The sequence below is a fragment of the Pipistrellus hanaki genome, assembly GCF_964339955.1.
Source record: "Pipistrellus hanaki genome assembly, chromosome: 3".
Lineage (NCBI taxonomy): Eukaryota > Metazoa > Chordata > Mammalia > Chiroptera > Vespertilionidae > Pipistrellus > Pipistrellus hanaki.
This window is the reverse complement of record NC_140505.1, coordinates 103798978-103943156: the sequence shown is the minus strand read 5'-3', so window position 1 is coordinate 103943156 and position 144179 is coordinate 103798978. Positions and strand designations below refer to the sequence as shown.

The following is a 144179-nucleotide window of genomic DNA, read 5'->3' as shown; positions in this document are numbered from 1 at the left end:
GGTGTGTGTGGCAGCTGTGCAGGGGACCTCACATAAGAGACGCAGCATCAGGGGCTCACAGGGGTGGTGGAACCAGGGGTTTTGTGGGAGCTTCTCTCATGCCAGTTTGCATCACCCTAAGATGCTGCCCTCTGAGTATATTCCAGCAGTGATGGTCAAAAAGGGGTGGCTTTGGGGAAACAGGACCCAACCATTCATCTGGCCTTTACCCATCGGATCTCTTCCAGTCCATGTGCTCTCAGCTTTCTTGGCACTTAGATACACAAACTAGACGTTTAAGTTGGGAAAGTCCATTCCTCAGTGAAGATGAGTTTTGTTTCCATGAACTGATACATGAACACTTGGAGAAATGGGCCAGGAGCTCCCAGTTTAATTCTAGTCTAAAACCAGAAGAGTTTCTCCTGTTTCTCCAAGCCCAACCCATCCAAACGTTCTTGATTCCATCTCAGTGTCATTAACGTCTTCTAGACTTTAGGTTTAGGGGTTACCCTATGTCTAGTTTCCCGAAATGCCTGCCACTGTGCCCCTAAGATGTCAGTTATGATAGAGAAGGGAGCCCTTTTAGATTGATATCTGGTTCTTACTGTATACTTGATCCCTAGATAAAATTTGGAATCTTAATTCACACACACACACACACACACACACACACCCTTTTCATGCTGCACTCTATTTTTTTCCTTTTGGACTTTTCATCTGCATCTCCACAGCTCATTGGCCAGCAGCATGGGCCACAGGCTGGCTTGTTCCAGCTACTCCCAGGGCCCTGCCTAAGTTTGGCCCCTTGTTTTTCTCCACTTTCCCCAAAGGCTCCCTTCTCCTTTACAGTCCACTCTGTCCAGAAGACCAGCTGGCCTTCGTCCCTGCCCCATGAGGCCAGTGCCAGCGTCAGCCGTGACCAGGGCACCTTGCCCTGCGCTGCTGTGAAGGAAAGGAGCTTCAGAGGACAGCGCCCAGTCTAGGGTCTTTCTGAACCTGACCTCGTGCTGGACTGGTGCAGGATGGACATTTGGTGCCTGCCATCATCACAGACTAGTAAAATCAGTTGTGAAAGCAATGACCCTCATCCACCGTATGCTGGCTGATGTAGAACTTTCCCCATGACCTTGTGAAGCAAAGTGGTAGAATCTTCTGAAAACCTTGGGGCGGCATGAGAAAAGCAGACAGTGCTGAGTGAGGACCGGAAGGGCCACTTAAGTTCTGGGTTTGGGTGCACTTTGTTTTTATTTTCTTCCGATTAGCCCAGCCTTTTTTATATCCAGACCTTGGTCCGTTACCAATTATTACTCGTGTGCATGGCTCCGTTAGGCAGAGGGGTTTCCAGGCGTCTTCTTTCTGCCTGTTCCTAGAAGATTCTTTTGGGTCTGGAGGTAAAAGGAGACTTTTCCCCTAGATTTTGGCTTGATTCAGGAATTTTTCTCTGCTTTGCTTTAGAAGCTATTAGTTACAGTCCCTTCCTCAGCCTCTAGTCTGATAGACATCCCTCTGGACAAAGGAGCAAGACTTCCTTACTCAGTCTCCTTCTCCTCTGAGCCCTCCTCTCCAGTCTCAGGAGCTTGTTTGCAGTGCAGCTGCCTGTCACTTCCGCATGGCCATGGCCTTGGGATCCTGCTTAGCCTGCTCTGGGCATAGTCGGCAACCAGGGGAGAAGTGTGCCTCGCTGCCTCAGCAATGACTTTCTGAGAAATAAGCACCTGAAGAGGAGGAGTTTGGAAGTCACCGAAAGGGTGATGGTTGTTTTACAGAGGCCCGTCCCTCCTAAAGGCCAAGGAATAGAACGAGAACTTGAATTAGGCCTAAGGAGCCCGGGCAGTCAGCGTTTTAGCCTCATCACACCAGAATCAGACCTGTTGCTAAGGAAGATGACAGCCTCCATCCCTACCAGGCCCGGAGAATTGAAATATCATCATCTAAGTGTTAGAAGCAGTTTAGCAAAGAGACCAAGAGAAAGGGCAGCTGGTTTTAGAAGGACCTCTTTCCACGCCAGGGGAGTAAAGAACGTGCTGATAGAGGCCAGGCCAGTTCTGATTTTAAAGACATAGCTCTGGCCTGGGGAGAGTGTAAGCACAGAGAGAACTGGAGGAGAAATGGGGCAAAGGGGCATGTTTTGACTTCCTGTGTGTCTGTTCCCATGTTATGGAAAGAAGTGTCCAATTCAGCTACTCACAATGGCCACGGAGAGGCCCATGTCTCGAGGATCTACAGTGGAAGAAGATAAAAGTAAAATTTTTTTCTCACATTGTTTCCCAACCAAATCAAAGTTATCTGGCTAGATGTGGGGTGCCTGTCACCCTGTCCTTTCCTCTCTGCAGGTGTCCCCACCCTCGTGTTGCCAGCGCACCACTGAAGCAAGCCCCAGTCAGAGGCAGGGGTGAGGCTCGCAGTCGCCACTGCCCAGCTTCTCCAGCACACAGCTGAGGAGGCATGAGGGAAGGCAGTGAGGGAAGGATGTGTCCTGCAACTGTTGGGGGCTCTGTCCCCTTCCCTACGCAGCTCTCTCTATTTCAGCCTCCTGTCCCAACCCCCGAGGCCCCCTCCCCCGCTCCCCACAAGTCTAGTGAGACAGAATGAAAGGAGTCCCGTGTGCAATTCTCACATAGTTTTTTTGTGAAGCCATTTCTGGTGTTCACTTTATTTATTTATTTATTTGTGTATTTATTTATTTATTTTTCAAAGCAATGAAGCAGTGCTTTGTGTAGCCAGATACCAACACAACAGGCAAACGGATGCCTGCCGGGTTTCCACATTGTCAGGAAGACATTTGAACAACACGTGCACATACATACACAAATACACATACACACACAAATATACTCACACACTCATATACTCACACACACATACACTCAAACACACACCAATATCCTTGAGGGACAAGTGCTGGTGCCAGAGCTGAGCAGAGACAAATTTGGGTGCACTTTGTCTCTGCCCAGAAGGGGAGAGGGTGGAAATAGTGCCATCTGAACCTAACATGACTAGGAATGTAAACATCTTAATTCATCTATGCTAGGAAAATGCTGTTCCTCCTAGAATCAAGACCTCATCCCTCACAGGATTTTAAGAGGCTCAGCTCCCATCAGCTGCGGGGAAAGACCTCTGCTTTCTTGTGGATTGGGAAAGCACGGACTCTGTCTCTGGAAGGGAACTCAAGACCACACTAGACTCTCCCTGCTAAGTTAAACACACTAGGTCACCACCGAGAGTAGAGGCAGAGTTACGATTGTTCTCTACTAAATTAAGGAAGACACAACAACGACTGTATAATTAAACAAAAGCTTGAAGTGTCACACCACCAGAGTCAAATATCCTTCACTCCAAGGATGCTGGCCTTTTCCCAGGTGTGCTCCCCGCTGTGGGCAGACCATGCTCCTTGTTTTCAGAATCTAAATCATCTCATTTGTATCAGGCTCCTAGAAAGGGCCATGACATTTAATAACCATGAATTGGTCATTTGCTACACATCTGCCATCTAAAAGTCACTCGCACGCCTCATAAATAGGAAAATGCCATTATCACACAAAGTCCTTGGAAGGGAACAGTGGGAAGTAGTAAGAGAGGTGATTTCTATGTGAGGAGATACAGAAACAGACAGAATAATTCCTATTCACAGTTTGGGCCAGAGAACTCTTTCTCTGATGTTTGCACAGCCCTCGAGTTTAGAAGCTGGGAGTGAGGGAAAGGGGTGAGCAGACCTCAGCCTTGGCGGTGGTGCTGCTACAGGAGCCTGGGCTGCACATTTCAAAGCCCCCCCCCCTTCTACCCCCAGAAAGTCCCCCCTGAGCCTGCAGCCGGAGGAGAGGAGAGAAGGCCACTTGCTGTAGAGCCACAGGAAGAAGTAGAGGATGGGCACTGGGCCCTGGCCCAACCTCTTCCCCTAAGGACTCCCAACATGGAGAAACTTACTGAGGCTTGAAAGGAGAAAACAAAACTTGAAAGCCACAGATAGATGGCATTAAGCCAACAATCCTGTGCAAAGGGCTCCTTCAGAAGGCAACTCAACGCTGTGGGCACCTCTCTGCCTGCTCAGGCCACACATCACACATCAGCCACGTCCATTCCCCACACGTGGACTCCATCTCTGACTCCCCACCCAGGATATGCACCACCCAGAGCATAGCTGGTCTCCCCGTGCCTGGGGGAACAGGGCCTAGCACACAAGTAGGCTGTGGGTGTCAAAGGCATACACAGGATTCGCAGCCTGGGATGGAAAAACACACACATTTATTAAGAAATAGGGTGGCAGGTCCCCGGTTGGTGAACCACTGGAAAGTCTATTACTCTCATAATTTTCCCATTTTAGTTTAATCCCAGCGGTACCAAGCAAGACTTCCCTTCATGTAAGGGGCTCCAGGTCTAGCCCGCCCATCCATCCCTCTTCTCCTCACATCCTCCATCCTCTCGCTCAGGCCAACCTTCATACCCCCAAACCAAGCTGTGTCATGCTTGTTCTCAGAGAGATGCGGAAAGATGGACAGTGCTTCCATGGTCACCCCAATGCCTGTCATCACCCCCACACCCCTGCACACCCCACCCCTCCCCCTCCAGGCTCCACGGATTTGCAGTCTTACTATTGTAAATACTGTTGTACAGTTTGTAATCATCAAATAATCCCGTTGTCAGAGGCCTCGCCTGCTGCGCCTTCTCGCCCTTGAGAAAGGCCAGGGAATCTACAAGGGGCGACCTTTCCAGAAGAGCTTCAGGGTGATGATCTCTGTGTGAGACGTTATGTATATTCCTGTAAGATTGCATTTTTATCTGAGGAATAATGTTATTTAAAAAAGCAAAAACAAAAACAAAAAAATAAGAATTGCAAATAAATTTCTTAACAACGTCTATACTGGTGTGTTGTATCTTCCCTCTTCTATATTCCTTCTCTTCTCCTGTTTCCTAGAGGTCACGAAATATCCTTACCTCTCAAATTACCATCTTATTCTCCAAAGAGGAGAGGGTTGTGGAGAACATGGGAAACCGGAATATGATGGAAATCTCTAACCTTATTTCTGGGTGGATCTCTTCCTCCCAATGAAAAGGTTAACAGGAAAATGTTCAAAAGTTGACAAGACAGAAATGGAGGGATTAAATGGATAATCCACAAAATCGAAGAGGTGTCCCCCAAATATTTGGAAAGGCACAAAATTGGTTTTTGAATGAATAAAAGGAAGAAGAGAGGAAGGAGAGAGGGAGGGAGGGAGGGAGGGAAGAAGGGAGGGAGGGAGAGAGGGAGGGAGGGAGGGAAGGAGGGAAAAAAAAGGGAGGGAGGGAAGGAACACATTCAAGATCTACCCTAGGATGAAGTTACTCTGTCTTGGATATGGCTATGCCTTCTTGAATGGCAGTAAAAGAAGAGGAGGTGCAGCTGGGGGTAGAATTAAACAAAACCAAGGGCGCATGTCACCAAGGAAATCATCCCGTGTGTGTGGGGGGGGGGGGGGGGGGGGCGCAGCTCACTTTTGCTTTCTAATTTGGTGTCAACTATTAGGTCTGGCCTGACCTTCAACCTCTCTCCCAACATTAGGTCTGCTTCTGCCCATCTCTTCCTTTCTCCCCTCATGGGAACATGGTAATTGATCTGATTGGTTAGAGCAACTCATTAGTCAACAGAGCCAAATATCAACAGTACAACGATTGAAATTTCTTTTGAGAGTCAAAAACAGACTTCTGCACATGGGCCACTGTATGTGCGCACCTGCACGTGGTATTTTGTGGAAGAGCCACACTCAAGGGGTCAAAGAGCCGCATGTGGCTCGAGAGCCGCAGTTTGCCGACAACTTGGTTAGAGTATTAGATATTAATTGGGCCACAGTTACTAATAGGCTGATTACTGCATGGCAAAAAGTCCATATATAGTGCTAGCTGGTTTGCTCAGTGATTAATGTTGGCCCAAGGTCTGAAAGATACATAGGTATTTGGTTGCAGGCTCAATCCTCAGCCCCATCAGGGAGCATGCAGGAGGCAACCAATCTATGTGTCATTCTCACATCTATGTTTCTCTCTGTGTCTCTCTCCTCCCTTCTACTCTCTCTAATCAATGGGGGGGGGGGGGAATATCCTCTGGTGAGGATTAACAACAACAAAAAGTCAATATACATACATGACACTCTCTTGTACTTTATTTTTCCTGCCTCTATATAGTAAGCAGAACGAAGGATTCTTTCTCTATATCTCTGCCTCTTTCTTTCTCTCTCCCTGCTTCCATATGGCTTGCCAGCCACCTGTGTCCAGAAGTTGCTCAATCTCTTGCTCTTCACAGATATATTTAGAGACATCAGCCCCAGGATTTTGGCTGTGGAGAGTGGGGGAGTAAAATACCCTAAACTGACGATATGAGCCAAAATGATGGGCTCCACACCAGCCTTCACAGAGCCCTACACTGTACATTGTTAGACATTATTTCGGCTAACAATAAAATAGCACTTGTATCTCTAATTGGCTACAATTGCATTTATACAATTTCCCAGGGAATCCTACAGGGAGGAGAGGCAGAGCAGGACCTGCACTCTCGAATAGCTTAAGTAGCATCCAAATCCCATGTTACCCCATCAAATAGGTTGGCCATCTAGCCCAGGTGCTCAATGAGGCCTCTCACATACAGCTCCACTGGCCAGATGGTGCTCATCTCAGTAGCCCTTGCAGACCAGCTCCAGCTGCTAATGCCCTCCAATGAGTTCTGCACTGCCCCGCAGGCCATGTTTATGGACCAGCCTGGCCCACGCCCTCTGGCAAGTCTCCTTAGCAGCGGCAGGCACTCAGCAATGTGCGCCCCTGTGGCAGCCAGGCCTCTCCAAGGAGGTCTGAGTGAGCCTTGAAGTGGATGGTGGGAAAAGCGTTTCTAAATCCTTAGTTCGTAATTTCCTCTTCCTGGGCCCTAGAAGCAGTAACTGCTTTTTTACCTACTGCTTCTAGTTTGCTAGTCACTGTTTATAAGTTACAACTCTTTAGATTGTTTTCTGTTTAAATTACTGGTGTGGTGTCTGTCTCCTGATTGGACCCTGACAGAGAACTGGTGCTGGGAGTAGTCTGAAGAGACAGACACTCAGAGTTGGGATTTGAGAGTGGATTTGGTCTCCTGTCTGGACCTGAGTGCAGAGCAGAGTTCCTGGCCAATAGGAAATTGGATGCCAGCTATTCCTGATATACAGTGAAATGCTAATTAATTAAAGTATTAACTGTGGTTGGTTGTGATGAAGTGCTAATTAAAACAAATGCCTTGGGAGCCCAAGTGGCTGCTGTACATGGTTGTCATTGACTTTCCTGAGTACATTGCAGACAATACCAGAAAGAAAGACAAGCTCAAGATTATAGTCTGAGAATCAGAGAACTTCCGTGGAAATCCTATTATAATCTCTTATTTCTTGTAACCACAGGGCTAATAATGAAAAATATCAAAATTACAATAAAAAATGTAGATTTTTTAAAAAAGTAAATTTTTTTTAAAAAAGTAAATTTAAAATTTTACTTTAAGAAAGATAGTAAATTACATAGAATTGGTTTTAAGAATAACATTTCTGATACAGAAGGGATGATCCAAGATGGCTGCACAGGTAAACACCTAACCGCAGCCGCACACAACAATTTCAATAAAATACAACTAAAATACAAAATGGACATTACCCAGAACTACAGGAAAGTCGACTGACTGGAAATTCTACAACAAGAAGGAAATAGAAAACCAGAAGGAAAAGCAGAGGAGCTGTAAAAGCTTAAGATACAGAGACACTTTGCGTGCACGGAGAGGATGGAGCCAGAGAGGAGGGGGAGGCTGAGTGCCTGGCTGGCGTTCCCTAGCAGGAAGGAGATAAAAGCTGAACCCCAGATCTGACAGCACTGAACCCCAGATCTGACAGCACTGAACCCCAGTTCTAGGCCAGACTCTGAGGACCCAGGATCATACAGAGGGAGCCTGGGCTGTAAGGCGGAATCTCAGGGGAGTGGTGAAAGGCAGAGCCCCCGGAGGCACGCACATTACGCGCAGAGGACTGACTGTTGACTCTGCTGCTAGATTGCCCTAGTGGGAAAGAGACAAAAGCTCCGGACTGTGCTGGGCCCCAATTCCGACTGCACTGAACCCCAGTTCTAGGCCAGACCCTGGGGACCCAGGCTCATACAAAGGGCTGTAAGGCGAAACCCCGGGGGAATGGTGGAAGGAGGTCCTGGAGGCGTGCACATTGCACGCAGAGAATGGACGGTTGGCTGTGCCGCTGGATTGCCCTGGCGGGAGGGAGACAAAAGCTCCAGACTGCTCTGAACCCCACTTCCAACCCCACTTCCAACTGAACTGAACCCCAGTTCCAGGCTTATTGGGGGAGAGCCTATACTGTTTGGTGGCGGGCGAAACTCGAGGGCACCTTTCTCTCAGAGGTGCTTGAGGTGAGTACCAAAGGACACTGAGACTCAGGAGCCTCATAGGTCTGGGCTGACGGAAGCCAAGGCTGTAGGCTCCACCCTGAAACTCTGCCCCATCCAAGCAGAACACAGAGACTTTTAAGGCTACCAACTCAGGGAAGCTGCGAAAATGCCATGACAAGGAAACAGATCACAAACGAAAGAAATAAAGGACAAAAAGCGACTGAATATAGAGTTCAAAACCACGCTTATAAGGTTTTTCAAGAATTTCCTAGAAAAGGCCGATAAGACCTATGAGGAGATGAAAAGGGATCAACTAGAAATAATAAGGGATCAACAAGAAATAATAAGGGGATCAACAAGAAATAAAGAATACATTGTCTGAAATAAAAAATATTATACAGAGTCCTAAAAACAGAATAGAAGATCGCAAGAATCAAGTCAAAGATTTGGAACATAAAGAGCCAGAAGACAATCCTCTGCAGAAGCAAGAAGACAAGAGAATCCAGAAAGTTGAAGATAATGTAAGAAACCTCTGGGACAACTTCAAGCGAACCAACATCAGAATTATGGGCGTCCCAGAAGAAGAGAGAGAGCAAGATACCAAAAACATACTGAAAGAAATAGTGACAGAAAACTTCCCCCACCTGATGAAAGAATTAGACTTACAAGTCCAGGAAGTGCACAGAACCCCAAACAAAAGGAATCCAAAGAGTACCACACCAAGACACATCATAATTAAAATCCCAAGAGCAAAAGACAAAGAGAGAATATTAAAAGCAGCAAGAGCAAAGCAGGTAGTTACCTATAAAGGAGCACCCATATGATTGTCAGCTGATTTCTCAACAGAAACCATGCAGGCCAGATGGGAATGGCAAGAAATATTCAAGGTGATGAATAGCAAGAACCTACAGCCAAAAATAATCTACCCAGCAAAGCTATCACTCAGAATCAAGGGCCAGATAAAGAGCTTCACTAAAAAAAAAAAAAAAAAGCTAAAGGAGTTCATCACCACCAAACCAGAATTATATGAATTGCTGAAGGGGGTTCTTTCAGAAGAGAAAGAAAATAAAGATAAAAATTATGAACAACAAATACGTAACTATCAACAAGTGAATCTAAAAACCAAGGGAATTAAAAAAAAAATCTGATGAACAATATTAACTGGTGAATATAATAGAATCAGAGGTATGGAAGGGGAGTGAACTGACGATTCTTGGGGAAAGGGGGAGAGGGGGCTGTGGGAAGAGACTGAACATAAACTGTGCACCTATGGATGAGGACAATGGGGGGTGGGGAAAAGGCAGAGGGTGGGGTGGGAACCTGGTTGAGGGGAGCAACGGAGGGGGAAAAAAATGAGGAACATTTGTAATAATATGAACAATAAAGATTTATTTAAAAAAAGAATAACATTTCTATTTTTACCTTTCTATGATAATTACAATACGGAGAGTAATTAATATAGAAAAATCACCTACTGTATGTTCACAGAGCTACTAGTCAATCTGATGGGTGGCAAGGCAGATTTATAAGCACTCCCCATCACTGGCTGCTGAACAAAAGGAAGCCCGTGAAAGTTGTGTCATCATCCTCATCCGCAAACAGGCCGTTAAACCTCTCCCCTCCGGCCACCTGCAGCCACACCTCGTCCCCCAGCTTTAGCGGCAGCACCAAGCCGCCAGAGGCCTGGTCCTCGGAGCTCATGTAACCGTCCTTCGTGTGCAGTATTTTTACCCCATTTTTGACCAAAGACACCTGCACATTCCTGGAGAAGACAGTGATGTGGTAGGTGAAGTAATAGACCCCTGCAATGTGGCAAGTAAATTTCCCCGTAGCTATGTCATAATGGTTGAATTCATTATACAAGATCTTGTCAAATTTAATGGGTACGTCTGAGGAAGGAAACTTGCTCAGCACCGTGAGCCCCACGGTGAAAGCACTTTTTGGCAAGACTGGAGTCTCGCCAATTTTTCCTTTTTCTCCTCGATCCCCTTTCCAGCCTCTCATTCCCCGGGCTCCTGGCTCCCCTTGAGGTCCCAAGGGCCCAGCATCGCCCTTGGGACCAGGCTTCCCCAGGGGACCCATGGGGCCCTGCACACCAGTTGGGCCCACAGGCCCAGTGCTGCCCTTTAGCCCCGCTGGGCCAATGGGACCCACATCACCTTTCTCCCCCTTTTGCCCTTGAGGACCAGTCTCTCCTCTGAGGCCTCGCTCCCCCGTGGAGCCAACAAATCCCTTTGGCCCATGTTTCCCTGGGGGCCCTCTGGAGCCTGGATCTCCTTTGATGCCTTTTGCTTCAACTCTTCCATCTGCTCCTAGGTAGAGAGAGAGAGAAACAAGAAAAAAGTGATTTGTGGAACATCACCTATGAAATCAACTGGTTTTTCTACTATAGAGTATACACGTGTGATAAAACAGTGTACTCCCCACACAAAACACTACTGAACTAGTGTCAGGACTCTCATCACAAGGTCCAACTCTCTACCATCTATTTGACTGTTAAACAATGCCGATCCTTGAGGAAACGTCTTTGGAATTAGCTCAGGTTACTTTCAGGAAAGTAACCTGAAAAGCTCCTCATGGGAGTGAGCATTCACTGCTCTCTGCTGCCCGGCCCAGCCTGTCCATTGTGCCAACTACACTGCGCTACTTGCCAATATGCATAGTAGCTCCGTGCTTCCAGGTTCCTTCGCCTTGCCTGGAGAGCGATGGTTGTGAGCATGGACTCTAAGTTAAAGCCAGAATTCAATCCTCACTCCACCACTTATACTCGGGGGGATGTTAGCCAAGCTGACTAGCCACCTCTGTTTCCTCCTCTGTACTATTGGGCTAATAATATTACTTCACTTACAGGCTGTTGTATTGAGTCAATACATAAGAAGCACTTAGAACAACCTCTTACAAAGGGACCGTTATACTACTATTCTCCATCCCCATCAGTCACAATTGCCAAGGTTCCTCCCTTCCTTTCCGGGCCCAATTCAATGCCAGCTTCTCCATGAAGAGGCACTGAGTCAAAATGAAGTGTCATTCCTCAGTGCTCATGCTCTAACTGAGGCTGCAGCAAGCTATCATCAAAGGCCAAATCCAGTGCCTTATCTGATTCTATCTATCTATCTATCTATCTATCTATCTATCTATTTAATATTTTTATTGATTTCAGAGAAGAAGGAAGAGGGAGAGAGAGATAGAAACATCAATGTTGAGAGAGAATCATTGATCAGCTACCGCCTGCATGTCTCTTACTGGGGATCGAGTCCGCAACCCGGGCATGTGCCCTTGACCAGAATCAAACCTGGGACCCTTCAGTCTACAGGCCAACGCTCTATCCTCTGAGCCAACCAGGTAGGGCCTGTCTGTAGTGGCCTACAACTAAGAATAATTTACATTTTTAAGTAATCACAAATAACATTCCATAATACATGGAAATTATATAAAATTCAGATTTCATTTTTCATAAACAGCGTTTCCCAGAAGCACTTCCTCACTTATATAAATAGAGACTACAGCTGCTTTTCATTATGATGGCAGAGTTAAGTGGCAGTGGCAGAAACCATATGGCCAGCAAAGCTGAAAATACTACCTGGCCTTTGCAGAAAAAGTTTGCTGATCTCTGCACTGAATTATGAGCTTCCGGAAAGCAAGAACTGTTACCTTTATTGTTGGATCATTCCCACAGCCTAGTAAAGTGCTTGTCCTTGGAAAGAACTTAATATTTACTGCTCATTCATTAATGGTTCAGAATTAGAGCATGGTCAAATGGAACACGATTTCTGACCTTGTTCTCCTTTCTGTCCGCGCATTCCATCCTTCCCTGAACTGCCAGGATGTCCTGGTTCTCCTAAGTGGGAAAGAGAAAAAGAAGACAAGAGTTGAATTTCCAATTTTCCTAGATATCGGTCTCAATCAGTGATGCAGACTGGAGAGAGGCAGATGTGAGGGAGCAGTAAGGGTGCTGAGTTGTGGAAAAGAAGTGAATTATTATAAAATGAATTGGACTTCTCAAGCACTCAGCTCCAAAACGCAGGACAAGAAGGGAGTGTGTGCACAGATAATCACAATCGTGTTTCCTCATGTGAGGAGCACTCAGGACATGAGAAAATGTCTGAGGCACCCTTGCTGGTGTGGCTCTGTTGGTTGGAGCTTTGTCCCATACATCAAACAAGGCAGGTTTGATTCCTAGGCATGAGGCAATCAATAGATGTTTCCCTCTCACATTAATATTACTCATTCTCTCTCCCTTCCTTTCTCTAAAAATTAATTTTAAAAATGTCAGAGGCATTGGATGACTTTCTCACTTCTCTTTTCCTGTATTTCCTTTTATGTTTTGAATTGAACATTTTATTTTTCATTTACGGTTTACATTTAAAATTATTTTGTATTAGTTTTAGGTGTACAGTATGGTGGTTAATCATATACTTTACAAAGTGTTCTTCCAATATTTCCAGTACCCACTGGGCACCATACATGGGTATTACAATATTATTGACTATATCCTCTATGCTCTACTTTACATCCTGGTGAGTATTTTGTAATTACCATTTTATACTACTTCTTCTTTGATTTTTGTGGTTAATCCTCACCAGAGGATATTTTTCCCATTACTTTTAAAAATATATATATTTTATTGATTTTTCACAGAGAGGAAGGGAGAGGGATAGAGAGTTAGAAACACCGATGAGAGAGAATCATCGATCAGCTGCCTCCTGCATACCCCCTACTGGGAATGTGCCAACAGCCAAGATACATGTCCTTGACTGGAATCAAACCTGGGAACTTTCAGTCCACAGGCTGACGCTCTATCCCTGAGCCAAACTGGTTTTGGCTTCTCATTACTTTTTAAAGTGAGTGGAAGGGAGAGGAGGGATGAGAAAGGAAAAGTGGGAGAGAAAGAGAAAGATCGATATGAGAAAGACATTGATAGGTTGGTCTTCCACACATGCCATCACTGGGACCAAGGATGCACCTGAAACCCTGATACGTGCCTTTGACCAGGAATTGAACTGGAGACTCAGGTGCATAGGCCACTGCTCTAACCATTGAGGTATCCAGCCATGGACAAATTTGTACTTCTTAATTCCTCCACATTTTTTTTACCCAGTCCTCAAACCCATCCTCCTCTGGCAACCGTTAGTCTGTTCTGCATCAATGAGTCTGTTTCAATTTTGTTTGCTTATGTATTTTTGTTCTTTAGATTCCACATATAAGTGAAATCATATGGTATTTGTCCTTCTCTGACTGACTTATTTTACTTAGCATAATGCCCTCTAGGTTCATCTGTCCCAAATGGTAAGATTTTATTCTTTTGTCTGACCCAGTAATATTCCATTTTATATATGTACCACAACTTTTTTAACCCACCAGTCTATTGATTGACACTTGGGTTACTTTCATAACTTAGCTATTGTAGACAATGCTGCAATAAACATAGGGGTGCATATATTAGTGTTCTTTCAAATTAAGGTTGTGGATTTCTTCATTATATAGAAGTGGAATCACTGGGTCACAGGCAGCTTCATTTTTAATTTTTGAGGACCCTTCATACTATTTTCCAAAGTGGCTGTACCAATCTGCATTCTCACCAACACTGCACTAGGGTTCCCTTTTCTCCAAATCCTCACCATCACTTATTATTTGTGGATTTATTGATGACAGCCATTCTGATAGGTATGAGGGGATATCTTACTGAGTTTTATGTTGCATTTCTCTGATGATTAGTGACACTAAGCATCTTTTCATATGCCTGTTGGCCATCTGCATGCTCTTTTTGGAAAAGTGTCTATTCCAGTCCTCTGCCCATATTTTTAACTAGATTGTTTGACTCTGGTGTTGAGTTATATGAGTTCTTTACATTTTGGATATTAACCCCTTATCAGATGTATCATTCATGAGTATCTTCACCCATTCAATGGGATGCTTTTATGTTTTGTTGGTAGTTTGCTGTGCAAAAACTGTTTAGTTTGATGTAATCCAATTTGTTATTTTTTTAAAATATATTTTTATTGATTTCAGAGAGGAAGAGAAAGGGAGAGGAAATATCAATGATGAGAAAGAATCATTGATTGACTGCCTCCTGCACACCCCACACTGGGGATCAAGCCCGCAACCCGGGCATGTGCCCTGACCAGGAATCAAACCATGACCTCTGGGTCATAGGCCAATGCTCAACAACTGAGCCACACTGGCTGGGCCCATTTGTTTTTTGTTTGTTTCCTTTACCTGAGGAAAACATATCAGAAAAAAAGTATTACTAGGAGAAATGTCAGAGATTTTGCTGCCTATGATTTCTTCTTGGAGTTTTATGGTTTTGAATCTTACATTTAAGTATTTATTCCATTTTGAGTTTATTCTTGTATATGGTGTAAAAATAGTCTAGTTTCATTTTTTGCATATATCTGTCCAATTTTCCCAACACCATTTACTGAATAGTCTTTTCCCCATTATATGTTCTTGCCTACTTTGTCAAATATTAATTGACCATATGGTGTGGGTTTATATCTGGACTCTCTATTCTATTCCATTGAACTATTGTATTCATGCCATATTATGCTGTTCCAAGACTTTAGTTTGCTCGAAGTTTCTTTTATTATTACTTCAATTTCATTAGGTTTTCTGGTTTTTCCATTTCTATTCAGGTTTTCTGGTTCTTCCGATTGAATTTTGGAAGATTGTATGTTTCCAGATTGTATGACCTTACAGTATTGTTTGATATCAGGTAGCATGACACCTTCACTTTGTTCTGTTTCAAGATTACTACAGCTATTCAGGGACTTTTGTGATTCCATATAAATTTTTTCATTATTTTTATTTATGTGATATAACACATTAATTGATTTGCAGATGATGTACCCAACTTACATTCCAGGAATAAATCCCATTTGATCATGGTGTATGATCTTTTTAATGTATTGCTGGATCCAGTTTACTAATATTTTGTGGAAGATTTTAGCATCTATGTTCATCAGGGATACTGAACTACAACTATCTTCCTTTGTATTGTCTTTAACCTGGTTTTGGAATTAGGATAATGCTGACCTGTGGGATCGGGCCAAAACCAAGTCTCTGACATCCTCTGAGGGGTCCCAGATTGCGAGAGGCCACAGGCCAGGCCGAGGGACCCCGCCAATGCACAATCATGGCCAGGGAGGGATTCCGGAGGTTGGCCACTCAGGGAGGAACCACGGGAGGGCTCTAGGTCATGTCTGGCCCATCCCACTCAGTGCCAATCCTCCGAATCCAGCAGCAAGCTAACCTACCAGTCAGAGTGTTTGCCCCCTGGTGGTCAGTGCACGTCATAGCAAGCAATTGAGCTGCCTTAGCATATCATTAGCATATTACACTTTTAAAAAAATATATACTTTATTGATTTTTTTCAGAGAGGAAGAGAGAGGGATAGAGAGTTAAAAACATTGATGGGAGCCAAAACTGGTTTGGCTCAGTGGATAGAGCTTTGGCCTGCGGACTGAAAGGTCCTCGGTTCGATTCCGGTCAAGGGCATGTACCTTGGTTGCGGGCACATCCCCAGTAGGGGGTGTGTAAGAGGCGGCTGATTGATGTCTCTCTCTCATTGATGTTTCTAACTTTTATCTCTCTCTCTTCCTCTCTGTAAAGATCAATAAAATATATTTAAAAATAAAAAATAAAAATTTAAAATAAACATAGATGGGAGAGAATCATCGATCAGCGGTCTCTTGCACACCCCCTACTGGGGATGTGCCTGCAACCAAGGTACATGCCCTTGACCAGAATCGAACCCGGGACCTTTCAGTCCACAGGCCAGGCTGACGCTCTATCCACTGAGCCAAACCGGTTTTGGTGCATATTACACTTTGATTGGTTAAACAGGTGACTGGACACTTAGCATATTAGGCTTTTATTATATAGGATTTTATTTATTTTGGTCCTCTTTCTTTCTTGAATAGTCTTGTTACAGTTTTATTCATCTTGTTTATATTACCAATAAACCAGCTCTTTGTTTCATTGATCTTTTGTATTGTATTTTTTAGATTCTATTTATTTCTGCTCTGATCTTTATTATTTCCTTTTGTCTATTCACTCTTGGCTTGGTTTGGGTGATTTTTCTAATTCTTATACCTAGTTCACTTAGGTGTATAGCTTGTTTATTTGAGCTATTCTTGTTTCTTGAAGTAGGTCTGTAATGCTAAGAATTTCTCTCTTAGGACTGCTTTTGCTATAGATTATGTGTTTTCATTATAATTTATCTCAAAAAATCTTTTTATTTCTTCCTTGATCTCATTGTTGAGCCATTTAATTGTTTAGCAACATGTTATTTAGCCTCCATGTGTTTGTGAATTATTCAGGTATGTGTTTTTTTTCTTATAATTGTGGACAGAGAAGATGCTTGATATAATTTCAATCTTCTTAAATTTATTGAGACTTGTTTTGTGTCCTAAATGTGGTCTTTACTAGAAAATGTTCCATGTGCACTTGAAAATAATGTATATTATACTGCTTTGGGATGAAATGCTCTAAGAATGTCAATTAAATCCATCTGGTCTAGTATGTCATCTAAGGCCTCAGTGTCCTTGTTAATTTTCTGCCTGGAAAATATATCCATTGATGTTCAGCTTGTCTTCACTGGTTTTTCAGGTTGATTGTTCTATGATTTAGTTGTAATTCCAGTTTGGACCTGGGAGGAGGTAAATATAACTTCTACCTATTCTGCTACCCTCTTGGGTCTCATTCCTCCTTTTCTAGCACTCTCGTGGAGAGTGGAGTGGAAGGTTTACTAGCCTACTACAAAAACACAGATGACTATGGCTATACACATGATTTGGGATAGAAAGGATCTCTCGAGTGCTTTAAAGTAATGGAAAATGTCACTGATCAACTGGCATGGCAGACCCCATTAGGAACATCGAGTGAGTGAGGTTTTGCTGAACATACACAAGATCTTATTATGGAAACAGGTTTCCATGAGCTCCACCCTCCATGTTTTGAGTTTAGGAATGGCAGTAGAAGAACTTATAAGATGTGGCTCACTCCAGATGGCTTCCCTCATAGCAACAGACACCCCAGACTTCAGGTCCAGGGACCCAGCTGTAAGGTGACAGGGACAGGGAAGGCCAGTTTCCTGGTCCTAACATGGGTATATTTATATCAGTGATGTCTGGTCTTCTGGGACTTCAGGCAGACCCTGGATACTGGGGAGTCTCTGAGCAGCAGTCACCCCTACATTTACTTCCTTTTTCTTTCTTCTTAATTCCCTTCCCTCTCAATTCCCTACTCCTGAAGTATAAGTCTTCCTATTCTTACTTCTTTTTTTTTGTTTCTCTGCTTAAGTCTCAATTCTTCCATTGTCTAGAACAGTGGCCCAAAGCTTTCATGATGTACACTTCCAAGTCACAAAGAATGGACATGTACTCTAATATGCACTTATGTGTTCATAAATTACATGCAGATAATGTTCTTAAAAGTATTCATTATTAAAACACAAAATATTGATACATTCGAAGAGAGTAAGAAAAAATGAAATTACTTATTAGTGTGAGAAGTATGATTAAATAAACTTCTGAGAAACATATGTATATATTACATGTATGAACTCTGAACAAAACATATGTGTATATATGCTTTGAAGAATTATGAAAAACTCAAAAGAATGGATAACATTGAAGAATGAGAGAGATTCAATAAGGGAGAAATAGACAAATTTGATGCTGGATATATAAGCATTTGTCTTTGTCTACTTATTATATATCTCCTCTGTATATAAAATATTTTTAAATTAAAAGTTAAAATTTCATATATTTGTAAATAAAACACACACGCCCACTCTTGAATCAGAGAGGGGATGAGTACCCAAAGGTGACTCTCACCTCACCCCACCACAAGTGCTGAGCTGCAAAAATGTTGACTTGAGACTGGAACAAAGGATACTCGGATTTTAGAGAAAGCTGATGTAACCCTGGAGTTTGAGGTCATGACTGATGCCCAACTTTCAACTGGAAGAGTCTAAAGAGCAAGGCAACTAGAGCAAAGTCTCTACCTGGCACTGGAGAGTCACAAAGCTGCAGACGTTCCAAGAGGTTTTGTTGTGAACCTGGCAGCTGCGGGCATCATGGCAGGAGGCTTGAAGAGGTAACACTTGGACTTGGGGGAGGAAGTGGAGGATGAGAAGTGGGACTGGGGTCCAGCAGACCTGAAAAGCTACCAGCAAGCCCTGCTCCACACCTCCCTAGACCAGCTATTTTCAACTGATGTGCTGAAGAACTTTTAAAACATGCAACTATTAGTCAGGGGCACTGAGCTCTTTTCCCTTTGATTGTTAAGTACATTTGAAAAAGACAACAGCCAACACAACAATAGCTGTCCGATTTGAATGCCCTGTCTTGAACCATAAATACATAGGTCATATAATAGAGTTGCAACTTATTGGTCATGTTGCATATGGTTGCATCCGACTGGTTAATTCTGGTACCAGAAATCCTTATATAAAAGTCTGGAGGCCAGATTTTTTAAAAAGCCACTTTGAGGCAAAAACGGTAGGTAAGCCCAGCTGGTGTTGCTCAGTGGTTCAGTTTTGACTCATGCACCAAGAGGTCACTGGTTTGATTATGGGTCAAGGTACATACCCGTAAAAGCATTAAAAACATTTTTTAAAAGGATATGGAATTACTATTACTATTTTTTTTGCAAATCAATCAAAATTATACCTATTTCTTATTAGATCAGTAATATGTGTGTGTGTGTGTGTGTGTGTGTGTGTGTGTGTGTGTGTTTGTGTGTGTGCTGCAGAACTTTAGTAATTATTGTATGTGGTCCGTGAGATGAAAAAGGTTGAAAATCTCTGTCCTAGAAAAGCCCACCTTGAGCACCAGCCTCTGCAAGCCTTCCCTCAGCCACAACCTCTCCAGCAGCTCCAGGCAGCTCCTCGCCTGGCTCAGGCACCCTGTCTGCTCCCCTGAGTCCCTCATCCTGGGCAAGGCAACTTCTCCTGTCCACCCCCACCGGCTCTATCTCAGGGAGCTGGGACACTGCCATCAATGAGGCTGAGATCCTCTGAATCCGAGGCTCTCCCAGGCTCCCAGAACAAAGTGCTGCTCCAGGCCGATCCAGGCTTCTAGAAGCTCTGAGCTCTGGTAGTTGATGGCCTCTGGTCTGCATGACTCTTTTTTTTTTTTTTTTTTTTTAAATATATTTTATTAATTTTGTACAGAGAGGAAGGGAGAGAGAGAGAGAGAGTTAGAAACATCGATGAGAGAGAGTCATCGATCAGCTGCCTCCTGCACACCCCCTACTGGGGATATGCCCGCAACCAAGGTACATGCCCTTGACCGGAATCGAACCCGGGACCCTTCAGTCCCCAAGCCGACGCTCTATCCATTGAGCCAAACCGGTCTCGGCTGCATGACTCTTTTCTAGATGTTGACACATCCAAAGTGGAGAAGGAGCCTGAACCGGCCCCACCAGAGCCTCCTCACAGCCTCTTTTGTGCCCCAGGTCCTGGGAGTAGAATGAACTAGGTCACCATCATTGAAATCATTCTGGGATCCTAAAACTTTGATGGGGGCCAGGTGCTCCCTCCACATCTCCACCTCAGTGGGCTGGTCCCTGGATGCAGCTCTGTGTGTTTTGGTGGTGGCTTTAAGCAGCAACTATGGCTTCCTTTCCTCCCGTTTCGGGGTTTCACCCTCCTGCAGTGTGTGTGTCTGGTTACCGCAGCTTGTGAAGGTGGGTCTTCCTGAATTAATTTATCTGTTCTTAAAGCCTCAATGAGACTCCGTTTCTGGAAGTCTGATTTCCCACCTTCACATTTATGTGTCTTCCCCTCCAGTTCCTGCTCCCTTTGTGACCACTGGGACCTCATAAAAGATAAACTGGGCCTGCCAAAGGATGACAGAGATATGCTGCCTGGTTGCTATGGAAACCCAGGCTCTGCCTTTTAAACTGTGAGGAGACACCCTGCCAACATGGCTCAGTGGTTAAGCATTGACCTATGAACCAGGAGGTCATGGTTTGATTCCCAGCCAGGGCACATGCTTGGGTTGCAGGCTCTATCCCCATGATCAATGATGGACCTGAAGAGCATTATGTTAAGCAAAATAAGTCAGTCAGAGAAAGATAAATATCTCATGATCTCACTCATATGTGGGATATAATGATCAACATAAACTGTTGAACAAAAACAGATCCAGGGGCAGAGAAACATCGATCAGACTGTCAAACCTCAGAGGGAAGACAGAGGAGGAAGGGGGGTGAGGGGAGAGATCAACCACAGGACTTGTATGCATACATATAAGCATAACCAATGGACATAGACACCTGGGGGGTGAGGGTATGAGCGGAGAGGGGGTGTTGTGGAGGGAAACAGGGGGATAAAGGCACATATGTAATATCTTACTCAATAAAAAAACAACAACAACAACAACAACAAAAACGTAGCAATTGGTCTCTCTATAGCCCCATGTGCCAAAGATGCATCACACCTGCCCTGTCCTCTGGGGCAGGAAGATCTATGTCATCATGCTCTCCTGATAATGGTCTGCGGCAGCAGAGATGATGGCTAACAACTCGTTCCCCCACCAGGTGAGAAAGTCCATGAGGACAGAGTTCCTGTCGCTCTTGTCCTGCGCTATACACACCCAGGCGTTTGGCCCAGAATCTGGTGTGGAGTGGCTTTCAGAAAGTGTGTGCTGAGCAACCGGTGAATGAGCAGTAGGTGATGACCGCACAGGTGATGAACGAATGAATGAGGGAAAAGCAATGAAGGGACAAATGGAACAGCAGCTAACAGCCACCAGGTGGTAGGTAGTACCTGCATCCCCTTTGTCACCCTTTCCTCCATCGCGTCCGTCTCTTCCAGGCAGACCATTGTGGCCGGGATTCCCCGGGACACCTGGGTGGCCTTGCCGGCAGGTGTCCTGTGAGTTCGCGCTCCCTATGCAGACTCCAGTGGCGAGCAGGAGCCACCAGATCCTCATGGTCCGGATGACAGAGCTGAGCTGAAAGAGAGAAGCACTGATCAAAAGGGGGAGCGTTTGTCCGGGGACCGTGGCACAGCCTCTGCTCCTCACCCCTGTGAGGCCTGCCCAGACGGTCAAGGTGGGTCAGGGTAGAAGCTGGTAGCAGACCAAGCTGCTTACAACCAGAAGGCCATCGTCCTTGGAGGGGGCACGTGTGATTGGCACCACTTTTAATGGTGAGCGATCCAGGAGAAAGCCAGGTTCCAAGTCAGGGCACTTCCCTTTACCGTGCCACTTTGGGAAACCACTTTTCAGAGCCACAGAAGATGGTAATGCCTCCTTACGCCAGAGAGCTGCTGCAGAAACCAAATTTGGTCTCCATGGAAGCACATTATAAACAGCACAGCCGCCAGAGTTAGCATTTGACTCAGCAACCCCCCCGGGTGTACAACCCCCCTGGGTGTACAACCCCCCTGGGTATACAACCCCCCCGGGTGTACAATCCCCCTGGGTGTACAACCCCCCCGGGTGTACAACCCCCCCGGGTGTACAATCCCCCTGGGTGTACAACCCCCCCGGGTGTACAACCCCCCCGTGTGTACAACCCCCCTGGGTATACAATCCCCCTGGGTGTATAATACAATCCCCCTGGGTGTACAACCCCCCTGGGTGTACAACGCCCTGGGTGTACAACCCCCCTGGGTGTACAACGCCCTGGGTGTACAACCCCCCTGGGTGTACAATCCCCCTGGGTGTACAACCCCCCTGGGTGTACATGCAAAAGCACTGAGAGCAGGGTCCCCAGCAGCTGGTTCTGCCCCATGTTCACAGTGGTGTCACTCATGGCAGTCAAAATGTGGAAGCAACCCAACAAATACATAGCAAACACGGTCTGTGCGTGCGGTGGGACGTGGCTCAGCCCTGAAGAGGAAGGAAGCTCCTGCCCTGACGATCACGCTGCCGCACAGAATGCCAGTGTCTCTGCGGCCACCGAACCACACACTGAGAGCGATTCAATGGTTTTGTGTGTATTTTACACAATAAAATTTTAATTTAAAAGCATTACAGTGTTTCCAAGTGGTCCTACTACGATTAGATGTCTCCTTTGAGTCAGGTTTGGTTTTTGCAGTGTGAGAAGTGCACTTTCAAACCACCCCTCCACGCTGTTGATTTGCTTTCCAACCTTATCAGAAGCTAAGACAATGCTGGTTGGTGAGGCAGGGGCTGAGATCTGAAGGAATGTTCTAGTCAAAGAGAACAACACCGGCAAGTCCCCAGCAGTATGAACACTGGGGGCGTAGGCCCCACCTGACCAGTCAGTCTCCCCTGGAAGGGGCACATAGCACCCCGCCCCTCTCTTTCATGGCACCCGGGTAGAGGGTTACATGCGTTTAGGTAATTGTGTAAGAAAAACCTGGCTCCCATCTGACTGTTTTTTCTTCTTTTTTGTAGTCCCAGTGCTCAGTGGTAAGCCTGGAATGGTAGGATGAATGTATAGAGTGGCATGAACATGTTACAGTAGATAACTTCGGATATAAAAAAGAATAGCAGAAGGCTAGTGCAACTGGTTAGAAGCCAGAACCTCTGCGGAAGGCAATGGACATCTACACAGCCTTTAGAGAGTTAAAGAGAAAGGACATCATATTTAAGACCCAGTCATCTCATCCCCCAGATTCTTCTCAATTCCCCAAAGTGTGTGTGCCATAGATATGAGCCTCAGTGTTACCTGCAGTAGTGAAGACGTGGCTACTACACAATGTGAAACAGTAAGTAGTTTAGTTAGTAGAATATTACGTAACCACTGGAATGATTATGAATGTCATGTAGAAATATGTAAAAGACATCAGCTGTGTAGAGTTAAGTTTTTAAAAAGTAGACTAAATGCCATGCACATTATGAATGCGCCTCTGTGATTATGCATATTGACAAAAGCTAGAAGCAAACAGACCCAATTGAACATGGAGGTTTTGGAATGGTAGGATGCTTTTTTCTTCTTTTAGAAAAAATGCTGTTTTTACAGTGTCTATAAACATATCTCTAGGTATGTATATTTTAAAACCCGACAGACTGCCATGCAAAAAACTACATCACCATCTTATGAAGGCCTCTGAATGCCACAGGACTTGAGGCAAATGGAGTATTTCGGGGAAAGGAAATACAGATGTTTCCCTTTGAAGTTACAGACATACGCCTTTTCAGGAAATTGAGTTGTTTTCTTGGAGCCCAATTCCATAAATAATCTCCACCAGCCTCTTTTGTTTAACTCAGAAGTGACTGGCAGTGCCGGGACCGGTTTGGCTCAATGGTTAGAGCGTCGGCTTGGGGACTGAAGGGCCCAGGTTCGATTCCGGTCAAGGGCGTGTACCTTGGTTGCAAGCATATCCCCAGTAGGGGGTGTGCAAGAGGCAGCTGATCGATGACTCTCTCTCATTGATGTTTCTAACTCTCTATCTCCCTTTCTCTCTCTACAAAAATCAATAAAATATATTAAAAAAAAAAAAAAAGAAGTGACTGGTAGTACTCAAATCTAAATCGCACAGGTCAACCTCTATTAAAGGGTATTTTTTTACTTTTTAATTTTTTAAAAATGTGTTACAATCATGCCAGTAATTAAAAGCTTACAAGATAGTAAAGGCATCAAATTGTGATAAACTCCCCTTTGTTTTTCAGCTAGAGAAGAGCTGAGATAAAGCAAACATTAATTCTTCTCCATTTTTTTCACTAGTTTTGGCATACTTCTCACAGGCAGGGAGTGAAGCTAGCTTGCTTCTACCTCATGCCTACCCTGTAGACAACCTTCAGCAATTGGTTTTGAATAATTGAATATACTTAGGTGCTAACTGAGCAGTGAAATAAGTCTCTAATAAAAGGGACAGAAGGATTTGCATAAGGCATGCGATAGAATTTGTATTAATGTGTAACTTGTAAAAAATAAAACAATTACATTTTACTCTCACAAAGCCATGGTTTGGATCCTGTTTCGTGAGTTCAACCAGTTCTTATACTTGAATTTTATTGTCCGTTTATCTCTCCAAAATGCATTAGAGCTAGGACCACCGTCCAACCCCCATGCTTCCCTCCTTCCCCCTCCCCCTCTCATCTGGCTCACTGCCATCTTCACCCGTCCGTGTGGCCTTCACACGGCATCCAGACCAGGGTTCTCATCCAGCACCAAACGAGGTTATAGCTTTTTGAACATAGTGACTGCATCTTTCCCATTCCTTTTTTTCAGTATATTGCAGTCAAATATTTGTTGAATGATACAGAGAATAAATGAATGAGTGGAAGGAAGGAAGGGAGGGAGGGCCGGAAGGAGGAAAGAAGGAAGGAAAGAAGGTTGTCTTGGTTCTAACTGTGTGTAGGTCACTTGAGGTGACTGGCTATGAAATCGAATCCTTGTCAATGCTTCTGGTGAGGACTGCCGCGAGGAAATTACCATGAAACTAGATTTTGGCCAGTGAGAAGTGAGCAGAAGGAATGTGTGCAACTTTTGGTCCTTAAATGGAAACGGTGTACCCTCCCTTGCCCCTCCCCCTGTCCCATGGCTGACATGAGCCTGGGACACTGAGCCATCTTGAACTCCTCAAAGAAGATAGAAAAACCCTGATATCTAATGGCGCCACAGACAGACCTGTCCTGCTAGCCCATCTTTGACATGAGAGAGAAATATGCTATTAACTGAGCTACCGTTATGTGGGGCCCTTCACACACAGCTAAGCCTGAACGCATGCAAGGTTTCTGCTGTGGAAGCTGCGGTCACTCATGGGGGTGAGGACGGTGTGGACTCCATGGCAGCCGCCTGACAGCCCGAGCACACGGCCCTTCAGGTGACATGCTGGAAGCCGACCATCATCACTGCCTTGAGCAGATAAATACAATCCACATGAATGCAGAGACCTCAGGAAGCTGCTGCCATCTCACAGCCTGGCACGCTGGGGCACAGGACACAGGCTGCAAATGACTCTCCAGTTACTGTTTTGTAATCCCAAATAAAATAGGTGCTTACTCAGTTAACTTCTTATTTCTGGGTTGTTTCTTCTATGCTTGACTTAGATTTCTCTTTCAATCCTGAATTTTTTTTTTTAAAATATATTTTATTGATTTTGTACAGAGAGGAAGGGAGAGAGATAGAAAGCTAGAAACATCGATGAGAGTCATCGATCAGCTGCCTCTTGCACACCCCCTACTGGGGATATGCCCGCAACCAAGGTACATGCCCTTGACCGGAATCGAACCCGGGTCCCTTCAGTCCCCAAGCCGACGCTCTATCCACTGAGCCAAACCAGTCTCGGCCAATCCTGAATTTCTTGATAAAAGGTTATTCAATCCCCAAGGACATGGTGACTAATTCATGGCTAAGGCTAAAGGTTTCAATACTAAGCTTTCATAGGCTGGCCGGAACCACGCTGGGCAGCTGCTGATCCCCTGCTGCTTTGGGCAGGGAATCCCCACATCGCCCACCCTCCAGCCCCCTGCCCTAGAGCTGGCAGTTAAGAATCTAAAAGTCTCTGAATTGCCTTCACCGAATAATTTTCTCCCATGTGCTCTATATGCTATACACTTGAGGTATTCCTTCTTCAACATATGTGGAGGGGCTTTAAAAAAACACATATTACAGTGTAAATTAAGATAGCCATAAATATAAATGCACACGTTAAAATTTGTGCAAAATTATCGACCAGCTGCTCTAGAAAAGTCTGCTCATTCTATAGCTTTCCATGGTTTCAGGCCTCCGCCCATGAGTCTGGCAGAAGAATGTCAAAATTTGCTTCATCTCCTGTTTCTCCTCTTCCTCACAAATGAATTTGGGAACTGGCTCACTCCTTTCCTACCCAAAACTCTGCAGACATCTGCCTTTTTACTTTGCAAATAACTGAGCAGGGTTGCCACACGCTAATAATAAAAGGGCTGTTAAAGGACTCTGATGCTGAAATTGAATGTAAAGAATTGTTTCCTAAGGCACTTACCTGCTCCCCAGGGCTGTGGGCTGCACACAGGTGCTGCGCAAACCAGAGCTCAAGGACAAACTAAATAAAATCACACCTTCCTGACACACAATTCCCTGGTGGATGTATCCGCAAAACAGCAGGAAGGGGCGGGACAGAGAGGCACGATCGCCTTGGAAGAGCGTCCAAACTGCAGCCACACTTGAGTCAGGCAGCATCCTCCACCAGCTGCACTGAGTTTAGAAAACGCTGGCTCCTTTCCCCGTGCCCCCCGCCCCCCTTCCTCATCTCGGTCCATCCGTTTCATTAAGCGTGAGACGGTGAGGTCACCTGCCAGTGGAGTCTGGAGGAAGCCCCCAGGGCTTTGTTTTCCTTAAAGCGATGGGTGCCTCTCTGCTGGCCTGGGGGCAGCTCTGGGACCAGAGGACAAAAAAGCCCTGCCTGGTCTCACTCGGACTCCAGCCCATTAGGACTGATGTAACTTCATTAGATCTTTCAAGCTTCTGTGAAAATCCTTTAATTTTAGGCATTTGTGTACATAAGGACTCAGTGTCCACTGCTTTCTCCCCGACCCCTACCCCCACTCTCTCACACACACAACCTGCCTGAGAAAAGTATGGTGGAATTTTCAATGCCATGTAATACTGACTTACCTCTTCCCAATCAGTGTCTACTAACATTGACCTCTGACTTAAAAATGGCATCCAGGGGACAAATACATCCAACACTGTTTCTCAGAGGTGCTGAGAATGGCGCTGGTATGCAGGTGTAGGTAACTGAAGCAACACCATCCCTACTTTCACCATTGCCTCAGCTTCCTTGGCTGTACAGCGGGCAAAACAATGCCAAAGTGCCAGGGCAGTGGCCGGCATTAACTAGGTCAGTAAATGCAGCCAGCTTCTCCTCCACATAGGAGCTGCCTTGCCCTCTTGATCCCTGAATCCACCCAGATACCTGTAGTCCTTTCTCAGTGGGAGCGATAGCAGCTTTGGCCTGCTGACCATTCCTGCGCCCTCTGCTCTCACTGTCCCTCCCCCACCCCACTTCGCCATGCCAGGCTGTAGAGGGCCCCCTGGGAAAGCACATGGGTATTCTTTAAATTACTGTCACCACGCCCAAAAGGCAGAAGTGTTATCAGCTTGGCTTTCATTTCAGCCCAGGTGTCAGATAGTGTGCTTTGATATGTAAATCCAGTCTAGCCCAGGGAATGAGAGAATGGATAGGACCTGCGCCCATCCAAGCTCCTTTGATCCTAAGTTTTCGGTGAAACCCCCTGGTATTTGGAATATAAATAAACATGCTGCATCGGCTCTGGGTCCCTGTCCCTCCATCAGAGAGGACAGTGGTCCCACCCGGCTCCTAGCTTTTTCCTTCTATCTTCATGTTTTATCTCTTTCTTTTATTTCTCAATCCCCAGCTCCTTATTCAGGAACTAGACCAGCTCTTTTTCCGTGCTGGATGTGGGAAGAGAGAAACACCTACACCAGGCCTCTTCCCCTTCTCTTCCTAGGCCTGTACATTCTTCCTGCTGACCGCTGTCTGGCTCAGATCCACTCCCACAGTTTAACTCATGGTTGGAGGTGACTAGTCCCGTCTCCATCACCAGCCCTGACTTCCCTTCTGGGCTCCCCTCTGTTCATCTCACTACCCACAGGACAGACCTGACTCAAATCCAAACACGGAAGTCCTGCCCACCCCTGCATGCTGTATTTTCTGTCTCTCTTTATGGCACTAGCACCCACTGGTCACCCCAAGGCAGAACTTGGAAATTATCTTTCTCCCAACATCTGGAGGCCAACTGAGACCTGTGCTTACCACTGAGCATCCTTCACACCCAGCCCTTCCTATCCTGTAGCATCTTCACTGGACACCGTCTCCCTAAATTAGGGGTGTCGAACTCAATCAGAGAAGGGGCCAAAATCTAAAATCCAGCCTAAATCGCGGGCCGAATGGTTTACTGAACAGTCATAAACTGACAATGTCATAAACTGACAGCGGAGTGCAGTGATGACAGCAAGGTGCGGGCCACATTGCAAGGCCTGGTGGGCTGGATTTGGCCCGCGGGCCTTGTGTTTGACATATGTGCAAATCCTCAGACCACTGGTGGTCCAGAGGTCTGAAAGGTTGGTGACTGCCATCCTAAATCACCTCCCTGCCTCTGCTTTCCAATCCACCCTTTTCTCTGCCACTGGAGTGAGCTCCTCAGCAGATCTGCCACAACATCCCTTCCCTACAGCCTGTGCTTGCAGAGTGAAATCCCAGCTTCCAACACTGGAATCTCACAACTCACATCACACTGGCCAGCAAACCTCCCACCCTGCGGTGCCCAGTTAACTCTCCAGAGCCCCTCGGGGCCCTGGCTCCCTGTGAGCTGCCTTCCTCCCGCCCCCAGAGTTAGGGACCCAGTCCTGAAGGCCTTTCACAGCATGCATACACTCCTGCTGCGGCACAGCTAGCTCAGTTGTAATGGTACCTTGTTTGCCTTCCCTTTGACCATAAGTGCCTCTGGAGGATTCACACATTCTGGTGGTCTTTCCCGGGCACAGGGCAGGTGGCTCAGGCCACCTCTCCCGGACTCTTCAGAGGCAATGGCCACAGCCCTCCATTTTCACTCCTGCCTATGGTACAGCCTGAGTCCCTGGGAGGCAGCCTTAGAGGCAGACTCGGTTCATGGTGCTTTCACTCTCCCCTGTCCCAGCCTCCCCCCCACCCCCCTCCAGTTAGCCCCCCTCTTTCTGCCCAGCTCCAGGAGGGAAACCAGTTTGGGAAGTAGGCGGTTATTAGAGTAAACAAACAAAAAGTGGGAACTGGCTGCCTGGCAACCTTTATAGGAATCCTTTTCTGATTACAGTCACGGCAAACAATGGGCTATTTACTCCTCTTCTGAGCAGCAAATTAGAGGAAATTATGTACCCCACCCCAGAGGGCAGGCCGCCCCGGCCCGGCAGATCTCCTGGGGAAGGGGCTGCGTGTTCCTCGGCCAGCAGCAGGGAAATGAAAGGGGAACACATTCTGTTCATCCACTTTCCATCGTCTGTGCAAAAGTTGCCACTTCAAAATAGGATTTCTCATTTCGGGTGTTGGCTTTATCAATCCCATTCCAGCATTCAGTGACGTTTCCATTCAAGTGGCCCCTATTTGCTTCTCTTCAGAGCTTCTTTCTCATAGCTGTCCATGGTCTGAGCCAGCTCATTGGTGGACAAGTTATTACTGAAAAGAAGTCTATCAATGTCCAGGCAGGAAATGAGCTATGAATCCCATAGACCCTACTGACACACTCTCTCCATTAAAAAAAAAAAAATGCTATTCTAACATGGAAATGCATTGCTAGAACCAGTTTGGCAAATTAAGTTTAATATACAGATACAAAAAACAAATATAGATTCACAGCATTTACAAGAAATCATTCAAATAACATTGCAAATAATTTTTTCTTTTCTTACAAAAACTTCATTCAACAAAAATACATATCAAGTTACAGCAACCTGTACATCTTTCAGCTGTCAACAGCCAAGTCATCAGTTCGGAAGCAGTCACAACTTATACAGGTAATGTCATCTTGACATCGATGAGTTAACATGAAAAGGTTACCCAAAGCTTTGCAAAGTAGGTAAGTCAAACATGAACAATGCTGACACTTAGAAAAATGACCAATTATGAAATCACAGAATCAACTCAAGTATTTTCTAAATACAAATGTTGGAACCTATGTAATAACTAAAGACAATATAGCTTCATGTGTTGTAGCTCAGTATGTTTGCATCAAATATTTAAACTTTTTGGTTTTTCAAGATCAGATAGTTTTTACTTATTTCCCCCCCTCCACTCCCACAAAATCTTTGGAATCCCACTTCTACCACATCCACCCCGAGGGCAGCATTGGCAGGTGAGTCTGACCGGGAGAACAAGCTGTAGGTAACGCTTACCACAGGGACAGCTGTTTCTGTGCCGTCAAACCTTGCTGGTTTGTGTCCTGTAGCCTTGGAAGGACATTTATTCACGCTGCTGGCCCTGGCCTGGGAGGAACACATCTGTTTCTCTCCTCAACAATCACCACCACCCCAACCCCGCCTGAGCCCCAGGTAATCAAGCTGATTTTAAGTAAGTTGATTTTTATTGAGGAATATCAGCAATTTGGGCACATAAAGATTTCCAACTGGTAAAATACTGCATCACAGGGCTTTTACAAAAGATTTTACAAAAGGACAGGCATGGCGTTAATCTTCCTCTAGATCAGGTTTGCAAAGACACAACAATATTCAGAACTAGCAGGGAGATGGAAGTGAAATGTCTCCAACAAAATCAGATCTACCAGGTGAAAAGATCAGAGCTCCCGAAAACAAACTGTGCAGATGGTCCTATCTACCCGCTGGCCAGCTGCTGCCACTCCTCCTCCAGTTTGCAGGCCAAAGACAAAGAATGCTACTTCTCCAGGGCTTTACAAAAATTCTACTCCGAGTCCTTACAGCTACCACAGGGCTGTCCTAGTTTTAGGCATGATCAACATTGAGAAGGTTGCTCTTCACCCAACTATCTTTCAACAGAGTTGGCAAATTCTGAAATATGAGTAAGAGTATAAGTAAAATTCATCAGAATTCTATATCATCTTTTCTTTTTTTTGGGGGGGGGCGGAGGGGTAAGAGTTTTTACCATATTATGCAATGTAGGGTTAAAAAGAAAGACAGAGAGAGTGAAATTCCCAATGAAATTCATACACACTCTGTATAGAAGGCTCTTAGCTTTTTCTCTATTTTCTGAGTAGAACAAGAAGGAAGTTTGGCAAACCAAAATTAGAATACTTGAGCCACCTATTCTTTATAGAACTCAGGCATTTGGTAAAACAACTGAAATTGGACATACAAACTTCAATTCTAACATTTAAAATCTACTTTAGCAGTTTTCAAAATCACCAGGATCTACCGGAACAGGTATTGATCAGACGCTTCTCACGGGTACAAAGCTGACAGGGCTGAGGGCCGCATCCTGGTGCCCACGCCTCCTGCTCCTGTTAGGAGGCCAGGTGGGAGGTGGGACCAGAGCTAGGACTCAGCTGGGAAACAAACCAGGACTCGTCACAGAACTTAAAGCATTTCTTCATTGATCATTAATAAATATTAGTAAATGGAAGCCCTCTGAGTGGTTCTTTACTTGCTGAATCCTTACTGAAAATATAACCTAAGCAAATAATTCTCTTTGCTTCTTTAATGTAATTCTCTATTTTTATAAAACACACACACACCATAGCCAGCCATTTAAAATTGCTGTGTATATGAACAACTCTTTTAGCACAGAGACCCCTATAGTTATTCCCTAAGGAAAAGCATATTTAGTATAGTTTATAAATATATAATTTTTGTTAATAAAAATGTCAGTTATACAAACACAACTAAAATTGAGATGTGTATTCAAAAACGAAGCACACATGCAGGCACACGCTCGTGCATGCAGTCACAGCACCTCCTGAGAAGCTTCCTAAACGCAGCCTCTACCCTGGGACACCCCACATGAAGGTCCACGGAGTAGCTCATGGGCAGCACCACCTTCCGGCAATACTGCCTGGAACTGAGCACACGGAGGTGCAGAGCAGGCTCAAGAACAGGTCAGAGTTTGCTTAGCATACTAATGCTCTCCAGGCCCATCCATGCTGTTGCAAATAGTAAGAGTTCTTTCTTTTTTTTACAGCTGCCTAGTATTCCATTGTGTAAATGTATACTAAGTGAAATAAGCCAGTCAGAGAAAGATAAGTATCACATGATCTCACTCATATGTGGAAAAATGAACAAAATAAACTGATGAACAAAACAGATCCAGACAGAGAAGCACGGAAACAACAGTGGAATCTCAGAGGGAAGGCGGGGGAGGGTGTGGGGGTGGAAAGAGATCAACCGAAGACCTTGCATGCAGATATGCATAACCCATGGGCACAGACAATAGGGTGGTGAAGGCCTAAAAGGGGACATATGTAATACTTTCAACAATAAATATTTTTTTAAAAATGAAAAAAATAAAATAAAACAGCTCATAAAAGATTAAAAACAAACAAACAAACAAACAAACAAAAAAAACGGTAAGATTTCCTGACAATCACATAATGCTGCTCTAAGCCTCACAGAGAGGTCCAAGACTGCCTCTTCTTGTTGCAGGTCATCATCTCCTTCCGGAAGAGCTCTGGGTGTGTGGGTGTGTGTGTATGGGAGAAGGGGTGGGCACACTCCCAGAGACTCAGACTACAGCTCTGTGATTGACAGTACAGGTTTGTTTATTCTTAAGCATGGGCCTAGTAGAAAAAACAAACATTCCAAGAGTAGCATACAAAATGGAGATTTTCAAATAGAAAAACACAAATTGAGTCATACAATACCCTCCCGCCCATCCAGTGCACTAAGTAAATTACAATGGCATCGCAGAGCCTGTCTTCTCCATACACATTCTAAAGTTCTTTTTTCATCAAAATTTACAATATAAACAAAGACTAGGAGAAAACTGTTGACAGGTATCAGCCCATGTGGCTCTCCTTAAAGGAAGGCTGCTATCTCTGCGTCTAGATATATTCTGTTCCAGCCTCTTTTATAAAGAGGAACCTTCAGAAACTGCTGACATGCTAATAATGGCATGGTTGGCATGCTGTTTGGATTAATGCAACCAAGTGGGCTCCTCGTGGAGCTGATGGGCTGCTTTGAAGCTCAAGCTTTCTCAGGGGACATCAATGTCATTATAACTTCATTGGTGAAGGTGCCAGGAACAACTGATTGAATGAGAATGCCTTTTAATCAGTGCATTTGCATATTCACTTTATCCTGAAACTGAAGTGAATGGGTTTTTATATTGCAAACGGCTGTGTTTGAATAGTTTTTAGGTTATGAACCAGCAGACCGGGCTCTGCTCCTGGAGTTACCAGGGTGGCGGGAGAGTGCCTGACTAGAGAAGGATCTGCCTAGTGCCATCTAGCCTGCCACAGGATTTCCCCGCCTCCCTCCTCCCTCCCTGGAAGCAGCCTCCCTCTAGGAGGCTGAAGTTACTGCACTGGAGGTCTCCCTGCTTCCAGACAGGCCCAGCCTGCTTTCCCCTCCAGCCTGTGTGGGAGGAGCCTACAAGATGAAGCTGCTAATTACCATGTGGCCACGGTGTGGGTTCAGATGACACTAAGGGACACGTCTGCTCTAAGTCCCCTAACACTAAGGAAGAGAGGAACGGATTACCATTACTGGGCCAGTGCAGTCCCAGCCAGGACGACCATTCCCTTCAACCCGAATGCAAAAGCGCCCAGCCATCCTGTCCTCCTGGCAGCCCTGGACCTGGGCTGCCGCACGGGCACTCGTCACCAGCGGGGCTGGCAGCATCACTGCTCAGCACTCGCTTCAGAGCACGTCGCCAGTTCCTCAGTCCGGGCCACCTCGGCACAAGTCACAGAAGCCCTGGGACCCGGGGAGCTTCCTCACCTTCTCCCCCTTCTCCGCAGCAGCTGTGTCCCTGAGCCGGAAGGCGAGTCCAGGTCCTTCTCTTCTTTATTCAGCCCCGAAGAAGAGCGCTGGGTCTAGCAGGCTGTCCTTGGACCGAGCACAGAAGAACAGAATGGTCCTCTTCACGGCCACAGCCAGCCGAGGTGCGGCTCCCGCGCTCATTTCTTGAAAGGGGTGAGTTTGGTGAAGGTGTGCCAGAACGGCGACGGCTTCCGCTTGGGTTCTGCCAGGGCGAACACCTGCTGCTGCGGGACGCTGGTGGGCACTGTGACGTGGCGCTGGTGCATGGGGTGCAAGCTCTGGTGTGGGGGGGCCGCGGGGCATCCATTATAGCCTGACGCAAGGGAGGAGGAGGACGACACATGGAACGAGAGTCACTTACAACAACAACAACAACAACAACAACAACAACAACAAAAAGTGCCAAGACTTGAAGTTCTTAGCCGATCCTCAATTCACATTCACTGAAAGTATATCTGACAGCTAGCGTAACCCATTTAGCCCATGCTGTGTGTGGAGACGGGACACAGTTTATCTCACTGAATTCTCATGAAAATCCTCCCAGGAAGGTACCATTATAGGAATGTGACTGAGAGGTTATGTGAAGCTACAGTCACACAGCAGTAAGAGGCAAGATTAGAACTAGACTGTTACTTGGGATGAGAGGCAATAACATACTGCTCGGCCCAGCGCCTACTATCACTTACGAGCTGTAACTATTTGGGAAATCAGCTGACTTTCCTCAGTTCCCTAAATCTAAAGCAGGGATACCAGTGCCTACTGGGGTATGAGAAGTAAACCAGTTAATGTAAGTAATGTGCCTAGATAGTGATCCAGATACCTCATCAGTTTAATCAAAACTGCTTTATTAAAGTTGGTATTTTAAATTTGGGCAGAGGTCATTAAAAAGGCGTATTAAAGTTAGCTATTAAGACCACACCGTAACTGTGAAAGTCAGCACGATAGGAGGGCAGAGCGTGGGTTTTGGAAGGAGCCAGGACCTCAGTTCAGAATCCATCCCTGCCTCTGACTTGCCTTAGGCTTTCTTTCCGTATCTGCCAGGGTGGCAGGGAGGATGAGGTGAGGCAGCGCATGGAAAGTGCCTGCCAGGCGACCATCAGTTGCATTTTCGGGGGCCTCACTGCTAAGCTAGTGACTCTTGGAAGATACAGAAATGAATAAGTTCTAATAAATTGATTTTTATTCGTCACTTGATATTAAAGTGAAGATGTAAAAAAAGAATACGGTGCGATTTTCTGCCTTGAACATGTTTATACATAGGAGGGAAATTCTGCATTTGAGTGGTGGGAGCAGGAAAATGTTGAGTGTTATTTTGGTAATGAATTTGTCTTGGTGCAGCAGTTGATGGCTTATCACAGTCCTAGGCTGAAATATCCTTCTTTTTGCGTTTTCAGTTAGGAAAATACTGAGTAGGATAAATGTCATAGGGTAATCCCTCTTAGAGTCCACCTGAATTAAGTAGTTTATAAAATACTAGGGGCCCGGTGCATGAAATTCATGCATGGTGGAGGTGTCCCTCAGCATGAAATTCATGCATGGTGGAGGTGTCCCTCAGCCCCATCTGTACCCTCTCCAATACGGGAGCCCTCAGGGGATGTCCTACTGATGCCTTAGGCCTTCTCTCTGTGGTTCTCTACTCTCTGCAGACCTGCCTGCTTGACGCCACTTCAGGCCCTGGTGTCTGCTCTCTGTGGGGGCCCTGCGGAGGACTGCTTGGCCCTCGCTGACATGACCACTTGCTGCAGGGAACTGTTTGTCTCTCACCACCAAGGCGAGGGGCAAGCAGTCCCCAGCAGTCTGCTGTCGGCTCACTTGCTATGGCAGACATTCCCACCCCACCCCCGGCCGCTTGTTCTCACCCCATCCCTGGCCACTCGGCGCCTGCAAGTGGCCCTACGCGCAGTCCTACAGGCTCAGAGTGGCCTGCGTCCTGAGGACACCCATCCCTGGGACTCAGGCCGCTTGGTGCCAGCACATGCACAATGGCCACCCCACCCCCAGCTGCTTGGTGCCTGTGCATGCAAATTAACCCACCACTTTGTTGGGTTAATTTGCATATCCACTCCTGGTTGGCTGGTGGCTGTTGTGAAGTGAGGGTCAATTTGCATCTTTCTCTTTTATTAGTGTAGATAATTAGTGTAGATAACATTTTTGGAATAAAGATGTTTAATGTTTCTGTTGGGCTAGAATATTAATATTACCTACTTGAGGAACTCTGCCTGCACATTGGAAGCTGGGTGTGTGGGTGTGTGTGTGTGTAGGTGGGGGTGTGTGTGTGTGTGAGTGATCTGGGCCTTTGGTATTTTTAAACAGCTGCCCGGTCATTCCGAGGTGCTTGCAGGGTAGAAAATAAAAACTCTAAACAAGCTACTCTGTCTTATTTTTCCTTAAGCTCATTGCATGATGTACTGGACTTTCAGATCTTTCTTCTTACTTGAACTAAAATGTAGCCTGCAGGGACACACAGTCGGGGTTGGAGATTCCTCCTCACATGCCCCAAAGATACAAGAGTGGCTGACCTGCCTCAGATTCAGAACGCTGACCTGGCCAACACATCACCCCTCAGTGGGGGATCCAGAGGGGTTGTGGGCAGCAGAGGGAGGTCTGGAAGCTCTTGGCTATCAATTCAATAGACCTTTTATAAACTCATATGCAAAAAACAGAAGTACTAGTACATTCAAACCAAATGCTCATTATGGTAAAACTGTCTGCTATTTTGGATCTATCATTTAGAGTTTCATCCACACTCCTCTCGTTCATTCAGAGTCGGTCATGTGTTAACTTTGAGCCTTCCCCAATTTTAATTCCAATGCTGAAACACATTAGAGGGAGGAAGGCTTCTGCAGAACTTACCTTTTGACTTTCCATGTCCTGCCTTTTGAGCATTTAACATGGCAAGTTTCTTCTGATTTTCGGAAATTTCCATTCCTATATTTAGAAACAAAGGTGTAACATGTATTCAAAACAAGTGAAAACATTTTAGATTAAAACTCTATAACCCATAACCCATATTATCCCGAGATATTCACCATAACCTGAAGCACAGAACCTTAGTCCTTGAGGAACTAGAAGAGGTCGAAAGACTGGATAAGAGAAGGAAGGCGCCAGGACTGTCGCTAGGACACCGGAAAGGCTGGAAAGGGCTGATGGGAAGGATGCACAGACACCTGTGTAAACCCAGATGTGTCCCATAGAGTCCCCCTTTTCTCGCCCTAAAGAATAAGGCTCTGGGAGGAAGGACAAGTCAAAGGGCCGCAGGTCTGCTCACTCACTGTGAAAGCCGAGTGAGTTTTGATTGTCTCCTAAACAAAGGTATCTGAGTAATGGGAACTGAATTTTGTACCCCAACTGTAGAGAGCATGAGAAGAGAGGCAAGGACAGAGGCAGAGGAGCCACAGCTGCTGGCTGGGGGAGGCCTCCACCCGGTGGAAGGGGACCTGGGCTCTGCGCTCAGCTGCCGGGGTCACTCTGCTCTCTATGCCTTGACTCCTCAACATGCTCAACATCTGTCCCTCCTGAGTCCTGAGGCCTCCTTCCGGCTCCACACTGGCCTCCTGGCTTCTACTGCTCTGAGGCCTACTCTGGCCTTGCCTTATTCCCACCTCCATGATCTCTAGGATCAACCTACACACAATGTACTGGGCACGTAGGCTGACAGAATATGACAGGCAAGGGTCTGGTTCAGTCCCATTTTTGTCCACATTCACCCAGATCACAGATTTAATGGTTCTAGGAGTGCCACGTGCATGCATCCCTTCATTCCTGTATTAATTAATTCATTCATTCCTGTCTCTCTTTCGAGCACCAGCAATAGGGAAGTGCTGAACTGAGAAGTATTTAAAATGCCCTTGTAATATGTGGTTCAATCTGAGGAAAAACCAAAACACTCCAACTTATGATTTCAGGGTCTGCACTACACAACATGACATAGCAGGTAAGATTTGTGGCTCTCTCATTTTGCATTTGAATATATGTGGCCTTCAACTACCTGAAGAATCCTTGGCATGATGGAGTGATGAGCCTATTCCAATGAGGCCTGAGAGTCAAAAGCTGCACCAATACATGGAATTGGCTTGGGATCAGCTTTCCTCCCAGAATAAATACAGGGTACTTCCACTTAGCGGAAGGGGCCACTTACAGCAGTGAGCTCTGTGTCATTAGAGGCCGAGGTACAGATCAGTGCTCAGTTATTAGGAGTGTTTCAGAGGGGATTCCAGCTGTTGGTGAGTCAGCCTGGCTGAGTTGTAAAGCCCTTTCTACTCTAATTCTAGTATATGATCCAGCCCACGAAACCTCCTCTGGTGAGAGCAACATTTGTGGCCCAACCTGAGCCAGTGCTGGTGACACACACCATGGGAGTCAATGGAGCACCTGCTGGTTTTATCCTGGCTTTCCTCATGGCAGAGGGCGGGGAAGACAAGGGGCAGGGCCTTCTCCATCCTGTACCACAGCCTGGGGGTCCGGGCCCAGGAAGGCTGCAGAGAGGAGGATCCAGGGCCCATGGTCCCTGTGGCAACCTGACTCCCCTTCAACAGTTTGTGCTCAAAACCCTAATGTGCCAGGGAGGCACCGGAGCCCGGCTGAGACTGTGCCCCGCCATAAACACCAGGCGGGAGGGTGTGTCCCATAGGCCAGTGAAAGCCTGGAGGGGAGCAGCAGCTGGGAAGAAGACAGAGTATGGAGAGGCATGGCCTTCACTGCAGTGCAGGGCCTTGAACCTTGATTTTTTTCATTTGTAAAATGTGTACAGCAACAGTATCCACGTTTTGAAACTAAACGAGATGCTCTCTGTAAATGTGTAGCAGAGCATCTGGCACATAAATGTTACATGTAGTAATTACATCTGCCACAGCCTGTCTTGTGAGCAAGTTTAGAAACGTTTAGAATCTGAAAATCCTTTTCTTTTCCCAAAGGTGGGAGAGGCTGGGGGGTGAGGTTAGAAAGCAGAGGCCAACAAAAGCCAGTGGCTCTGAGCGCGGCTCACCCATTTCCCGGTCCTCCTGCACCCGTCTCCGTTCATCTGCCCACGCCTGCAGCCACCTGGCCTTGTCTTCCTGTTTCTTGGCACAAAACAGATGAGCCTCGTCAGTGGTTTTGCTGACGAGCTTGAAGGCGTTTTTCACGCTGAGGTTCCAGTCCTTGTCCCGCCCGTCCTCTAGGTCCACGAGCTCCATGTCATCCATGTCCGAGCGGCCCCTGTAATAGAGCATGTCCCTGCGCAGCAGGTCCTTCTTGCAGGACACGAGCTGGTGGTCAAACAGAAAGAATGTCCGCTGCTGGCTCTTGCCTTGCTTAGTGATTCTGGTCAGCTCCCCAGAATGGATCAGTTCGGAACTTCGGTCTAAAATGTCCTGTCCCTGGAGGATGAAAACACACTGTGAGACCTTCCAATTCTTACCTCCAGGTGCCGGGAGCCCTGAGCCCTGGCCCAGAAGCCTCCCCAGATCTGCCAGGTGCCTGAGGCCCATTCACAGGCAGCCAGGCCTCAGAGGCTATCTGAAATCTTGGTTTATTAGTCTTCTTGCGTGTTAAGGGTTTTGTGTTTTTCCCCCCCTACTAAATGGGAAAATGTTACAGGGCCTCTGTTATCTGAGGTGTCTTCCTTATCAGAAAGAGAAGTGGAGAGCCTGCTGGGCTAACGAATCTGATCAAGGTCAGATATGGCAGCTGACCAAGGCCGATCCTTGGAGAACAACCACAGTGGGACAGACTACAGATGCTCTGGCTTTAGTCAGGCCTATGGCAGCTGCCTGGACTAACACATTTAGGATCTTTGGAAACAAAAGGCCACGTGGCAAATCAGCAGCAAGATAACTAGTAAACTTCTGACAATAAATAATCTCCTCAGTGTCAGAGTCCAGGAACGGAAGGAAAACCACACTTTTATCATATTTAGATTTGGGTCTAATTCAATGGAACTTTATGGTATATGGCATGACACTGGCTTTAAATTTTACAAATTGAAAATTTTATTCTCCTTTAATCTCAGTCATAGACAACATTTTTTGTAGGTAAAAGCTCTTGACTCCAAAATACCTCTTCTATATACCTGCCTCAAGTAATTCTGTGTCCTAGATTCTTCACTTACAAAATAAGAGTTAGACTAGTGATCTCTGAAAGGGCCTGTCTAGGTTCCAGAAGTCTGTAAGGCCTTGAAATACAATTACTAATATTTCTTTCCACCTTTCATCACTATTATCTACTTAAGTTGAAAACTGAACTTCTCAGCCCAAACTTTCACAAGCCTTTGGGAAAGTGAGCTTTGACCTATTAGTTTGATGTAGGATGAATCTTGCATGTTCTAAAAACAATATGAACAGCACCAATTTGTCATTCTTAAGAATGGCCATAGAGCCTAGTGGTTAGCAGCATGGACTCTAACGACAGGCTGCCGGCCTGGGTTTGAATCCAGTTTGGCCACTTTCTAACCCTGTGGGTATGACAGGCCACTTAACTGTTCTGTGCTTTAGCTTCCCCATATGTTAAATGGGTGTGATATTTCCTACCTCATCGAACTGTTGAGATGATTAAAATTGAGTTCATACATGAAAATGGCTTAAACCAGTGCTAGGCATGTGGTAAACACAACACAGCTACTTATTATTGTCATCATTCCTGTTTTTAGAAATGTGTGTGTGTGTGTGTGTGTGTGTGTGTGTGTGTGCGCGCACGCGCACACGCACATGCATGCTGCACTATTACTACAGGCTGTATAAGGAAATTGCATTTTCCGTCTTATATACGTCTCACAATAGACCTACGAGATAGGGAATATTTTCCTCTCTATCTCCTAGATGAGAACAATGATCATGCCCAGGTCACAGGGGATTCACACACAGGCAGGGTGGCTGCATAGTCCATACTCTCACCAACTGCAATTTATATTTTAAATCTTCTCCAGCTGCTTCATGAATCTCACACTCTAGCAGGAGAGCAGGTAATACATTAATTACAGACACTTCTCCGAGTGTTTCTTGGTGAAGTAAAAGGTAAAGTAGTTGACTTCAAGTCAATCATTTGCCTCAAAATATATACAGGTATCCCCTGCTTTTTGAAAGTTCTCTTTATACTACTGTACTTTTACTAAAGACCTACATTAGTACCTGTTTTTGCTAATGGAAAGAAATCCAAAGAGAATTTTCATTTTTTCCAAAAAAGGGGAGAAGCGATAAGTGTTCAGTGTTGGCTTTGCAGGGAGCCATTACAGAGGCAGCAGCAATGGAGTGTCAAGTGTCAAGCTTGGCCCCAGGAAGCTCCTTCCCGGAAACCACACCCCACATCTCAAGTCCAGCGCAAGAACCCAGCTGCATCTGTGAGCATCTGTGCAGTGAAAGCTGTGAGCCGGGACCCAGTCACGGACAGGCCTCTGTGCATCTGTTAGCAAGATTTGTCCTAAGGTGTTGGTCTTTGGCTTTGCACCTTTTCAGCATTTGAACATTTCATAGGAACACACTATCGGGTCTAGTAATAATTAATGTCGTTTTTAAACATTCGTTTAAAATCTTGCTTGGCGTTGACTTGTGTTGACATAACCTTCATACACGTGGTATCTACAGAACGTGTGAAGTGCAATTAACAAGTTTTGCTTGAAAAAGTTTGTGTTTGGTTTGGTTTTTGTTGCAAAACTAGGGCTAAGAAGATGGCGGATGAAGATCATATTCGGCACTGCATGCTTTACGAGTTCTTCCTTTTTTAGGAAGAAAAGCAAGTGAGGCTGCAAAAAACATCTGTAGTGCTCTTGGTCAAGATGCAGTTAGCGCCAGAAAATGCCAGCGTTGGTTTGAGAAATTTCGCGAGGGAAATTTTTCGTTAGATGACAAGAGTGGTCGAGGCCATGTGTCCAATTTTGATCAAGAAGCTCTTCAAGCTCTTTTGGTGCAAAGTCCTCAAATTACCCAACAAGAGCTTGCGACAACTTTAAATTGTTCACAAAAAACAATTTCCAATCAATTGCGTGCACTTGGCAAAGTCCAAAAGTTTGGAAAATGGTTTCCTCATGAGTTGACCGACAACAACCGTAATCAAAGAGTCACAATTTGCAGTTGGCTCCTCTCTCGTCAAAACCGTTTGCCGTTTTTAGAGCAAATTGTTACCGGAGATGAAGAATGGGTGCTGTATGTTAATTTGAAAAGGCGGCCTCAATGGTTGGACAAAAATGAGGCTCCGCAGCCCACGCCAAAACCTGACTTGCATGCGAAAAAAGTGATGTTGTGTGTTTGGTGGAATTTTAAAGGAATTCTTCATTATGAACTTTTACCATCTAACCAAACCATTACAAGTGCAGTGTATAGTGCCCAATTGGAAAGGTTAGCCCAAGCTTTAAGAGAAAAAGAACCCGCGCTGATTAATCGGAAGGGCGTAATTCTTCACCACGATAACACACGACCGCATACTGCAAGAATCACTGCTGAAAAACTGCGCCAGTTGGAATGGGAAGTTCTCCCTCAACCTGCATATTCTCCTGATATTGCCCCTTCCGATTACCATTTGTTTCATTCTTTGCAAAACTTTCTTCTTAGAAAAAAATTTAATAATGAAGAATGCCTCAAAAATGCATTGACTGAATTTTTTGCATCAAAATCACAAGAATTTTACAACAGAGGGATTAAAATGCTTCCTGAGCGTTGGGCACAAGTAGTAGAAAACAACGGCAACTATATTGTTGATTAAATTTTGTTGTATTGTTTAAATAAATTCGATTTAAAAAAGTATTAGAAAACGACATTAATTATTACTAGACCTAATAATTCCGGACAGCAAGGGAACCCTGTGCACCAGTAAGCCATGAGTATAAAGCATCAATCATAGGACATCAAAGTCTGTCATTAAACTAGACCAGAGGTAGGGGAGGGGGTGAGTGGTGATGCATGATGTGGGGTGGGGGGTGGTATCCACTTACCTCCCAGCCTACGATGGATACTTGCCAACGCGCTATCTTGTCTATACTCTCCAGCTTGCGTTTGCGCTCATTGATCAAACAGGCTACGTTCTTCATGGCCTCGTAGGCTGCCTTTATATTGTTGTAATCACTGAAAATAAGAGGTGAATTTTAACCATATGGCAGGCTACTCAACAAAATAATACACTCCTTTCCCAATTTGTATATTAATAGTCTAGACAACATGGCATTTAAACAGCAGCCATTGTTCCCTTTTTCTTGTTCCTCCATGAATAGGCGATAGTCTGCCTAGGTTAAGGGAGCTGACCAAAGCAATTGAGAATTCTTTGGAATAAGAATGTTGTCCTCATTTCCCAGAAATTATCATGAATGAAAGTAAATGCCACAAGAAATGTCTTTATCACTGTGACAATGAGTGATTTTCATTAATAAAGGGCAGTCTGTGATTGCTTTGGTTCTGATATAGCAAGCTGACTACAGAAAGTACTTTAACAATCACTAATCATTTTCAAGAGTAATAATTTGCTCTGAGTCCCATCTTTGAATGGTGTTCAGGAAAGGACACCAGAGGACACAGCCACAGAAGGTTCACCTAATGAGTCATGTAAACGCCAATGCGGCATTTACTTCATCAACAGATCTTCATTTCTGGTGCTTTCCATATGCTACAGTCAAATCAAACTAAAATGCTGCCCCAGCAGGCTCCTGCTCCCAGGGCTTCTAAAACTATCTTACCTAATAAAAGAAAAACATGCAAATTAAGCATCACTCCACTACACGCACAGCCAGAGTGGATATGCAAATTAATCCAACAAAAATGGAAGTTAATTTGCATATGCAGGTGCAGAGTGGCCTGGAGGGGCGTGATGCCTGCTATGAGGGGAAGGGGGTGGCAGAGAGAGCTACAGAAGTGGTATGCTCTGGATAGAAGCGAGGACTTGCCGGCTTCTGGGCAGCAGGGAGTGAAGCCAGGGGAAGGAAGGCCTATTCTTGCATGAATATCGGGCCTCTAATAGGTAATAAAAGAACTAAAACTGGAGTTCTAGTTCTTTAGAACATAGGCTAAGAGATATCTGCTATTGGAAACTCTCACATCCAAGTTTTGCTTAGCATGAATAACTTGGGGATATGTAAATCAATTGTCCAGTAGATGAGCTGAGTTTTTTTACTTTCTAGCACTTTCATGCGTCTTACAGGGCAGGAGAGAATCCTCCTGCAAAGCCCAGAACAAAGCCTTGGAAGCAGGTCCTATTGTTTATTTACCAAACACAGGGACATGCAGCTCCCAGGAAGTTTCTGGCCACCTGCCTAGAAGGCAAACCTGTGTCTCAGACAGGCGATTCACACAACAGAGCAGAAGAAGATGATAAATGACTTAAGGGGCTGCCAAAATCCTGGAGCACAGCGCCCAGAGAGCTCTCCAACAAGGAAGAAAGCAGCAAGATAATTGTTTTCTTCTGCAACTTTTCATTTTATTTTATATATACAATTCCAGGAAAAAAAAAAAAAACCAACCAAAAACAGTGTAATTAAAAAAAAAATGTTTTGTTTCTCTTGAGACAAAGAAATGGGCTTTATGTTATTTCCTTTCAAATGATTAAGAAAAACAAAACAAACAAAACAAACACACACATATACACACAGACCAAATCTGCAATTTCCTTACAGTGAACATTAACTGCTAAAAGGTGATGTGTGAACTTCTAGCCACAGCTTTCCCGTCCTGGAATCTAATCTGCTTGCCTGGGTCTTTCAATATGTCTTTGCTTCTTATTTATTAGTTTCTCATCACGATGAGTTTTTATTCTTTTTAAAAATTTTCTTCAAATTTGTAATTCTGATGACTTTCTTTCCAAACTTTCCATCAAAAAGAGAAAATACATAGTTCTTTCAATAAACTCCCTTCTCTTAGTTTGGTAGTCCTAACTCTTTAAATACTCATATCTAGAATTAACTGTTCAGTGACCAGTGGCAGAGCAGGCAAAGAATGATCTATTCTGGGCACCCTGCAGGCCAGGCACTGCCCTGGAGAATGTGATTGCTTCCGAATAATAGTTGTTACAACCCAAAACAGTTGTGTTTGCTCCAGCAGATTTCTCACCGTCCTCCCCAGCCCCTCTCAGGCCCTTCCCTCTAAAATCCTCCCAGGCTGTCCTCTCCAGGCTGCGGGTGCAGTGACAGCTGTGCCGGTGACACAGGTGTCACGGACAGGTATGACTTTGGTCAAACATAAGCAATGACCGTTCTCACCAGGGCAGAACTGAAATGCCAGTGGGAACACCACCATTGCAGGCAAGGTTTTAGGATTTAGATTACTTTTCCAGACCATTGTCAACCAGGACCTCTGTGAAATGTGCCTCCCAAGTGGACCCCACACGCTCCCCTAGGCCTTGAGATTCTGTTTTTTATAACTGGAATTTTTCTGCGTCCTCACCCCTTCTCTAGAGTAACATTTTGTTGGCAGTAAATAACACCGCTCGAAGGGTGAGTTAATGGGAAGCAGCTAAAGTAGTACAGGAAAGAAAAGAAATATTTCTTACACTGTATTCAATTGATCTATTTCTCTTTAAAAATTGTCCTTATTAATGACTGAGTAGCGACAAATGAGTATTTATAAATATATGCCAATGATAGGACCAACAACACAATAAAAATCCCCATGTGCACAGAATATAGTGAAGAAATATTATTAAAAATTGATTTAGAGAGAGATTGGAAGCAGGTGGGGAGGGATAGGGAGAGGGAAGGAGAGAGAGAAAGAGAGAAACGATTTGTTGTTCTACTTATTTATACTTTCATTGGTTGATTCTTGTATGTGTCCTGACTGAGGATTGAACCTGCAACCCTAACATACTGGTAGGATGGTCTAACCAACTGAATTACCCAGCCAGGGCCCTGTGACAGTGGGCCCCATCTGCCCAAGAGATAAGGACTCTGGAGACAGACCTGGCCAAGGGGGAAAAGTTAAAAAAAAAAATAAAGTCAGTTATAACTCAGTGCCGGGAATTCCCTTGTAGTAAAATATGCAGACCTCCCTCCAGACCTGGCTAGGAGATTGGTGTCATCAAAACAGCAGCATCCTGCACTTCTGTTTGAAGTCAGAAGAGACATTCTGCTTGAGGCAAAAACAGGCCAGGTAGTGTAAACTACCTGAGAAATAGCTCAGGAAGGCCAGGTCTTTGTCCTGAGGGGCCAATCTGGGAGTGACATGCCATCGGTGGGAGGGGTGGGGAAAAAAGAGGTAGAAGAGGAGGGACTGCCCCTCCATCGGGGCTTTCACTTGGGTGTTTGCTGGCTGCTGTGTCAGCCAAGGTTTGAGCCCGGATTCGAATCTGTAATAAACTCTAGCATGCTTAATCAAATTGGCTCCGGTGGTTTATCTCTTGGGGACTCGCTTCGTAACAGGCCCAAATCTTATTTATTTATTTATTTATATACAGACTGTTAAAACCATAAATCATATATATCTTTTTTTTTTTTAAGTGTTTTTATTGATTTTAGAGAGAGAGATTAAGGGAGAGGCAGAGAAAAAGAGAGAAAAATCAATCAGCTACCTCCTGCATACACCCTACTGGAGACTTAGCCCACAACCTGGGGATGTGCCCTGACTGGGAATTGAACTGGTGACCTTTTGGTGTAAGGGATGGTGCCTGACTAACTAAGCCACACCAGACAGGTCTATTTTTTTGATATCTCTAGGAATGGATATTCTGGACCCTCCATAAACCTATTTCAGAAGTAACAGAAGCCTGACACCTGAACCTTCTGTCACTGCCATCCTGGGAAGCTGGGAGAGCTGAAGGCCTCCGCGTGGGCGGAGAGATGGGCGTTGCCGGTGCCTCCCTCACCTGTGCTCCTGCGTGGTGTACTTGAGCAGCTCGGCCAGCTGCAGGGGGTACTTGCAGATCTTCTGCACTGGTGTGAGCAGGAAGCCATCAATGGCGATGTCAATCATCTGCTGCAGCAGGCGGCAGGCCTCGAAGAAGTGCCGGTACCTGCTCTGCTTCATCAGGCTGGACAGCTCCGCGCAGGCCCCCGGGTGGTTGTTACAGTACTCGGAATAGATGGCAAAGCCCTCTTGCTGGGAAGGGGAAAGCACAGCGTCATCAGGCTATGGGGGCTGTGGGCTGAGACAAGGACAAGCTTGTGTGAGGGGGCATTCCTGGGAGGAGGGAGAGGATGCCCCAAGTCCTTCTGCAGCGTTTTTCCCACCTGGGCAAGAAGCCAAAATCTTCTCTGTGGTAAGGGGCCATACGCAGACTCTCCAGAGGGTTCTTATCTCTTGGGGGCGCAGGGAGAGGCTGCTCTAGGACTCAGAGCCCTGGTCCCTTCCAAGCAGCCTCCCACAGACCCTGAAAGGGTGAGCCATAGGTGCACTGGGCTTCCCCAGAGAACAGCGCCCTCTACTGTCACCCTCCTCACCCCAGCTCTGATCTAAGAGAAGGTGCTGTTCTTATGCCCAACTAGCTCCCTCCTCGTCCTCTTTACTTTAAACAGGAAATACTGAATTGTTGAACAGACTCCCTGTCTCTGTGTTCCCACTGCAATCACCTTGCCCAGGCCCAGAAGTAGCAACCCCTCTGCTCCTAAGCTGCACACTCCTGTCTCCAGGCGAGGTCCACCCACTGGGGCTTCGTCCCGCTGGGGTGCTGCCGTCTCTGCAGCCTGCCCTTTGGTGACTAAAAGCTTCTCTTAATCTCCATGGACCTTCTACTCTGGCCAAACAGGTCTTTTACAAAGTCCCAGACGGCCCAGTGCTCTCATGGGCTCGACCTTCCCACGTGCATTCCCACCTCAGCATTATTTTCAGCTATTTGAAAGCAACCACCTTGGTACCTGCTCCACACCACTGCCTCTACGAAGCTACTGGCTCCGCACCCAGCCTGTGCTGCAAGGAGGTGGTGGTGGTTGTCATTGCTGTTGTTATTACTATTATTAGGCCCTGGCCATTTTGGCTGGGAACAGAATCTTCCTTCTCTGAAATCTTTTGGTATTAAATAGTGGCAGTCAATCCTCAGTTATATGATCAGCTCGTGCCATCATCTCAAGACTGGCCTGAGCATTTACACTGGTCATAAGCCTGAGTCCCAGAGCCACAGGCCTCAGTCGGTTTTCCCTCCTCCACTTACTACTGTGTGGCCCTGGGTCAGTTACCCTATGGCCTTCAGATTACTCATGTAAAATGAGGACAATAATATACTTCCCTCACAGCAGTATAGGTATACAAGAAGATCCTGAAAACAGTGCTTAACATATAATAGACAATTAACAGGTCTTATTAAAAATTACACCAAACTGCATAAAAGTGGGAAGATTTTTAAAAAATGGACTTAGTATATTTAGCTAAAGATTAACCACATAAACTAATCAACTTACTTTACAAGTGACATCTCCATTCTATGGGACATTAATCTAGCAAACAAAGAAACAAAAAGGACTCAGATTTTTGAGAGAGAGATAAGGGCTCCTATTTTTAATGAAGAAATGCTGCAAAACTATTTAACCAGATGTTATTAATAAAGAAGTAACAGGTGACGTACATGTTGAAGAAAGCAGGATCCTATTTCACTTAAATGAGGCTCCTCTTTATTGTACTGTTTCTCAAGGTCTTTCAGGAACTTTCTTTGGAATTTATAAATATCTTCAATGTTTCCAAAAATGGTGGCTAGCTGTGCAACAGTGAACATTCCCGTGTGCTTGCGACACTGTCGAATATAGCCCTGCAAAAGGGAACATACGCTTTTAAAAACAAATTTGGAAATTCATAGAAATTATTTCTTTGAATACTACAATATTTTGCACCCAAAGCCATTGTCTTAGAGCAGATTTTAATTTCAGGAAATTACTTTAACATCTATGGGTCTCTGTTAGGAGAATCCTACTTCCATGACTAAAATGTGCCATGTTTTAAAAACAAAAGGAAAGAGAAAAGATGTATGTGTCTGGATTTATCATTATACAGTTTCTATATTATATTCATGAAACAAGTTGCTCGGTTTCAAATACAAGCTCAAAAATTGGCCTTGTTATATTTTTTTCTAAACTTTTAAGATAATCATTCTCCTATTGCTGATTCTATTTCACAGCCAGGAAGACTTGTTAGAAACTACTAATTATGCACCCAGTTTGTACTACAGCTTAGGTAAGGAGTTAGGGAGGTAGGAAGGAAAGGCCACAAATATATGTAATAATTATTCCCAAATTAATTATAGGCTAGACTGACTCTATGGTAAAATCCCACCACGGACTAGTTGGAAAGAATTTTATCAGAAAGTCAATGGAAAGGTTCAGGGTACAGGCTCTGGGCAGACTGCCTGGTCTAAATCCCAAGCCCACCTCTTAACCTTTCCTCGCCCCAGTTTCCTCACCTGTACACGGGTCGAGACCGAGTGAGAGTGTTGTGAGAGTAAAATGAGTTAACCCAGGTAGAGGGGGTGGCACAGAGTCAATGCTCAACAATTATTAGCAATTACTTTCATCTTCATAGAATGTCCCTTTAAAGAAACTCCTTTAGCCATGTATCCCTACTGAACAGGGCAGCACAAACAAAACATTGGTGTATCTGCATCTGGCCAGTTAATCCAGTTACAGATGTGCGGCTGTCTCACTTCAGTTTGTCTTCAGGGATGAACGTTCCAGCCAAACTAAGAGTGCAGAGGTCAGCACTCGTAGCAGGACAGACTGGTATAATGCTCACACAAAACCCACAAAAACAAAAAACGCCACGGGAGGAATAAAATGTATCACGCAGAAGAACTATCATGATGCTGTGGAATGTAGCTTTGGCTATCTCTAGTGTTTTGTTTGTTTTTCTACATCTAAATGACTCAGTATCTAGCCTGTGAGACAACTTGGAGGCAGTGGGCTGTACAATGCCAAACCTTTGAATTTGTGTCAAATTAAGTGGGTTCACTGACAGGTGTTGCCCTCTCTGACAGGTACTCGCTCTGAACAGTCTCAGGGTTCGGTGCTGACAGAGACAGTGGTGCAGGGCCCCGAAAGAGACTGGCTGCAACAGCCGGGCGGGTGGCCATGACGCTCACCACTGAAGCTCACCGAGGTAGACGCGTATGTAATGAGTGAGCAGTGTGTTCAGGAGTCAGAGGTGCATAGGAGGGTGTGACTGGGAACAGAAGAGAGCCAGGTGGACATATCATAGTCATGTGACCACCTCAGTGAGGCCGCATGTCTGGAGCCCTACCTCACAGATGTCCTTGAGGTGTTTGATGTACACCCGCTCGGTGTTCATGATCTCCTGGATGACGTTGGTCCGCATCTGCTGCTTGCTCTCAGCGTGTTTGTGGCGGGTCTTGCCGGCATCCTCCTGCTGCTCCTCGCCCTGCGTGCTGCTGGAATTCTCCAACAGCTCTTCCTGGTTGACACGCAACTGCAGTGCACACACAGGGATGGGGGGTTGGGAGAGGTGGCACCGGCACAGGCAGGGGCCCCCCATGGCTTCTGACTCTCACCTGTCTTATGTATGGCGCCAGTGGTTCAAACACAGCAGCAGTGCCAAACAACTAGTTAGTTACCTTGGTTAAAAGTTTTCCTTTGACCCAGTTGAATTTCTAGATTTGATTGAAACGATTATAAAAAACTGAATCTGTACAAAGAGTGAGTTTGGCCTGAACCATTCTACCTGTCGCTCCCCAGAGACAGATGTGAGGTGTGAGGGGGCCAACACCTACCCTGACAAAGCTTGCCGGGAACCAGGCTTCCTTCTCCTCATTCCGGCCCCACCACCAGTCCTTGTTAGAGGCTTCCAGAACCTGGATGACATCTCCTGCCTTGAAGCCCAGTTCCTGGTCATCCATGGTCACGTGGTCCCACAAAGCTTCTGCACAGACCACACTGCCATCACTGATCAGCTGAAATGGAGACATGCAGATGTGCTTAGTGTGAAAGTCAGGTGGGCAGAATGGGCGGGCGGGGAGTCTGTGTGGTGTCTCGGCGAGATGCACATCTCCTAATTCTCATTTGTATACGCCAACCTTTGGGTCAGTACTTACTGATTGTTACACAAAATGAACAAAGAAAAACATATTAGGGAAAAGAGAATTAGATGAGTCTTTCTCACATGATCTTAAAGCCCAAATTCACTTAAAAAAAAAAAAGTATAAATAGCTCATTTATCTGTAAATCAGTTAACTAACAAATCTGAATATCTTGAATATACACAGAGAAAAGCTTTCTGAGCTGCCAAGCAAAATGTCGCCGAGCGGAGCCTCTGAAGGTCACACACGGGGCTTAGCTGTGAGACCCACAGCTTCACTCAGAACTCAGCATTCACACTTCACAAACTTGCAAACACTTTATAGTTCACTGCAACCAAAGAGAACACAGAATGATCTGTAGACAGCCTACAGTTCAAGATAAAAGTAAAGGACAGACGCAGCTCATGTGAGTCCAGTGCAGGGGCAGAGGGCGATGTCTGCTTAGCTCCCGGGAGCACCCTCACAGCCTACTCACTGAGGCGTCAAGAACTCCAAAGCTAGTGGTGCCTTCTAGAAAGATTGCTGTGAAAAAGGCTAAAGATGCAGACTGGTAGAAAGAATACTGGTAGAAAGAAGATTCGCAGTGAGAAATATGTGGCTCATGCCAGCTCTGCCATTTACCAGCAACTAATTTAGCCTCTTACTTTCAGAGTGTTGATTACAATATGGACGCTAACTGTAACATTTACCTCTTAGATCAGCTGTGAGATTTATGATAAAGGGAGAGCTTGTCAGAATGAACCACTGCCCAAGCTAATGACTGCTGTTCTTATCACATAAAAGGAGGAACTTCATCACATAAGTTGTCCTTGAAAATGCCAGAAACTATTTAGTCAAAGTTCTAGATTTTTGAACATTCAATAAGAAATAATCAGCCCTAACCAGTTTTGCTCAGTGGATAGAACATCAGCCTGCAGACTGAAGGATCCCAGGTTCGATTCCAGCCAAGGGCATGTACCTTGGTTTCGGGCACATCCCCAGTAGGGGTGTGCAGGAGGTAGCTGATTGATGTTTCTCTCTCATTGATGTTTCTAATTCTCTATGCCTCTCCCTTCCTCTCTGTAAAAAAATCAATAAAATATATATTTTTTAAAAAAAATCAGTGAGCAAAGTCTGAAGTGATGTTGGCCCTGGTATCAAGTGTCCACCACTGGTCAAGTGTGGGATCCCAGTACCTCGTTGATGGCCAGCTGCTCCCCGCCAGGCTGCAGGTATCTGGGGTTGGCCTGACAGAGGTCTTCATAGCTGTAGTCCTCCTCGCTGCCGTTGTCGTCCACTAAGGCACAGGACTCAGTACCGCCATCTGAAGAAACTTTAAAAAAAGTGATGGCATGGTTTAAAAGACACAGCTAACAAACATTTTTAAATGACAAAATCATTAGAAAGTTTCTATTGATCCATTTAATCCAGAAGTAGCAGTTGATGCTAAAAAGGGCTGGGTTTAAGAGACACATTAAATAGGAAGGGGAACAATTCAAAGAACATTGCCAATGGTAACATCGTATTATTTCATGAGCTAGGATACTGCATGAACTAGGTGTGATTTAGTAGGAAATTTGTGCTGGAAATATAGATAGTGTTTCTAAGCAAAATGTTGATAAGCTTGAGAAGTAAAAGAGATGAAAAATATAATGATTTTTTAAAAAAGCATTTTGTTTCCATTTTTTACCTGTAAGGCAGTAGCACTACTAACACCAAATGGTCCCAGTAGTATAAGTAAGTGAAAACATGTAGGCATTTTTACTAGTTTTTTTACATGGGAACTCACACTATCAGAATTGGGAATTTACCAAAAAAGAGAGAAAGACCTTTTAACGATGGGTATAATGTTTTAGATTAACCACCTTGGTATTCAGATTTTCTTTCTTGGGACAGTGGCTTATTCTCACCAAGGCTAACCTGTCATCAAGCAAAGGGGATTTAAACAATAACAGAACATCCTGGTTAAGGGGACAGGAAAGGTTTCATGGAACAAAACATGGCCAGATCTGATGCACCAGCAGCACATCTACCGAGAGACGAGCCTGGAAGAGCAAGCTGGGAGCACACTGCCTGTGGGGCTTCGAGAGCCAGTGCTGGCGGCCATGGGCTGCTCTTTCAGGCTGAGTATGGGAGTGAGGGGTTTGAACTCTGGCCCTGCCCCTTTGCAGGCAGGCGGCCCTAACCACACAATTTAATATCTCTGAACTTTACATTCTGTTGTAAAAAGTATTTTCTTTCTTTTTAGAGAATCAAGTGAGATTATGTGTGTCAGGCTCCTAGCAAACACAATAAAGAGAGTTAGTTATTGTGGTGATGGCAGCAAGCGTGGCAGGAGCAGGGCTGGTGGGGCAGAGGCCGGATCCGAAATGGCCATGGGAAATAAAACTCAGAACACAGCGGGCAGGTTGAGCAGTGAGAGGGGGCTGTCTGCCTTTGTTTTCATCAAGGACTTGCGATTCTGAATTTCTAATAACAGGTCTAATTCTAAACAGAACAACTTTCTTTAAAAGTAATTATTTTTAAAATCCTCACCCGAGGATATGTTCTTATTGATTTAAGAGAGAGAGGAAGAGAGAGAAACATCAACTGGCTACCTCATGTAGGCACCTCACAGGGGATCGAACCCACAACATAGTACGTGCTCTGACTGGAGTCCAACCTGTGACTTTTCCATATGGGATGATGCTCCAACCAACTGAGCTACATCGGCCAGGGCAGAACAACTTTCTTTTTTTTAATGGTATCTTTTTTATTGTTTATTTTGTACTAAGCCTTCAAAACTAGATGGACATTTTACATTTTCAGCCCAGCCCATCTGGACCGGCCACATTTCAGTTGCTCGGCATGCGCGGCCAGCCCTGCCCATGCCCCGAGCTCTGCGTCCCAGGCCCTCACAGCTCTCCTCCCTCCCCATTACTTCAGCTATGCTATTGTGGCCAACTTTTTTAAAGCAATACACTTTGTAAACAGAGACTAGAATTCTTACTAGAATGCTTATTGGAATTCATACAGCAAATTGAAAAAGAATTGCAACAATGGAGGGTAATAAACATGAAAACAAGCTCCATGAATGCATTTTTAGCGCTGAACAGATAGGACAAACGATGATGTAACGAGACACGCTTAGCACACAAAGTGCAATGGTGGAAGGAAGACGGCCAGTGCAGTCCACAAGCTGGACCCACTCTTTCCTAGTGGCCGGCCTCTGGGCCCACGCTCTGGACAGAACACTTCTTGGCAATGCCCAAGCCAGGTCTCTACAAGGGCCCATGCCTTACATGTGCTTTCCCACAGCCTGGGGTGCTCCTCTGCACCTGGAAACCCCACACCCCAGCTGCAGTCACTCCCCTCAGAGCTGCTCCCCAGTCCTTCCTTCTGCAGCAGCTCCAACGGTGAAGCACAGCCTACCATTCACATTCGCAGTTAGGCGTTAGGCTGATGGAGGTCTGTTTACAGTGAGGATGGTCTGGATATTGGGCAGTCAGTGAATTTGGGATGTGCTGGTGACTAAGCAGCGGAGGTGGAGGACAGGAGGGTGCTGGGCTCAGACCACATGGTGCCTGGCACCCTCCTGCACCCCACTCTCTCCTCCCTGCTCCCAGCCCATCTCACTCAGGAAAGAGCAGGGCCTGTATCTGAGAGGTAAAAGTGAAAGTGAGCTGCCTGAGGGAGAAAGAAACTTCTGCAAACAAATGTTCCTGAACTTGACCACAAAGCCAAGAAGCAGATAAAAGCTCTGCAGACACCTGGCACTGCCTTCTAGACGCCAGCTTGCCTGCTGACCCACTGAGAGAGGCAGCACTGGCCCCCAGCACTGCTAATGGGCCAGGTGAGGGGACTGCAGGCAGAAGAGCAACAGAGCCAGCTGTTATGTGTGTGTGTGTGTGTGTGTGTGTGTGTGTGCACATGTCCATCCCTGATAGGGGCTGATGCACACGCCAGGACCCTCTCTCAGGGGACTTCCCTCAGGACTACAGAGCTAGTGTGCTCCTGTTGTCAGCGATGGAGGTTTTGGGTAGCAATCTGAGGAGAAATTTAGGCCGCCCTGTCTGAGAAGGGCGTGTGAGCCTGGACAAGGCACAGTGCCTTCTACCCCCTATGCTGTGATGGGTGCTTGCTGGCAGAGAACACAGGGCCACCTGGTCTAGTGCACTTTCCTAGTGTGTGTTTGGGTGAGGGTGGGAGGAGGTGTTGAAGAAGCAAATTATAAAGTTTTCAAAGACAAACAAGTCTGTCTTAGACTACAGAGGAGATAACACTAAAGTTGAATCTTATCTATCCGGAGTCATTGGAGCAGCTGCCCAGATTATCATCCTACAATGAGGCAGGTCGACAACAGAAATGTCCCAATGGACCCGGGAGAGGAGGGTACACACAACCCCCTGGGCTGTATGGGCCCAGAGTGGTAGAACCTCCAGCTTTAGCAAGCACTGATCGACACAGCCTAGCTCCAGCCGCATGGCTCCTCATGACATGTCAGCTGCAGCTGGCCCAAAGAAGAAAAGCTCAGAAAAATGAAGGCATCTGGGCCTCTTACCCACAGCAAAGCCCTGAAAATGGCACTTTCGCCCTCAGAGACCCACTGAACCATGTTTTCCTAAGGGGACTTCCTTTTCATTGGATCTGGCTATTGCTGTGATAATCAGTAAAGGAGAATAAAAGCCAGCAATGATGATGTACAAATCCGCAATTTACAAGTTTAATGAAAAAAGGATACCACTGAAAAACAGGCCAAACCTTTACAGGAGGTAATGGAATAAAGTTCTTTGGAAACAGATTTGGACTTCACATATTGAATGATCTCTGAGTTGCTATTATAAACACTTAGAAAAATGGCTTGGGCTGGTGCTTCCAATGATTACAACAGTGAATACTTCAACACAGATTAGTAATCCGCTGAGCACTGAAGAAACTGGAGGGTTCTAAGACTGGGGGAAGGCCGGTGGCAGGAGGCCCAGGGTGGGAGAGAGGCGATGTGCACAGGGAAAGGCTATGGAATTCTGACTGGATACCTGCGAAATCATCCTAGCTTTATGAACTTTCCAGCAAAATGATCTTGGGCAAGTCACTTATCCTTTTCCAACCTCACTTTTCCCATCTGTGAAATGGGAGTAAGTTTAAATTTTCTCTCTTTAGAGGTCATTCTTTTTCTTCTGCCTTTCACGTCCCAGGTCCAACTCATCAGCAAATCCTTACTCTCCCTTCAGAATGTGTCAGAATCCAGCCACTTCTCACCACTCGCCCACTACTCAAGCCTCATTCACCTTAAGTTGTTGAATGCCTTACTGTTCTCCCTGCTGCTCCCCTGTTCCCATATCATAATTCTCATCAAAGCAGCCAGAATGATCATGCTAATCCATTCAGAAGTTGGATCATTCACTCCATCTCCCACCACTCTCACTCAGCTCTGGCCCTGGTGGTGCCTGCTTCACACACCAGGCGCCTTCTGCCAGGGCCTCCTATGCCCTGCACGCAACACCTTCTCCCAAGCATGCAAATGCTCGGCAAGTCCTTCAGTGGCCATCACATTTAAAACTGCAATTCTCAACCCCACCATGCCTCTTTCCTGGCTTATTTTTCTCCATTGCATTGATCACCATCTAATATATTGTGTTGGTTGTCTGTCTCCCCCAACTAAATATAAACTACATAAAGAGAGTGTTTTTATCTGTTTTTCTTTTTTTTAATCTTCACCAGAGGATAACCTTTAATTGTTTTAGAGAGGACAGAAGAAAAAGAAATACTGATTGGCTACCTCCTGCACATACCCTGACGGGGATCAAACCCTCAACCTAGGAATATGTCCTGACTGGGAATCAAACCTGCAACCTTTTGGTGCTTTGGGCATATGGGACCATGTCCCCATCAACTGAGCCACATGGCCAGGGTTGTCTGCTTTGTTCTAAATTGTACTCCTAATGCCTAAATCACTGCCTGGCACATACAAGTACAGTAAGTGTTTATTGGATAGATGGCCAGATGGAAAAACAGCATATGAACTAATAACAGTGCTTTGTGGTCAAACTAACCTGGCTTCAAATAATCATGCTGCACAAATTCTTTTTACTTTTTTTTTTTTAGTCCGAGTCCTTTGTCAAGTTCCTTTCTCAGGTTTTTAATCTGTTGAATGTGGATAATAATGCCCACCTCACGGGTCATTTATAAATTCTCGATTAGTAATTGTTATTTTGTTTGTTGTGAGCCACAAATGAAATGGTTCTATAAATAACGGTACTATATGCAAATTGTCTGTTACTCTGTAACATCACAACCGATTTGGGGGAAGCTGCGGGCATGTGTGCGGTGTTGCTCTGGAGACGGGGCGAAAGCAGGGAGGTGCCTGGAGGAGGCAGGACCATCCTGTGGCGGGGAGGGTGGGGGTGAGAGCCTGTAGCACCCCCTTCACCACCCACCGCTGGCACTCACGAGTGCCCCGCTGCCCACCTGCCAGGGGAAGGAGCACAGCACAGCAGGCGGGAGGCTTCCACACTCTCCTCCGGCGCCATGACAGGGCAGAAGCAGGGAGGTGCCCGGAGAAGGTGGGACCAGACCGAGGTGACTCAAGGGAGTAGGGGCAGGGCTTGAAGTGGCCAGAGAAGGCCAGAGGGGTCGGGGCTGGGCCAGGCGCACTGGAGCTCTGCATGGAGAGGTTCCGGTATCAAGGCAGGACAGGGCTGCATGATTTCACGTGCTGGGCTCCTAGTGATATATAAAAGCACTGAAAAAACTTTAAAGAAATGCAAGACTATTTTATGGGGCACTTTGGATGTGCCAGGCATTGTTTTAAGCCTTTTTTGCATGACTCAAGCTCATATAATCCTCATGACTGTGCTCCACGGAGGGTACTGTTTGTTTCTCCATTTACAGACAAGTAGAACGGAATCCCAATACCACATGGCTGTGTGCAGAGACTCCAAGCCCACGTCATCTAACTCCTGCCCACTAGGCGCCACTGCCTCTTCTAATATAGTAGTAACTCTGTTACTACTGAGAGGGCAAAAGCTACTAGACAAATATTAAAAAGAGCTTAGTATCCCAAATCTAGCACTTCTACATCCTTTTGGATAGTAGTAAATTCACTGGTCCTCTGCTGCTTTTACTAACCTTTTCTTCCTACTCCTGATCCCTGTTAAGGATCTCATCAACTTCTCTTGTATCCTTTGCCTTCATGACCTTAATTATTTCATAACTTTATAGACCTCTCTCCATTAACAAATCCTTAACTCCCTGCCTGTGATTTAGTGAACTTTATGGAACTGGATTTTTCAGTGTCTGGTGTCTCGCTGGGAGGGGCCTCAGAGCTACATTTGGACACTATGTGCTCATCGCATAATTTGCTCTCATTCCCCACACTCACTGTCTTCACGTGGGTTTCCTTTCTGAGACCCACAACCTCCTCCAGGGAAGGGAAGGCTTTTTATACTTGCTTCCCTGCCACTGAGCATAATACCTGACATATAGAAGGCACTCATGAATCTTTTTCAACTGAACTGCAAATTGCTGATGGGGAAACTAAGGTCCCAAGGAGCTTATTTATCTGGGCTACACAAGTGCTGGGTCCGAGGCCAGATGCACACCCAGGTCTCCCTGCATCCCATTGAGGACTCACCAACTTCTAGCAGAAAACTCTCCTCCTGTCTCCACAGCCCCCGCCCCACCCTACAGGTTACTTCCAAGGTAAGCCTCATAAAACAGTGGTTTCACCATTTTCACAAGAAACTACACAGCAGTTATCTATTGCATCATGACAAAATTCTTTTTTGGTATTTCAAAGCCCTCTGTAGTCTACTTAAACAATCTTTATCTCCCACTGGGTGCCAATCTTCCACTGGGCAATCCCCTTCACCACGGCCCAAACCACAGGCCTGCTCACTGCTTCCTCATGCCTTATGTCACTCTTCACATGGATGTAGAACCACTAACTTCAATGGCTTCAAACTCTTCAGCTATAGATTAGAGTTAATAATGATGACTTTAATGAAATTTTGCATGATGTAGAACTACTATAAATTCTCAAAATGTACTTTAGCAAAATTAGGGAAAATATATTCTCAAAATACAAAAGTAAATTTTTTTCATTCTTTCTTCCTATTTTGGAAAAAAACAACCCCAAAACCCCATAACATTAAAATTAATTATTTGAACCATTTTTAAGTATACAGTTTGTAGTGTTAATCACATTGTTGTATGACAGATCTCTTTATACCCCTTAAACACCAATTCTCCCTCCTTTGTCCCCATATCCTGGCAGACACCTTTCTCCTTTCTGTTTCTATAAATCTTGCTACTAGTTACTCCATATGAGTAGAATCATACAGTCTTTATCGCTTTTGTATCTGGCTTATTTCCCTTAATATACTCAAGGTCCTTCTACATGGTCAAATGTATCAGAATTTTCTTGGTCAAGTGTACAATTTTCTTCTTTTAAAGGAATGATATTCTATTATATGCATATACCAAGTTTTCTTTATCTATTCATCTTTTGATGGAGATCTGTGCTGCTTCTACCTCTTGACTACTGTGAATAATGCTGCTATGAACATGAGTGCACACCCATCTCTTCAAGATATTGCTATGAATTCTTTTGGATATATATCCAGAAGTGGGAATACTGATCATATAGTAATTCTATTTTCAACTTTTGTAGGAGTACCCACACTGTTTTCCATTATGGCTGCACCATTCTATATTCTCATCAACATGCACAGGGTTCCAATTTCTCTGCATTCTCACCAACTGTATTACCGTGTTTCCTCAAAAATAAGACATCCTCCGAAAATAAGACCTACTTACAGGTTTCCTTCTAAGTGAAATATAAGATCCCCCCCAGGCTAAACATGACAGATTTGGTCCACTGATTCTGAAAGAAATGGAGTCACAAGAAATTCACCAGGAAATCAGGAATTGGATTGTTATGATGATGTTCCAGAAGATGATGACATGATTGTCATTGAATAAATGACTAAATTCTTGATACTGTAGGAATTGTGCTGACAGCTACCGTACTACCGTACCGTATACAGGTAATAAATTTCCTTTATTTTCATTTAACAATAAATGTGTACCATATTCTTCTTCATGGAAAAATAAGACATTCCCTGAAAATAAGACCTAGTGCATCTTTGGGAGCAAAAATTAATATAAGACACTGTCTTATTTTTGGGGAAACAGGATATTACTTGTATTGAAAAAACCAGTGTGGAAAATGGCCCTGTGAAAGACTCTGAATAGCTGGATCTTTCTCAATAGCAATTTTGAGAAAGAAAAAAAAGTTGGAGGAATAATAACTTTGCCATCGGGCTGGAAAGTGAGGGTGGCTTGTTTGTAAGAATAACTGTTTGCGTGTAAGAATAATTGTTTGCTGTGCTGGGGCGCGAGACGCTGGGACACTGTCAGAGAGGCAGAGAAGGCTGATAGGCAGTCATTGCTGTTTGCCACGCCCTAGCCTAGAGACGCCCTGAGATTCCACCCTGAGACTCTGCTCTGCACAATCTACAAACACAACCAAGCTCCAAGCAGCGGCTTTTGTGTATGAATAGCCTTTTCTATTGCAGTTTAACCTAGCAAACTTGCAACCTGGTGCAGATAGCTCCAAAGCTTCCAAGCTCCAAGCAGGGAGGAGATGAATGTGGTTCTCGCTGTTGCCCCTGCAGGGTAGCCTCAGACAGTAGCTGAACTGCACCCCATTGGAGATTCAGAAACTAGTGTATATCTAGTGGTCGGTGTGAGACAACACCAGATTTCAACTACTCCCATAAGGGACACATTCAAGAGACAGACTCAGTGAGCACCAAAGCCATATGGAAACAAGTCCTCCCTCATAAACGTGTCTCCAGTACAGCAATTCTTCTGTTTTAGATACAGCAAGTCCTCACAGCCAATTGGCTTGGAGGTCAATTCCTCTCAGTGATACCAACAACAATCAAGACTTAACTACAACAAGGGTGTACACACAGCCCACAAAGGGGTGCACCAAGAGTGTCCACATCAGGCAAATGGGAGGCTGACCCATTGAACCATATAGGACACTTAAGCCCACAAAGCTACCCTACCAACTCAGGGAAGCACTGAAAATGCTGAGAAAAGGAAGGAGACCTCAGACAAAAGAAATGAAGGAGAACAAAAGGCTAGATATAGAGTTCAAAACCACAGTTATAAGGTTTTTCAAGAATTTCCTAGAAAAGGCTGATAAATTTAACGAGACCCTCGAGGATATGAAAAAGAAATTAAACCAACTAGAAATTAAACATACACTGACTGAAATAAAAAATATTATACAGAGACCCAACAGCAGACTAGAAGAACACAAAAATCAAGCCAAAGATTTGGAATACAAAGAGGAAAAGGACACTTCCAGAAAAGCAAGAAGAGTAGAGAATTCAGAAATTTGAAGATAGTGTAAGGAGCCTCTAGTACAACTTCAAGCATACCACCATCAGAATTATGGGGGTTCCAGAAGAAGAGAGAAAGCAAGACACTGAAAACCTATTTGAAGAAATAATGACCAAAAACTTGCCCCACTTGGTGAAAGAAATAGATTTACAAGTCCAGGAAGCCAAAAGAACCCCAAACAAAATGAATCCAAAGAGGGCCACACCAAGACACATCATAATTAAAATGCCAAAGCAAAAGACAAAGAGAGAATCTTACAAGCAGCAAGAGAAAAACAGTTACCTACAAGGGAGCACCCATATGATTATCAACTGATTTCTCAACAGAAACTATGCAGGCCAGATGGGAGTGGCAAGAAATATTAAAAGTGATGAATAGCAAGAACCTATAACCAAGATTACTCTATCCAGCAAAGTTATTATTCAGAATTGAAGAGCAGATAAAAAGCTTCACAGATCAGAAAAAGCTAAAGTAGTACATCACCACCAAGCCAGTATTATATGAAATGCTAAAAGGTGTTCTTTAAAGAGAAAAAAGAAGAAAAAAAAGTAAAGATAAAAATTATAAACAACAAATATCTATCAACAAGTGAATCTAAAAGTCAAGTGAATTAAAAATCTGAGTGAGGAACAGAATAAACTGGTGAATATAATAGAATCAGGGCACAGAATGGAAGGGGATTGATAATTCTCAGAGGAAAAGGAGTGTCTGTGTGGGAGGTATGGGAAGAGACTGGACAAAAATCAAATACCTATGGATGAGGACAAAGTGGGAAGGGGTGGGGGAGAGGTAAGGGCAGAGGGTGGAGTGGGGACCAGGTGGAGGGGAGCTATGGGAGGGGGGGGGGAAAGGAGAAACAATTGTAATAATCTGAACAATAAAATTTATTTTTAAAAGAATAAAGTTTAGAATTCAAAAACTCCAAATAAATAAATAAATAAATAAATAAATAAATAAAATAAAAATAGATTTATAAAGGGTTAATATCCAAAATATATAAGAAACTCATACAACTTAACAGAAGGAAAGCAAACAATCCAGTTTAAAATATGGACAAAGGACCTAAATAGACCTTCTCCAAAGAGGACATACAGATGGCCAAAGACATGAAAAAAATGGTCAAAGTCATTATCATCCGAAAGATGCAAGTGAAAAAAACAATGAGGTATCACATCACACCTGTCAGAATGGCTACCATCAACAAATCAACAAATGACAAGTGCTGGCAATGATGTAGAGAAAGGGAACCCTAGTACACTGCTGGAGGGAACTGACTGGGGCAGCCATTATGGAAAACAATATGAAATTACCTAAAAAAATTATATATGGAACTTCCATTTGACCCAGTAATCCTACTTCTAGGAATATATCCTATGAAACCCAAAGCACCAATCAGAATGAATGTATGCACCCCTATGTTCATAGCAGCACAATTTATAATAGCTAAGATCTGAAGACAACCCAAGTACTCATAGACGAGTAGATAAAAAAGCTGTGGTACATTTATGCCATGGAATACTATGCAGCATGGAGGGACCTGGAGAGTATCATGCTAAGTGAAATGAGTCAGAGAAATGACAATTATCACATGATCTCACTTACATGTGGAATCTAAGTAACAGAATTAATTGATGAACAGAGTGGATCCAGACACATGGAAGCATGAAACAGAGGAATCTCAGAGGGAAAGTGGGGGAGGGTGGGTGGGAGATAATCAACTAAAGACCCTGTATGCATATGTGTATAATCCATGGACATAGACAATATGGTTCTGAAGGCTTGGGGCACAGGGGAGGCTTGGGGGAGGGGGGTCAATGGGGGAGAAAAAGGAACATATGTAATACTTTCAATAATAAAGAATCATTGGGGTGATGGGGGCTTGCCTGGGGTGGGAATGGCTGGGGAGAGGAGGGAAGAGGAAAGGAGTGTCAATTGGGAAAAGGGAGACATATGTAAAACTTTAGACAATAAATAAACAAAAATTTTTAAAAGTTAAAAAATGATAAAGAATTATTGTTGAAAGTATTACAAATTATTATATATTTTGGAAAAAATAAGAAAATGACCCTGTAAACATGGAACAAAGACTATTTCAAATTGAAATCATGTTTACAACCCCAAATTCCTAGATATAATAAGAGGGTAGACAAGCTGTAGTCAAGCTGAGAACATCTTTTATCATTTTCATATGGATTTTTAGCACACACTTCTGACTATAGACAGTTCTGAGACAATGCACCTTTTCCATAGATAGGTATATATAAACTAGAGGCCTGGTGCATGAATTCGTGCACGGGTGGGGTCTGGTCGGCCCGCCCCAGTGGGGGCCAATCGGGGCTGGGCTGATGGAAGGCAGGGCCATGGGAAGTTGGGGGGGATAATCAGGGCCCAATTGGACCAGCTGGCCCCTGCAATGCAAGTAATAGCCACAGATCATTCTGTCGTTCCAATTGCTTGGCTTTTAAAAATATATTCTAAATTTGTAAAAAGTGAATTTTTAACATTCCTATTTAGTCATCATAGTTAACAGTATTCCAGAAAGGCTGCCATGTCGGGTATTTGGGCACCTTCTTTGTGTGGCACCATTTATCCTACTAGCCTCCTGCTCCACACAGTCCTATCTTAAGATTCAGCCCTCAGTTCTCCTCTCACCTCCAAGCTCAGTGTTTTTCATTACTCCCCAATGACCTGATCACTTTCCAGGCTGCAGGCAGCAGCAGGGGCAGGTGCCCGCCCACATTTCCAGCCCTGGAAAGAAATGCCGATCCAGAGGAGATAGGCCAGTCTTTCATTTCAGTCAGTAGCATTGTTGCAAATACAATTAGAGATTGTTTATGTCTTTAAAAATGCCAGCAAAAAAACAGCTTCCACAACTCCTCAGAAAACTTAACGACATCCTTCTGTCTGAACTAAGATTGTACATTTATGAAGGGATGAAACTTGACAACTGACTCTGAAGGTGAATTTTTATGACAGGAAATAGAAATATCACCAACAATGGACAACTATTATACAGCATGTGCCAAAGGATAAGGACTTCCTATAGGAGTCATGCCCATAGGAAAAACTGGCCCTCAGCTCAGGTCCTGGGGGCAGTTTTTCTCAGGACATACAACAGGTCTCTTTGCAGTTTGGTTTACTTTCGCTCATTTTAAGGGCTTTTGTTCAGTGACAAAATTTCAAAAGCACTGGACTTCAAAGTCCTTGGTTTGGGCCCCAGGGAGGTGAGCTGGAAGAGGCCCTGATCTCCCTGTCTCATGTGCCAGGGTAGCCTGTGGAAGGGTTTTGTAAAATAAAAGTAAGGTAAGAACTGGCACCCTGGATTTCACAACCAGGCCGTTGGCGGGAAGGCAATATGGACGTTGGCTGTTTTCATGAAGGGCCCAGGCCATCGCCAACACTAATGACCTCAGAGCAGCATCCTCAGCCCTGCAGCTCCTCCGTGGGGATTTCCCTCACTAAATCTAGACTGGCTGCAGGGAAATTCCCACACTTAGAATAATCTGTTAAAAACATGTCTTTCTTTTAGAAAACCTTCTGACAGACTTCCTCAAGTTTGAGATAAGCCATTCATTCTCGCTTCCCATCTTCAAACGGAAATGGCAAACGCAGGCAGAAGGCAGGCAGCTGGTGCTCAGGGCCACGAGCAGCTTTCACAAGGCACTGCTGTCTGGGCTGAAGCTCTGAGCCTGATCACCACGTGGCCTCTCAGGCCATGGCGATACACAGGGGAACGGACTGGTCACAGGAGGGCGACCTTCAACGGCAAACATGCTACACCACTTCCAGGGCCATCCCTCTTCAGTGGTTCCCAAACTCCCCGGGCTGATGGCCTCCAACTGCATGGGGCACATTTAGAAAAATAAAGATTCCTCTCCCCGATGGACACGAGAATGAGGTTCTCGAGGGGAGTGGGGAGGCGAAGGGAGGGGAGGAGATAAAGTTTGCTGAGAATGTATTTTCAAAACCTCTCCCAGGATTCTAATGCCTCACTAAGCATGGGAACTTACCCGTATTTTCCGGCGACCCCCTAATTTTACAGTTAAAACATAGGTTTAGGCCTATATTCACTGTATAAGACTACCACCCACTTCAAAGAAAAGACTTACTTTGCCGTCAAGATCTGCAGGTAATTTTTGTGCAATTTTGGTCTTTTGCCCCCGATTTTCGGTTGACTTTTTTTTGTTTCAAAGGTCGTCTTATACGCCGGAAAATGCGGGGTAAGACCACACTTAAACCTACCTGCTCAAATGCATTCCAGGACATCATTTTTTTACCTGTCCCTGCAGCAAGCCACGAGTTGGAAGGCAATGGATTCTGATCTCATTGGCTGAAAACCTCTGCTTTAGCTGCCCATGTGCCACTGAGTTCCCAGTGTTAACAGAAAGGACAAAATCCTTTTATCCATGCTACCTCTTTCCCACCCCAAACAGGCGATCAAATTCCGACTCCTCCTCCCAGTCTAGCCAACACTTCTTGAGATAGGATCCTCCGTTATTCCCAGATCCACTGTGGTCATGATCTGTTTTTAATGTCCTAGAAGCATGTTGGACTTAACTCTTTAAAAATATTTACCATAATTATGTTGCTATTATATGTAAGCTGTTGAACTAAAATGTAGAGGGCCCTCTTTGGGAATGCACATGGATGACCTTTAATTATCATCAACTAAGGCGGAGCCACGCCCTGGGAACCTGTTTCCTCAAAACGTGGGAGACGGTTATCAGTACTGATTTCTTATCTTTATCCATGTGCTTGGAATGAGGAAGGAATAGGACCTTGACTTACCCAGGTCTTAATATGCTAAAATCCCAGGAATGAGGGAATGAATAGGACCTGGGCACACCCAAAACTTCTTTGACCTTAAACCCCCCTCTGGATATCAATAAATGAGCTGTGTTGTCTGTGGTGGTTGTTGACTGTCCCTCCATCAGAGTGACAGCATACACCCAGCACCCAGCTTGAAAATCTATTTCTGCCTCTTGTCTCTTTCTTTCTTGTATTTTCTTAATTCCCAGCTCCTCCACTCAAGAACCTGTCCTTCTCCCTTTCCGGGAGGGACACAGAAAAAGGAGAAGCACCCACCGCACTAAATATTCTCACTAGCTGTTTATGTGTCTAACTCCTAATATCCAACCGCAATGCCGAGGCTCTCAGGGATAAGAACTTGTGTGTCAGTCAGGGTTAGTTGGCTAAATTAAAGAGTGAAACATCTTTCACACTCTAGAATTTAAATGGACACTGTCAGGAAAGTCACGATCATGCCTAATCTAGACTTTCAAATCACTTTCCATACAGTACTTTTGAATCCTTTCCTAGAAGTGAACTTGCTAACTTTTACTGATAACATGTCTCATGTCTAAGGGTCTCCTGGATATAATTCTCTCCATCTGTGCTCACCTTAGGGTCGTTGCTGACTTCCGCTGCCCAAAGCAGTGAAAGGAGTAAGTTATCTCTTGACTGAGCTTAATTTATATCAAGCCTGAAAATGTGTTTTGTTTCTATAAAGGGTTTAGTGAGTTTTATTTTAAATTGCCTATGAATAATTTTCCCTCTTCTCAAGTTAAAGCCAAAACTTGTCCTAGAGTTGTGTCATACAGGCCTGTAAAATGGGTTCAGGGCCTTGGAAAGGCAGGAGGGTCGAGGCCATGAGCCCTGGTCAGTCATCCACCCACAGTCTTCCCTCCACTATCTCCTGGGAGCACAATGGCTTGAGGGCCCTCAGTCAGTAGCTCAGCTTCCTCCTGTTCTGGAATTTTGCTGTCATTTCCATTTTTTAAAAATTCCTCACTAGAAGATATGTTTCCATTGATTTTTAGAGAGAAAGGAAGGGAGAGGGAAAGAGGGAAAGAGATGCAGGATAAAGGAGAGGGAGGGAGGAAGAGAGAGAGAAACATCGATGGGTTGCTTGCTTTCCATATTCACCCTGACCAGGGATTGAACACACAAACTGGGCATGTGCCCTGACCGGGAATCGAACCCATGACCCTTCGGTGCACGGGATGATGCTCCAACCAAACTAGCCACACCGGCCAGGGCTCATTTCTATTTTAATACACGTACGCCTAGTCTCAGGAACAGACTGAACCGGTCTTCCAAGTCAGAGAAGCAGCGAACTCCTTTCTCACAGCCAGGCTCTTCAAGGGAACAGAGCCACTTATGCTGGCAGGGCCTGAGCACAGGAACCCTGATGGTGAGGGGGAGCGTGCACAGCTTTGCACAGCAGCTTCTGACATGCTGGGTCTCTAGCTCCCAGATCATGCCACTCAGAGCCAGAGGCTAGGCCAGCCTTCCCTCGGCCTGTGCTCAAGTGTGGAAAGAACGGGAATCATGCCCTGCAAGTGAAGGAATGCTGGGGGAGGAGCAGAAGGATGGCGGGGCTACCATCACTGTCTGCCTGGCCGCCTCTGCTCACCTCTGCGCTGGTTTGCTCACTTGGCTGGAATAAACACAGCTACACCGATCAGACTGATGATGAGCCCACACTCCTCCATGACATTGGGAACCATGATGGACACTGGGACGATATACCCAGTTACTCAAGTCCACAAGCACAGCTACTCTGTAAGCAGGCTATGTTCTGCATGCAGACATCACTGGGCAACTTTGTTCTCTTTTTCTAACTTTTGGTTAGTGAAATAGAGTACATGCTGGACTTGTTTTTAATCTGCCATATATAGAAGCCATAACCACATCCCTGTCTGTTCTCAGCCAGCACAGAAAACCAATCAAAACAAGGAAGAAGCACAAACTACCAACTGGACTGCTCCGGCAAGGCCCAGGCTGCCTGCAAGCTGTCAGCTACAGTTCTCATGCGCTCAGTGAGTTATTGGCATTGATTTAAGGCAAAAACAGAGGCAAGACTCTTTAAAGCATATATTGTACCCATGTGCAGCAGTCAGCTAAAGTTCTTTCAGTGAAGTATTTTTTCTTACTTCTTTTTAAGAACATGGATTGCAATTTACAATTCCCTAGTGTGAGGAGAGTACCACATTTCTCTCACATTTAAACAGAAACCAGTATAAATGACAATACTCAAAAAACATTGCGGAAACCATGAAATAAATGAATAATGGACAATGTCATTTTTGAAAACAGTATTTCTCAAAAATCAATCCATAGCCATAAACCCTACCCACCCCAGATTAACAAGGCACATTTTTACAGAATCCAACAGTAAACACTTGTACAATGAAATTCCATGTAACAGAAGCAAAAACCAGCACAATAAAAACCAGATCCATTCTTGATTCTTATTATTCTCTATATCCTTCTAACTGCTGTGCCATAAACAAAAACAGTGTCTTTGCTTCACTATGTCTACAAGTAAAACTATGCTCGGGAGACTGAACTAGGACAAATGAGCTTTCACACACGCACACATCTGACAAGCAGCAGCAAAGGCAGATAGCTCTGCAGCTCAGAAAGGAAAGAGTCAAATCAACAACAAAACAATTCTTTCTCTGAACACATACCCATGTGAAGGCTTTCCAAACTCCAAAATCTTGCTATTTCCCCTCTAGCTACCATCCTTCTTCTGGAAAAGCAGCCTCACTCAGAGCAGGACTGGGGTATGACTGAGCATCCCAAGAATCTCACAGGCTCTCGCTCCGGAACTGCAGAAATTGCTTATTCACAGCTTTGACGCTGGCTCCCTGTGACCACGCCAGCCAGAGCCTGCTGAGCGCTCACCGCTCAGTAACTCCGAGGCTGGCGGTTCCAGACATCTCCGGATGCCAGGAGGAAATTCTAAACTAAGGCAATCCTGCACATGCCAAACCCACACACTCACACAGCATATCAGGTGCAGTCAACAACCCTCCGAGAAGGTGGAAAGAATGCGTTTGCTGCTTTTCATTACAATTTCAAAGCCCCAGTTAGATTTTCATAGAGCTTTTAAAAAGGTATCTGTTTACTGGAGAAAAATTGCAAGGAGGTTGCTAAATTCAAAAATGGAGTTGGGATTGCACACTATGTATGGCATGACAAAAATCTGAGTTATGATACTGCATTATGTTAACTGTTAATTTATGAAATCACTTTAAAAGGGAATTTTATTTAAATTCCCCTTTTGTTTACCTTTTATTATGTGAAAATGATAGGTATATCATTTACTATATAAAGTATATATATATAGGGTATCCCCCAAAAATGTATGCACACACTTTGAATAATTATAAAGCAGTGTTTATTAAAATACATGTCATTTTCAAAACTGAGCTATCAGCTTTCGAAGTGTGTATACATTTTTGGGGGGACACCCTGTATACTAAATAATGAAGATATTGTTTTTGCTTTTTTCCTAAAATAAGTTTCCTCCAGATAACACAGATTATTTACTTCCTTTATATTTTTTTGGTAATATCCAAATTATCTACAATAAGCAAGTCTTTATGTTATAAAACAATTGTTAACAAACTGTGTTTCCTTCAATTTGTTCTTAACTGGAACTTTGCAAGATAATATATGCAAAGTAGTGATCACATGGTCATTCCTCAATAAATGTTGATTTAAAAAAGATGGTGCCACTAGTAAATGCATCTTTACTGTGATGGGCTGTGGAGTGAGTCAGACCAGCTAGGTTCAAAATCCACTCTACCACAGCTTCTTAAGGGAAAGTTTCCAAATCTCTAGGTTAGGGGTGTCGAACTCAATCAGAGAAGGGGCCAAAATCTAAAATCCAGCCTAAATCACGGGCCGAATGCTTTACTGAATAGTCATAAACTGACAATGTCATAAACTGACAGCGGAGTGCAGTGATGACAGTGCGGTGCGGGCCACATTGCAAGGCCTGGCGGGCTGGATTTGGCCCGTGGGCCTTGTGTTTGACACATGTGCTCTAGGTAGCTGTTTCCAATCTGTAGAATGACCAACAGCCGTTATTGGGTTATTGAGAACATATTACAAAGTATTTAGGACAATACTCAGACTTCATTAGGGATTAATAAATGTTACCAATAAGCTGCTGCTACTCTGAAAAACCCTCGGTCCATAGTATGTATAAATTTCCACAAAATTCACAGCGTGAACTCAGCAGGTAAAGCTATTATTAGTTATCATATCTATGTTGACAAGGTGCTGTCCTGTAAACTTTTCTTACCATTAAATATTTGTGGCTATTTCTATTGACTGGGTACGTCCCCCCTTCAATCCAGCTGAGGAGGGTTTTCTGGGGGAACTCAGGGCTTCAACAATCTACAACAAATGTGTGCGCATGCACACAATCATTCGCAAAACCAGATTGCCTTCAAATCTTTCCTATGGAACTATTTTTTTAAAAGTACTTAAAAGAGCCAAATTTTTTAAATGGTTAGTAGATCATTTGATAGGAGCATATCTATTTTCAATTAAGGTGGTACTTAAGTAAAGGGTCTTAAGGCACAGCTCCTCAGACTGTGGTCACAGATCCGCAGCACTGGCAGGACCTGGGAGCAAGTTAGAAGTGAAGGTTCTCAAGCCACACCTGGCCCATTTTATATGATCTAGGGCATGCAAATGCACCTTCAGGTTTGAGAAGTGTTGTTCTAGGAAAGTCAAGAAACTCTTTGCTCTGAGGTAACATCTTGAATGCTGCTAGACTTTTTCATCAAGTCAAAAGCTAATGAAGACAGTGGAATGAATGAGAAGAATTCAGGATGAAGAGGTGAAATGCTGAACATTGAGAATCAAAGCAGTAGAAAGTGGAATTAATTGTGATGGGTATCCTTTCTAACAAAGCTTAAATTCCAACAGGAGGCAAATAAAACCCACAGTGCTTTCTTTTGCTTGCTTTCCTCTTCTCCTCCTCTTCCTTTTTTGTTAAAATTGCAAGTGTTCACAAAGAAAAAAATCTCTTTGCCACATACCCTTAGTATCATCACCTCAAAGGTTTGTTTATTTTCACTTTTCACTGGCAGCTGTTACACAGAAACAGCTTCTGTCTCCCAAGGACTTTTTCTAAATCCAGAGATGGGGTCAGGGCACTAGAGTAAGATCCTGTGGATTTTAAGATCTTAAAAAGAAAGCATTCACTAAATAAACATACTTTACAGTACATCTAAAACAAAATACAGATAAAAAGTGGAAAAGCAAATGCACCAAAACTGTATTTAAATGAGGCATCTTCTCAAAGGATGTTGACCCAACAACCCTTGTAAGGTATTTTTGGAAGAAGCTACAAAAGTTTGACTTTTAGCTTTTAAAAAACTTTTAAGTGATTAGAGCCGACAAAATTCGTAAGCATACCATAGTTGAAGTCTTAAACCCCACCCCTCCAACATATGCACTAATCTCTTCTCCTTTGATAAAATACCAACCACTCCACTATCCAGATAGAACTGGGAAGTCACAACCATTGGTTATTGGCAACACTGAAAGAATTAAGCAAAGGCATCAATCCCAAAGGAGAGTGAAGAAATCCAAATTATAGATTAATATCAAATATCTAGAAATTAGACAAGATAAAAATTGAAAACAAATAGATGTTACGATCATTTTTATTCTATAGATACATAAATTATTCTATAGATACAGAAATTTTCAGCAAAGTGGCCCTAAGACTTATATGTTTTTATACACATACATATGGAAAGAAATGCCCTAAAACTGTCAGTGAGTTAAGTTAATAATGGTGCCTCAAACACAAACCACTGGACCTATCTCTCCAGGACTGCTTCTTGAGATTGACTAGGTAGTCATTAAAATTCCATTTAGCTCCGAATTTCTATTATTGTCTTATTTTAAGTACAATGTGGTATGGAATTTTTCATATGACCACTTTGCTATTTTATGGAGAAAGATCCCCAACATTTGTTATCTGCTCATCAACCAAAGTTTCCCTCCCAGCTGCCAATGCTTCACACCAAAGCAGTAACCTCTCTGTGTGGTATAAAGGTGTCCTTAACCTATGAACAGCTTAGGAACTTTATGTCCCCACTAGATTTGGTCACAGCCTCACTGCCAAAAGCTACAGGACAGGCACAGCATAGCAGGAATAATCCTACTCTTTGGCACAGCGCTATTGTCAATCTTAGAAAATGGGCTTAAGGACAGATACCACATCAGCCAAGAACCAAGGTCCCCCTTACCCTTGGCTGGACTGAGCCCCAGTCTAAGTTCCCATATACATCATGACTACCCAGAATCAAGAGTTACATAGTAAGGGTTCTATGTACACTCATGTGCTGCCCCATGGCCAATATGGGGGTGGAATGGCAGATTCCTTAACACAGTGGTTGGCAAACTCATTAGTCAACAGAGCCAAATATCAACAGTACGACGATTGAAATTTCTTTTGAGAACCAAATTTTTTAAACTTAAACTTCTTCTAACGCCACTTCTTAAAAATAAACTCGCCCAGGCCGTGGTATTTTGTGGAAGAGCCGCACTCAAAAGGGCCAAAGAGCTGCAGTTTGCTGACCAAGGCCTTAATAGGACTTGGCCATAGTTATTCAAATCAAAGTTCCCTTGTTCATTAGCATAAATAATTGTGTATGCAGAGCTATAACTTTCTTCCTGAATGGATTAAAGACAAGCCTTATTAATTTACAGGTCAAAATTATATTATTTTCCAGAAAAAATATTACACAGACACCTAACATAACATACATTTTCTAGCACACATTGATGTTCAACTGCACCCTGTTTCAGAATACTGCCTACTCATGTATGGGCAAGGCAGGCTCCACTTAGGTCTTTTTTTTTTATATATAATATATTTTTATTGATTTCAGAAGGGAGAGGTTGAGAGAATCATTGATTGAATGCCTCCTGCAAACCCCCCCGCCCCCCCAACTTCCTCCCCCAAACACACACACAAAGGGGATTGAGTCATAACCTGGGCATGTGCCCTGACAGGGAATCGAACCATGACTTTCTGGTTCATAGGTGTATGCTCAACTATTGAGCCACACCAGCTAGGCAGGCTCCACTTATGTCTTACTGAAACCTCAGTCAGCAGCCAGGCGCCTTACCACAAAAGGGGAAGGACCAATCACAGAGAACACAGGAAATGGGGCAGGGTTACAAGGACATGCTGTGTGAAGACCATGCAGCGTGCACTTGAAGCCAGAGGATAAATGTGCGCCTCTCTTTGTATCTTCAAAGCTATTTCTTTCAACCCGGGGTTATGTGAGCATGAACACAGAAAATAATTTGTTCTCACTGACTTCAGTGCACCCTCCCATCATTTTCACACCTTCTCCGCACCCCAACCACCCTAAAAATGACTCCAGAAATGACACTGTTCCTGGGCACTGACTAGAACTTTTAGATAAATTCAAAAGCAAATATAAAGTCATCCTTTAAAAGACAGGTGCCGCCATAATTATAAGACCATGGCTTTTCCTGGGAGCACAGGTGGCTCTGTCGCCCTCAAGGTCTAGAATGCAGTTCACCTTTCCTGTATCCATTTGTCTTTGGGTCTTTAGGACTGAGCATGTTTCAAACATAACAAAAACAAAATGGGTATTAGATGAGTTTCACTTTTCTTTGTTTTAATAAAAGGCAATTGTTAAGGTGTGATCTTTGCAAAAATGAGATATAACTGACATATAACTTTAGTTTCAGGAAGGCATCTTCTTTAAAACTGCCAAACAAGTATACTTTTTGCAGCTAGGTGGAATAATTTTGTGGTTTGTGATGGAAAAGCACAGCACCTCAACGACAGTGAATGGAAACCAATCTGGGCTTTCGAGCCAGTCTGATCTGGTTGGGACGCCAGCTCACTACTGTGACTTAAATCTTGCTTAGCAGAGAGAGGAAATTTATTGCACATTTTTAAGTCTTGGATTGCTTGTCTGTAAGACAAGTAAGATGTACAGAATATGGGTACTTGGTGGTTGTCAGTTGTTTAGATCTCTTGCTCTCCTTCCTCTGACTTTTAAAATCCAATTTCTGGAATGTAGTATTAGACACATGATATTTTGAAGACTCTAGTAGTTTAGAAAGATAAGAACAAATACAAGTTTTAGGACTGAGAATGTTTTAACTGTTAGAAGATAATAATGTCAAGAGTTTGCTGGAAAATGCTCAATGCTTTATTTGTAATACTTGTTTCTATATATGGAACCCTTCCTAATTTCTAAGTTCCTGGCTATGGGATCCACACTCGTCTCAACAGCACAGTCAGAAGGGAGTGATTTTAATGTGCACAGTGTTAGCAGTTAGGAAAACATTTTTAACAAAGTACTTGCCTAAAGACAAGCTAACTGAATTATCTTGTTTTACAAATAAATACGGCCAATGACGCCACTGCTTCTTGGTATTAGAGTATAAAAGGAGATGGGAAAGGGAGAAGAGAAACTATCCCGTCCGAACCTGACAATGAAAGAGTTACCGTATGTCACCAATACTTCAACCAGCTTTCCCAAGAACTCTGTTACTATCACTCTCAGCAGGGTGTAAGTTCTTATTTCCTATTTTCTCTGATTCATTACTAAAAGAAAACGTTTGAAAATCAAATGCAGAGCCCTGGCTAGTGTTTAAAATATCATCAGCCCACACACCAAAGGGCTGCAGGATCAATCCCCGGCCACCGCCGGGACACATGTAGGAGACAACCAATTGATGTGTCTCTCTCTGCTTCTTTCTCTTTCTCACTCCCTTTATCTATCTTTCTACCTCCCTCCCTTCTTTCCACTCTCTCTGGAAAAAATATCCTCAGGTGAAGATGAACAAAAAAGGAAAGAAAATCAAATGTAGAAAGAGATAACGCAAGCATAAGAGATCAAACAAGAAGGTTTTATGTTGTGTTTAAAATAATTTCAAAAACATTTTGGGTCAAGACAATCAACAGAAAAGATTCAGTTGAAAATTTCCCACTCTAATAACCTCAGTGTATGCATTTTAAATCTGTTTAATCTATATTGGGATAATAACAAAATAATAACAGAATATTGTTCTATGTACACTCCTGGTGCCCGATGGCTTTTCACTCATTAGATTAAGTGACTCATCTGTGATTAAATGGTTAGTGCGGTTAAATAAATAACTCAGTACTCTGGCTGTAAACATGGCTCACTGCTCACCACTGCCCTGCTCCCTGTGTTATGAATGCTTCCCTTTAGTTCTTTGTAGTAATGGCAGCTAATATTTACTGCATGCTTACTGTGTATCAGGTCATTCTCACTTATCTGTGGGTGTATAACATAATATCTCCTAGGACAAAAGAGAATATTGAGACTTTCAGGTTAAGTAACTTACCCAAGGTCACAGAGCTAGTCAGGAGAAGATTGGGATTCAATTGTGTTTTTTTGACCCAAAGGTCTGCTAATAACAGAATTAACTTTCTTAACAATAACTGGAATAGAACAATGCCAGAATCATTGTATGAGTCTCCTTCCTTGTCTAACTCATTAGGTCTAGCAATCAAGTATTCTTAACGTATTATTCTATTGATCATACTAAGGAAAAAACAGAAATATGTTCTGAACTATTTTTAACTGAACTATCTATAAATTTGTTGTTTCCAACAAACTAGAAGTAGGATCAACAACAAAAAAATATTAAGGCAAATGAGAAAAACCCAGGTGTGGGAGGTTAGGGACGAATGATTAACGGGGAACTTATGTGCATATATGCATAGCCCATGGACAAAGACAATAGAGTGGTGAAGGCCTGGGAGGGGTGGGTGCAGGCTGGAGAGGGTCAATGGGGGGGAAAAAATCAGCCATCCTTTTCTTGGGGTTGTGCTACTGTCCAATGAACATATAGTGAGGACAGTACTGCTAAAACCTAAAAAAAACCCACAAATCAAAGGGGACATCTGTAATACTTTCAACAATAAAGATAAATTAAACAAAAAAGGGGGGAAAAAACCTTTCTTTGATTTGACTAAGTAAAAGCTAAACCTAAAGTGTTTTTAGTAACTTTATTTTGTTGTAAGACTTTTCAAAAAAATGTACTCCAGTAATTTATTATAATTCAATTTACTTTATTTTTAAAAATCAAAGTTGAAATGGCATAAACACTTGGGTTTAAATTCCCCCCACTTCCTAAATGTTGAGATATTACATCATCAAGGAATAGAACTTTCTGATGTATACGTAATATTACTGCTTCTTTCAAATATATTTAGTAAAGGCTCAGCTGGTGTAGCTCAGTGGTTGAGCATGGACCCATGAACCAAGAGGTCATGGTTTGATCCCAGGTCAGAGCACATGCCCGGGTTGTGGGCTTGATCCTCAGTAGAGGACATGCAGGAGACAGCTAATTCTCTCTCATCACAGTTCTCTCTCTCTCCCTCTCCCTTTCTCTTTCTGAAATCAGTAAAAAGATATTAAAATTATTTAGTAAAATTATAATACACAAGCATGTTGAGCTTTCAGATATAGTAAAATAAATACAAAATAAATGTTTTTTAATATCCCAACTAAAAATATCATCTTTATTTAGTTCTATATTTTATGGGAAGTGTTTCACTATAAAAGTCAGAAAACCAACACAGCTAAGCAAAATAGACACCTCTATTCTAAACCTACTGTCCCAACTTCCCCCATGACCGACCGCGCAGACACCCTCACACTGCATGCTGGCTCTGCCCTCCTGGTGAACTGCAACTGCTTTGGTCGGGATCAGCACTCCTGGCTGCTAACTCCAATGGTATTTTTCAAGCAGTATCTAACTTGACTGGTTACATCTGACAGTATCAACCATTACCTCTCTGAAGCCTGGCTTCCTCTGCCATCTGGGACACTACTCACTTGGCCTGGCCATTCCTTCTCTATCTCTTTATGGATTTCTTTTCCTTTAATGTCCCCCAAAATTGTTGATCCTCTTCTCATCTTTTACATATGTACACCCAGGATGGTAACATTCCTTCCTAGAACTTTAAGAACAACCATCCATTTGCTGATGCCTCTTTACCTTTAGTCTGGGTCTCCCTCCTCAAGTAAGACCTTATAATTAAGGGTGTGGTGATGATACCTCCTTCTAGCTGTCCCACCTAGATTTTATTTAATTTTTAAAAATCAAAGTTGAAATGGCATAAACACTTAGGATTAAATTCCCCTTACCTTCTAAATGTTGAGATATTACATCATCACTCCAATTTAAATGCTTGGGATGGGACTGAGTCCCCCTTTTGTGTTCTCCTCTCCTAGGCTTCCTAAAACTCAGGTATCTGGGCAGCAGCACCCAAAATATCTAGACAATCAGCTCGACCTCCAAGTTTTCATTTCCTCAGTACTACTGTCACATTCTTAGTTCAGGGCTCTCTCCTTGATTAAGCAACAGACTCCTCCTGTCTCTTGGAAATCTCACTCCATTTAAAACCCTCTGTGGTTCCTGGTTACCTCCAAGATAAAGTCCCCTTAACGGAGGCCCTAAATGGGCAACCTCCTTCTTCCCTCTCTCAGTGGGATCTCTAGTCCAGACTCACCTCTCAACCTTTCAACCCTTCCCCTCATCTTCATCCTGCTTCAGCCACCTGCAGCAGAGGCGCAAACAGACTATCTACAACTCCTAAATCAGAAAAAACAACACATGCACTGTGCCATAAATATCTTAACTTAAAAAATATAACAGAGCATTTAATTCATGTTTGCTATCATACAGGACCAGAGCTCTTCGTGTACGATCATCTAACTGGAATTCTGCCTTGTCTCTTGCGCAGGCCACACCCAGAATGTGTCAAGCATGAGTTCCAGTTCTAGCTTCTTTAAAATACAGTACTAATCACAAACAGTGTAAAGCATTCTGAGTACAGATTCTTTGATTTTTCCAATTTTTGTAGCTCTTAATTCTCATCTAATTTGACAGAAAATACTTTTTTTTAGCAATTCACTTTTATTGAATCTTTCCAAGTGTTCAATTTATAATAGTTTTCATAGACATGACTCTCTTTTTAGTCTTATATTTACATTTAATTTGTTTATATAGCTAATAAGCTTCATAGTTATAATAAATACAACTGCCATAATGAGGTTTGGGGTCATGCCTTCACCATTGACTCTGGATAGGATGTAACTCCATCGATGAGAGCAGCAGCCAGTGAGTAGCCTACTGAAGCAGGCACTCGGTGGCCATGGCTTCAGTCTGCACATGGAGGATGTCTTTAATCTGATAAGCATGTGGATGGGCTAAGACAGTTTATGTTGGGCTATCCTACCTTCGGTTATTCAAATGTGCTCTCCTTTCTATGGTGTTTGCCCTTTGCATACGCTCTTCCCTTCAGCCTGGAATATACCCTCCCTACCAACAAATGGAATCTAACTCCTATTCATCCTTCAGGTCCAGGAAGTCTTGGGATCCCGCAGATCGGATTTGCCTGCCCTCTGTACACACTTCACTCCTGCACTGTCATAAGGACTTTACACATCTGTACACCAGACTGGAGATTCAAATGGGCACATGTATATATTATACAGCATCATATATATTTGTTACATGAATCAGCACAGATGAGGTATGGCCTAGACCAGTGGTTGGCAAACTCATTAGTCAACAGAGTCAAATATCAACAGTACAACAATTGAAATTCCTTTTGAGAGCCAAAAACCGACTTCTGCGCATGGGCCACGAAGTTTCAATTGCACTGTACATGTGTACCTGTACGTGGTATTTTGTGGAAGAGCCACACTCATGGGGCCAAAGAGGCACATATGGCTCGTGAGCCACAGTTTGCTGACCACTGGCCTAGACCAAAGGCACATTAAAGGAAGGTTTTAGAATCCTAGAAGCATTTCCTAAAATATCACTGTTTATGTCCTAATGTCCTATATCATCTCCCAGTGGTAGGACTGACTTCATAATACAGTTGAATAAACTTGCTTTTAAAACCAATACTAGGTTCCTAAGTGGGGGAAAGTAAATAAACACATGCTTAGGAAATACTTTTCATTTTTTAAAATATATTTTTATTGATTTCAGAGAGGAAAGGAAAGGGAGAGAGAGAAACATCAATGATAAGAGAGAATCATTGATCTGCTGCCTCCTGCATGCCCTACACTGGGGATTGAGCCCACAACCCAGGCATGTGCTCAACCACTGACTCCCACCAGCTGTACAGGAAATATTTTCCATTTATGAAAAAGCTCATTTCAATAGATAATCAAATTGAAAGGGAAGTTGTAGATATGGAAAGAACGTCATTTCTAAGTGATATCGCCTAATTGCACTTTGAAATTACTGGGCTTTAAAGAATATCTTTGACACTTTTTCTCCCTCCACTTTAGACAAACCAACCTTAAATCTGTACCAGATTAAAGCAAGCAAGGTCTGTGGCCATTGTGGGGGTGCCTCTCTGGGGACAGCAGATGCTGTAGCTCAGTGTGCACAGCCACGTGGACAGAGGCCACCTCACTCCAGCTGGAGATTTCCCTGGGCTGGCCGCTAGGGACACAGATGGCAGCTACACTTGCCTCGGTTTAAAAGGGCCCCTCCTAGGATCCCTCAAGAGGTTGCCCCACCCCCAACATTTTTTCAGGTCACTGGTTCAGCAAGGAAACTCCCAGTGCTCCCATGGTTCATCTGGCCAATCACCTGCTAGGCAATCCTCCGAGGGGACGCTCCTAGGAGGAGAGGTCACAGATGGGGCTGACCAAGCTTTAAGACACTGGGCAGAAGCCAATGCCTACATGCAAATTGCAGATGTTTATCAAAATTATAGCCACACTATAATGGCCAAATGGGTCCATTCCAAAAGCTGATAACTGAGCAAACAAGGATATGCTCTAGCTTTCATCTCCTGGCCAGGATGGATACATGCAGCCATGGTAATTATGGGGAAGCCATGAGATTTTCAGTGGTGGACACTTACCAGCAACCTTTTCAGTTAAATGTTTCTCTAAATAGCAGTCCCCAATTTGTTCTTGAGGCAAAGAAAACTTGCAGTAGGTTGGATTTCATATTACTAAGTAACTTATTTTGGAAATGTCTAAGGTATCTGAGCTCTATTATGTCTATTTCACTTTGTTGTCTAAGTGGTAGACCCTGGTTAGCTCAGTGACCAATTTGAGTGCTTTATTCAAAGTAATGTCCATCACTAGCTACACATTTCCCCCACCTTTCAGGTAATTTGTGGATACGGTCCCACTATAACTTTTGAGGCAAACCATTCAGAGACCCAATTTTTCACTTCTTCCTACATTTTGAAGTGCTGCTCAGAAAGTGTGTGTGCCACTGATCAGAACAAGTGATAATCTGAAGGAGCAAGGTCTGGTGAATACAGCAGGTGGGTTAATGCTTCCCAGGCAAGATCTTTTACTGTGTCTTTAACTGGTTTTGAAGTATGTGATGGTGAATTATCATGAGGCAAAATTACTTTGCCTTGTCTTCTGGAACATTCTGGTTGTTTTACAAGCAAAGTGTGGTTCAAATTGATTATCTGTTGTGGGTAGTGATCAGTATTAATGGTTTCACCTGGTTTTAGAAGCTCATAATACACCACACCTTCCTGATCCCACCAAACACAGAGCATTGTCTTTTTTCCAAAGCGATTTGGCCTTGCAGTCAATGTTGATGGTTGGGTCAACCCATGATTTTGTGCATTTGGGATTCTCAAAATAAATCCACTTTTCATCACCAGTCACAATTCAACGCAAAAAAGACTTTCTTTTGTGCTGCTGAAGCAACATTTTACTGATGACTTTTCGATTTTCTATTTGTCTTTTGTTCAGTTGATGTGACACCCATTTTCCTTCCTTTAAAATCTTTCCCATTGCTTTGCTTGTAAATGATCAGAAATTGTTTGCTGAGCAACGTTTAATCTTTCTGCAAGTTGTTTTTGAGCTTGACACACATCTTCATCCAATAATTCTTGTAATTGTTGGTCTTCAAACTTTTTCGGTTGACCTGAATGTTCTCTATCTTTCACATTGAAATCATCATTTTTAAAGCATTTAAACCAACGTTCACAAGTATCTCGAGATGGAGCATGTTCACCATAAGCTTTCCAAAGTATGTAACTTTCAGCAGCGCTGTTCTTCAAAATAAAGTAATGAATTAAAACTTCCCGAAAATGCTCTTTTTATGGCATGAAATTCGACATTTTTAAGCGTAAAAATATCTATGATGTTAACACCTTTAGCAAATTTGACATATGAAGTTTTGAAGCTTGCTATCAGTACAACAAAACAGCATACATATCAAATCGCATATATATCAACATATGTGTAACTCTATTGAAAAAACTGCACATCAACTGGTACACCTAATATTGTATACATTTTCTGATTTGGAGATTTTTCAGAGCACTTGACCAGGGAGGAGGAAACTTATTTTCATTATTTTTAAATGCCTTTACTATGAAACATTTCAAACAAAAATAGAAATAAAGAAATTATATAATGAACCTATAATTACCAATATTTTACCAACTTTTCCAACTATTTCCTAACTATTTTTTGGAGCATTTTAAAGCATATTTCATGTATATCATTTCATACAAAAATATTTAGTATGCACCTATAACAAATAAGGACTTAAAATGTTACACTATCCCAACTAACAAAGTCAACAATTCCTTCACTGAGTACTGAGTTCATGTAAAAATTTCCCTACTTAGCCCTAGCCCAGTGGTCAGCAAACTCATTAGTCAACAGAGCCAAATATCAACAGTACAACAATTAAAATTTCTTTTGAGAGCCAATTTTTTTAAACTTAAACTTCTTCTAACACCACTTCTTCAAAATAGACTCACCCAGGCCTTGGTATTTTGTGGAAGAGCCACACTCAAAGGGCCAAAGAGCCGCATGTGGCTCTCAAGCCCCAGTTTGAAGACCACAGTCCTACAGTTTGGCTCAGTGAATAGAGCATTGGCCTACGGACTGAAGAATCCCAGGTTTGATTATGGTCAAGAGCACATACTTGGGTTGTGGGCTCGATGCTCAGTAGGGGGCATGCAGTAGGCAGCCAATATTGATTCTCTCTTATCATTGATGTTTCAATTTCTCTCTCCCTCTCCATTCCTCTCTGAAATCAATAAAAAAATATTTTTTAAAATTTCCCCACTTGTCTCAGATGATCTTTTTACAGCTGATTTGTTATCAAAATCCAAATAAGGTTTGGATTTACCAAACATAATTTAGATTAAACGACATTTGTCCATTTGGGTGGCATCTACAAGAGGTTTTGCATTCACCACATAGACCAATAAAGCACCACCACTCATTCCGGCATATCAATGGAATGTAAACCTGGACCCACTCTAAGGCAGCCGATGGTCCAGCTCCCGGCATTTAGAAAGGAAGGAGGGTAGAGCCCGGAGACAGAAAAGCTGGAGCTGGTCTATTGTGTACTCACCGCCCCCCCGCCCCTGGCTTTTCCTTCCCAATGATGGAAGTGGCAGCAATTTTTATAAACAATGTACTGCTCCTCTCTCTAGTCAAGGGAAGCCAGCGAGAGGTAATTCTGTTGCAATGAGGTCGAGGACCTCCATGCGGTGGAGCACCTGTCACAGGAAAAGTGGGCATAGTTTCAGTACTGGGCATGGTCTGACCCATGTGACCTTGGCTGTGCTTAACTTATCACTGGGAACATAGAAACAAAACTGATAAGTAACTTCACTAAGGTATTACTTGATTCTTGTAGTAGGACATCTCTAAATCTGGTGAGGAGAAGTATGACACAAACTACCATGGTAGAGAATCAAGGGCCCTCACACAGCTCCCAGATCTATATAAGTCAGTTCCCAGACCTATGTCTCCTTGGGGTAAATATCACACTATTCCAACTTCCTTCTAGCCCTCCCCAAAGGAACTTTTCACCCTTTACCTGGTAACTGTTCCCTAGGAGAAGGAAATCCCACTAGTGAAATCTAAGCAATGCTCTTCCTGATGCTTTTTGACGGGAAGGAGAGAGAGCCCCACAAGGGATTTAGCTTGTATGGATTCATGGGTAGGAGCAAATGGCTTAGAGGAATTTGGAAAGAACAAAATGGTAATGGACTGGCCTGGGGAAGGTGTGTGACTAGATAAATCAAAATACACTCAACGCATGAGAAAATGTCCATCTATGCGAATGCCCAACTGTGTCATATGTGAATCCTATTGCAAAAGAGGCTGTTGAATAATTGTGTGGATGTTATGTCCTACTTTGTAAATGTCAATCCTTGTTCCCAGTCATTTTCATGCTCAGTCAGTGGGTTTAAAAAAATGGCCATTGTGGCAGAAATGGATGCCAAGCCTGGGCTAACCACCATAGGGTACCCCTCAACCAAGTTAATGATATGGTTCCTTGAAAGAACCAGACATCTACTTGTGGAAAGTTGATTACAATAGACTCTTTTCATAACAGAGGAGTAGATGATTTGTCCTTACAGGAAACGGCACTTATTCTAGATTTGGATGTGTTTCCCTCGACTGTTAGACACCTACTGGAATCTTGCCAAGGCCTCATACACGATTACGGCATCTCATAGAACACTGCTTCTACCTGAGGACTCCCCAGTGAGAGGAGTGCCCACGAGTGTCACTAGCTTTCTCATTTGTGTCACCCAGAAGCATGGAATCATATCAAACTGAATAATGGTGTAACTGAACCTAAAGATCAATAAAAACATATTTTTTAAAAAGGCATTGCAACAGAAGAGGAGAAGGAGTGGATATTATGCAGAGGCCCAGACTCAGAGGTGTCTGCAGTACCTGATGATGAGCCTTTGGGTTGTCTTCCTCGAGAGGAGGAGGAGTTTTTAATTATACAGGGAATAAGTGCATTGTGCTAGAATAATGCTCTTTTAAAATTGAACACTCTCGCCGAAACCGGTTTGGCTCAGTGGTAGAGCATGGTCTGTGGACTGAAAGGTCCCAGGTTTGATTCCGGTCAAGGGCATGTACCTTGGTTGCGGGCACATCCCCGGTAGGGGGTGTGCAAGAGGCAGCTGGTCGATGTTTCTCTCTCATCGACGTTTCTAGCTCTCTATCTCTCTCCCTTCCTCTCTGTAAAAAATCAATAAAATATATTTAAAAAAAAAATGAACACTCTCTACCTTGCTGTATTTTTCTTTATAGTACAATACTATCTGTTGTATCATACAGTTGCTGGTAAATTTATTACCCCCTCACTAGAATGTAAGTGATTTAAGGGGCTTTGTTTTGTTCACTACTCTCAGATGGCACATGGTACACACTCAATTGTTAATTAGGAATGAACAAATGGAGAATCAGTTCAGAATCTATTTCTGTTTCTACAACCTGGATTTTCTTTGGGGGAATGACCTCCATTCCACTCCACTGCGTTCCACCTTAGTAGACAGGTACTCCATGCGCCTGCCTCTTACTATGAGAGGCAAAGGGTCCCTGGAGGCACCATCTTCTTCCAGCTCAGTGCCACCAGGTGGTGGACGCATCACTAAGCTTTCAGAGTTGATCCTCTATTTGGGGCCTTTGACTCGTGACTGAGTGACCGGGGAACAGAAGAAGTAGTTGGCGTCCCTCATTCCCAAGGGTAGCACTATGGCCAGTATTCGTTACAGGCCTTCCTTGGCTCTTTCCTTGTGGTTCTTTGGTTCCCAGAAGCAACCCTGACTGTGTCACCCGTTTTCTCTATTGGTTCTCACTATTAATTATGGGAAACCTGACACTCTTCTGCTAAATTTTCTTTTTGCTAAGCTACCCATTTTTTCCCCCTCAACAAAAGAACACTAAAATCAAAACAAAAGAGAAAGTACAGAAATAAGCAGTCTGTATGTGTACAGGGTTGGAGGAGAAATCACCTACAGTCCTGCCATCTTTCTTAGAGACGGGCAGATTTCACACAGCCCTCAGAAGGAACCAACCTTATAAAAAAACTATGGTACATCTACACAATGGAATACTATGCTGCCATAAAAAAGAAGGAATTCTTATCATTTGCAGCAACCTGGATGGAATTGAAGAACATCATGCTGAGTGACATCAGCCAGTCAATGAAAGAGAAACACCACATGACCTCACTCATTTATGGATAATAAAGAACATTATAAACTGATGATCCAAAAGATAGATATAGAGACAGTAAAGCAACAAGCAGACTGTCAAATTACAGTAGAGAGGGTAGGGAGATCTGGGGGAGATAAGAGATCAACTGAAGGACTTGTATACACGCATATAAGTACAACCAATGGACACAAAACTCTGGGGAGGGAGGGCATGTTTGGGAGGAGTGGCAATGGTAAGATATGTACACAGATAATAATTTAATAAAAAAATATATACACAATAAGGAAAAAAAAAAAAAAAAAAAAAGAAGGAACCAACCTTGCCAACACCTTGATCTGACTTCCAGCCTCCAGAACTGAAACAGTACATTTCTATTGTTTGTGCTACTTTGCTATGGCAGCTCTTGCTAACTAAAACATATTGTGTTTCCATTTTTCTATCCCTTGGTTTTCTTAATTATACTGTTTTGAATCAGTGACCCACACATGACTCCAAATCCATAGTCCACTGTAATGACACTGACACTGCAACTTTTTGATATCACAAATAATATTGTGAAGAACATCTTGTGCATGTAGTTTTTTTTCTTCTTTTGGATAACTTTCTCAAAAGACATCACCAGAAGTCAAGGACTTGACCAGAGAATGCTTCACAGCCTGTGGCTAAACTGCTCTGCAGAAGCATGACAATGAACTTACTGTGTTGCCAAGGGTAGATGGGAATGAGTTTTGAATCTTAAATGGAAAGAACGCTTAAAGGAAAAGAAGGAAATTCTAGGTGAACTAGAGCCAAGCGAGTGTGAGAGCCTGGAGGATGGTGGGAACACTGAACGAGGAGTGAGAGACACAGATGGAATGTCAGACTGGGGTGGTGGAGAAACCTGTAAACTCAGTTAAGGAACTAAGATGTTACTTCAATAATGATGGGGAAAGTTTGCAAGGAAATAACAAAAAGAGTTGATGTCCCAGCTGGTTTTGCTCAGTGGATAAAACGTAGGCCCTTGGACTAAAGGGCCGTGGGTTCGATTCCAGTCAAGGGCATATATAACTTGGTTGTAGGCTTGATCAGCTCTGGTAAGGACACATATAGGAAGCAACCAATAGTGTGTTTCTCTCACACTGATGTTTCTCTGTCTCAGTTTCTCCTCCTCCCTTCCATAAATCAATGGTAAATATTGTTGGGTGAGGATTAACAAAACAAAACAAAACAAAAGAATTGCATATGAACGGTATCTCTGACTAGAGTGATAAAAGCCCCGCCCAAGGAAGCCATAGGGGAGGGCAGTTGCTGAAGGTCAGGGTTAAGGAGCCTGAGAAGCAGGAGCTGCTGAGGACTAGACAAGTGACCAGGGATGAGGGGAATGATTCCCAGGTGTTTGGCCTGCTCCCTTGAAAGAATGGCAAAGGCATCAGTGACAGGAGGACAGAAACAAGCTCTCTTGGACATCTGAGCTTGAGATGATCACAGATTTCCTCAACATCCAGCTGCCATCTAATTTCCCTTTGCCTCTGCCTCCTGTTTGATGAAAGAGTCTTGCCTCAATTCCTCTAATATGTGTGGCGTGAGTTAGAAACCATGCCAACTTACTGCACAAGTCACCAATTCTCTGACCTCTTACATGCTAGCCCTCCCAGGACACCCTCTTCAACAATGTCTGTGTCCTTATTGCCCCGTCTACAGCAAGAAGGAAAGAGAACAAGGATTCCACACCTCCTTGTTCTCTTTCTCTCCTCTCCCTGAAATTTAAGTGTTCTCCAAGTAACACCCTTAGTTTCTTTCAAGTCTTTTGAAAATACATTACTTTAACTCTCCCTGCTTCTCACAGCTCCCACCGCCAGCATCGCGGTGAGCAGCAGTGCTGCAACCAGAGCCCAGGCCTAGGCTGCGGCTCCTGCCGCCCAGCTCACCACTCGCATGCCTACCCCAACACATTAATGTTTTAAAATGAGACAGTAAACCTAGCAATTGAAGCTAATCATGAGTAGTCTGCTGCATTTTTAAAAATGCAGCATAGTTCAGTGGTTACAGCATGGGCCTTGCTATTGAAAACTCTGTGTGACTTGAGGTAAATCCCATTTCTGCCACTTCCTGAGTGAGTGACCCAGGGCAGCTCACCTATCTAAACCTAGGATTCTTTCTCTGTAAACAGGATAATACAGTATCTACCTGGCACCGAGTTAAGAAGATGAAATATGTGAATACATCCAAGCACACAGGATGGTGTCTGCCATGTGGTAGGTTCTCAATAAAAGTCGGCTCTCTCGCCCAGTGCCACCAGGACAATGCCAGTATCCACCCAGCTGACTGGCACGGACATAAATGTTAGTACAGGGAAAGATTGCCTTTTTTAGGAGTTTAAACATCTTCCCAAAATGTGGTATTATTTCAAATCAACAATTGGGTAAATACTATGGCGACATATTAACTACCATATTAGATAACTTTTCTTTGGTGTTCAAACAAGCATTGGTGAATCTTAAATATCCAGAAAGAGCTTCAAGGAGGTTAAGGAGAACCCCTGGGACTCTGCAGGACATGGAGGTACACAGAAAGGAGCGAACTTCTCATACTCAGGGCCACTGTAATGACGCACAGCACCCACCCGGGACAGGACAGCTGATGACAAACCCAATTCCCCAGGTGAGCCTTCCTCACAGTCAGGAAACAACTACCTGGCCCGGAGACAGGCAGACAGTCCACAGTGACCTGGACACCTTGGTTTAACTGGAGAGTCAAAGCAAGGGTTCCACACCAGTTGCTGAAAGGGGAGACCCCGAGCGGGAGGCCTGTGAGACTTACTATTGGATGCTCGCATCTGCCGCCGCCGTCCCACGCGGTCCAGCCCAATGGGGGTGCTCTGGGAAAATGTGAACGGCCGGAACCGGGCCGAAATCGCTTTGTAGGGTGGCACCTGGTGAGCTGGCACGGGCGGCCTGGCTGCTGGCTACAAAAGGAAAGCAAGAGGCTGTGAGACGATGCCAGGAAGTGGCAGCTTAGCAAGCTCTTCACACACACAGCTGCAAGGAGCTTAGCGTTCTCACCTCAAAGCTCCTCGCAGATGTGACATGGTTTCCCCAAAGCATGTGAGAAGCTTGCAGCTGCACTGAGGCTCAACTGCAATGAGTTATTCTGACGTTTTAAAAAAATCAGTATCAACCCACTGGCTCTTACCTCGCAGCATCATGTTTCATCTTATCTGTCAGCAACATACCAACAGGCAACACTCAGTAAAAGGAAAATGTTAGTTAAGAAGAGGAAAAGCAAACGTAGGAAGTGGTGGCTTTCTCAGAGATACAGGGTCACAGGTTAAGAAGATGTGTTCCCAGCAGCAGCCTTCAGAAGAAGCAAAATCAGTGCCAAAGACCATGGCGAGGGTGACCAGTTGTGGCTCAGCTATTTACACTGGTCTCTACATACCCATGTGCAGGTACCAGTTCAGTATTTGTGGAATCCAATTCTTGTTTACCTAAACTAACAAGACAATTGAGCTTTGTTTAAAAGAAGAGTTGGTTTTTCAAACATTTGCCCTTGTCTATAGAATCACTTCTTCTATGCCCTTTTGATTTTCTACATTATCAGTCCCTATAACTGCAACACAGGTCAAGCTGCTTAGTGCTTTCCTTAGGGTTTTCACCGAGTTCCCTAAATGAGCTTACAGTGCAGAAAGTTATCTGCCCACACTTCTTTTTGATGTTCTAAGTGAAATAAATTTTAAGTGCTTTACATCTTCCCTATTCGGTGTATTGTGAATTAAGAGGTCACCGTTTGTTTTAGTTCAGAATTATTTCTCAGCATGCAGAGCATTTAAACACAGCAAAATGTTTGCGGTATTCTTCAACTTATTTTGTTTTTACCTTAGGAATTCAATTCAATTTAGTTCAATTAAGCAAAGGAGTTTTGCATGTTCAATGTATAAACAAAGTGCTGTGCTGGGCTTTACAGGTGGAATGTAAACAGAAAATCTATGCCGACATAGACTTTTCTTTTTAGGAGAATTTTATGGTTCTGATATCAGCCAGCAAATTTAAAATATAAAATTGGGCACTCACTCATGTACTGTTTGGTGAGCCCCGGGCCATGGCTGGATATTGCCAAGTAACAGAAACTCCTCCTGACCAAGGCCTTTATTTAAATGTTTTGTATCCTCAAAGAGCCTTTTGAGTAACTGATAAATATTTGCTGAATTACTAAGTGAATAAAATTAAGATTTTAATCTATTGTTAAAGCAATTGAAAAACTGCAACACAAAAGCAAGAAAATGGTAGAAAAAAATTATTTCCTAATAAAAACAACTTCTTTGTTCTCTTCTCCTCTTTACTTGTTAACAATGGATGATGCTTTCTTTCAGCTTCTTCTTTCAGGAAGCTCACTAAATATGTACTGCTATTTTCCCCTTGTTCAAATCTCAGATGATTTGGAACAAACATCAAACTACTTTCACACATCATTCAAGATCCCAGCAAAGACAGAAGATTAGTAAAACATCCAAATGTCAGATTATTAGTTCTAATATGTGCAGTTTGCAAAGTCCAGAAGAAAGGTTGTGAGTAGATGACATCATCATTGAGTCAGGAAAGAAAGGAAAGCAGCATCCCGTTTAGTTTGCAGGGGGAACAAAGGCCAGGAAGCTGAGGGCTCTGCTGCTTTGGTAGAAGCACACCAGATCTTACTTGGGTTAGAAGAGTCTCTATTGCTTCTGTCTGGCTGTTCCCATAAAAGCTGACCCCGCCTATCACGGAGATGGGGCGCCTTCTCTGGCATCCTTTGGGGCAGCCCGTGGCTGCGTTCTGGTCTGCGGGGACCGTGGAGGCCATGCTCAGCTGGTGGTCACTGTCCACAATGTCCTCCTTCTGGGGGTCCACAGCAATTGAGTCTTCAGGAATAGACAAACTTCGGCAGGCAAACTGGCCATAGTCTGAGAGCGGTCGAGGCCGGGACCTCCTCCCAGAGCCCCATCGCCTCCTGGGGGTCCTCTGAGCCTCCTTCCCATCTTCCTCCAGGGATGAGCCCCGCCTCCAGGATTCCTCAGTAAAAACCTTTTCAAATTTGAACAAGTCAGGTGAGTGCCAATATCAGGAAGGTATTAAAAAAACATGCTACACATTCCCCTCTACCCTCCCTCAGCTCCACCAGGAGGCTTTCTAGATTTACTTGTTTTTGTGTAACAAACGTAATTGAAATGTGGCTTAAAATAAGCAAGTCTATCTTCAATTGTAAGTTGAATTAAAATTAATTTAAATAGTGATGTTTGGTGACTAATGAGCCCTGATAAAAGATATTTTAAAAATCAGTACCATTAGAAGTTATAAAAAGAACTTTTAGGTATGATAGGGGTGTCACCCAAAATACACATGACAATAGCATAGGGGAAAGGCAGGTCTGCCAGTAGAAGAATGAATGCACAGTGCTACCCACTGCTATTCTAAGGTATTGTATTACAATAATGTTTAAAAATAGAAGGTGCTTTCAGAAGATTAAGTCTGGGTTGCTAGGGAAGGAGGGGAAAGTATTGAATTAGGATTCCAAGAACCAGATCAGGCTAATAACTAGCTGTGTGAGCTTGGACATCTCTCAAGTGACCATTCAGGATCTCAGGTTTCAGAGTAGACACTACCACAGCTGGAGAGTCTATGATCCTAAATTAGACAACACGTTCTAATTTTTCAAGTAACTTTTTCAGAGGCAATGCAATATACTACGGGAAAAGCCATAAGGCTTGAGAATGAGCAGACTTCGATGTAAGTCAGATTGGGCCCCTAGCTTTATTAACAGGCAAGCTACTTCTGTGGAAGTGGTTCTGTAACTGCTCCCTAGGGAAAAATGGATCCTAGTGCGGATGAAATACAATGGTAAGAGCCCTATCCGCCATAGTTAATCATCCCTCTTAAGAAAGCACTGCCACACAATTACAATCCCCTGACTGGCACAGCCTGGAGATGAGCTCCACCTCTAAGGACCCTCGGAGCCTGGTCTCCGAGCTCTATGGGAGGGCAGGCAGAGGGGTCAGCCAGCCAAAGTCTCCTGCAGGCCTGGGACCTGGGTGCCTCCAGTTCCTCCATCCCTATACATTATTTAAAATACAATAAAAGCATATGCAGGCACCAGAAGGGGACTAATTTACCCAGAAAACGCATGTGATTGCAGGGCATCTCCTAACGGAGATGGCCAGATGAGCTGTTGTGGCATCCCCTGGCAAACCAGCTCAGCCCTGCCCTGCCCATACCCATGGACACTGCTGGTCCAGGAAGTCCCACCTATTGCTAATTGGTGGCAAATGAGACCTGAAATGCAGGTCCCGTAATTTCCAATCTGGTGTGTCCAAGCGTCCCCTAAGATCACATACCACGGGAAATGTGCTGAAGAGCAAAGCAAGCAGGAAAGGACTTTCCTTTTTTAAATCAGGAAAACTGAGACCTAGGGAAGTGATTTACTCAGGGCCACACAGCCAATGAGCAGCAAGAGACACAGAAATGTGGGCCTTGTAATTTGTTTCCACGATATCAAGTCTCCTCTGCTCAAAGGAAGATGGCTTCTAGCATTCACCAATGACCCTGCTATCTAGTAAGTCTACTGCCCAGAATGCTACCTCTCATTGAAGTCTCCACTGAAGGGGTCCAGAATACACCACCAGGGCCTTCCATCTGTTTTGAGCTGAAGGTATTTAAGAATGGACTTTTTTTTTTTCCTTGAATTCCCTCATCTGCCTTAACGCAGGGCCTCCCAGAAGAACTTAGTTGTTGTGATCTGCTCCTTGGATAGAGTTTCTTCCAACCAGGGAAGATGCACTCTTACCGCTGCAGAGGAGAAGCCCTCACCTACACAGACAGGGTCACAAAACCATCCCCTCTCTCACCCACTCTTCACAGTCCCAGCTCCTTTCCTAAAAGTCAGCTGTTTTCCCATCAGCACCCTTCCCCCTCATTAAGATGGTATATAAGCCCCCAATTCGAACACTTCCTGGAGTCACACTTTTTTGTGAGCTCCCACTTACCTACATGAGTAAAAAATGCCTTTTATCTCGCAAATTTGCTTTTTGTCAAATTTAATTCTAAGAATCTCTAAGCATAAACCTAAGAGGGTATAGGAAAAGTTTTTTCTCTGTAACACTGCCCTGGGAAAGAGAAGTCATGGAAATGTTTATATTATTTTATTACATTACATATGAACAACAGGTTTTTATGGATAGTTTAAATTACCACATCAAATGGCACAGACAACTTAAGCATGAAATGAGACTAAACCTATTTATTTTATCACCCTGTGATAAAAAGGTTCAGAAAGAATGTGCTAGAAAAACAGAAGTACAACAAAATTACGGGCAATGGGTAGTCTGGTCATAAATCTATATGAGGTTTTGATTGCTCTTATGCAACATGCAGCCTGCTTTTCCTCACTGATGCAAACAAAATAAGAAAATGGGTTTAGGAAAACAAGGAGTTGTCTTAGCTGTTCAGGTAATAAATCTTGAGACCAAAACACACACCCGGAAGTGATAGAGGCTGAGAGCAGGGAATTAGAGGGCAGGAAGTGGCCAGCACAGGCTTGACTCCCTCACACCTCAGGCCTCTGGGGGCTACCAGCCTGCACGGGACCACCCCCGGGAAGCAACTTACTTCCACCGTAGCTATTTATACAGCCCAAGGAGGACACCCCCTCCAAGTGGTATCAAATGTTCTGCAAAACTTAATTAACAGAATAACATATAAAATTGAAATGTCCCTTTTACTCCTAGCAAACATACCGAGGGAAGGAGGGAAGGAGGTAGGGAACAATGTAAAGTCCCTCAGCGTTAAGCTCACATTCAAATAGGGATCCTTAGCCAGAAGTGACTTACATTCCTCACAGAACAAATCTGATGCATATTCCAAGACTAAATTTTCTTTTAGCAAAGTGTACCGACTTCCAAAATACGACCTACTTTCATCCTGGGAAACACTCTGAGTGTGATTATACCTGGAATTACAAACCCAGCACCAACAACAACAACACTCTCCACTCACCTACCTCGGACTCTGCTACAGGCAATGGTGACCTGCAGACACACTGAAGGAACAAGCAGTTGACTACATCCATGCTCTCTGAGACTTCTTCCCACCGTTAACACACTCAAATCAGGGGTTAAGTGGCCAGAGATCTGCTCAGTCAGCTTTTGCCGGCAGATCAGCAGCCTGAGCTTCCAGGGTTCTCTTAGCTTGAATGGCCAATTCACACCCAAGTCATAAACTTTTGCAAACACACTTTTCAGTTTAACTCTTGCTTCTCAGTACAGTTTTAAAGCACTTTCCTTAGACAGCTATTCTTCCCATACAAAATTCCTTTCTTTACAAAAATAAAAAACCAAGATAGATTTCATAACCTCTGATTAGACACTTTAAAACATTTTTTTGAAACCACAGCGAGATTAAATTACTATCTGGAGGTAAAAAGAAAGAAAAACTCGGGCAGAAAAACTGATGTCGCTTGTGTCTGTTCAGAAGCCTGACTGGCAAGTGCTGGGTTGAATTGTATCCTCCTGTACGGCATGTTGAAGTCTTGACCCTCAGCACCTGTGAAGTGATCTTACTTGGAAATACTAAGCAAAGATTAGCTCATACTGGATTAGGTGGCCCCTAGTCCATTGGCTGGTGCCCCAAGAAGAGGAAAAATCTGAACACAAAGACAAAAGGAAGAAGGGATGTGAGAACAGAGGCGGAGATCAGAATGATGCATTTATAAGCCAAGAAACCCAAGTCTCTCCCCTAGGGACTTAGAGGGAGCTTGGTCCTGCCCACACCTTGATTTCACATTCTGGCCTCTACAACAAAGAGAATACATGTTTTGAGCCATCCAGTCTGTGGTATAGTAGCTCTAGGAAACTAACACAGCAAGGGAATTCAGAAAAAAATATTCTAGGCAAAGAAATTAAGATGCTTTGTGTGAGAGGGCAGGGCGGGGTGAGGATGAGCTCCCAACTCCGCCCCGCAGGGCGGAGTTATCCCTAGCCCTCACCCAACCAATCAGGGTTAGCCGAGGCAGTGACATCACCACCGACCAGAGTAAAACCCCTGGACTGGGCGAAATTCGCTCTCTTTCTTCCGCCATGCTGCCGGCGTGAGTGGGGGAGCCCATGCTAGCATGGTGAAGGCTCTTTTGTTTATTGCATCGGACTCGGCTCCCTGGTGGTCCTTGGGGATCACGAAGTCTGGGAGTAACATGTGTAGATTTAAAAAATAAACTAAAGCAAAGAGACTTTACTTTGAATAAGCCAAGGTACTTTCAGGATACTGTTAATGTCTCGCCCTAGCCAATTTGACTCAATGGATAGTGTATGCCATGGACTGAAGGATCCTGGGTTCAATTTTGGTCAAGGCACATACCTTGGTTGCAGGCTCGATCCCGACCCAGGTTGGTTGGGGTGAGTGCAGGAGGCAACCAACTGTGTTTCTCTCACATGGATAATTCTCTATGTCTCTCTCCATCCATTCTCCCTAAAAATCAATGGATAATATCCTCGAATGAGGGTTAACAAAAAGGAAGCCTCCTTAGATATTGAGAATCCTGGATTCTGTAAGGAGGGAGGTACAATCACCAAGCTGGAGGGGAGAAGAAAGAACATCTAGACAATGCAGAGGAATGCAATAATGACACTAATGAGAACTATATACCAGGCACGTGTTTCGTTATTTAACCTCTACAACCACCCTAAGGATGTTTTATTTGCCACATTTTATAGTTTAAGGCTTTGAGGCTAAAATAAATAAAATTACTCACTGAGATTAATAGAGCCAGAAAGGGGAAGATCCTAATTTATAACCAACTTATTCATCTCATTGCAGAATCTCTGTCTTTTTCACTCTGCAGCCCTGGTGCAGACTTAAAAAGTCTTTATTTTTTTAAAAATTATAGATCACAAACAATATTGTATTAGTTTCACATGTACAGCAGTTATTTGATACTGAAATACCTTATGATGTGATCACAATAAATCTAGTATCCATCTGTAACCTACAAAATTATTATATTACTAGAGGCCCTGTGCATGAAATTCACGTATGGGTGTAGGGGGGGTGGTGAGGGGAAAGGGGGTGTCTCTCAGCCCAGCCTGCACCCTCTCCAATCTGGGACATCCTTCTCACAATCCAGGACTGCTGGCTCCTAATCGCTCGCCTGCCTGACTGCCCCTAACCACTTGTGCCTTCCAACCTGATCACCCCCTAACCACTCCCTTGCGAGCCTGATTGATGCCCAACTGCTTCTTTGCTGCCTGATTGCCCCTAACTGCCCTCCCCCTGCTGGCCTCTCCTGCTGGCCTGGTCACCCCTAACTACCCTCCCCATGCAGGCCTATTTTCTTCCAACTGCCTTTCCCTGCAGGCCTGGTTGCCCCTAACTGCCCTCCCCTGCTGGCCTGGTCACCCCTAACTGCCCTCCCCTGCTGACCCAGTCACTCCTAACTGCCCTCCCTTTCCAACCTGGTCGCTCCCAACTGCCCTCCCCTGCTTGCCAGTCGCCCCCAACTGCCCTCCCCTGAAAGCCTGGACACCCTCAACTGCCCTCTCCTGCAGGCCTAGGTCCCCCCAAACTGACTCCCTCTGCAGGCCTGGTCACCCCCAACTGCCCTCCTCTGCCAGCTCGGTCACCCCTAACTGCCCTCCCCTGCTGGCCATCTTGTGTCCACATGGGGGTGGCCATCTTGTGTGTTGGAGTGATGGTCAATTTGCATATTACTTCTTTATTATATAGGATTGACTATATTCCCTGTGCTGTACATTATATCCCTGTGACTCTTTATCCCTTCATCTTTTTTTAAAAAATATATATTTTATTGATTTTTTACAGAGATGAAGGGAGAGAGATAGAGAGAAACATTGATGAAAGAGAAACATTGATCAGCTGCCTCCTGCACACCCCCTACTGGGGATGTGCCCGCAACCAAGGTACATGCCCTTGACCGGAATCAAACCTGGGATCCTTCAGTCCACAGACCGACGCTCTATCCACTAAGCCAAACCGGTTTTGGCCCCTTCATCTTTTTTACCCCCAGTTCTACCCCCCTCCCCACCCCTCTCCTCTCCGGCCAGTTTACAGAAGAATACAGAACTTTATAGGTATACTGGGAGGAAAGAAGCAACAGGCAGTTACAAGAGGCTCTGATAATGGTACATGGGGACCCAGAGACCCCTTCTCAGAATCACATTTTTCAATACATAAAATAAAGCAGACAGGATTATAAAGTAAGCTGATTACTTTGAAACACACTTATCAAAATAGTAAGATGACTGTGATATTATAAAATATGTAACATATGAATTAAAAGGACTAGTGACAGTTCTACCAACAGTCACACGTCTGAAGAAGCACTGATTGAGTATGAGATATTTTAAGGTACAGCAAAGACTGATGCATGATGTGAATAAGATCTGTGAATTCCACTGGTCTGTTGCCTACATTCATAATTAAAGGAAATGCTACATTTTAGCTAGAGGTTAGTAAAAATAAAAATAAATTCCCCACTTTTTGATTTCTGTCTATTGAGCCCTTGAATGTACATACATTAAAATATGCCAGTCTTATTTATCCAAAGAAGCCAAAAAAACTAACTCAAAAAGACATATGCATGTATATATTCTACTGCAGCATTAGTTATAATATCCAAGATATGGAAACAATTAAATGCCTATTAATATAATAGATAATGAATGGATAATGAAGAAGTGATGGATATATACAATGGAATATGACTCAGCCATAAAAAACAAAAAGCATAAAACCTTGCCATCTGCAACAATGTGGATGGATCTGGAGGGTATTGTGCTGAATAAATAAGTCAGACAGAGAAAGACAAATATCATAATATTTCACTTATATGTGGAATCTAAAAAAAAAAAAAAAAACCCAAAAAACAAAAACCCCACACAAAATAAAACAAACAAGCAGACCAGAAACAGGTTCATAGATACAGAGATCAGACAGATGATTGCCAGATGGGAGGCAGACTGAAAAACCGGGTGAAAGAGATGAAGAGATTAAGAAGTACAAATAGGTAGTTCCAAAATAGTCATGGGGTTGTAAAGTACAGCATAGGGAATATAATCAATAATATTGTAAAAAAAAAAAATGTGTATGGTGTCAAGATGGTACTAGATTTATTGGGGTGATTACTTCACAAGTTATATAAATGTCTAATCACTGGCTGTATACCTGAAACTAATGTATTTTATGTCAGCTGTAACCCTACCTAATAAAAGAGTAATATGCAAATTAGCCATATATCTGCTATACCCACAAGCCACACCCACCAGCCAATCAGAGTGAGTATGCAAATAAAACCAAACAAGATGGCTACAGCCACAGAGAGCAGGATGGAGGGTTGTGTTTCCCAGGCAATGGAGGAAGCCAAGCTTTCCGCCTGCCCTTGACGGCCTAGGCCTCCACTCAAGGCTACAAAGTTTCAATTATAGAAGGTAAACAAATCCAAACAGAAATAGCTGCCAGCTACAGAGCGAGCAGGAGGCTTGGCTCCGCCCCAGGCTACAAAGTTTCAATTGTAGAAGGTAAATAAATTCCAGATACCAGGACGTCCGCTTGGGTCACCAGGGGGCGTGGCTGGCCTGCAAACCACCACAGACCCCTCACCCAGGCCGCCCCACGCCCCAAGGGAACCCCCACCCTCATCCGAGACACCCTTCAGGGCAAACCAGCTGGCCCCCACCCGTGCACCAGGCCTCTATCCTATCTAATAAAAGAGTAATATGGAGATTGACCATCACTCCAACACACAATATGGCTGCCCCTATGTGGTCAAAGATCCTGCCCCAATGTGTACACAAAATGGTCACCACAAGATGGCCAGCATGGGAGGGCAGTTGAGAGGCACCAGGCCTGTAAGGGAGGGCAGTTGGAGGCGATCAACCCTGTAGGGGAGGGTAGCTAGGGGTGACCAGGCCAGCAGAGGAGGAAAGTTGGGGGCAAACAGGCTGGCAGGGGAGCAGTTAGACATCAATCAGGCTAGCATGGAAATGATTAGGGAGTGATCAGGTTGTCAGGCAGAAGCAGTTAGGGGCAATCAGGAAGGCAGGCAGGCGAGCAGTTGGGAGCCAGCAGTCCTGGATTATGAGAGGGATGTCCGACTGCCCGTTTAGGCCCAATCCCACACTGGGGTCGCAGATTGGAGAGGGTGCAAGCTGGGTTGAGGGACACCCCCCTGCCCCTGTGCATGAATTTCATGCACCAGGCCTCAAGTAGAAAATAATTATTAAAAACAAACAAACAAACAGCTGAAACCGTTTTGGCTCAATGGACACAGCGTTGGCTTGGGGACTGAAGGGTCCCAGGTTCGATTCCGGTCAAGGGCATGTACCTTGGTTGCAGGCATATCCCCAGTAGGGGGTGTGCAAGAGGCCGCTGATCGATGACTCTCTCTCATTGAGGTTTCTAACTCTCTATCTCTCTCCCTTCCTCTCTGTACAAAATCAATAAAATATATATATTTTTAAAAAATCTCCCAGTGTAAATAATATCATTTAAGAATAGCCTGTGGTACCAATAGTGTGCTCCAACTCCAGAACATAAAATTTTAGGCCTTATAAAAAGCTGCCCCCTCCTTATCCACAGGGGATACCTTCCAAAGTTTCCCAATGGATGCCTGAAACTACAGATAGTACTCAACCTTTATGTACTATATCATGTCCTATACATACATCCTCATTTAAAGGAAGCATTTTATGGCCTCTCTTTGGCATAGCCAAATTGTCAGTACCACTAGTCTTGTACTTTGGAGTCATTAAGTAAATAAAATACGAGTTACCTGAACACAAAACACTATAATACCTGACAATCAATCTGATAACTGTGATGGCTATTAAATGACTAATGGATGGATAGCATATCCAGCAGGGAGACAATGGACAAAGGACTAATTCACATCTCAGGTGTGAATGAGCAGGATGGTGTGAGATGTGACCATACTACTCAGGACAGCACAAAACTCAAAACTTATAAATTCTGTAATTTTCCATGTAATATTTTTGGTCCACAGGTACCTAAACTTCAGAAAGTGAAACTGTGGATGGTGTGAGGGAGACAACTGTATATTATAAAATAGAAATAGTAGCATCTCACTATTTAGAGTTACCTATTTTCCCTTAAATGGAAAGTAATGCATCATAATAAAAGAAAGGGGTATCCTACAAAATAAGAGGCTAATATGCAAATTGTCCCCTTGATCCAGAGTTTGATCAGGAGTTTGACCCAGGGCAGGGCTGGCCACCCCCCTGCCAGCCCTGCCCCCAATCGCCCCCCACCCCTGATAAGGGGAGGGACAACCTCCTGTGTCCCCTCCCCGCCACCAGCCCAGTATGGCCCAATTAGCCCCAATTGGTATGGGCCAGCCATACCTCACCCATGCATAAACTCATGCACTGGGCCTCTAGTGTTATAAATATGTTTTAGGATTTTTAATTTTTAAAAATTGATTTTAGAAAGATGAAGTGAATGAGAAAGAAATGTTAATGTGAGAGAGAAACATCAATTGTTTGCCTCCCACATGAGCTCCAACTAGGAATCGAACCCATCACCTTTTGGTGACAAGATGACACTCCACCCAGGGCTGTCCTAGGATTTTAAATGAAGAGCAAATTCAGAAGATCACAGATTAACTACCATTTTTAAAGAGTTGAAGGTAAGGAACAAGGAAATATTTTATATGTTATGTTGTAAAAATATTTAGAAAAGTTTGACCCTTAACATTTTTTGATGGGGGGTATTTTTAGCACCATATAGCTTAGATTTACTTAAAAATATTTTTAAAGCTTTATTGAGGTGTAATTGGCATAAATAACTATATAATTTTAATGTATATAACATTACTTGACTTACATATATTGTGAAATGCTTACCACAGTAAGTTTAGCATCCATCATCTCATAAATACAAAAAAAGGGGGAAAAAGTTTTTTTCCTTGTGATGTGAACTTTTAGGAAATACTCTTAGCAGCTTTCAAATATACCACACAGCAGTGTTAACACTACATCATGTGTACACCACAACCCAGTACTGTTTATCTTATAACTAGATATGTGTCCTTAAAAACCTTAAATTTTCATCAGCTTGCTTTGACATCTACCTAACATTGTATTTATCAGATAAGTAAAGAGGACATCATTACACCCATTTTAGAGATGAGAAACCAGTCACAGAGAAACCAAAGAAGTTAATGAAAGAGCACATGAGAGAGTTCAGGAAGTTCATTTAATTTTATATTTGCAAGAAAATGCCAAGTGGTTTTATGGTTTATGGAAAAAACAGTAAGCAAACTTCCAAAAATACTAGACTGTGTGTTATTGCTCCAGAAAAGCCTCCATATACTTTTTGGTGTCTTCTCTGTGTTAAAGCTCATGAAAACAATAAATACTGTTAGTCTTATTCAATGAGGATAAAGAGAAAAACAATAATAATTATGAAAAATTTTGGGCTGATGTGCCTTCCTCCCATAGTCTTTGTAAAAATCATTCATGGGCCAGGACCGGTTTGGCTCAGTGGATAGAGCATCAGCCTGAAGACTGAAGAGTCCCAGGTTCGATTCCGGTCAAGGGCATGTACCTTGGTTGTGGGCACATCCCCAGTGGGGGGTGTGCAGGAGGCAGCTGGTCGATGTTTCTCTCTCATCAATGTTTCTAACTCTCTGTCTCTCTCAATTCCTCTCTGTGTAAAATCAATAAAATATATATATATTAAAAATCATTCATGGAATATCATTTTCTGGACTTAACTAAAAACCTAACTATCCTAGCATCTCAAAATCAATAGCAACACAACACTGAGTATGACACCCAGGAAGAGAAAATAGAATTGTAAGTTGTAGTTTATTCCTGGACTTGTTAAGATTAAAGAGATAGTTTAAAAACATCATATTAAGAGAAAGAGAGAAAGAGCCCTAGCTGGTTTGGCTCAGTCGATAGAGCATTGGCCTGTGGATTGAAGGGCCCCAAGTTCAATTTCAGTCAGGAGCACATGCCTGGGTTGCCGGCTGGATCCCCAGTAGGGGGGTGGGCAGAAGGCAGCGGATCAATGATTCTCTCTCCCTCTCCCTTCCTCTCTGAAATCAATAAAATATATTTTTACAAATAATAAAATGTTTATTTTAAGAGAGAGAGAGAGAGAGAGAGAGAGAGAGAGAGAGAGAGAGAGAGAGAGAGAGAGAGAGAGAGAGAGAGAGAGAGAGAGAGAGAGAGAGAGAGAGAGAGAGAGAGAGAGAGAGAGAATGTGATAAGGAATGGGGCAGAGAGAGGAAAGAAGAATGGGAGGCAAGAGGAAGCTGGTCCTGACTTATTCTCTAATGGAACAAGATGGAGGAAAGTGTCTGTGTTCAAAACATCCCTGGCATTTGAAGTCTTAGTTGACAGCATATCAACATTCAAATCAGTAGTCCCAAGTGCCTTTAGAATCACAAAAATGAAGGTTGTAGATTAGAATGCAGAACAGCATCTTCATGAATAATCCCTCCCAGCAAATGGCTTTAGTTGAGGTCATCCAATACACACAGTCAGCACAACTAAGCATCCTTAACTCCTCCTTCATCCTCACAAGACACAGCCACCCAGTCACCAAAGTCTGTCAATTATTTCACTCAGAAGGAATCTGTTCCATCCTTCCACCTAATGGAACCGCCAGATAGGTTCTTAACTCACTTTCTGGTCTTAGATCCATTCTCTCTACTACTACTAAAAGACACTTCTGGATCATAGCAGGACATTATCTAGAACAAACACAAGGCCACTGAAAATCTCATCTAACGTGTCTTCCCAGCTCTGTCTTCAGACACAATTATTCTGCAGCCACACCAAACCAATCATCATCTGCCACATGTTTACTGCAATTGTAAATATGCTAAGTCACAGTCCCTCTTTTTGCCCCTGTCAACCTGAAAAATGTATCCTTCAGAATTCAGGTAAAATATCACCTGTAGGAAAACTTCGTACACTCCCCTGGGCTTTGAGTTATTTGCTTCTTTCTAGGTCTCTATTAAAATCACTACAAAATTTACCTAGTATTTAATTGTTTGCCTGGTATCATACAAAGGCAGCTAATTACATTCTTTCCAAACTATCCATGACTATGGTAATGCCCTAAGAGTCTACACTGGAGCTTGAGAAACAGGCAATTAAAAATGTTTCACAAGCTGAAACCAGTTTGGCTCAGTGGATAGAGCATCGGACTGCGGATTGATTGGTCGCAGGTTCGATTCCGGTCAAGGGCATGTACATTGGTTGCGGGCACATCCCCAGTAGGGGGTGAGCAAGAGGCAGCTGGTAGATGTTTCTCTCTCATCGATGTTTCTAGCTTTCTATCCCTCTCCCTTCCTCTCTGTAAAAAAAAAAATCAATAAAATATATATTTTTTTAAATGTTTCACGAATGTATCAAGGGATGAATGGGTAAGTTGGAGCATTAAGTGAGCAAATCAATGGACAGTCTAGATGACAAGCTCTTCTCATTCATATGTGATTTTATAAAAATGAACTTACTTTAAGTTATTGCTTAGTTATTATAACTAAGTCTCTGGCCAAGTATCCAAACAGAGATGTAAGTAGCTCATAGCCAATAACCATGTTTTGGATCAGTAAATGAATCATTCCTTTTCTGTCTTCTTCATAACCTATTCAAATTCTGCACTATCCTCAAAACAAACTGACTGAAATTTTCTTTTGCCAATTATCAACTATCCTGTTTTGAAGGTCTCCTATTTATCTCAGATATGTGAAGAATGAGGTAATGGAATCTTTCCCAACAAATAAGTTTCCACTGCTGGCAAGGGAATATAAAAGGACTTTTTTAAAAAAATATCTTTTCTGTATTTAAAGTTTAAGCTTAAAGCAGTATGATATTAGAAGGAGAAAGTGGCTTGGAATAAGATCAAGGAAACACAATGAATTAAGAGGGCATAGTGATGAAAAGTTGGAAAACAAGAGTAGGAGAAAATAATGAATGACCACAACTTCACTTGGATTCTTTCTTTTGATGACAGATTGTTTTGCCCCCTCCCCCCTTTAACTTGTACGAGTCCAGCCAATGAACTGAGTCAAGCAAACACTGACTCTGAATTAGCTCTGCTGTTCACCAAGAGCCCTCTTATAAGAGTCACTCAGAGTGCACCACAAAGATAAGGCAAGACCAAGAGATAGCACTAGAGCATTTTTTCTTGAGAAAATCTTGTCGGAGACTTGAAAGACCACTGAGTTGTGTGGCTCCATTTCTTCCTAGCTGTGAGCCATTGGTGACCAGCCCCCTGTCCTTCCAACTTCCAGTGGCCCACCCTGCTGAGTTCACTCACATCCTAAAGAAAAGTCTGCTGGCTGCACCTAGCTGGCACATTAGGTGCATTTTTTTTCTTTTTCTTTTTTTCTGGTGGAGCTCTTGTTGGAGACTTGGACAATGAGTTTTGTGGCTCTGGAGTGGGGGTCACCCTCACCCCTGTGTGCTACCAGTGGCATGCCCCAAAAGGAGACCCACTAGCTCACCGCCCTCCCCAACCATGGCTACACTGTATTAAGCTCAGCCCTGCAGAAGACTCTGCTGGCTATACCCAGCCCACACCTGTTCTATGCTCTTTCTTGAGAAGCTAGTCAGATATTTCTTGAGAAGCTAGTCAGAAGAGACTGAGTGGTGTGGCTCTGGAGTAAGGACCACTTTCCCCCGACTGAGTGCCTGACTAGCACCCATCTCCAAACAGGAGATCTACTCTGTCCTCCCAACCCAGGTTGCCCTAGCCTATAGACCTCACACCTTGTGGGAGAGACTGCAGGCTGTGGACAGCCAGACTTTGTTTGGAAAGATTTTGAGGAAATCCAGCAGCCTCAGGGAATGGGTGGTAGAGCAGCCGATAGGTGAAGGTGGATCTCATGGTACCTTGGGCCTTTTACTTATCTACCCCTAGGCCTGGAACTGGTGAAGCCAACCTTTGTACACAGCTTGGTCGCAGGCCCATTAGAGGCAGCCACAAATTGGGACTAGTTTGGTAGCTCCAGACAGGTAGCCCAAGGCTGGTCATAGGCAGCTTCTGACATTCATCTACACAGAGTCCTTTCCAAGTGGACTAAAAATCAATACAACCAATGGAGGGCATGACCCAACTAGCCACCCAAGTAGAACACCCTAAGGGTGATCCTGGCAGGCACCAGACTTGCCAGGACCAACTCCTCTTTGGAAGGCAGTTCCCAAACAGTGACTCATACACTATGGTAGAGAACAATTTGCACAGTCAACCAGCCTGAGGGCTAACCCCACAAATGGATGGGCCAACAGAAATCAAGACTCAACTTAAACAGAAGGACTCAACCCATACAAGAGACATTCCTAGAGCACCTAGCTCAGGTGACCCAGGAGATTGTGCCACAGCTCCATAAGACACCTACTACATAAGACCTTCATACTAATATTGGGAGACATAGCAGATCAATATTTGAACTAAAGAATACATTAGTAAGTACAGTGAGTCCCAATCAAGATAAACCCAAAGAGGCCCACACCAAGACATCATACTTAAAATGTCAAACGTTTGGATCCAAGATGGCAGCTGACAGGACAGCAGGTTGCAAGATAGTGAGAGAGCGAAAGGAGAGTGCGTGGATGTGTGGGAATGTCTGTCTGTAAGTGGGGGACAGCCATATTCCACAGGACTGCTGGAGACTGGCCAGGCTCCCCTGGCCAGGCAGTCTCTACTGCTGCTGAAATCTCTCCCGGAGTGGCCAGCCCTGCCGCAGAGACTGTGCCAACTTGAAGGGGAGACCAGCTGTGATCAGAAGTCCAGCCTTACCTTCAACCAGGGAGACCTCGGATACTTCCCAGGACCCCACAACCACAACACCCAGGGACCAGCTGCCTCAGCTGTGAAACCATGAACACCAAGACTCCAGCCTCCCTGATTGCGGGAGCCTAAAAAGTTTTTCCCGGGGGTGAGGGTGGCGGGGGAGACAAAGTGGTTCCGAAGACAGTTGACCAACAGACATATGAAATGTTGCTCAATATCACTAATCATCAGAGAAATGCAGATCAAAACCACAATGTGATTTCACCTTACATCATTAGAATAGCTATCATCAACAAGTGTTGGTAAGGATCTGGAGGTAAGAGAACCCTAGTGCACTATTGGTCTGAATGCAGACTGGTGCAACCACTAAGGAAAACTGTTCCTCAAAAAATTAAAATGGAATTGCCTCCTGAACCAGTGATTCTATTTCAGGTGACATATTCAAAGAAATCTGAAGCACTAATTCAAGAGAATATATACACCCTTGTGTTCACTGCAGCATTATTTACAATTAGGGGCCCAGTGCACAAATTCATGCACCTTGAAAGGAACTGTGGGCTGCTGTGGGCACAGGGGTGGGCCTCAACCCATCCTCCATGCCCCCGCCTGGCCCCTCCTGCCTCGGCCCCCCGTCCCATCTACTGGCAGCCCTACTTCTGCCACTGCAGCTCCCACGCGCTGATGGTGCCAGTCCCGCTTGCACCTGCTGACAGCACAGAGCGTTTGGGGCTGGTGCCAGCAGCAGAGGCGAGCAGTGGCTGCTGCCCCGATAGCCCCTCAGGAGCAGGGGGAGGTAGAAAAGCCCTCAGGAGCAATCTGCACTGAAAGCGCTGAGCGATCGGGATCAGCACCAGGCACTGGCAGCTCTAGCGCCAGCTGTGGGTGTGAGCAAGGCCAGTGCTAACAGTGGGTGCGAGTGGCAGCTCCGGCACCGGCAGTGGGTACAAGTGGGGCTAACACGACTGCAGGTGCAAGCTCCAGGTAGGACTGTGGCGTGTGAAAGCGAAGAATTTTTAGTAACCACTGGAGGCTCACCCCAATGACAGCAACCGACACCTGGCCTTGGCCTGCCGCCCTTGCTCACCTGCTCTACCATCCCACTGCGGCCGACACCCACCATGTTCTGCACTTTGCTGCTGACATCCGCCATGTTCCATGCACGCCCCCTAGTTGTCAGTGCACATCATAGCAACTGGTTGTTTGGTTGTTCGATTCCGCCATTCAGTCTATTTTCATATTAGCATTTTATTATAAAGGATAGTCAAGACATGGAAGTAACCTAAGTGCCCATCAATAGATGAGTGGATAAAAAACAAACAAACAAAAAAACTGTGATATTACCCAGCAGCAGTGGTTCAGTGGTTGAGCATCAACCTACCAACCAGGAAGTCACGGTTCGATTCTTAATCATGGCATATGCCCAGGTTGTGAGCTCAATCCCCAGTGTGGGGAACACAGGAGGCAGCCAATCAATGATTCTCTCTCATCATTGATGTTTCTATCTCTTTCTCCCTCTCCCTTCCTCTCTGAAATAAATATAAATGTATTTTTAAAAAGAGACTGTGGTACTTATACACCATGGAATACTACTCAACCATAAAAAGGAATGAAATCTTTACTTTTGTGATAGCATAGACCAGGGGTGGGGAACTTCCAGCCATATAAGACCTGAGAAATCATCTGGTCTGCCCTTGTCCAGGCATTAGGGGTGAGTTAATTAAAAGTTTGACCAATATATCAGGTCAATTTTTAAGCTGATAATTTTATATGGCCTGCAATTGATGTTGTTATAAATATCCAAATGGCCCTTGGCAGAAAAAGATTTTTCACCCCCTGGCATAGATGAACTTAGAGGATATTATGCTAAAATAAGTCACAGAGAAAGACAAATACCATATAATTCTACTTATATGTGGAATCTAAAGGACAAAATAAAACAAAAACTTAAAACAGACTCAGATATAAAGAACAGACTGACTGAATATCATGATAACTATGTATGGGGGCCATGTGGGTACTTGAAACATCGAGGGAACAACTCTGTAATGTATAGGATTTGCTAACCACTTTTCTGTGCATCTGAAACAGAATAATATTCAATGTAAATCAGGGGTCTTCAAACTACGGCCTGCGGGCCACATGCGGCCCGCAGAGGAATCTGATCCAGCCCGCCAGGTTTTTTGGGCAGTGAGCGCAGCCGAGGTGTTACAGTAGGAATTAGTAGTTCATATAGTCCGGCCCTCCAGCTCTCTGAGGGACCGTGATCTGGCCCCCACTTTAAAAAGTTTGAGGACCCCTGATGTAAAGTATAGCTGAAAAACTAAAAAATAGAAAGTGCCAGTCATGTTTCTTTTTTAATTGCATAGAGGGGTAGCAGAATCTAAACTGTACTGCTCCAAAATATCTTTAAAATGTTTAATGCAAAACTTGGCAGTAAAAGAATTACAGATGAATAATTGATACCAAAAAAATAGTGAAGATATAAAGCCAAATATACAATGGAACATTGGTATAATTATATTAAAAATTTATATTGTACATTGGGAAATAGAACTGAAACACTTCACCTTCATCACAAACTGTATTAAGGTGCCATGCCTCCTGTCTCCCCACCTGTGGCACTGACCTACTAGAAATGGCAAAGCTAGGCCCTGGAGTCACACCACTCTGTCCACAGTAGTTTATTTCCTGGCCGCCAGGTGACCCACCACAAGAAGATTCCAAGAGAAGGGGTGAAGCTCTTTAGCGGAGCTGCCTAGCCGATCCCAGGCAGCCAAAAAATGAAGAGGAAGAACTCTGATTTGGACAAGAACCAACTGCGGTAGAAAGTGGTCCAAGCTTAGTAGAAAGAATGCTAGACTTGGAGTCAAAAGGGAAAATGGAATGGAAACTTATCAAACCACTACAATGCCACCATTAGATATATGGCCTTTAGTACAGATCCCATCTCATTTATTTTCAAAACCCTGCATTAGATACTTTTAATTATTTCACAGATTTTTAAAACAGGCTAAGGGTCCACCAAAGATCAGGTAACTCGCAGATTGTTAGAAATTAACTCGGAGTGTTAAATACCAAGCGGATGGAACTTCTTACCCATTCTGAGACTTGGCTCTAAGCCCAGCTCTGCCACTCATCATCTGTATGACTTTGGGAGGGTCCTGTAACCTTCCAAACCCTCAGTTTACTGTTTTAAAGCAAATCCAAAACTGCTGGCCTACTTCATTGGGTGACTATGTGATCTGAAGGACCTGTATTGGCTGAAAAAGCATCCTGTAAGTGTGAGCAGTTACTAACCACACTTTGATTTTTAAGAGACAATACATCCTTCAAGTTTCCAAATGAGTTAGTAAAATTAGTTCCCAGCAGTGGGTGGAGCAACTGCTGGGATCACGCTCCTCTATATATTTCAGACCAAATGTTGTTTTCCATCCTTTCTTGCTTGAAAAATTAAATTTCATTGCTTTGCCAATAGAATTTTGTTAGATTTCTATAGTAATTCATATTCAATTGATAATACACTCCAAGGGGAAAAACAGGATTACAAGCTATCTTTAACCTTTCAGGAATGACTCTCTTTTCTAAATCAAGAGTTATCGGAGTTGGGTGGGAGTGCGAGGGAAGTAGCACAGATCTGGAAGAGAAGTGGCCACGCCTAAAATACAGAATACTTAATGCAGGCATACCTTGGAGATACTGGAGGTCTGTTTCCAGACCACTGCAAAAAAGTGAGTTGTAATCCTTTTGCTGGTGGAGGGTCTTGCTTTCAATTTGTAAAGCAAGTTAATATCTGTGTAACACAATAAAGCAAAGCCAGGACAGCAGATCTCAAACTTTAGTGTGGCAAAAAGAATGTCCCTGGGTTGCATGTTAAAAGTCCAGTTACTGGGTCTCCACCGTAGTGACTCCAATTCGGTAGCTCCAGCTGGAGCTCAGGGATCCCTGGATGGTCTTCATTCCAAACTTTGAGAAACTGGCTAGAACCGTGGTTGGCAAACTACGGCTCACGAGCCACATGCGGCTCTTTGGCCCCTTGAGTGTTGCTCTCCCACAAAACACCACGGCCTGGGCGAGTCTATTTTGAAGAAGTGGCGTTAGAAGAAGTTTAAAAAATGTGGCTCTCAAAAGAAATTTCAATCATTGTACTGTTGATATTTGGCTCTGTTGACTAATGAGTTTGCCGACCACTGGGCTAGAAGATTAATTCTGTAAGGTTTAACTGGTCTATACTAGAGTATCTAACCAAATGCTGTACTTACAATGACAACAATAAAGATTATGATAAAAGTCAACACATATTAGATTTATTATGTTCCAGGAATTTAAGTATCTCATATGCATTATTTCATTTAATCCTGGTAAGCACTGTTATCTCCGTTTTTAAAGAAACTTAAACTTTAAAGAGGCTTAAGTAGGCCAAGCACCTTTCTTAAGGATAGAATTGGCTAGTAGTGAAACTAGGATTTGAACTCAGGAAGCCCTATCCACAAAGCCCATCTATTTTTATACCTTGGACCTTCCTGACCACTCAGAAATGCTGGCACTGATGGCTGAAATTTTAGAAGCACCCTGAGGCTGGCTTCCTAGAAAGTTACAAGCTTGAGTGCTCTTTCCTCTCCAACCAACCTGAGGATCATGCCCCTTCACCCTCGCCTTTACTATGATTATTCTACATGAACGAAGCATTCCACATTGCTGTCTCAGACTGTCACTGGCAGGAGAAACATGGGTAACATTCCGTTTAGAAAGTGACATGTGGCAACTTGTATGCCCTCTGCCAACTAAACCATGGCAGACATGGCAAACTGAACGTGTGTCACTGAGCCAACTGGAAAGTGATTCTCAGAGCATCCCCAACTTTGGATGCTCTGTGATCTAATTATTTTAAGAAGCTAAAGATGCAAAAATAAAGACCAGGAGAAAAACATACAACCTGGAATCAGTTTCTTTCCCCCAAAGAATACTGATACTACACTTTTTGTACTTTGTAACTTCAGTATGGTCTATCATGACTTTGTTACCTACAAAGTAAAACAAGTCACTAAATAAGAGAATATTAAAACCAGCAAATACACTATTCATATCATTGCACTTAAATATTTCATATACTTTAGAAAGCTTAATAATATGATATAGTATGTCATGTATACTTGACTAGAGGCCTCAGTGCATGAAATTCGTGCGCAGGATGGGGGGGAGGGAGGAGTCCCTCAGCCCAGCCTGCACCCTAGTGGGATCAGGCCTAAACGGGCAGTCGGACATCCCTCTCACAATCCACGACTGCTGGCTCCCAACTGCTCGCCTGCCTCTTCCTAATTGTCCCTAACAGCTTCTGTCTGCCAGTCTGACCACCCCCTAACCACTCCCTTGCCAGTCTGATGGACATCTAACTGCTCCCTGCCAGCCCGATTGCCTCTAACTGCCCTCCCTGCTGGCCTGATTGCCTACAACTGCCCTCTCCTGCAAGCCTGGTCCCCCCCAACTTCCCTCCCCTGCAAGCCTGGTCCCCCCCAACTTCCCTCCCCTGCAAGCCTGGTCCACCCCAACTGTCCTCCCCTGCAGACCTGGTCTTCTCCCAACTGCCCTCCTCTGAAGACCTGGGTCCCCCTCCCCAACTGTCCTCCTCTGGGGGCCTGGTCCCCCCCCCCCAACTGCCCTCTCCTGTAGGCCTGGTTCACCCCCCGCCCCCACAACTGCCCTCACCTGCAGCACTGGTCCCAGCCCAACTGCCTCCTCTGCAGGTCAGGTCACCCTTAACTGCCCTCCCTGCTTGCCTGATTACCCCCAACTGCCCTCCTCTGCTGGCCTAGTCACCACTAACTGCCCACAACTGCCCTCCCCTGCAGATCATCTTATGAGGGTCATCGTGTCCATATGGGGCAGCCATCTTTGACCACATGGGAGTGGCCATCTTGTGTCTTGGAGTGACAGTCAAATTGCATATTGCTCTTTTCTTAGATAGGATTACAATTGGTTATTATAATAACCTATAAAAATTAGGATCTTACTAAGATATATTCTATACAATAAAGCCTAATATGCAAATTGATCGAACAGTGGAACGACTGGTCACTATGATGTGCACTGACCACCAGGGGGCAGACGCTCAACACAGGAGCTGCCCCAGCCCACAGGCCCCAGCCAGCCAAGGAAGGTGCCAGCAGAGGCCCCCTGATCACTCGGCTGATCACCCCACAGATCAGCCCTGATCACCACATAGGTATAGGGACCCTACCCGTGCATGAATTTCGTGCACTGGGTCTCAAGAGGGTATATAATTCCGTATGCTGTACATTACATCGCCATGACTATGCTTGTTTTTAATGGGAAAATCCTATTGGACATTTCACTAGAGAGAAACTGTTCAAGAAACGAGCCACTGTAAAGTTCAAGAATTATATACCTGTATGTACTTTTTTTTTAGCTTTCACATTTTTAGGAATTTTAGAAGTGGCTTTTTAATCTTATAAAGTTCTGTTGCCTATCAAATGTTAAGCATTCATTCAGAAATACTTTGAAATTTTCCACTGGAAAAGAAATAGCTGTTTATGTAATAACTAGAGGCCCAGTGCACAGATTTCATGCGCAGGTATGGTTCCTAGACCTGGCCTGTGATCAGGGCCATCTTCCTCAGCTGCCTGCAGCCAGCAGCCAGCCCCAACCCTGATACCACCCACCTCCAGTTCCCCGTTCACCATCAGGTGATAGGTGCCTGATGGCCAGGGGAAGGGACTGAGGGGTAGGCTGTTCCCACCCACTCGCCAGCCCCGCCCCTACCATGGGTGGCCGTCAGGCAATTGGAGCCTGCCATCCAGAGAATGGGACCAAGAGGTGATCAGTGCACCTCACAGTGACTGGTTCAGCAGTCCTTTTGCCATTAGGGTCAATTTGCATATTACCCTTTTATTATATAAGATTATTATATAGGATGAGCATAAACCTTTTCAGAGCAAGTAGAAACTTTTTAAAAAGGCTAAGATTAAAAAGTACAATTCCACAGTAAAGCAACAAGCAGACTGTCAAATTACAGAAGGGAGGGGAGGGAGATCTGGGGGAGATAAGAGATCAACCGAAGGACTTGTATACATGCATATAAGTACAACCAATGGACACAAAACTCTGGGGAGGGTGGGTATGTATCGGGGGGGGGAGGGGGGGGGAGAGCAATGATAAAATATGTACACAAATAATAATTTAATTAAAAAAAATAATAATAAAATAAATAAAAAGTACAATTCCAGTTATAAAATTAGTCATGGCGATGTAATGTACAGCATATGGAATAGAGTTGATAATCCTATCTAATAAAAGAGAAACATGCAAATTGACTGTACCTCCACTATGCCCACAAGCCAATCAGGAGCAAGTATGCAAATTAACCCAACAAATGTGGCCACAGAGCTGGAGCAAGCAAAAGGCTTGTGTTGTCCCCAGTGATGAGGGAAGTCAAGCTTCCCGCCCGCCCTGGCCAGCCCTGGCCTTCGCTCAAGACTACAAAGTTTCAATTATAGAAGATAAATAAATTCCAGATACCAGGGCCTCCACTTGGGTGACCGGGAGGCATGGCCAGCCTGCAAACCGCCACAGGCCCCTCGCCCAGGCTGCCCTAAACCCCAAGGGAAACCCCACCCTGATCCAGGACAAACCAACTGGCCCCCACCTATGCACCAGGCCTCTATCCTATCTAATAAAAGAGTAATATGCAAATTGACCATCACTCCAACACACAAGATACAAGATGGCTCCCCCATGTAGACACAAGATGGCCACCACAAGATGGCCAGCAGGGGAGGGAAGTTGGGAGAGACAAGGCCTACAAGGGAGGGCAGTTGGGGGCAATCAAAGCTGCAGGGGAGGGGAGTTAGGGGTGACCAGGCCGGTAGAAGAGGGAAGTTGGGGGGACCAGGCCTGCAGGAAAGGGCAGTTAGGGGGGGTGGGGGAGAGACCCAGGCCTGCAGGGGAGAGCAGTTGGGGGGGAACCAGACCTGCAGGGGAGGGCAGTTGGGGGTGACCAGGCCTGCAGGTAAGGGCAGTTAGGAGTGACCAGTCCTACAGAGGGGGGGCAATTAGGGGCAATCAGGCTGGCAGGGGAGCAGTTAGACATCAATCAGGCTGGTAGGAGAGTGGTTAGGGGCAATCAGGAAGGCAGGCAAGCGAGCAGTTGGGAGCCAGCAGTCCTGGATTGTGAGAGGGATGTCCCAGATTGGAGAGGGTACAGGCTGGGCTGAAGGACACACCCCCCATGCACAAATTCAGTGTACCGGGCCTCTAGTATCATAATAATTATGTATGGTGTCAGGTGATACAAGACTTATCACAGTGATTATCTTGCAAGGTATATAAATGCCTAATCACTATGTTGTATACCTGAAACTAATATAATACAGAATGTCTACTACAATTTAAAAATAAATGAACAAATACTGAATTCGAAAATGTTGAACTCAGTTGTTAAAAGATAACTTCCACATTTAGATGCATGACCCGTATTCTTACAATTTAATAAAATTTCTGCAAGAGATTTTTTTTCTATTTGTGAATTTTTCTCCTGCAAAAAGGAAAGTGAAAATAAATAAATCACAAACACCTCAGGAGAAACTAAACATAAACTAGCACAACGATGACTAATAGAAAGTACAATGATTCTTGTCTCAACAGAGGAAAAAACACCCCTTGGGGAGAAAGTCTGTTGAAGGATATGCACCCAGGATTGTTACTTAGAGAATATTATAAAACCCTGACAGTACAGCAGATGTCCCTGTAACAAAACATTAACTTCATTAGAAATATTTACCAAAAGTACAATTAATGACATATTTTCAAATTATGTTTCCAACTGTAATTTCAATTCTTGTCAAAGATGCCCTGTAATTTCATATACCTAAACGTGAGAACCAAAACTATAGAAGTTCCAGAAGATAGGAGAAAGTCTTTGTGACATTGGGATAGGCAAAGATTTCTTACTCTAATACAAGAAGCACAATCCCTAATAGAAAAAAATGTATTGAATTTGCATCAAATGAGATAATTTTGCTTTTCAAAAGACACAATTAAGACAAAATGACAACCCAGAGACTATGAGAAAATATTTGAAAGTTTTACATCCGATAAAAATAAAGGAGTTGTATCCAAAATATATAAAGAAACCTTACTACTCAATAGTAAAACAAAAATGCAGTAAAATTATGAGCAAACAATTTGAATAGATACCACTAAATATGATGAATGAATGGCTAATAAACACATGAAAAGATGCTCAACATCACTAGTCATTAGGGAAATGATAATAAAAATAACCAGCCCTCGCCAGAGACTTCAGTTAGTCAGAGCATCATCCCGATACTCCAAAGTTGTGGGTTTGATTCCCTAATAGGGCACATTCAAGAAGCAACCAATGAATGCATAAATAAATGGAACATCAAGTCTCTCCTTCTCTCCCCTCCTCCTCCTCTTCCTTTTCCTCTTTTTCCGCTTCCTCCTCCATTTCCTCTATCTAAAAATCAATATAGACAAAAATTTAAAAGGAAATAGAACCCCATATATGCCAAACTTAACTGCTTACTAAAATATTCTATTTTTACCCTTTGAATTACAACTAGTGCTGTAATTGCACATTTATATGTGTGTTTAGTACCTACTAGTATAATATTAACTTTTCTTTTTATCATTAAGGACTCGTGACTTTTCATAGAGTCAGATTGTACTTGTAGATCAACAACTGTAGATCTAGTTATTCTTTGTGACATGCATATTGTCACAACCTGACACCTTTCAGCTGACTCTTTTGTCCTTTCAGCAAAAGCCCAGCATTTTTTCATAGAATCCTGGTTTTCTGGCAACAGCAACATACTTCAGGCCATCCTGATTCCCCCCACCTCCCAAATAGGGACTCAGCATCTTTGAAGGAGCCCTGGCTACTGCTAATGAAATAAGCTCAAAATACACTACTTGTGCTGATGGAACAAGCGGATTGGTGATAAGGTGACCCTCTATGGACACTCAAAAAATACCTACAGAATATGGTGCTTCCTAAGGTCATAATTATGTTCATGGTGAGGCTGTTCATATCTTTCTTATATTACTATACTCTTTCTTTTAAAAAAACATTTTTATTGATTTCAGAGAGGGAGAGAGAAAGAGAAACATCAATGATAAGAGAGAATCATTGGTAACCTGCCTCCTGCGCTCCCCCTACTGGGGATATAGAGCCCACAGCCTGGTATGTGTCCTGACCTGGAATCAAACCATGACTCCTGGTTCCTAGGGCGATGCTCAACCACAGAGCCATACCAGCCGGGCTATCCTCTTTCTTGCATACAATTTTAAATGGACTCTACGACATACCTATTTAGATTTGTTGTTGTTGTTTTTGTTACTCCTCACCCGAGGATCTTTTTCCATTGATTTTTAGGGAGAGTGAAAGAAAGAGGGAAAGACAGAGAGAAATATCAAAGTAAGAGAAACATATCGATTGGTTGTGTCCTGCACACACCCGGACCAGGGCCCAGGCCAGGAGGAACCTGCAACCAAGGTACGTGCCCTTGACTGAAATTGAACCCAGGACCTTTTAATCTGCAAGCCAATGCTCTAACCCAGGGGTCTTCAAACTACGGCCCGCGGGCCACAGGCAGCCCGCAGAGGAGTCTGATCCGGCCCGCCAGGTTTTTTGGGCAGTGAGCGCAGCCGAGGTGTTACAGTAGGAATTAGTAGTTCATATAGTCCGGCCCTCCAGCTCTCTGAGGGACCGTGATCTGGCCCCCACTTTAAAAAGTTTGAGGACCCCTGCGACTAACCACTGAGAAAAGCAACTAGGGCTATTTAGATTTTTAACACTTCACTCAGACTGTGATTATCCACATCACCTCTGATTTTATCATTGCTGTGTGACTCAAGAGTAATTATTTTTGAGGATACCTGTATGTATCCTTTATCAAGAAAGCATCTTATAGCCCACCTGGTGTGGTTCAGTGGTTGATTGTAGACCTATGAACCAGGAGGTCACAGTTCGATTCCCAATCAGGGCGCATGCCCATGTTGTGGGCTTGATTCCCAGTAGGGGGAGTGCAGGAGGCAGGTAATTAATGATTCCCTCTCATCACTGATGTTTCTATCTCTCTCTCCCTCTCCCCTTCTCTCTGAAATTAATAAAATTATTTTTTAAAAGAAAGCATCTTATAAAAAATGTATAAAAGTATTCTGTTTTCATGTAAATGCATATTTATCATATAGCTGTTATAGAATTATAAAATTATTTACACATATACATTCAATTATGTAAATTTTAAAAATCAAAATAAAATACCACTCACTATATACCCTCTTGAAGGGCTAGGATCTAAAATACTGACAATACCAAATATTGGCAAAGATGCAGAGAAACTGGAAACCTAATACATTGTTGGGGATGATTACCATGGGATGACTATTTTAGTAAGCAATTTGGCAGTTATAGTTACACACAGAATTACCATATGATGTAGAAATTCAACCCCTAGTTATCTACCCAAGAGAATGAAAACATATGTCCACAAGACTTGCATGTGTATGTTCATAGCAGCATTATTCATAACAGCCAAAAAGTGGAAGCAAGTATATATAAACTGATGAATAGATAAACAAAACATGGGTATCCACTCAACTGAATATTTGGCCATAAAATGAAATGAAGTACTGATACCTGCTACAACATGGATGAATCTTGAAAAAAAAAAAAAAAAGATGCTAAGTGAAAGAAGCCAGACACAAACGACCTTATATTGCCTTACTCTATTTCTATGAAATATCCAGGAAGATGTAATTGCCAGGCACAAGAAGCAGATCAGGTTCTAGGAATAGAGCAGGGAATGCCTGCAAATGAGCATGAGTTTTCTTTCAGGGGTGATGGGAAAGTTCTAAAATTAGTTAGTGGTGATGGTTGCATAACTCCAAAAAATTTACAAACAACCACTGAGTTACTACATTAAAAAAAATCAAGACAGAATGCTGACCCATAGTTGCCGAGGCCTTCAGTGGGAGCAGGGACTGACTGCGGAAGGGCAGGGGGAACTCTTTGGGATGTTTTCACATGACAGTGATGGTTGTTGCACAATTCAACAAATTTCCTAAAAATCACTGAACTGCAGACTTACAATGGGTGAATTTTATGTTATGTAAATTACATCTAAACAAAGCTCCTAAAAAATCTTGGGCAGATTTCTAGGGTCACTGTATTTGTCTCTATATGCAACCCCATCTTTTTGGTTCTAGAATGACTCTGTGAAACAAATGTGGATAATTTCTAACCTTCATGAGAATTGTCTGAATCTCCCAACTAGCTATTTGAGTAATCCAAAGAGTAATGTTTAAGTAATCTCCAAAGTCAAAATTATGCAATGTATCTGTCTCTCTAATTAAATTATACCGAGACAGCAAGCACCTTGGAGCTATCATTACGTATGAAGCACCCATCATCATCATAAAACTCCACAATTCGTAATTCACATGGAAAATAGGCTTCCATTTAGCCCCGCTCACCCACTGAACTATTTCAATAGCCAGCTGGAAGGACGCCTTGTTTGTGACACTGGACCTCATGGTGCCACAGAATTCCCCTTCTATTTCTTCCCAAGGCTGGGGATGAGAGCCAGTGGAGTAACGGGCAACCTAAAACCAGCACTTCAGACTGGAGAACACCATGAGCACCTGGCCAGGGCCAGTCACCGGGTGCGATAACACCCGTTTGTATTCTACAGAACTGGAACCTCCTACTCAAGCACTCACACCATTTTAACTTTGTAAGTACAATAGCTTCCACCAATTTTAAAGCTACAAATCTCTGTGGAAAAAAATTATAAAACCCTGAAAATTTTTTCAAGTAGACTGAGGCTCAAAAAAGTGATTTTCCACAAGGTGTCATCAGGTTAGCAGGCTGGGATAATAACCCCAATTTAGCTCTAGTCCATTGTTTTTGTGGCCTGTTTGATTATTGATCCCAAAACAACAATATCCTTCCAATCACCCTGTCATCTTTGACTTCTCACTACCTAAAACGTTCAAATGCTAGTTCAAAATATAAATTGTGAGATCGTTTTGGAATCATCCCCTCCTCTCCATTTCCATGGCCTTACTGCAGATTTCCTTACCTCTGAACCAGACTATGGAGGAACACTGTCTCTCCCCAGGGCCACGCCCCTCCCCATCCTCTCTGCAGAGCTGGTCCCCCCTTACAGCTGCTGATTAAACACTCCTTGGGGTTTCCACTGCCTGCAGGGTAAAGTCCAAGCTCCACAGGTCCAAGCAAGGACCTTCCTAATTATGTGCAGACTTATGCTCCAATCTTATCTCTCACTTCTCCACCCAGCCACCCTGTACAAAAGCTATGCTGCGCAATTTGCACTTCTCTCAGCACAACAAATTAGCCTCTTTGTGGACACTTACTATTTGCAAAGCTCAGTGCAAAGAACTCTACATGTATCATCTCATTTAATCTTCACAGCAACCCTATGCGGTAGATAGATATCTCACTCCTCCCAGTTCACAGAGGAGGAAAATGAAGCTCAGATAACTCCTCTGCCTGACAGTGCCTGTTTACAGTACCCACCTCCTCCCCTCAGGCTGATACAGTTGGCCTGGAAGGCCCTGCTGCTCCTCTACTGCTGCCCTCTATACCCCCACCATATCTTAGAGACCTCACTCAATCGACCTCCCCCAATCATGCCATTCTTCACCCAGAGTTAATAATTCTATCTTTGGAGCTCCCATGCTACTTCTTACATTCCTCATTAGAAACTCAACACACTATATCATAATTATCTGTATACATTCCAATCTAACAGACTATGAACCCAAGAAAATAGTAGCTTAAAAAAAAAAAGTCTTTCTTGCCCTAGCCGGTTTGGCTCAGTGGATAGAGCATCAACCTGCAGACAGAAGGACCCCAGTTTCGGTTCTGGTCAAGGGCATGTACCTCGGTTGCAGGTTCCTCCAAGGTCCCGGCCCTGGTGGGGGCATGTACAGGAGGCAACCAATCAATGCGTTTCTCTCACATTGATATTTCTTTCTGTCTTTCCCTCTCTTTCACTCTCTCTAAAAATCAATGAAAAAATATCCTTAGTTGAGGATTAAAAAATAAAAACAAAGAAAAAAAAAAAAACTTTTTCTTGTTCCTATGTCTGACATACTGTAGCCAGGTAATAAATGAACAAGGAACATTACTATTTATTATGTGTTGTTTCATTTACTCTTGTTTCTTCCTTAGTCTATTTCAGAGCATTATTACCTCTTAGTTCTTACTGACAATACATTCCTGATAGCTTTCCCTCTGGTTACCTTTCTTTCCAGTGGTGGACTGATTTCTCCAAAACACAGTTCTGAGCCTGGTTCTTCTTTGTTTAAAGCATTCTTGACTTCTTTGGCAGTTACCAAGTAATATATAGATTCTTTACTCAGGAATTTCAGAGTGTCCATCATCTGGATAATTTCATCCTAACTTGCATTATTTCCCTACACCAAACCAAATTATGTTACTTTTTGTTCTCAAATCACACAAAATCTCTGTACATCTGACTACTGAAATGCCCCAACTTTCCCTCCATAACTACCTGCAAAAATCTAACCTTCTTCAAATCAGATTTGATCACCCTTATTAAGCATTCCTTGATTTGGTACAAGAGTGAAAATTACAACTCTTCTGAAATCCTAGAGCATTATGGTTTTACCTCTTTTGGGGTATTTAACCCATTCTGCATAATTCTACTGTGATCTAGATATATCTTAGCTCATCTATAATTTCCTTGTCAATATCACCTACTCTTCCTTGTAGAGCTGCTCCTAACTGTTATACCTGGCAGGTGCTTAACAAATTTAGTTTGGGGCATTATTAAAATAATATAAAGACTGGATCATGGTAAAACCTATTTCTCAGGCATTTAAAAGAAATTAATGTGAAGTCAAACTAACTAAAGAACAACACAATCCCCCCCTTCCCCCAAGGCTATATTACACAGTGGCATTTAAAACCAGTTTTGGAAAAAACTGGCCTTAAGTGCCCATATCTTAAGAAGTCAGGTCAACCTAGGATGGAAAAATCATCTAAACTGATTGTAATCATCAGAGTGATAGTCAGGGTCAAACAAGAGGCTAAGGGTTTAACATGCCTAATTTCCTTAGTTTTTACAAACTTCCAAGGCACATAAAGCTATACCACATTCTATCCTGGAGCAGATTGCAGCCAACAGAAGTTCAACAGTTTGCGCAATGTTAGTAGGTATCTTTTGAATGGCAGAACCAAGATCCCTACCAAACTAGAAACATTTACCAAGAGACTAAAGCTCCCTGGGAAGGAGTTACAGCAGAGTCTCATTTTTTTTTAAATATATTTTATTGATTTTTTACAGAGTGGAAGAGAGAGGGATAGAGAGTTAGAAACATCGATAAGAGAGAATCATCGATCAACTGCCTCTTGCACACTCCCCACTGGGGATGCACTCGCAACCAAGGTACATGCCCTTGACCGGAATCGAACCTGGGACCCTTCAGTCCGCAGGCCGACACTCTATCCACTGAGCCAAACCGGTGAGTCTCATTATTTAAAAGGGCTTTATCAATGGCAGCAAACCAGAGTGCTGCAGAAGTTTTAAATCATGCAAGTTTTTAAACCAGGCACTGACCTCTTTTCTTTTAAACTGTCAAATAAAAAACAAATGACAACAGCCAATATAATAATAACTGGTGTGAATGAATCAATAATATACCTATATTTTTGTCAGATCAGCAAAATATATTTTTTGTGTGTGCCGCAAAACTTTAGTTATTAGAGTATGTGTGCCGTGAGATGAAAAAGGTTGAAAATCACACTATCTATGGCATAGTTCAACACTATCACCAATTACTGAATCTACAATCCAGCCAAAGGCATTACTGTGTGACTGGGTAGGAAAACCAGCAGTAAAACTAAATTCCTGTGCCTGTACCTGTAAAATGTTTAGGAAGCACTGTGTACAAGTATAAATGCTACAATGCATGCATAAACCAAATTACAATTTTAGGAATTCCTTCCATTGATCTTTGCTCTCAAAACAAAGTTTACCACTAGGTGGCAGAAGTACATTAAGAAGGTGATGTTTCTACAATGCTTTATATAAAATAAAGGTAGACTGACATTTTCCAACCCCTTTTTATAGTAATAAAAAATGTGTTAAACTGCTTAGAGTTTAAAAATATATATATATATTGTTGCTTTCTGAGTGGCTAGTTACAAATAAATGATTTTAAATAAAAATTAATCTCTTACTGACAATACATTATATATTAAATATCATAAGCAGATTTCAACTTTTTTGTACTCAATAATAGCCACAGCTTAAACTAGCTTTGCACATGAAAACAGAACTATACTATCAATACATTAAAAAAATACACTATACATTAAGATACAGTAAATATTGAAATTTAATTTTGTGTAATGCTATACAAGGTAAATAAAAACTGCTTTTAACCCATGAAGGTTGGAATTCTTGCATTTTGCAAGGTGTTTTTTATTGTTTTTATTTGTTCATTTTGTTTCTAAATGTCAAAATCAAAGAGAAAATCTGGCCTCTGGAATTGCACCAAATAAATTTCTGTTGTTTAAGCAAAAATAATAAATAATAAATGAGAGAAAGTTTTAGGTTATATTTTACAAGCACTTCTCTTAAAGTAAAACTAAAGATTACGAATACATAAAATAAAAATTGGGCAAAATTATCATTTTTTTTCTCCTTTTGACATTTACATTAAAAATACAAGAGGAAGCTTGATGTGCTATATATATAAGAATTTTGAGGATATGAATACAACTTAAAAATGTGATGACTATCTTGAGGCAATTTGTAGAATTATCTATCAATATATATGGTATTTTAATAACTTGTGTCCATCTGCTTTCTATATTTGGTGGTCCCTTGTGGATAGAAATTAAATCATATGTAATTAAGAACAACAAATATACTGATCAAATCACTGGGGAAGTAATTGAGAAACTAACCCTTGCATGGCCTTGGCCGAGTAACTCAGTTGGTTAGAGTATTGCCCTGATACACCAAGGTTGTGGGTTCAATCCCTGGTCATGGCACATACAAGAATAAACCAATCCTATATAATAAAAGCCTAGAGATGCAAATCAAAACAACAATGCGGTACCATCTCACACCTATCACAATGGCCAACATCAACAAATCAACAAACGACAAGTGTTGGCGAGGTTGCGGAGAAAAACGAACCCTTGTGCAATGCTGGTGGGAATGCAGACTGGTGCAACCACTGTGGAGAACAGTGTGGAGTTTCCTCAAAAAACTGAAAATGAAACTCCCATTTGACCCAGTAATCCCACTCCTAGGAATATATCCCAAGAAACTAGAAACACCAATCAGAAAGGATATATGCACCCCTATGTTCATAGCAGCACAATCTACAATAGCTAGGATCTGGAAACAGCCTAGGTGCCCGTCAGCAGATGATTGGACAAAAAAACTATGGTACATCTATACAATGGAATACTAAGCTGCCATAAAAAAGGAATTCTCATCATTTGCAGTAACCTGGATAGAACTAGAGAACATCATGCTGAGTGAAATAAGCCAGTCAATGAAAGAGAAATACCACATGACCTCACTCATTTATGGATATTAAAGAACATTATAAACTGATGAACCAAAAGACAGATATAAAGACAGTAAAGCAACAGGCAGACTGTCAAATTACAGCGGGGAGGGTAGGGAGATCTGGGGGAGATAAGAGATCAACTGAAGGACTTGTATACATGTATATAAGTACAACCAATGGACACAAAACTCTGGGGAGGGAGGGTATATATGGGAGGGGGGGCAATGTTAAAATATGTACACAGATAATAATTTAATAAAATAATAATAATAATAATAATAATAATAATAATAAAAGCCTAAGTGGCATCACACCGTCTTGCGATGCCCTTGCGTGATGTCGGCCACAAGATGGCCGTGCGCACAGCAGGGGGGGTGGTCTGGTGGCTGCTCCACACAGTGAGGCCTGGGGGTCCCACGGGTCTGCACAGGAGAGGAGTCCAGTCCCAGTGTCTCTGCCACCTCGTGCAGAAAAGGCAGGTGGAGGCAGGGAGGGCATTTGGGGGGTGATCAGGCCAGCAGGGGAGGGAGTTGGGGGCAATCAGGCCCCTGTGGGGGAGGGCAGTTGGGGGCAATCAGGCCGGCAGGGGAGCAGTTAGGCATCAATCAGGCCGGCAGGGGAGTAGTTAGGGGGTGATCAGGCTGGCAGGCAGAAGCGGTTAGGGGCAATCAGACAGGTAGGTGAGTGGTTAGGAGCCAGCGGTCCAGATTGTGAGAGAGATATCCAACTGCTGGGATAGGAGCTAAACCAGCAGTCGACATCTCTGAGAGATCCCAGATTGGAGAGGGTGCAGGCCACAGCTGGTGGGAATGCAGACTAATGCAGCCATTATGGAAAACAGTATGGAGTTTCCTCAAAAAGAAATTAAAATATGGAACTGCCATTTGACCCAGTATCCCACTTCTAGGAATATATCCTATGAAACCCAAAACACCAATCAGAAAGAATGTGAACCTCTATGTTTATAGCAGCACAATTTACAATAGCTAAAATCAGGAAACAGCCCAAGTACCCATCAGTAGATTAGCAGATAAAAAAGCTGTGTTACATTTATACCATGGAATACTATACAGCAATAAAAAGAAGGATCTCTTCCCTTCGAGACAGCATGAAGGGACCTGGAGAGTACCATGCTAAATGAAATGAGTCAGTCAGAGAAAAACAAGTATCACATGTTCTCACTCATTTATAGGATCTAATTAACAAAATAAACTAATGAACGGAGTGGATCCAGGAACATGGAAGCATGGAACAGAGTTATGAATCTGAGGGGAAGGTGGGGAGGGTGGGTAGATGGGAGCTAATCAACCAAAGACCTTATATGCATATATGTATAACCCATGGACACAGACAATAGGATGGTGAAGGCCTGGGGCTGGGGGCAGGGATCGGCTGGAGAGGGTCGATGGAGGGGGGGAAAGAGGAGGGACATATGTGATACATTCAACAATAAAGATTTTTTTTTAATGGACAGTCCATAAGCTGTGCAGCTTGCAAAAGATGTAGCACAATCATTTATCAGCAGCATTAAGCCAAAACTGAGTTCCTCTTTAGGAATCAGGGGGAAGAAACAGTTGCTAGGGCATTATTTTCTATAGCAAGCACCAATTTGCACCTGCAAAATAGTCTAGAAATATATGTGAAGAATAATTTGCAATATATACACATGAATGCATTTGCTCATCTTTCAGCTCTGTAAGGTAATATTACCGAATGCATTTATAAAGTGAAAATTATACAGTGAGGTAAGTTGTCTGGCTTGATAGAATATGAAAAGAACATTGCTTTTGTAGCCTTGACAGTTATTAGTTGATTCAATTCATGAGATGCTTATGTTCTACTCTAAAAATAAGTTCAATACCATCATAAAAGTTGCTTTGAATCAGCACTGCTAAGGGCTTGACTGGTATCAAACTGCACATTTCTAATTCATTCCTAGGAAATAAAACAGACTTAGAACACATAACGGTCTTAGCACAAAGAATCTCATTCATATGCACTCAGTTGAAAAGGATACAGAAACCATTTAAAATATAAAGAGGAGAAGTATGTGGGTAATAACAAATGTAACAAAAATAAAAATTCTGAGAGCCCCTGTTAGCTGCTTGGAATGGAAGACAGGTCTTTTTCAACTACCCCATCCCCACCTTCCAATCTAGCCTCACAGTTGGTTCTCAATAAATATCTTTTGAATAGATGGTGTGGTAAGTGCCATCCCAAGAAATTTCCTACATTAGTCATTCATTTCAAGAGATAAAGATGACCTCTGAATGTAGTAAACAGCAGGCTAACAAGAATAATTGTAGCCCTAGCAGGTTTGGCTCAGTGGATAGAGCGCCCGCTTGTGGACTGAAGGGTCCCAGGTTCGATTCCGGCCAAGGGCACATACCCGGATTGTGGGCTGGATCCCCAATAGGGGGCATGCAGAAGGCAGCCGATTAATGATTCTCTCTCATCACTGATGTTTCTCTCTCTCTGTCCTCCCTTCCTCTCTGAAATCAATAAAGAAATATATTTTTAAAAAAGAATAATTGTAATGGTAGGACCATCAGCACAGAGTCCACCGGCTCCTGCGGTAAGTTAAAGAAAAAGAGTCAACACCAAGGAAAGCACCTGTGCACATGAGCACCCTCCGGCGAGGATAAAGGGGGCACTGTCACCAGCACCTGTCCTGCCTCAGGTTGGGTACAAGAGTGCCCTGCCCTGCCCTTACCTCCTCGTCCTTCTCCTCTGGCCCCTGGGCCTCGCCAAGGCTCAGCTGAGGGTGGCTTCTGGACCCGCTGTCCTCACCGCCTTTGTCACACGCGGCTCGCACCGAATCTGGGAAGGGCCCGGCACCTTCCGCCCTTTCGTTGCTGTTACTGTCGGCTGAACTCAGAGACAGCGCGCTGAGGCTGTTGGGGTCCTTCCCTGTGCCGGGGCTCTGCGGGCTGGGGGGCTTGGGAGCGGTGGGCCTCAGGGGTGTCAGAGGCTGCTCGGGTCCCAGTGTAAACTGGCCGCCAGGTTTGGGTTCCGGGGAGTCTTCGCGTGCTCCACTCTGGGCCTCGAGAGGAAACACCGCGGTTTCCACGTCCACGTGGGCGCCCCGCGGCCCCGCCGGGCCGAAGTCGGGAGCCGGGCCGGGCCTCCTGCCCTCGGGCTCCGCGCCACTGGATGCCCGGCGCGAGTAGTCGTCGTGCAGGCGGCTGCGGGGCCGGGGCCGTGGGGCGGCATCGCCGGGGCAGGGCGCCTCGCCCTTGGGCCGCTGCTCTCGCTTCCAGGCGGCGTCGGTGGCGCTGCTCACCAGCCTGAGCACCCGGTCCCAGTCCTTGGCCCGGATGGGGCTCTTCCAGCGTTTGGTCCTCCGCTCGGACCCGGACCCGCCGAGCTTCTCGGAGTCTGCAGAGCAGCTGCTGAGGGTCCGGCGGGGCGCGGGCCGCTCGGGCGTGCGCAGGTCGGCGAGGTTGGAGGCGGACTTCCGCTTGAAGGAGCTCTTCCGCAGGAAGTTGAGGTTGTCGGTGCTCTTGCTCCTCCGGTAGGCGACGCCGTTGTGCTCCGCGTCCTGCACGGGGACGGCGCACCCGGGGAGCTCCGGGGGGCCCGGGGGCTCGGGCGGGGCCGGCGGCTCGGCGTCGCGGAGGCTGATGCGGCCCAGGCCGTAGGCGCGGCGCAGGCTGCGGGAGCGGTGCGTGCTCCTCTGGAAGGCGTCGTCCGCCTCCTCGGGCTCCGAGCCGTCGGACACGGGCCCGGGCTGGGGCTGGGGCTGGGGCGGCCCGCCCGTGGCTCCCGAGGCCCCGCGCCCGCCGCCCGCGGGGAGGGCCACTGCCGCGCCATTGGGGAGGGCCGGGCCCGCGTCAGACTCCGAGGCCTCCGCCTTGGCGGCATCGCACCCCTCTCTGTTTTGAATTCCTTGGAAGACGGAGGACCTCAGCTTTTTGAAGGAGCCCATCTTGCGGAAGGAGGCCAGGGCGTTCCAGGTGGAAGAGTGCCCCATCAGGACCACGGAGCGAGGCCGCTCGGCGTGGGCGCCCGCGCGCCTCCGGCTCACCGAGAAGAGGCGCACGAACTTGGCGGGGCCCGGCCTGGCGTCCTGGGCTTCGCAGTCGCCGCCGCTGCATCCCCCGTTCTGACAGGCCGGGTAGGTCACCGCGCTGGGGTCCGCGGGATCCGAGGCCGAGCAGGGGATGGCGGCCACTCGCCCGTGGCCGTTCTGGGCTGTGGTCATGTTCCCGGAGCGGGAAGCCGTGGCCACGGGGCGGCGCGGCTCAACCCCGCGTGCGCACCGGTGTCCACGGGTCCTGGGTGCAGATCTTCATCTCGGAGGCCGCTGCCCGCCCGGCCTTCACACCTGCTGTGGACATCGGGCTCCTCCTCCGTTGTGGCCACTGCCTGCAGCAGAAAACAATGCAAGATTTAGCCTTTTCCCCCACGGAAAAGCCTTTAAAACAGGGTCTAGTTATTTTGATTAATAACCGCTAATATACAAAAAAGGCATGCCCCATAAATGATTGATCAAACGAAAAGTTATAAATTAAGTTCGAATTTTATTTTTTTTCTAATTCATTTCACAAATTAAAGGGAAAATGCAAATATACATTCCTCAAAAAAAAAATAATTATGGGTTGTGCATTCAATATAATGGTAAACTCCTGAATTTATTTAAACTTGTTTAAATAAAAGTTTTGAAAAACTGATGGAATAAAAGAGCCAAGGCATCATTCAAGACTGTCTTCTCTTTATTGAACAAAGAAATTTTGGCCAGGCTGGTATGGCTTAGTGGTTGAGCCTTGACCAGGAGGTCATGATTCAATTCAGGGTCAAGGCACATTCCAGGGGTTGCTGGCTCAATCCCCAGTGGAGGTGTGCAGGAGGCAGCCAATCAATGATCCTTATCATTGATATTTCTATCTCTTCCTCTCCCTTACTCTCTGAAATCAATAAAAATGTATTTTAAAAATAAATAAATTTTTGGTTTAATTTATAATTTTAAAAGCAATCATTTCAAAACATATCACAGCGAAATGTCAACTTAAGTATAAACAGCTAGTGGGCAGACTGAGTGCTTAGTATGTACAAAAACTAGTGCAAGATGCTCTCAGCTGCTTACCGTCTACAACGTCTACAAAATACCCCAAAAGTCTAATTAGAGCTACAAAATGCTACAGGGACATGAGTGGGAGGGACCAAGCTGAGGTTGCATTAGGTCAACTTTGTGAAAGAAACCACATTAGTGAGGGGCTTCTGTCAACGGTATTCTAACTGGCTGAGGAATGGAGAGAGACATGCATATAATACTGAAGTACTAGAAATTCAGAAACAAAAATTCAAATTAAATACACCACCTTCTTCCTTCTTCCACATGTCCTGGAGCCCACCACACACCTGGGTCCATGTTGTCTGCCCTCCTCCCCCAGCCCCAAGTGAAAAGCCTGCTTTCCTTAACTCTTTCCATCTAGCCAAATCCTCCACAGCCTTCAAGAGCCAGCTTAAATGGTACAGTCCCCCAGTTCTCAGTGACTGGTGAATGAATGATCATGATAATAACCATAAAAGGCTACCATTTATTAAGTACATGTCAGGCCCTTGTACTAAGTGCTTTAAGAAACAACATGCAATCCTAAGAGGTCAATAGAATGATTTGCATTTCATTGATAATCAAATGGATGCTTGGGCAGACTAGGTAATCTGTCAAGGGACCCTGCAGCTGCCCCTCCAAAGCCTATGCTCTTCTCCTTTGCTTCAAACTCATGAGCAAACGGAAAGGCAGAGGAGGGATGTGCAATGCAGATGTCTGACTCCAAGTTCAGTGCCTCATGCCATAATCCTGCTTTAAGTCAAATCCCAGAAGTCCTTATGGGACCGGTCCTTATGACTCCAAAGGTAAAATTAAAAGCAAAAGCCCTAGCTTGTTTTTCTCAGTGGATAGAGCATCAGCCTGTGGACTGAAGGGTCCTAGATTCAATTCCGGTTAAGGGCACGAATTTCTAATAGGGGCAACATGCTTTTAAAAGGGCCTCTAGTGGAGTAACAATGATTGTCTTACGATTTGTACTGGATCATAAACAGGCAGGAACCCTTATTGTGTAATCTGGCTGGACAAAAAGAGATTACTAAAACAACTAGAGGGCACTAGAAGACCTTTTATAACCCAGGATGAAACTGTGTTAAACTGATCCTTAGGGCTAAAGGGGTACAGGCAAGTGCTTGATCTAATGTTGGGCAGTTTGAGAATGTTCTATGGAAGACCTGAGGCCAGGCCTAGGTTCTACACTCAGTACTATCACATGAACCTTAAGTAAAGTCATTTCAGGAATCTGTGCTTCAGTGTCTTCTATAAAAGAAGAGGTGCCAACATTTATGTATATAACAGCCAACTAATCAATTCCCGAGCCTCTATTGGGCACAAAGATCTTGCAGGCCCTGTGATAAATCCAAGGCAATGACAAGGTGATGGTCCATCCCAGATAGGAAACTGGAATGAGCAATGAAGAGTAAGGAATATAGGTATGACTGGGAGACGGTATATTTAGGTGGCCAGCTATCCCAATTAGCCGAGGAGTGAGATATTTTCCAGGATGTGTAACTCCCATGGCTGAAACTGGGAAAGTTCTTAGCAAACTGGAAAGACTGGCCACCCTACATTAAGTAAAATAATATAGTTGGAAGGCTGGCTTGATGTAATATAGTAGAGAAATAAAGGTGAAAACAGGCTAAGCCTACGCACCATTAGTCTACTTTGAGACTACCTGCAGGTGTCACCTTCTTTAGGAATTCCTTCCTGATCTCACTCAAATTAATTAAATCCCTTATTCTATGGGTTACAGATATCTCCCCAAGTTGCTTTACCCAAACATATTTCAATGATAGGTTTATATGGCTGCCTTCAGAACAAGACTGAACTCTTAAATAGTAAAAACGATGTACTTTGCACACTTGGGTTATTTAAAATTATCTTGATGTGAAATTGTATCAAGTTCTCCTGCCTTGTCAATATCTGTACCAAGGTAACAATTCATTACTATAAACCACTATTATTTTTCCACTGTGAGGATGTTTAGATTTTTACAACACTAAGAAGTCTAAGTAAAGCTTAAGTTTTAGGACAGAGATCCAGTAAAATACATGCAGAAAATCCGTTTCTAATAGGGGCAACATGCTTTTAAAAAAAATCATTGCCTTACTATTTCTATTTCGTTCATGTAGCTGAACAATGTGATTGTTGTGTGCTACTTGGAAAGAGACTGAAAATCACGGAAGAAAGCTTTTCCTGGAATTTCCAAGTAACACCAAGTTGCATTATTTAGAACTAACACTTTGACCTCTATTAACAAGGATTGCAATTCAGTCAGTGGTTTTGTAGCAAGGCTTGTAAATTGTGGGAACTCTGCCAGAGATATTTATGAAGAGAACTACAAGAAAGACTTTTAGATGGGAATATTGTGAAATCCATTGTCTAACAAGCTAGGTTCTGGGGTGTATGAACTTTAGAATAGAACATTTTAGTCATAATGAGAATTCTCTGAAAACAACTATGATCAGTACTTGTTAAATAAGAACTTGTACTTGAATTTGAAATTCAGGAATATATATCAAGTTAAATGTACAAACAAGAAGGTTTTTGTAATATGTTGGTGTAAATTATAGGAACTGTAACACTGAAAAACAAACATTGAAATCTAATGCTGAAGGATGAAATCGGAGATGCTAAAGGAGTGAAACTATAGATCCTTGAATCACAGCACTACAGAGCTAAGGAACATGTGACCACTAATTGTAAAGATTAGGATACTGGGGCCCAGTGGGTCAGCCTACTGTAGGTGAAAGCATAATGGGCTGGGGATCAGAGGGACCAGATTCTGACACAGCAGTGCCACCTACTGGCTAACACCTGTTGGTGGTCCTAGACTTCCTTTCCCTCCCTTACTAGTCACCAAGTGTAAGAGATTCTGGCTCAGTGTGGGCTGCCTCCACCGTAATTCCAGCCTTTAGGACCTTCACCTGAGTGACTGCATTAACCTCCTGACAAGTCTCCTGTCCTCTGGTCTGACTCACCTCCAAGCCACAGTGAACTTCCAAACTGCAAATGGAGTGGTGTCACTTCATCTATTGTCATCGACTACCCTTGGAGATGTTGAGATGTCAAATCACCTAAGCCTAGCACTCAAGACAGAGAGCCTTTCTCATGTAACTATGCTCTGGGATATTTTCTTGTTGGCTCCCGAAGTTTTTCTCCAGCCATTTTTGCCTCTCTGTAGTGAAGGCCCTACACTGTAGGGAACCACAATCCCCAGGCTCCTGTAACAAGTGGCTTCTGGCCAGGTTGGCCAGTGAGAAGCACTGGTGGGACATGCCAGGGTATTTCTCTCTGTGTGGGCTGCTGCAGGGGCCTTTCCAGCAGCTCTGAGGCTATTCCTTGGCTCCAGCTCCTGCTGGGCAGCTCCTCCTTCCAGGTGGCACAGTGTCCAAGCTCAAGTAACACCAACTCTTCCCTTTATCTCTCCAGGCTAGGCGTGGCAGCATCTTCCTGCTATTGCTATCTGAGCCTCACTGTCTTCTCTTTTGTTTCTCAGCTGTGTAAAAATCATCTCTGGATTAATTCTCTTTGTTTGAAATACCTAGAGAAGTTTCTCTTTTTCTGACTGATAGATATGTGCTTTGCCTAACTTTCATTAATTCAAATAAACTTTTCCCTAGAAGAACTCTTTCCTTCCTATCCAATCCAGATGCCCCTTCTGCATGGGCTCACAGCACCTCAAGCATTTATTTTAGCACTTACCACACTGCTCTGTAATTCTGGTTTTTCTGTCTGTTTTCTCCACTAAACTCTAAAAAGGTTGAAAAGTTCTTTCAAAGCAGAAAGCAAATATTTAACTCTGTTGTCAGCAGTCAGTTTTGATCATCTGAGGATAACACTACTTCTTTAGCATAACTTAGCTGTGTCAACCTAACATTTGGGACCAGATAATTCTTAGTTGAGAGGGCTATCCTATGCATTGTAGATATTTGGCAGTATCCCCAGCTACTGCCTTAAAATGATGCTATTAGGAAGAAGAAAAATGAAGTATAGAGAAAACCCTGAAAACCATGGAAGTGCCATGAGTTAGTTTCATGGTGGTTTCATAAAACTACTGAAATTTATTATTTTCAATCATAAAACAGTGTTCTAATTTATTCTTTGATGGTACTGATAAAAAAATTTTTAATGATAATACTGTTAGCAGCTACAGTTTCCTGTGGTCAAAAGCTCAGCTTAATGAATGTTTATATTCCATTATTACAATAGTTGTGTCTAATTTCATAAATGTTTTTTATATATTCTGTTAAAAAGAAAATTTGATAACATAGGAGAGTAAATACCAACATGCCAATAGTTATACTAATTGATCACTTTTTAACTATCAATGCAGATATTTCATTTTAATAGGTAATCAATTTATCTACAAAAGGTTAGTAATTTAAGTGCTTAGATTTCACAAATTGTATCTGAATGAAGTTAATATGACAATTAAGAATACTATAAATGTTTCATAACATACTTAAAATATGGTTAATATTAATGTTCAAATGTAAGTTTTAGGATAAATTTTGATTCATTTGTCTCAATGTTAATCAACAATATTTGAATAAAAATGTTTAAAGAGTTTCCTAATGTACTTGTGATTATTAGGAATGTGATTTTCTTCAATAAAATATATTCCCATTAAACATTAAAATATAAAATATTTTAATGTTTAATGGGAATATATAATTTTAAAATATATAATGTTTAAAATAACATTAAAATATAAAATATTTCTTCTCTAAAATATATCTTGGAAATACTCAATGCAAACCATAACTTAATATTTTTCCTACTCTTGCCCATATAGAAGATGCAACTGGAGTGCCCAGGTAGAGTGAATGGGGAGGCTGTGCCACTGGACCCTTTTACATAATTCCGCTGTACCAGGCCTGGGAGGTGTAGCAGCTCTGTTTAACACACAGAAACAAACACAGAGAAGCAGCCAAAATTAGGAGACAAAGAAGCATGTCCCAAATGAATGAACTGGGCAAAATGCCAGAAAAAGAACTAAGCAAAGTGGAAACAAGCAATCTAACTGATACAGAATTCAAAACACTGGTTATAAGGGTACTCAATGAACTTGTGGGAAGAGTAGAAGAACTTAGTGAGAACTTCAACAAAGAGATAGGAAACATAAAAACAGATATAGAAAACATAAAAAAGAACCGAAATGAAGAATACGTTACAGAGAATCAACAATATACTAGATGAAGTAGAGGATCAGCAAGTTGGAAGATAAGAAAGCAGAAATACCCAATCAGAACAGCAAAAAGAAAAAGAATTTAAAAAATGAAGGTATAAGAAGCCTCTGGGACAACTTCAAGTGTAGCAACATTCCCATCATGGGGTACCAAAAGGAGAAAAAAGAGAGCAAGGAATTGAAAACCAATCTGAAAAAATAATGACAAGGTCTGACTGGCTCAGTGATTGAGTATGACCTATAGTCATGGTTCGACCAGGAAGTCATGGTTTGATTCCCAGCACATGCCTGGGTAACGGGTTCAACCCTCAGTGTGGGGTGTGCAGGAGGCAGCCAATCAATGATTCTCTCATCATTGATGTTTACATCTCTCTCTCTTCCTCTCCCTTACACTATGAAATCAATAAAAATATTTTTAAAAAATAATAATAATGGAAAACTTCCCTAAACTGGCGAAGAAAATAGACACACAAATCCAGGAAGCACCGAGAGTCCCAAATGAGATGAACCCCCCAAAAAACAACACCAAGTCGCATGATAATTAAAATCCCAAAGGTCAAAGACAAAGAGAATCTTAAAAGCAACAAGAGAAAAGCAGTTATCTACTAGGGAGTTCCCATAAAAGCTTCCCAACAAGAAAAAGCTAAGGAGTTCATCACATCAAACCAGTATTACAAGAAATGTTAAAAGGTCGTCTTTAAGAAGAAAGAGAGAAAAAAAGATAAAGGTATGAATAATAAAATGGCAATAATACTTATATATCAACTATTACTTTAAATGCAAATGGATTAAGTGCTCCATTCAAAAGACATATGGAGGCTGAATGGATAACAAAACAAGACCCATATATATGTCTATATATATGTCTATAGGAGACTCACTACAGATCCAAAGACACACAGAGACTGAAAGTAAAAGGATAGAAAAAGATATTTCATGAAAATGGAAACAAACAGTCCTGGCCCAAGTTGCCCAGAAGTTAAAGCATTGATCCACTCACCGAGGGGTTGAGGGTTCAATTTTCAATCAAGGGCATGTACCTGGCTTGCAGGTTCAATCCCCGGTCCTGGTTAGGGCACATTCAGGAGACAACCAATTGATGTCTCTCTCTCACATCAGTGTTTCTCTCTCCTATCTCTCTCCCCTCCTTTCTTCCTTTCTTTCCATTCTCTCTGAAAAACAATTGAAAAAATATGCTACTCATCTGAGGACTAACCAAAAAGAAAATGGAAACAAACAAAAAGCTGGGGTAGCAATACTTATACTAGACAAAATGCATTTTTGAACAAATGCTATATAGGAGGGATAAAAAATAATAGTAGTAAAATAAAACAAAGGTTATATTAGACAAAGAAGGAGAACCCAATAATTCTACTTTTGGGTATTTATCTGAAGAAATCCAAAACAGACATATGCATCCATGTTTACTGCAGCATTATTCACAACAGCCAAGATATGGAAGCAACCTAAGTGTCCATCAATAGATGAATAGATAAAGAAGTGGTACATATATATGATGGAATATGATTCAGAGATAAAAAAAGAATAAAATCTTGCTTTGGCTGTTGTGGCTCAGTTGGATGTACATTAACCTATGCCCCGAAAGGTCACTGGTTTGATTCCCAGTCAGGGCAAATGCCCAAGTTGTAGGTTCTAACCCCTCCCCACCCCACCCACAGAATGTGTGCAGGAGGCAACTGATCAGTGTTTCTTATATCAATGTTTCTTTCCATCTCCTTTCCTCTCTCTCTAAAATTCAATAAAACATATTTAAAAAATGAAATCTTGCCATTTGCAACAAAAAGTCAGAGAAAGACAAATGCCAGATGATTTCACTTATATGTAGAATCTAAAAAAATTAAGACAACGGACTCTTAAGATACAGAAAACATTTTGATGGTTGCCAAATGTAAGGCGGGGCTGGGTGAAAAAAGATGAAGGGATTAGGAAGTACAAATTCATAGTTACAGAATACTCATGGAGATGTAAAGAACAGCAAAGGGAATATAGTCAATAATATTGTGATAACTATGTATGGTAGTAAATTTGATGGGTAGTAAATTTATTGGGGTTGATCACTTAGTAAATTATGTAATGTCTAATAACTGGGCTGTACACCTGAAACTAATATAATATTGTATGTCAACTAAATTGAAAAATAAAAAATACTTCAAGTTTAAAAAGTAAGAGATCATTAAAAAATATTTTCCCTACTCTTAGTCCAAAGGAACTATTTTAACTTTATCAGAGTAATATAAAAGTTAATTTGTATATAAATTAAACTATTAAAGTTCCTTATAAACCACTTTATCCAAGAAATTAAGTTAAATGCATTCAGATTTGGGTTAAGAATAAGATTCTTCATTTCACACCAAATATTAACCTGCTTTCATTAAGTCAAGATGGCTGTGAAGAAAAGTACAGATGTCTAGCTAAAAGACAGATGGGTAGTAATAGTAAAAATATTTGCCAATAGTACATTATTGTAATTACATAAAACTTCATTGTGAGTAAATTATAATTTGGGGATTAATAGGAACAAAGCACCATGGTGCTAAGTCTTTCTAATTTGCTGAAATTGCCTATTTTATTCTCTCATTTGCTTCCTGTTAGGTACTTTCCTTCTATTATTCACTCCTGTACCTTCCCTAGAACCTGTTGAAATCAAGACTCTGACCAGAAACTGGAAATTCTAGTACCCCACATTTTATGAACAGATTGTATTCTAAAGGGTTGTTTATAGGCAATCCATTTTCCTATAGACCTGTCCATCAAACTATCTTTAACTGGTAGTATAGCTACCATTGAACTTAACCATAATTTATCACATTTTCATAGGAAAATGCACCTACAATTCAACTGTTTTAGTTCCAAGGGTGAATGAAGTTCCTGTCCACACACCCCTGGCCTTAATACATAACCCTCTTCTCCCTTTCAATCCCACTCATCAGTCAGGGGGAAGCTTCTCAAGCCTGGATCTGGTGTCCTCAGGTTCACTTTTGTTTAAGGATGGGGAGGATACTTCAAGAGCCAGTAGCTCTGGCTTCATTTAAATAGCTAATCACTTAAGTTCAGTGTCTGCAAATTTAAAGTATACATAAAAACGTAACTGTGGAGAGACTGAATCACTGCATCTTTGGGAAAGGTGTCAATTTTATAAAAGTATATGATTGTCATGGCTTGCCCTATGTGGGTTACTAGGCTAAGCCACATTCCTGTGGGTGAGAAGGGAGTTTCCCTATAGGATGGAAGTTTGCCTTGTCAATATATGAGGCAGTGCAGGTAGAGAAAGTGGATTTGCAAAGGCAGGCTTGTGACCAAAGCTGGGAACCAGGCAGGTCTAACAAGACATGCTAGGGTAGGTCTGGGTCTGAGCAATAGCAAGCATGAATCTCTGCATTGTACTTGCCTGCCATTACCCCAAGGCTCAACAAAATTCCAGCCTCTGAACTTCCTCTTCCTCCACTCCAATTTAACCACTGGGGTAGGAAGAGCCTTGGAACACCTCGGGAGTTCCAATTAAAAGTCTGAAGACAGCTAGCTCTCATTCCCTGCCCACCACGTTTCTCATGGTAAATAAGACTGTAGCAGTAACCGCCAAAGTTCACGGTTAGGACGACTACCTAATGCCAGCAGCCGATGCCAAATATGATGTTACCACAGAAACTGTGCCTCCCCTGCACTCACCATTCACAGCAAAGAAAGTTTTCCAGATGGATGGCCCTAGTCTTGAAGGCACTTTGAAGGTCACTGGAGCAAAAACAATGTTTCTGCTTGCTAGAGGCAGATTTGTCAGGATCGGGCGCTGTATGTTATTGGGCTCAGGGTCTAAGTAAGACACTCGGTGAGGGCTGCACAGAAAAACCCAGCAAAGCATCTGTGTGGCTTGTGTATCCAGCTTTTGGTTAAACATGTAAATTGTCCAGAAGAGTATATAATTGTATTTCTCTGCATCAATTTTACTGCTCAAGTTTTTTGTTTTTGTTTTCTTTGCATAAAATTTGTTTCTAAGCATAAATAACCCTAATTCATAGCACTGCATTTTGAGAAAACAAGATCAACTTTTAGCACACTTTCTATCCAGGAGCCAATTAAGTCTGAATGTAGGGAATGTCATAGCAGCCCATTCTGCCCTTGCTAAACAGAGGTCCAGAAAAATGCATTTCCCCTGTTCTGCTCAATTAGGTATCCCACAGCCTCAAATTGTGGTTCACATTAAGCAGCTGCTGAAATGCCTTCAGTGTCTAATTTAAATTGTCTCCCAATTGAACTGACATTTGGATATTGTTTCCTGTCAGCCCTTCACGCCTCTTGGCACAGCCACCCCTTTAGGAGACACAGTGGACAGCAATGTGGGATGACGCCACCAATGAACAAAGCCGGAGAGACTGTGCTGTTGTTCCTGAGCCGAGGTCCTCCCCTACCTCATTCCTCTGCCCTGGGGACTGCTGGTGGGCTGGCAGGGGCTGATCTGTGGCCACTTTGTTAGAGGAACAGGCCATTGTGATGGGCCATCCTCAGGGGACATCAAACAAAGAAAACTTCCTGCAGCTTGTTAGGAAGCCGCACTCTCACATTCTCCCAGGGCTCAGGAAAGCAAGCTGGCACAACTACCATCTACGAAGGAAACTTGAAAGAGGGGCAGGGGAGCAGAATCCTGGCGAGGGAAATTAGAGTGGAGAATAACATTACCTGTTTCTCATGCTTTTGCTGTAGGTACCTATTTCTCTGCATTAATTTGTCCTTCAAAAAGGGGATCATTAGCAACTCAGGAGACTCCTCAGCAACTTCTTTGGAGTTTGTTGTTGTTGTTAACCTGAATCTGAGGATATTTTCCATTGATTTTTAGAGAGAGTGGAAGTGAGAGGGAGAGACCAAGAGAGAAAAACATCTATGTGAGAGAGACACATCGGTTGACTGCCTCCTGCACATGCCAGACCAGGGCCGGGGATTCTGCAACCAAGATACGTGCCTTGACATGACTCGAACCTGGAACCCTTTAGTCCATGGACTGATACTTTGTCCACTGAGTCAAACTGGCTAGAGCTGGAGTTTTCTCTTTTTACCATTCTTTCTACACAGAAAGATTTGTGGCCAGAGCTTCCATAAGATCACATGACCCACGCCATCATAACTTGGCTTATTGCTTAGGGGACCTGCTATGGGGAAGAGCCAGTTCTGGGTGCTGTGCAAAGGGCCTCATTGCAGCAGTAGTTAATAACACCCATTCTATGGATACAATCACAAGCGGGGACTGTCGTGATCTACTCGCTCTATCAATACACTGCCTTCCAGGGGGGCAGGCATGGAGGCGACAAGCTTTATCGCTCAGACACTTCACCCCTCCAAATGCCCCCTGGAGCATTCTCCTTCCCTCCCATTTCCCTCTGACCTTCTTCCCAGTTGTGCCCGTCAACCTCACCCAAACCTCCAGCATGGTGCCTCCACCGAGGAGACCAGGCCAGCATTCAGACACATCATTCACCTGACATGGTTCTGGTTCTCAGAAGCCAAAAGGTTCTGAAGCTTAGCAGAACATGACAGGAGCATCCAACTCAGGAATACCCTGGCAAGGCTACTGACAAGGCTCCTTTGACACATAGCATAATAATGTTTCAGACATTTGGTGAAGCCTGAAATAAAAGAAATACTATATTCTGTCTTTTGTAAAAAGTTCAAAGCCAGTTTAGTTTATGTGGTAGGAAAAACAAAACAAACAAACAAAAAAAACCTAAAGAACAATAAAGCCTGCCTTGGCCAGTGTGGCTCAGTTGGTTGGGTGTCATCCTTTGCACGAAGAGTTGCTGGTTCGATCCCCAGTAGGGGGCCTGTAGAAGGCAGCTGATCCAGATCTCTCTCTCTTCCCTCTCCCTTCCTCTCTCTTAACAACAACAAAAAATCACCTACTGCTTTAGAAAAAAAAAAAAGAAAAAAAAAAAGACTTTAATATCTTGAAACTAAAAAAAGGTTTATCTTTTGCATCCAGAATATAACAAGAACTCTCAAACTCAATAACACAATGACCCAATTTTTTAATTGAATATACTGGGTGACATTGGTTAATAAGACTATAAGTTTCAAATGTACAACTCTATAATTGTACATTTATTCAACTGTATATTGTATGTGTGTTCACCACCCCATATCAAGTCTCCTTCCATCATCATTTATCCCTCCTATTCCTTCTATCTCCCCCATCCTCCTTTCCCTCTGGTAATCATCATACCATTGTCTGTATTTACGAGTTTTTTGTTTGTTTTTTGCTTAATCCCTTCACCTTCTCATCAGTCCTACAACTCCCCTTCTCTCTGACAACTGTCAGTCTGTTCTCTACTTATGAGTCTGTTTCTATTTTGTTTGTTCGTTTTGTTCACTAGATTCCACATGTGAGTAAAATCATATGGCACTTATCTTTCTCTGACTGGCTTATTCCAATTAGCATAATGTTCTCCAGATCATCCATGCTGCTGCAAAGAGTAAGGGCAAGATGAGCCAGGAGATCCCTCCTATGAGGCAACAGTCTATAAAAGACGAGTCCCCAGGCAATTAAGAAACAGATTAGCTTTCTGAGAGAGCAGCTGGCAAGAACCCAGACAAGACTAGGAGAGCGTCCCTCAGAGTGACAGCTTACGGTGGTTCAGTGAAAGAGAAAGGCTGACAGCTGAGGCTCAGAATTCCTGGGCCTGGGTCTTTGCCTTTTACTGGCTTTGGAAACCTGGACCAGTCACACCCCATCCTTGACCTCAGATTTCTGAATGTGATCCTAACACTTCCTTGAGAGTATATTTCAAAGGGTGGTTATAAGAAGCAAATGTACTATAAACAATATTCTTGTTGAAATATTAATTATGCTCACAGCATGACACCTTTCTTTGTAAAGTGTAAACTTTATGGTTACGGATTAATAGAAAATTAAATTTTACACCACAATTTCTAGATCAAAAATAAGTGAAATACTGGATTGGAAATTTAATGGATTTAAGCTTAGTAGATATGCATTTGGACTTATGCAAAAGCCACACATCCCACGCAGCCTGTGAGAGTGCAGAAGGTGCCCACGTGCACAGGTCACAGCTGTGTGACTAGCAGGTGGAAGCACATTCCCTCCCTAGAGCCATCCTGACAGTTCAAGGGTCATTGCTGGATGGAGACTCCGCAGTCTGCAGGGTGAGGGACCAGCAAAGGAATGTCTGCATTTGGATGGGAGGGAATATGGCCTCTGAAACTAAGTAAATATTAAATGCCATTATTTCATTTTTATTCAGCTCTATTTTTTTCTATGTATATGAGTAATATATGCCTTAGGACTTTTCAATCCTGTGAGATAAAAATAACAGAGGTCTCAAATTTTTGACAAGAGTACTCTAAAAGTCAATTGTTCAGAATGTAAAACACTGTAAAACACGTTGTCCTGTAAGATTCTCATGTTATTTGCCCAATCCCACTTAATCCATAACACAAATTAATGTTACTAATAGTAATGATCAAAAACTAAACTGATAATAGCAGTTAATAAAAAGATGAGCCTGATTTCTTTGGCTTAGGGGTTCCTATGGTAGCAAAAGAAGAAGAGCTTTTCCCCTTTACACTGTATTTGGAAATAGATGCCTTGAGTTCTGGCATCCTCTGACCTTCCTTTCTTTCCTCATCCTCCTGAGCTGCCCTCAGCCTTCTGCTTGCCTCTCACCCCCCACAATGTTCCATTATGCAAGGTCACTTCTGCCTCTGGGCCATCGTCCTCCCATTACCCAGTCCAAGCACGTCCTCCATACTGTAGAGAGGGCAAAGCCTCACAGGCCTTGTTGACCGCCATTTGCTATTCCCAATGGCAGGGATTTCAGGGCTCAGGGAAGGAGTGGCAGGGCTGTGAGTCTAAGCCTGCCCCTCCAGCAAACAAAGCTCACCTTTCATGTTTTCCAAGACATGGCAAAGAAGCTGTTCAACTGTGTGCTCCAAAGTGACCAATTTAACTGCATTCAAATTTCATTTAAAAAACAACCCTGCTTCACTCTACCCCTCACACACACACACACACACACACACACAAAAAAAAAAAAAAAAAAAAAAAAAAAAACCTGCCAGTTTGCTAGTTCAGTTCTTTTCTAATTTTAATTTCAGAACTATAATGCTATTTCAATAAACTCCATAGGTCCCAATAGGTCCTCCTAGACTAACTGTTCTGACACAAGGTTGGTGGTTTGCCTCAGGTGCCTCTGGTTACTCAAGCAGAGATGGGCCATGTGCAGGTAAGAACACCTACAAAGTCACATCAGACTGCCATCATTTGAGTAAATGTAAATTAGAAAGAAACATTCATTGATTGAAATGAAGTTCCTGTGGCTTGTTTCAAAATTTCTTCTTTTAACAAGAAAGAACCTCATATGAAGCATCATTTGTTCATTCATTCAGCAAACGTTTCCTCAGTTCCTCCTGCCTGACTGGTGGTGGGGTAAAGCCTAGGAATAGAATGATGAACAGCAGACATGATCTCAGCCATCACAGATCTTCAGCCAAGGGGAGAAGGATATCTAACTAAAGAAGAAATTGTAATGAAGTCTGTGCTGTTTTGATACCTCAGTAGGCCTTTTTCAGGAAGTGACATTAATACTAGGACCTGAAAGATAATGAAAGGTGGGGCGTACTAAGAGCCTGGGGCACAGACCTGGCTGGAGGACAGTGGGCAGGGAGAGGCTAGGAACTTAAAAGCCATGGGAAGGGTTTTAAGGTTTACCCAAAGGCAGCAAGACTAGAGGCAGCAGAGGCAATTACGAGGCCACCACAACCCTCAACAGCCGGAACCAGACAGTGGTGGCCGGGATTCACGAGGTGGCTGTGAGACGCGGAGAGGTGATGGGAGATATAGCCAACATGGGCCTGGTGACCAACTAGATGTATGGAATGAGGGAGAGGAAAGATGGAGGAAGACAAAAGAGACGGGTGTGACTCTAGGTAACAAGTTGGGTCAACGGGGATGAACTACTGAAGCCCAGAGGGGAGCAGAGAGAGAAGGAAGATGAGTTCTAATGTAAATATAATGACTTCGCATCATGTCTAGGAAGGCAGCAATGGGTTACGCTGGGCCTGGAGATGGCAAACGAGGTCTGGCTGGAGACACAGATCCGAGGTTATCCTGTCACTCTGGAAAGTGATTAGCACTAGAGGGCACAAGTTGGTGCACAGGCCTGAGAAGCACCTCTTAGGCACAGCTCGAGCCAAGCAGTCGGGAAAAGGGATCCTAAAGGGAAGAGCCAAGCAGGGCGCTGCATACCTGTCATTCAGGCCCCTCCTGGAGCTCCAAGAGCATGAGGCTGATGTGGGCACCTCATGGCAAACGGCCTCTTTTCACTTTACCAAATAACTTTGGCAAGAATTATCTTTTAATCTTCATTCCCTCACCCCACACTGTGTGACTGAGACGCTGACCTTTTAAAATTAAAACTTAAATGAAGTTTTACTCCTCTATCCACTTGAGACAGCAAAAGAATAACTGGGTTTAAGAAACAGGAATGAATGGGTCCTTTAAAACACTCACCGTTGATATTATTGTGACCGCATGGTGTTTTCAAGCTGAACTCCTACGATCCTCTTGATCCTAAGTATAGTCTCACTAAGTTGGCAGCACCATTTCTCACTGTGTCACTGTTAAAATGGATCCCTGCCTATGTGCTGAGCTTTCCAAAACTGCCACGGGGCCCAAGAAACAACGCTGGACAGGGGCCTGTTCTGCAGGACATCACTATCACATCCAGAGACAACAAAAGCATGCATAGAGATTCCTATTTTCCAGGAATTTTGCGTTTCCCACATTAATTTAGTAAAACTTTCGGTTAAAAAAAAACACATACCTATATCCATTCTTCGATAGAGTGAATAGTCATGTCTTGAGACTTCCACTTGGAACAAATTAAACCGAGCACACTGATTTCTGAAGAAGCAAAGCTTTTCTCAACTTTCTTCTTTTTCTCTGCAATTAGAAAATCCCTTTTCAGATGAAACTTAATAAAGCCTGGCCAGAGTGACTCAGTGGTTGAGTGTTGACCTATGAACCATGAGGTCATGGTTGAATTCCCGGTCAGGGTACATGGCCATGCTGTGGGCTGAATTCCTAGTAGGGGGCGTGTAGGAGGCAGCCGATCAAGGATATTCTCTTATCAGTGATGTTACTATCCCTCTCTCCTTTTCCCTTCCTCTCTGAAATCAACAGAATTATTTTTTTAAAGACATTTTTTTAAAAACTACTCAATAAATAAAATATTTAGGTATTTCTTCTAGCTTAGAGGCTCACAAACTGAGAAAGTCTGTGGGCCCGCTGGGCTGAAGGTTAAAACTATTGGCAGCAACAGATCCATCTGGAAGGTGCTCCACCCCATCAGGCCTTTCCTGACGGATGGACGTGGAGCAGCTCATTGAGAAAAGCCAGTGAGATGGCCATCCAGACATCTAAGAACTGGGCTCCACTGATACTGCCTCCCTGAAACCTGGAAGCACTGGAGATGATGGAATTAGGCTTTTAACACCAGTCTTTCTTGGGCATGTGCTATATTCTGCGTTTTATTCCACAGAAGAACAATCGAATTGGAACCACTGTGCATCATCTAACCCAGCGTTTCCCAAACTTCTCTCATGATGAGAATCACCTGGTGGAGTTGTTAAAACACAGATTCCTGAATCCCAACTAAGAAGTGCTAAACTAGAATTTTTGAGAACATATAGGTAAAATTGCATACCTAACTTAGTGCTCTGTATATAAAATCTGTCTTAGAGCACTAGTTAAGTATACAATTTTACCTATATGTTCCCAAAAATTCTAGTTTAGCACTTCTTAGTTGGGATTCAGGAATCTGTGTTTTAACAACTCCACCAGGTGATTCTCATCATGAGAGAAGTTTGGGAAACACTGACAAAAGGAACATGGAACACATGTTTGGGAACTGATCCCTATTCCAGGTAGTCACCGGTATAAAGTTGCTTCCTCCCCGTTCTCTCACTATTCTGGGAGGCCTCTAGGTCCTTGATTTTAAACAGCAATCAGAGCCCCACCTACCTCCAGCTTGCTGACAAAGAAATCTCACTCTTAAAGTTGTTGGCAGCCAACTTCCCAGCTGAAAGCTCTTCAAGATGATCTCATCGGACAGTGCTACTCAAACTTTTCCTCTGAATTGCCTCTGACAGTACAATTGGTAAGAGGTATATATAGAGAATCTATATACCCAGTATTCTCAGCACTCATAATCACCTTCAATTATTTTTTTTATTTTTTTATTGATTTTTTACAGAGAGGAAGGGAGAGGGACAGAGTTAGAAACATCGATGAGAGAGAAACATTGATCAGCTGCCCTTGACCGGAATCAAACCTGGGACCCTTCAATCCACAGGCCAACACTCTATCCACTGAGCCAAACCAGTCAGGGCCACCCTCAATAATTCCATTTCACAGATGCAAAATCTGAGGTTGGGCCCTAAGATCACACAGGAGAAAGGATGGAGCCAGCATCTGCACCAGGCAATCTGGCTACACCTCTGAAGTCTTAACCCACTGCAGCCACCCCTCCTGGTGGCTCAGGAGAACCAGTTACAATTGGGGAAAGGCTGAGGTAGCAGGTTACTGAAAGCAGGAAGTTTAAAGTTCCAGTATTTAATTTACAAGTTGATACAAATTTGGCATTCTTTTCGTAAGGTTTGTTTTTATAAAAAACAATGCTTTCCATGTCACACCCATTAAAGACAGTTATTTTCTT

General features: G+C 43.5%; 3 protein-coding genes across 37 annotated transcripts in view; 1 reads left to right on the top strand and 2 right to left on the bottom strand.

Moving 5' to 3' along the window:
* The window catches only part of CACNA1C (calcium voltage-gated channel subunit alpha1 C), a gene marked incomplete at its 5' end in the record, with an annotated part of 660607 nt that extends 655774 nt beyond the window's left edge, over positions 1-4833 (top strand). For all 33 annotated transcript variants that reach the window (XM_084878730.1, XM_084878732.1, XM_084878733.1 and 30 more), the window contains one exon: positions 1-4833. This exon is cut by the window's left edge and continues 2708 nt beyond it.
* Positions 4834-9716: 4883 nt separating this feature from the next.
* On the bottom strand, positions 9717-26318 carry LOC311619980 (complement C1q and tumor necrosis factor-related protein 9A). The gene is made up of 4 exons (XM_084878827.1): positions 26237-26318; positions 21122-21308; positions 12122-12184; positions 9717-10658 (listed from the first exon to the last, which is right to left on the bottom strand). Exons 2-4 carry the CDS (start codon positions 21285-21287, stop codon positions 9886-9888), a joined length of 1002 nt encoding a protein of 333 aa, XP_084734953.1. The 5' UTR covers positions 21288-21308; positions 26237-26318; the 3' UTR covers positions 9717-9885.
* A 6138-nt stretch (positions 26319-32456) lies between these two features.
* SPATA13 (spermatogenesis associated 13) lies at positions 32457-126404 on the bottom strand (the record flags this gene model as incomplete). Of its 3 annotated transcripts, XM_084878757.1 has the most annotated exons (12): positions 32457-34009; positions 36550-36624; positions 38681-39053; positions 42596-42725; positions 46444-46676; positions 48136-48315; positions 49797-49982; positions 50284-50463; positions 51765-51901; positions 87597-87741; positions 89468-89833; positions 124914-126404. In XM_084878757.1, the coding sequence occupies 12 exons, from the start codon at positions 126402-126404 to the stop codon at positions 33834-33836; spliced, it is 3672 nt and encodes a 1223-aa protein (XP_084734883.1). In that variant the 3' UTR covers positions 32457-33833. The 3 variants fall into 3 exon arrangements, with proteins under 3 accessions (XP_084734883.1, XP_084734884.1, XP_084734885.1); XM_084878758.1 differs by lacking the exon at positions 89468-89833; XM_084878759.1 differs by lacking the exons at positions 87597-87741; positions 89468-89833; positions 124914-126404 and adding an exon at positions 68439-68644.
* Positions 126405-144179: the final 17775 nt, after the last annotated feature.

Excerpts from the sequence above, each read along its gene's own strand:
- LOC311619980 (XM_084878827.1), bottom strand. The coding sequence starts at position 21,287 with ATGAGGATCTGGTGGCTCCTGCTCGCCACTGGAGTCTGCATAGGGAGC. Across the intron at positions 12,185-21,121 it reads GGGTGACAAAGGGGATGCAG|GAGAACCAGGACATCCTGGC; the intron begins GTACTACCTACC and ends TTTCCCACTTAG. Across the intron at positions 10,659-12,121 it reads CGGACAGAAAGGAGAACAAG|GAGCAGATGGAAGAGTTGAA; the intron begins GTCAGAAATCGT and ends CTCTCTACCTAG.